Source organism: Nesoenas mayeri (assembly GCF_963082525.1).
Source record: "Nesoenas mayeri genome assembly, chromosome: 8".
NCBI classification, from domain to species: Eukaryota; Metazoa; Chordata; class Aves; order Columbiformes; family Columbidae; genus Nesoenas; species Nesoenas mayeri.
This window is the reverse complement of record NC_137554.1, coordinates 5,834,690-5,939,728: the sequence shown is the minus strand read 5'-3', so window position 1 is coordinate 5,939,728 and position 105,039 is coordinate 5,834,690. Positions and strand designations below refer to the sequence as shown.

At 43.2% G+C, this 105,039-nt stretch overlaps 3 protein-coding genes across 19 annotated transcripts; 1 reads left to right on the top strand and 2 right to left on the bottom strand.

Annotated features, from left to right (window-relative positions):
• Positions 1-11,242: 11,242 nt before the first annotated feature.
• SERPINC1 (serpin family C member 1) lies at positions 11,243-15,047 on the bottom strand (the record flags this gene model as incomplete). The annotated part of the gene is made up of 6 exons (XM_080349244.1): positions 14,661-15,047; positions 13,142-13,357; positions 12,680-12,817; positions 12,201-12,594; positions 11,808-11,872; positions 11,243-11,416 (listed from the first exon to the last, which is right to left on the bottom strand). Exons 1-6 carry the CDS (start codon positions 15,033-15,035, stop codon positions 11,243-11,245), a joined length of 1,362 nt encoding a protein of 453 aa, XP_080205370.1. The 5' UTR covers positions 15,036-15,047.
• Positions 15,048-22,750: 7,703 nt separating this feature from the next.
• Positions 22,751-85,162, bottom strand: RC3H1 (ring finger and CCCH-type domains 1). 14 transcript variants are annotated; one of them, XM_080348815.1, is made up of 20 exons: positions 85,002-85,162; positions 62,204-62,577; positions 55,956-56,076; positions 54,761-55,000; positions 53,491-53,666; positions 52,466-52,666; positions 51,644-51,776; positions 50,009-50,127; positions 47,969-48,081; positions 44,079-44,360; positions 43,543-43,760; positions 41,736-42,112; positions 40,477-40,608; positions 39,735-39,905; positions 36,735-36,945; positions 35,573-35,663; positions 35,311-35,446; positions 33,136-33,306; positions 32,451-32,566; positions 22,751-31,263 (listed from the first exon to the last, which is right to left on the bottom strand). In XM_080348815.1, exons 2-20 carry the CDS (start codon positions 62,432-62,434, stop codon positions 31,110-31,112), a joined length of 3,393 nt encoding a protein of 1,130 aa, XP_080204941.1. In that variant the 5' UTR covers positions 62,435-62,577; positions 85,002-85,162; the 3' UTR covers positions 22,751-31,109. The 14 variants fall into 14 exon arrangements, with proteins under 14 accessions (XP_080204941.1, XP_080204944.1, XP_080204942.1 ...); XM_080348818.1 differs by having other exon boundaries at positions 62,204-62,495; XM_080348816.1 differs by lacking the exon at positions 85,002-85,162 and adding an exon at positions 84,364-84,430.
• A 149-nt stretch (positions 85,163-85,311) lies between these two features.
• On the top strand, positions 85,312-104,708 carry LOC308042922 (ral guanine nucleotide dissociation stimulator-like 1). Of its 4 annotated transcripts, none has more exons than XM_080348691.1 (19): positions 85,312-85,419; positions 85,755-85,889; positions 87,617-87,720; positions 88,578-88,762; positions 90,880-91,071; positions 92,216-92,393; positions 97,054-97,572; positions 98,204-98,314; positions 99,217-99,425; positions 100,012-100,089; positions 100,533-100,717; positions 101,002-101,126; positions 101,781-101,996; positions 102,224-102,327; positions 102,478-102,562; positions 102,952-103,038; positions 103,338-103,370; positions 104,200-104,289; positions 104,571-104,708. In XM_080348691.1, the coding sequence occupies exons 7-18, from the start codon at positions 97,384-97,386 to the stop codon at positions 104,215-104,217; spliced, it is 1,440 nt and encodes a 479-aa protein (XP_080204817.1). In that variant the 5' UTR covers positions 85,312-85,419; positions 85,755-85,889; positions 87,617-87,720; positions 88,578-88,762; positions 90,880-91,071; positions 92,216-92,393; positions 97,054-97,383; the 3' UTR covers positions 104,218-104,289; positions 104,571-104,708. The 4 variants fall into 4 exon arrangements, with proteins under 4 accessions (XP_080204817.1, XP_080204819.1, XP_080204818.1 ...); XM_080348693.1 differs by lacking the exon at positions 87,617-87,720 and adding an exon at positions 86,311-86,514; XM_080348692.1 differs by lacking the exon at positions 87,617-87,720.
• The last annotated feature ends 331 nt before the right edge of the window (positions 104,709-105,039 follow it).

Below are 105,039 nucleotides of genomic sequence, written 5' to 3'. Positions count from 1 at the left end.
AACCCAATGTATAAATCGAAAGACAGCTGGGAAGGTGGAGTTTGGGTGGATGGGAGTTTGTGAAGTAGACCGAGTCATGCACCTTTAAAACCCACAAAAACTACCACCCCTTAAACTTAGTGTTTAAACTTTATAACAATTTCCTCTCCATGACGTGCCTGCCAATTTAGCCGTACCAGCATCCGCCTATTTCTGCAGATTAGCGACACCAGATACCGTTGTTGCTCTACTGGAAATATTTTGGGGATGGGAGAAGTCAAGGAGCTGTAATTCAGGAGACTTCTAATTTTTGCCAAGGTTTGGGCTCTCGATTTCCCCCGGGACCACAGGCAGCAAGTCTGGGCTCTATCGCATTGCTCCTGTCCCGAGGGGAGATCCATCCTCAGAGCTTTGACGCCTTCAGTGGAAGGTCCTAAAGAAGAGCTCAGTTTTAATCATTGTCATTCAAAGGATATTTTAATATCAAATACATACATATATATGTATGTACATTTATAGATATAGATATATATTTGTAACCAAATAAGAGCTAGAACTATGCAAACGCTACTGGCTGTTGCTTGAAACTAATGTCTACCAGAACACTTTGGAATAGGGTAGATTTGTTCAGGTTTATTTTCTTTTTAAATAAAACGCAGCAGGCCAAAGTTTTGCTGTGGTTAGTCTTACTAGAAACTTAGGTTATTCCTAATCTGGAACCTGCTCAAGTGGGTTTTAAAATGATCTGAAGAATCCTGCCATCTCTAAAATATTTCCACCTGCTTTGGTATTATTGCTATCAGGCTTTATTTTGTGAAACATAGGAAAACGCAAAGGCTGGGGTGAGGAGAGATGGAATGTGATGTTTGGGGCGATAGTTTGAAGAGAAGTAGAATCAAGGAGGAACTGGGAGCATTTTGGTTTGGACGTAGGGTTGATTTGGCTTTGAGGAATCTTCCTACTTGTGCAAACGTTGAGGTGGAGGCGGCGATTGGAGCGTCACCGGGTTGGATTCTGGTGTTGGGAATCTGCCCGCGGAATCCGGTGGTACCGGAGTTTAGTCTGCTGGGAGAAGTTTCTTGTGGTTTCTACCATTTCTTTGTGTCAGAGCCGATCTTTGCTTTTCGGATTAACTGTAACCTTTGGTGACTTTTGACTTTTTATTCCTGAGGACTGTAGAAAATTCAGGTTTCCGATAACATTATCCTCATCCCAACTGTGAACAAGTTACTACTGCTTCTTATAATTTATTTTCTATTCCTGAACGTCTGTGTGATCCAGCTGTTCACCAGCGCCACTTTCCAGCACTTCATTAGCTTTTATGCACAGGGAATTGTTGCAATGGATACGTTGACCACGCTAGTTGGAACAGTAGAAGCCTTTGGAGAATGACTTTTACTTCCTCTAGCTGTCATTAGGGAGTGCACACACACATACCTGTATATACATATATATGTAGACATATATAAAGTGTTTCGATATAAACTCATTTAGCATTATTCTTACTTAATTTATATTTTAATCCAGTTGTAAACCAAAGTATTACTGCTTGTCAAATGATGCGTCTCGGAAATAGGAGGAACCTTCTCAGATGGGAGCCCTGAGAGATCTTTGCTGGCAAAAATGTGGATACGAATAAGACTTAGGAACATGTGCTGATGGATCCTAGAGATTTGCAACCTTGGGAGGATTTCAGACTGACTTGCTGGGTAAAGTTTGATGCTGGCGAGGTCAGTGTGAGTTATCATTTAAAAGCGTGGCTTGGCGACCTCTCTGCAGCTGGACTTTTGCATCAGAATCACTTTGGAGTCTCTGCTGCCCTCCTGGTTACAAAACCTGGGGCTTCTGCCCTGCCTCTTGCATTGGGGTGCTGTAAGGAGGCTCAAGGACTTGCCTATAGAATGCCTTAAAGAAATCCCCTGCAAGGGAAATCGAGGCAGGAATTTAGGTGCGGGTTTGCTGTAGAAGCTGTGAGATGGATCTAAAGTGATTCTGCGCGGTCCTGTGCCCGACCCTTGCCTTGTACATGCAGGGTCTGGGTGCATTCGTGTGAAAACACGTATAAAAGAGGGGACAGGCTGTCTCGGCGCTGGTTCTGCCCCCATTCCCTTTGATTTGCTGTTCCGTGCTGCGGTATCTGATAAGGGTCGGAGCCGAAGGTGTTGGTGGAGCTGAAGGCTTGGGAGTTGCAAGGTTTTTCACAATACTTAATGTTTTTGTAGGAAAACAAGTATGTTCTGGCAAGCCTAGAGATGGAGAAGACAGCAGATCAGACTGCAGCCTGGCACAACTGGGAGCTAGAGAGAACAGGCCACAGAAACAAACACAACGTATTTAGTGTCTAATTTACAGTTTTAGAAAATAGGTTTTTGCTACTTACTGATGTCTAGAGGTGCTTTTTTTCTCAGTAACCTCCGTGGAGGTGCCTGCTCTGCTGTCACCAATGGAAATAAATAGGTTCAACGATAAAATCTTCCTGATTCTTTTGTGCTGGGCAGTAACTGCCTTTCCAAGGAATTAGCAAACGCTGTGAACAAATTCACCTCTAACAATGTCCCGCAGGAGAAGCTGCGCTTCCTCCTGCTCTTCTGCCCAGCCTGCAGGGTCTCTTTTTAGAGGAGACTTCCCTGCATCCTTTATTTTGAACAAGGTGACGGTCCATCTACCTTTGTCGATCAAGTAGGTTCATGTAACGCTCCCCAGCAGGATCTGTGCGTAGTTGCAGCTCATGGTACATCAAAGCAGCTACGTGCAGTACAATTTTTAGCATGTAGATCTGGTAAATATAAAAAGACTGCAAGCTAATCTAGTTCTAATTGTAGTCACCAGGTACCACGGGTTCAATATAAGACCTTTTCTGCACCATGTACCGTACCAGTGCGTAGCAACATCATCTGTCACATCAAATTCCCTTTACCTGGGGCATCGTGTAAGCAACCCCAGTGCATATACATATATATCGTTTTTCTTTTAACAAGGAGGTAGCCCTTTCCACTTAAAATTTCTCAAGTTGATTATAAAGTAGCACTGGTGTCAGTACACAGAATCCTGTGTTCCCTTGGTGTTCAGTGGAACGTAAGGCTTTGGGTGACTGGGTTGTAAATGCGTGCTGCTGGCTGGCCCCATCATCATTCTGATGGCTTTGGACATGGACCAAAAACTACTATTTATTTTAAAGCTTTAATTCTTTTCATGGAAACGTTGAAAAGTCTTAGCTCCCTCCCTCATGATTTTTATGTTCTGTTAAATTCTCATCTAGCATCAGTTTGTGATCTATGACCAATTTCTATAATACCCACCAGAAGGACTTTGTAGGACTTTGGAGAAGGTTTAAAACCTGTGTCTGTAGGAGGTAATGGTTGTAAGGTGGTTTTTCTGCTGCCATAGAGGCTGGAGGCACGAAGAAGGGTGTTTGTGGAGAGCCGGTCCCTGTCGCGGTGTGGATTGAGTTGCTGGTGGGATTTTCTTGGGATATTTTCCTTGTGGTTTCCCATTGCGTGAGCGCTTCAGCTCCCCAAGTTGGTAACAAACACCAGACTTCACTGCTTTCGGCATCAGGAACACAGTCAGCACTGACGCACGGCACAGGGAGCCCGCCAGGGGAATCTTAGGAAGGGAATCGTGAACCAAAAAGTTGGGTTTGTCAAAGGCTTTTGCAGATGCGGAGTTCAACCTGCTTTTGGCAGGGCGGTGGAGTAGGTCTGGGGGTTTGGGCTGTTAACTTCTATTCAGATCCTTGTTTTTGCAGGGTGAGATGGGCCGTTTCAGAAATTTGGGCAAGGAAAAATGGTAGCGTTTGAACACTGTGTTTCCACTAAGACCCACAGCAGGTATGTCAATGCATGGATGGCGTGGATGGGGAGCCGGGGGGTGCTGGGTGCCCAGGCTAGAGGTGCCCCACGTAAATGGGCACCTTTGAAAACCAAAAGGATGGTGAACTATTGCCAAAGTGGTCTGAGCTGTGCCCGTTGAGCTTGCCGGGCAGGTGGCTGAGAGAACTGTTCAGCCCGGAGAAATGGCAGCTTAAGGGAGAGCTCAGCACCACATGCCCATATTTTAACAGGTGGCTGCAAAGCAGATGGAGACCCCTTGTTACAAGAGGGCCCATGGAAAATATGAGGAGTGATGGGTACAAGTTACTCCCGGGGAGATTCCGATTGGGCACAAGTGGGGAGTTTTTTCCCCTATGAGAACAATCAGCCATTGGAATCATGTCCCACAAGAGTGGTGCATTCCCCAACACTGGACACTTACAATTCAGTTGGATAGGGTGCTGAGCCAGCTTGTCTACACTACACTTTTGCCAAGAAAGGTTGGACCAGATGATCCTTGTGGTCCCTTCCAACCTGGGCTTAGTGTTGGGAGAGAAATGGGCTTGGAGGGAAGGAGAAGAACACTGTTAATCCGAACCTGGTGATGGGGACCTGCTTACATCACGGAGAGCGTGATTCACATCACACCTCTGACAAAGCCGGTTTTATTGTATTTCCTTAGAAGTTTTTAGGAGTGGTGGCAAATCTCCCTCCAGCCACAGACGTGTTGCCCTTTCCTTGTGCGCTGATGAGCGCCGCAAAGGCTTCACAAAACGCAAAGGCCCACAAAACGACAGACAGCAGCACTTCCACCGCGCAGATGTTTGCCTGTGTTAGCTGGAGTGTCTTCAGATAGCCAGGGACACGCCGGCTGAGTCGTTCTCACGGGGAGATCTGCAAAGTGCAAACAGAAATAGCAAGGAAAGGAGGCTGGCTTAGCAGGGAGGAGGGAGACACCCAAAATAAGTAGGGGGCTCATCTGTTTTCAGCACTGGCTGGGGCTGTTGGCAGTGAAAACCAAGAGGAGGCGTTGGGCAGAATGGAAAAGCTGTCCTACGGCGTTAGAGCGTCACCCGCGTTCTCTGGCCTGGAGCCACGAGTGGGGGCGAAGGGAAACCAGTGAGTCGCTGGCAGAGGCAGGTTTGCTCTGAAGGCTGGAAATGGGGAGCACCAGACAGATTTCGAAGTGCCGTTTGCTGGATGTTACATTTTCTAGCGTGCGTTCAAGCTGTTGTAAACCGAGGTTTGCTTCCATTTCAGCGCTCTCTGCTTTTACCCGTGTCATTTCTTCTGTTGAAACTCAGCAGCCAAGGGGGCACTGCAGAGAAGACGGAGCCCAACTCTTCTCAGAGGCAGGCGGTGGAAGGAGCAGCAGCGGTAGGCAGGAGGTTATACCAGCGACATTCAGGTTAGGTATTACATTTTTTCACTGTGAGCACAGCCAAACAGTGTTGGAACGGGTTGTCCAGAGAGGCTGGGAAGTCTCCATCCTGGGAGATGCCCCAGATGTGACCAGGCAAGAGTTCGTCTTGCTTTGGGGGGGAGGCAGGGCTGGGGCCACAGGGTCCCCCTCCCACCCTCCCTTTTTCTGGGCTCTTCCATCACTCCCCTGGAGTATAAAATATCAACCCACTGCCTGCTGCAAAACGCAAGACAAAGGATAGTGGTTTATCCTACCAGTGTATTCCAGTTACAATTTTCTTCGTTTGTTAATGATTAATCCGTGAAATAGCATCTTGGGTGCCACAGTCTGTGGAATCCAGCAGCTCCCTATGCGTGACTGCAGCCTCCGGGTTCCTGTTTCCATCGGACTACGCCAAGCTGTATTGTTGTTAATTTTTTTAGTGTTATAACGTAAAAATGGGCAGCTTTAATGGGCTTCCTAGTTCGTATCAGTTAAGCTTTTGAAACGTATTCAGGTATCTTTTAAATACTGCTGTGTAAGTTACTTGTTTAATCTGACATATTCTATTATTTTACTGCAGTTATCTAAGGCAGTACTTTAAAACAAAGAGAATCAGTGCATTAATTATTTGCAGACTGTCAGCAATGTTAAGCCTCCACCTTTACTTAGTTTTTGTCAATGTAGTTAACCCCCCTTCCTCCTCAGATCTATGGTTACGTGTCTTCGTTATTTTTATATTGTAGTGAAGCTTATTTATTTAAACCTTCTGGTTACCTTTGCAGTCAGACCCAGTACCATTGGCTATGAAACTGTGAAACTAATTAGAAACAACAAATGAAGCTAGATTGGTTAGTTTTACTACTGGTTGTAAACTAGCAGCATAAAACAAGAAAAATACGATTGAAATTGCTCAGCCTGGGGCAGGGGGAGGAATCGCAACACTACAGCTGAGAAGCTTCTTGGAAATGAGTTTTAACCTGATGCTGTTAGTTCCCTGGTCAAGTTTAAAGAGTTGTGTTTAGCCTGAGGGCTGTGCTGGGGTCCATTCATTCACCCACGTGCCTGGGGCATTGGTTTGAGATGGGAGTTTGTGCTCCCGTTGTGCTGTTTTCTTAGCGCTTACACATCTAAGGAAACTCTGTGGATTACTGTGAAGCTTTTACTTAATACTTTATTGCGCGTCAGAAGGTTTTGAGAGCTGGAGCTGTGCTGTTCGGGAAGCAGTTTTCTGGATTGCAGGTGAATTTGGGATGGGGAGCAGAATTTTGTCATAGCTTTTGCTTAAGACTAATTCCTTTTGGCTCCCCTGGAGTTCTTGCCTGGACAGAAAGCTGATGGGCAACAGCTTCCAGAGTGATGCTGTCACAGGCAAGCACCTCCAAGAAATCATCTGAAGCAAAAGGGGAGTGTTGTCACGCAAATAAGGCACGTTTCTTTTGTGTTGATGTACGTAAAATCGCTGACAGGTAGGACAGGCCGAGGGGTGCGAGAGTAATCCCGCTTGGCGGCAAAACAGGGACTTTGCTGAGTTAGGAGAAGAATAATACGCAGCTGTATGTTTTGTGGGAACGTATTCCTCACCTTGTGCCCCACGCTCACAGGGAGGGTCAGCAAAGAACAGGAGGAGACCGTATCAGAGGTTAGTTTGCAGGAATGAAAGCAAGTTATTCAAAGTACTGCCTTTGCCTAAAAAGGGATGCGGTTTTCCCCTGAGCTTCTGGTGTCTCCAACAGGAGCTGAAGCTCCCAGTTGTCTGCAGAGCCGCCCTCTGCCCCCCCTTTCCCCCGTGTCACCCCATTTCCCTGTACAACACTGTGAACGTGACACTGGGAGCTCTTTGTGACGTTTCCACTCAAACTGCCCAGAGCATGAAATGCTGTCCCACGCGGTCACACCACGATGCCGTAGCGGATGAGCTGTGACAATAACCCCCAAAGAGGGGCCCTGGCGATCAAGCGCTTCCTCGCCGAGCAGGGAAGAGCAGAGTATCAGAACAGGAGTTAACAATATAAGCGGCTTCCTATAGCAATTTACTAATCAGATTTCATTTCGTAATGAACTAAACTGACAATCAATTCCTAAATAATATAGAAGCCTCTTAGAGGGAATAGTCAAGTATGTCTTCAACAGAAAGATTTAACTGGGATAACTTTTAATAAGGAGCACAGGATTTATTTTCCTTTCCTTTTTGTTTTTTGAGCAATCGCTCTAGAAATTACGTTGCGTTAAGCAGCAGAAGATTCACAGGACAGTAACTACCTCTCTCTCTTGGAGTGCTGAGGTTACCACGCTACACACTCTATCAGCAAAGCTTTCACTTAAATAAAGCAAAATAGGTTTGTTTTTCCTTACCTCTGTGTTTCAGAAATGCAGGTCTGCTCTGTAAAGTGACTCTATGAAAATGGCATCTGGCAGGAGCAGGGGGGGACCTTTCGTGGTCCTTCGTCCCCTGTTTCTCGCTGTGACCCTCCCAGGTTCGCTCCGGGGCTGCGGCAGCTCGTGGCGGCTTTGTTTGCGTTATTCCACGTATTTCTGTGTTATAACAAAGTGTCCTGCGGGCCAAAGGCTGCTGCGAGCTCAGCGTCCTGCACTGCGAAATTAATGAATGGTGTGGAAGGTAAGAGGAGAATCCATCTCCCGGAGCAGGCAGCAAGGAAACAAAAGCAATAAAATAAGCAAAACACTTTTATATGTTGGTCATTAATCAGCAGATCTAACTCTGCGAATTTATATAGCTATATATACGTAAGAATACATACAAGAGAGCAGATCTCTTGTGTGAAAAGGTGCCATTTTTTTCCTAAACAAGAGTCCCTTTCCAAACTAGAACAGCACTTTAAATAGGTTCCTCTTAGAAAAATAAAAAAGAAGAAAAAAATAAGAAAAAAAATAAGAAAAAAAATCCTTTACTGAAGAAATGCACTTTAAACTGTAGGACGAGCGCGGCTGTCGCTGGAGGGGGCGGCGTGTCCGGCGCGGGGCTGCGGCTGCACAGCCCGGCAGCTCCGCGGCAGCTCTACCTCCGCTCCCGCCGCCCCGCTGCAGCACCAACGGGCCCGGCGCTCGCCGGCCTGCCCCAGCGCTTCATAATCGGTCACAAAATCACCCCACCCTTGCCTCTAAAGAACATTTAAATCCCGTTTATTCCAGGTCAGAATTTACACCCAGTGACATGGCAGCAGACGGCCCGTCCACAGGCACAGGGCTGAGCTGAGCAAGCAGAGCCACCACCAAGTTGTTACTGGGATTATTGTGTTGGTTTGGTTTCTTTTTCCCATAATGTGGATATGGAACCCTAGTCAGTTCAGTATTTTTTATTTGCAATCCAAGTTTGTGTGTCCCACATTGATTCTGCTCTGAGCTGGTTTGCAGAGTAACCATTCGTAAGAAAAATTGTGCTGTCGCCTTCAACTGTTCATCTATAAATCAGGCTTTTTAGGACAGGTGTCCTAACACTCAAGACTTCCTTTCACAGTTAAGAAGTTTCCTGCTGTACTAATTATCCTCCTTTTGTTTTTTAATTAATGGTTTTTTTTGGTTGCAATCCTTTTTTTTCAAAGAGAAGTAAAAAGTCAGTGTTCACACTAGTGTGCAGTAGGTTGAACCGTGAGCCTGCTGCGTGTATCTTGTGGCGATCAGACTGTTCTGAAGTGATGGTACAAGCTGTTCCCAAGCTGGTCCTTCACCATCACCTTCCTCTTCCTCCTCCAGCGCCGCTGGAGGGGGTGGGCAAGGGTCGGGGAGAACCAGAGCTGGGGAAGGGGGAAAGAACACAATGGTAGAGGGGACTGTACAATTGCAATGAAAGCAGTTTAGCAAAACAACGTTTTTTAAAAAAAAGCTCTTGTTGGACAGCTTTAAGAACAATGTGAATGAAAACTTAGCAACTTGGGTAGGAATCTTGGAAAATTCTATAAATGTATACTTGAAATTCTGTTTGTATTAAAAAGAAAACAAATTGAATTTTCTTCTTTCTTTTAACACTGTGTAAAAGAACATTATGCATGTGAGTGGTTTGAGAATTAAATGGTTTAATACTCAGGTTGTCGTCTGTGTTTTGTACCTGATGGAGCCGGTCTGACACTGATGTTTGCTGCCACTTCAAAGGGTGGTGTTACACCGCTCTGAGCTCAGCAATGCAGAGCAGCTGGGCTGGGCCAGGCTGCTTGTCCTGCTGTCTTAGGTGATTTCTGTCCTTTTTCTTTTAATGAGCTTTGTGTCATCAATTCCAAGAGCTCAGCCCTTTTCGGTCTCACCGTGTGGAGAAAGCGCTGTGCTCTCACTGCCAGCCGAGTGCCCGCTTCCTCTCGCAGCAAGATGACATCCTGGGTTTGGTTTCATAGCAGGGACACCTCCAGCCCTCCTCTTCCACCAGCCTTCACAGCCCCAAGCACAACCAGAAACGTAGAGGTTACAGGAGGAGGTTGTACGTTTCTGGAGCTGCACCAGGAGGTAAGGAAGCAGAAGATGGGATCCAGCAAGAACAGACACAGCGGTGCCTGCCAGAGTAGGATGCGGGAGGGGAGGAATTTCTGAATTTGGTTGATCTGTCAGCTCCGTGACAGAGGAGGTGACTCTACGTGTCCCAACCACTTGCAACACAAACACAGATGCTCAAACCTTCCTACTGGATCACAGGGGAAAGAGGGCAACAAAGCCTTCCAAACCTAAAGAGATGTTCCCAGACGTGACCAAACACCTTTCCACACCAGTTCTTCCCCAGACTGGCACATCTAACTTAGCTCCCTCATTGCTTGGGAATTGCTGCCAAGAGGACACCTTGATCAAGGCAGATGTTTGATCCTACAAAATCCAGAGTAAATGGCACACTAGGGAGCATCATGGACTGGTGTTTGAGCAGCTGTCTGCACACAACACTTCTGCAACATGTACTGATAACAGAACTGTGCTTCACTGCCCTTCTTGTTGGAAAAAGCTGCTGTCAATGTAGAAGATCTTAGAGGAAAGCTCACCACATGCTCTTCTGCACCTTGAAAACAACCCTGTCCAAGGTCCCACAGCAGCATGGACCAGAGATGGGATCAGACAGGTGGCATGGCAGCAGGCCATGACACCTCAGCTCTAGGAGTAAACTCACAGGTGAAATATCAGGCTTTTAACAGACTTATGGATGTTGTTTACCTTACCCAGGCACTGGTTCATAGACACCTCTGCTTTTCACTTTTAGCATGGGCCTCATTTAAAGCTTACTGCTCAGAGAGACACACTCAAAGCCTCAGCTGCGTGAAGCTTTAACTAGTGATTGCTCAGCACTTGGACACGCCAGAGCTGTTGGCAAGTAGGGTGCTGGTGTTGGGCAGCGCTTCTACCTACCAACTGTTCCGTGCAGGGCTGTGTAAAGATCACAGAACAGTTTGGGTTGGAGGGGCCTTCCCAGCTCCCCCAGTGCCCCCTGCCATGAGCAGGGACATCTTCACCAGCTCAGGTTGCTCAGAGCCCCGTCCAGCCTGGCCTGGGATGTCTCCAGGGATGGTTCATCCACCACCTCTCTGGCCAACCCGGGCCAGGGTTTCCAGCCCAGCCAGCACATGCCCTTGGGCTGCGGTTGTTCCATGGACCTCTCCAGCGTGGGGTTGTTCTGCTGGGACTTTGCAAAAGGAAAGTTTAAATAAGTCTAGGAAGTGACTTAGTGAAAACTGTCCATTCAGAGATCAGTTTGTTACATACATATCTGTGGGTTTTTAATGTACCAGGGTATCAGAGTTACAGATTGAGGCCTTAAAGGGAGGAGGGCTGGATATAAGAATGACAGCAATGCTGCACTTGGGTTTAAGTGCCACTAAAACACTGATGCCGGAAAAAATTGAGCTTCCCTTTGCAAGAAGGATGGAGGAGGTGAGGTGCCCTCTGCCCAGCCTGACACAGCGAGGAGGAGAGGTAACAGCCCGGCTGGACACAGTCCCTCCCTGCAGCACGCACCAAACAGTAAAACCAGCCACCCCAGGAGCAGCCTGGGCTTTGTGGCAATACCCACCGCCCCTTGGCCAGGGGCAGAGAAGGGAGAAGCGAGGGCCCGACAGCCGCTTTAGGAGCAAGGATCAGCTATTCTGCCCATGAAGATGATGGTGTTGAGGGAGGCTTCCCGGATGAAAAGCAGGAAGGGCCTGTTGGCATTGAAGATTATTCTGTTCATGGGGAAGGAACGGCCCGAGACGGTGACAGCTGTAGCAGCTGATGCCTCGCTGCCTTCTTCATTCACCTACCAACCAAAAGAGAAGACGGGATTAAAAGATGGGCATTAGGCAGTAAGGAGAGTGCTCTTCTTCCTCCCCTTCCTCCTCAAAACCCCAAACTGCTGAGGAACTGAACAGCATAGGGTCAGAGCTATTTTTTCTTTGAATCATAGAATCATTTTGGTTGAAACAGACCCTTCAAGATCATCAAGTCCAACCATTAACCTAACTCTGGCACTAACCCACGTCCCTAAAAACCTCATCTAAATGCCTTTTAAACACCTCCAGGATGGTGCCTCCACTACTGCCCTGGGCAGCCTGTTCCGATGCCCAACAACCCTTTCTGGGAAGAAATTTAATGGTTCATATTTTTAAAAACAAAGAGGAAGACACTTCCTGGGGCAAAACAAGGCTTACCTCGAGGAAGGCTTTGTGGAAAGCCTCAGATACGTACAAGTCTGTACGGCCCTCTGCAATGATACCTGCAATACAAAATGGAGAAAGTTAAAACCACGTGTTATAGACAGCAGCTCAAGAAGAGCCCCTTCAAGGCCTGTGTTCAAGCAGAAGACACATCTGTACTAAGGCAAGAATGTCCTCCACCAACTGCAGCTGCCTAACTCTCACACCCTGACGGCAGAGCAGGGCTGCACGTCCACGATGGGACTGACCACAGAGTCTGTCACTGACTGCAGTGACACGTAAATGCTTCTGTGTTCTTGTTCCTCACGTGCTGCTGCGCCTACTGTGCCTGTGGAGGAACGGCTTCCTCCCACCTCCACCCCGCACCACCCCGTCTCTGCATCGGACCTGGGAGTCTGGCATTTTCCGGACTGAAGAGATCTTCCAGCCCCATTTTTCTCAGCTTCTCTTTGACGCTGAAGCTGTCCTCAACGCGGAAGCGAGGGAGGTAGACAAAGAGAGACATCTCTCTCATGGAGTCTATCCAGCCCTGCAGCTTCTCCGATGTCAGGTCTCGCTCCACCTCCACCAGCGTCGTCCCAGCCTGGGGCAGGACCAGCACCATCGTGATATCGTCCCCTCTGTAAGGCAGCTCCAGCACCTGGACTTTGTCCTGGGGAATGGACACGTGGTGGAATTTGGACTCTTGGTACATAATTGGGACTTTGCAGGTTTCACCGTTGGCTTTATGAAATAAATCCAGTTTTGTGTTTGGAGCTGGGAACTGCGATTTCCAGTGCCCCTAAGAGGGAGATGGAGAGGACAAACATGAGCATCGTGTTTTCCCCCGGGGAAATGGTCTGCTCCCCCCGTTTTCTTCACCATACCTTAAAATAAATGGTGTTGACCAGTACCAAGACAGTGAGGTCATCAATACCTCTTTCTGGGATCACTTCTGTAATGCGTCTCTCGGTCTTATTAGCCACCCACTCATTAATGATGTTCCTGGAAAGTTCTGGCTTCTCCTGATGGAAGAGACCCCCAAAAAAACAAAAGTTAAGTCAAGGCTTTTAAATATTTCTTTGTATCCCTTCTGCAGGAGCGCAGAGCGTGTGTCCGCTCGCAGAGGACGCTGCCCCAGCAGTGGTTAGAAGTGAGAAGCTGGGATGTGACTGTGGTTAAGGTGAGCTGAGACAGCAGCTGCTGCGTCCCATACACCCTCCTGCCTCCACCCATGTGCCATGCACCCGCAACAAGGCGCTCCCCGTGGGCAAAAGGGAGGGACACAGCAAAAGCAGGACAGACGGACAAAAACGAAAAAGAAAAGCCCCCAAGTAGTTCAAACTCACTTTGAAGTTCAAGGGCCAGAGTTTCGCTCCATAAACTATTTCACTAATGTTCTGGTAAGTCTCATTAAAGACCAAGGATTTCTCCCCAAAGAGGCGGTTGGCTGATACCAGCTCTGAGGATTTGTTGGCTTTCTTGTAAAGCCGGCAGTTCAGCTTGGCAAAGAAGAAGTGGATCTGATCGGATGTTTTCTCTGAAATGGTGTCGAAGTGAAAGACCTGGAGGAGATAAACAGTGAGAAGGAATCCATGAGCAGGCTCTCGTGCTCCCATAGCCAGTGATGATCCTGCCTCTACCTGCTGCTCAACAGCCGCAAATGTGGGGCCAAGAAATTCGCAGCCCCTTACAGCTTCACCCTCCGCGTTTAATTTGGAACCCAAATCTACATAAAAGCAACACATCACTAGCCTGAGACCTTGGAGTCCAAACCAGAGGATTTAAACACCACCCAGCTAGAAGCAGGTCTGGGGTCAGTGCCGGTCACAGGAGGACTCGCAAGGTTGGTGCTAAACCTTCTTATGATGAAGCCTAAGGCTGCTCCTTCCCAGGAGCAATCCTCCTGGCCTGTTGAGTAATTCTGGTACACGTTCTCTATTTCTGCAGGGAATGGAACTACGTAGCAAGCATTGTGAGGCTACATTTCTGCAGCACAATGAATTCTTTTCTTATCTATTCCAGCTGAAATGACATTTATGATTTGTCTACCACTATCCAAGCTCAGGGCTTTAAGGCACAGAAAATCCCATAGCACGTTGCTCCACACAAACATCCAGAAGCTCTGGCGGAGTTTTGTATGAGGCAAAGGTGGTTTTAGTGGCCCTTTTGTAGGGAAAAGGGGGAGATACGGAGAGCAGCTCTGCATCCTGGGTGGCTTAGGGACAGAAGGGTCCTCTTCCAGCAGGGAGGGCTGCCCAGAAGGGAAGGCACAAGGGAAGGTTTTGGGAGATGTGGTTCACTGCTCTCCTCTACCCTGGACTGTGTGGATGACAGCAAGTGATCCCAACATCACTTACTCCAGAAGTAACTGAGATCTGGAAGCCAGGTGGGATGCAGGGTGTCCCACATGTCTTATTTTTGTCCCAAGAGAGAGGGAGGGAGTGTGAAAAAGAGCTTCTCTCAGTGGGACTCAATACCATGGCTTTTCCTGCTTTTTGCATGAGAAAAGGCTAAGCTGTCTGCTCAGCTATGTGCTTGCCCAATCTACAAGAAACAAACTATTCCCGTTCCCTTCCCTCACCCCTCAACTGGGCTTCCTTTCCTCCAGATGAAAACTAACCTCTCAAACCCAGGAAATCCACCCTGAATGCTGGATCCGAATACGGAATCAGAGGAAAGAGCTGGGATCTAAACAAATCCAGAGAGAAACAGCCTGTGTATGTCCTTTCCAGGGGCTTGTTTAAATAAACGTCTCCCATCCCAAGCCAGGGAGCCATCCTGACCCAGAGAGCCCTTTAGCACCCTGGCCACTGTAGCCTTTGTGGCCTTTCAGACCCCAGAAAAGGCTGAGGGAGCACCACTGACCTCCATGAGCTGCTGGAGGGTGCTACCACAAGCTCCGAGCTTGGTCATGGCGAAGGCCGTAGAAATACTGAGGGGAGACATAAAGATGTTTTCCCCGTTGTCCTTGGAGTCAGCCAGGTACTTGTAGAAGACAACGGCAAAGCGGGAGTTGGCCTTCGACAGCTCCCAGACCCGGGGGTTAGTACCCTCTGGGAGCTTGTCCTTCCCTGTGTCTTGCCCCTCGGCCTCCTGCGGCTTCTTCTCGGGGTTGCGATAGATGCAGATGGGATTCACCGGGATGTCGCGCGGCTTCGCGGTGCAGATGTCTTCCACGACGTAGTGCTCAGGGGCAGCCAGACCCCAGATGCTGAAGAGACACACCAGAAAGAGACGCATCGTCCTGGAACCAGAGAGAGAGGTTATACACGTTTGTCTGCCCAGAAAACCCACGCTGCCAGTGCGGCCCGCGGGCCTCTTTTCAGCCAACATCAGAGTGACAGGAGCCCCACGGTCCTCTCCAATCATCCTTGTGTCCTGTAGCTGCAGTATAAGGCGGGAGGGCAGACACCACCAGCAGGACAGGCATGCCTCTGAGAACACACTGCTTTTCCAAACAATCCGCTGAAAACAGTGCTTTCCTAGAGCCCTGGCTGCCTTCTTTTTTTAAGACGACCTGCACTCCGGGTGAATTTATGCTTCTGCACAGATCCCACACATGTTCCTCGTGGGGAGAACACCCACATACACCCCATAGACCAGTTGGCCGTAGACAAAAGTGGTTTTTTATAGTTTCCTTCCCCTTTTCCTTGGGGGAATCTCCTAGTTTCCTGGTCTCTTTTCTCTCTTTACCTGAGCTCCTCTGTCCCCTTCAATTACTGTCTGTGCTTCATGCTATTTAAATTATTGGTGCAGGAATTGCTATAGCAGAGAAGGGATAAGGAAGAGGTCCCCAGGGGAGTTGGTCCCTCCATGCATTGAGCATCTTTAATCCCTAAAATGTGTATTTTATAAGCATGTATGGTGTAGCTGGTGCATCACGGCTAGTCCTATCTGAAGTCCCCAACAACTCAATGCAAACTGATTGTACCTGGTACCTGGGGAGGGCAGGCTCACGTGAATAATCATGTTCTAGCAAAAGCAAGTCTTTGAAAATCTCCCAGCAAGGCAGAGATAATTTATCTTTCCCACCTTTGCTAAAGCAGGGGATCTGCACATCCCGTCAGCTCCGGCAGCAAGGCCTCAGCAGCTATCCCAGGGCACATGAGATTTCCTGCATGCTGCGGTTTTGAGGTGCCCTTTACATGACTCCGCGTTGGGTTTGTTCACACACCCATGGGAGGAAGCTCACGGACCGCAGCCGCAACAGCTCGGGAAACAACCGCTGCGAGGGGCTGGCAGCCCGCCCGGGTCTTGCTGGCCCTGGAAGAGCTTTTCAGAGACACGACTAACTCGGGTAGGTCCCTGCCTGTGCCATGTACTCACTGCTGTGGCCACCAAGCATTGCCACTCAAGGGACTAAATTAAATATCAGCTGCATTTAGCGCTGGCAACCTCTGTGGTCTGGTGGGCCAGCACCTCGAGGAGGAAAACAGGAGCGGCTCAAGAACTGATCTGGGATGCAGGAAACCTCTGGGTTCTTTCGCAACCCCCTCCCCAGGCTCTTGGGCAATGACTTCATCTCAGCTCCAGTTCCTCAGCAAAAGCAGAAATTACCTCATTTGGCACAATGACCATATTGAGCCCTGAGGGCCCCTCTTGAGCTAACAGCATAGCAACAAGTACTGCAAAAAAACATGCAAAACAAGACACACTTGGAATCATAGAATCATTGGAAGAGACCCTCAGGATCATCAAGTCCAACCATAACCAAACTCCAGCACTAAACCATGTCCCTAAGAACCTCATCTAAATGCCTTTTAAACCCCTCCAGGAATGGTGACTCCACCACTGCCCTGGGCAGCCTGGTCCAATGCCTGACAACCCTTTCTGGGAAAAAAATTTTCCTAATATCCAATCTAAACCTCCTCGGCACAACTTGAGGCCATTTCCTCTCATCCTGTCACTTACCACTTGGGAGAAGAGACCAACTCCCTCCATGCTTCAACCTCCTTTCAGGTAGTTGTAGACAGTGATAATGTCTCACCTCAGCCTCCTGTTTCTTAATGGAAAATGCAGCTGCAGACTGACTTGGGGTATCACAGTATCACAGTATGTTTGGGATTGGAAGGGACCTCAAAAGATCATCCAGTGCAATCCCCCCATGGAGCAGGAACGCCCAGGTGAGGTCGCACAGGAACATGTCCAGGCAGGTTTGAATGTCTCCAGGGAAGGAGACTCCACAACCCCCCTGGGCAGCCTGGGCCAGGCTCTGCCACCCTCACCTCGAACAAGTTTCTTCTCAAATTTAAGTGGAACCTCTTGTGTTCCAGCTCGATCCCATTACCCCTTGTCCTATCATTGTTTGCCACCAAGAAGAGCCTGGCTCCATCCTCATTGCACTCACCCTTTACATATCTGTAAACATTAATAAGGCCCCCCCGTAGTTTCCTCTTGTCCAAGCTAAAGAGCCCCAGCTCCCTCAGCCTTTCCTCATATGGGAGATGCTCCACTCCCTTCAGCATCTTTGTTGCCCTGCGCTGGACTCTCTGCAGCAGTTCCCTGTCCTGCTGGAACTGAGGGGCCACAACTGGACACAAGATTCCAGGTGTGGTCTCCCCAGGGCAGAGCAGAGGGGCAGGAGAACCTCTCTGACCTAACTAACCCACCCCAGGTACCATTGGCTTCCTGGCCACAAGGGCCCAGTGCTGGCTCATGGTCACCCTGCTGTCCCCAGGACTCCCAGGTCCCTTTCCCCTACTCTGCTCTCTAATAGGTCATTCCCCAGCCTATACTGGAACCTGGGGTTGTTCCTGCCCAGATGCAGGACTCTACACTTTCCCTTGTTAAATTTCATCAGGTTATTCCCCGCCCAACTCTCCAGCCTGTCCAGGTCTCTGGATGACACCACAGCCACAGTGGCGTGTCAGCCACTCCTCCCAGCTTAGTAAAAGCACTTACTATACCTGTGAAGGCTAGAATAAAAATGGGAGATTGTGGAAATAAATGCACACGAAAGCAAGGATGACATGCTCTGGACCAAACTTCGCTTCCGTGAGTTTCCCTCCATAGCCTGGAGCCACAAGTGCTGCTCAAAAATTGTCCCTCACCAGCTTTGTCACCCTCTTCTTCACTCTCTCTAGTACCTCAGGCCACAGGCACCGCTCTTGCTGGTAACAACAAACAGATTATCTTTCAAAAGTTTCAGGACAGATGCAACACCACAAAGGGGAAAAAAATTCTAAAAGGGGAAGGAAGTCAACCAAATAAAGGAACAGAAACCACCACTCAGGGCAAGAAGGCAAGAAAAAGGAAAAATATTCAGACAATTGAAAGTACTCCAGGAAGCACAGCTCTTCCGAACCTTCCTGTAGGAGTGAAATAAAATCAGCCAGCAACGAGGCAGGGACACTTCTGTGTCTTGGTCCCACCGCAGAGGGGACAACCTCACCGCAGTCCCTGCCCAGTCACTCCGCTCACTTCTGGGAAAGACACGTCCCCAAGCGCGTGGTGACCTGGCTGCACAAGCACAGCTGCCTGCTCCTGTCGAGATAGAGGCAGATGGTGGCGTCTGCTGGCGTAAAGTGCTGCTGATCTCACATTTAAAACCCAAAACACAAGAGCAGGGAGAGCACCTCATCTTCACCCTGTCCTGATTCAATGGGAAACGCTCCTTGTTTCTACCTCACAGTAAAGTCCTGACTCTGTCAGCTTAGAGGAGACACAGGACTTCATACTAATGCCTTAAATCAAATTTATTAGCCGCTAAGCCTGACTCGGCCCCTCATGTGCCCAACCTGCATATACAGCATTTCCTGCAAGAGAGGAGATGTGAGACTCAGGGTGAACCACCACCCTGAGAGGCAACGGCTGCCCTTTAGAGCAAAAGATCTTTGCTATTTCTCCGGCCAGCTCTTTGCGGTAGCACTTGGCCAAAAACACCCTCCTCCTCACCTCTTTGACTTCCTTTCCCCCTGCAGTGCTGCCACACTCTTGGCATGTCAGCTGCTTTCATCCTGGAAGGATCCTAAAAGTATTACCGCAACATCACTGCCTGAAAGGGGCCGCTGGCAAGGAAGCTGTAAAAATTAAGAAGGGCTCTTTTCCTCTGCTTCACCCCTTAGGAAGTGTAGAAAGCCAAGAAACAAGCTGCTGATTCAGCTCAAAATGAGAAGGCTCCGGACAAGCCTACAGAAAGTCCCTCCATCTGGTGCCTGCTGTGCAACATGGCCGGGCTCCAGCCAGCTCTTCCTTCATCCCACTCCTCCTCACTGCTGCACGAAAGGACAGCTAACTGGGCTTGGCCTCCAGCAACCACCCTACTAAACCTACCGGTGCCACCCGTGGCGGCATGAACACCCCACAGCACCCACGCAGTGTGCTAAAGAGCCCAGCAAATGTTAAGCAGCTCAAAACATTTTGAGATTGACTTACGCTCTTGAGGATAAAAGCCTTCCCCATCCCCCCATGCCCCAAAAATGGAGTGCAAAGCAAATCAGGAGTGCTCTTTTACAGCCGGGCAAGAAATCAGTGATCACTCAGGACAACCTGACCTTACGAATTGCTCTCCACACCACAAAGGATTGCTACAGGTCAGGGATAAAACTCAAGCACAACCCATTAGCGAGCGGTACAGCTGCAAGGGGAGGACCCTCTTGAAGCAGCTCACATCCAGAGAGAAAAACACTCTGGCAGCAGCTAAAATTAATTGGCTCCTATAAAGTGAAATGATCTGTGATGAGGATTTAATTAACAACAAAAGATGAGTGCAATCTGTTTCTCTTACCTTCCCCTGTACCTCCAGCCTTCTGCTTTTAGGATGTAAAGGCAAATTGTTAAGAGGACAGGCAGTCTTGCTTGAACCCAAGCCAGTCCAAAGAAGATTCCCCACTGGATTTCTGTGCTCAAGCAGAGCTGAGACGAAAGCAGGGGATGGTGGGAAGGGAGGAGGATGCTGAGGCCAAAGGCTGATGACCGGCTGCAGAAGGTTAAGCAAAGAGCAGAAAAAAAAAGAGCAATGTTTAGTTTAGAAGAGGTTTTAAAGTTCAATCTGACAAGGGAAAGTTCGACCACCTACCCCATGGAAGTACCAGATGCCTTCAGCTCTTGCCACTAGAAAATTCACCGCTCCAACCATGGGAAAAAAAACTCCAAATTTTCAAGAGTTCCAATATAATTGTGCCACTCTAAGGTATTTGTAAATCTCACTTTGGTACCTTGTAGCTCAGCAAAATGTTTCTCTCTGCCCCCAGGCCTGCCACCTCCGATTTCCCAAACAGGCACAAGTTTCTCTCAACTGCCCCACTTCACACTCCGCAGTTTCAAATACGATCCCCCCGTAGCTCCACACGCCTTTCCACTGGCACAACTGGGAAGCTGAGGATTAACAGCATCTCCCCCCACCTGCAGCCCACACTTGGGAGCAGGGCCAAGCAACACAGTTTCTGCTCTGGGATGCAGTTGCTCTACGAATTCAACAGCATTGCCTCCTGAACATCAAAACCCAGGAGCTGGCGGGCTCAGCGGGTGCTAAAGCTGCGCTGTCACTGGCCTCTAGTAACAGCCCAGGTCTTCATGGAAAATGCAGCTACAGACTGGTTTAGGGGAAATTAAAATAGAATAAAGAATAAAGATGGGAAACAGATTGTGGAAATAAATGCACATGAAAGAAATGATGACATGCTCTGGACCAAACTTCGTTTCTGTGGGTTTCCCTCTGTAGCCCGGGGCCACAAGTGCCACTCAAAAATTGCCTCTACCCAACGTATCATTCTTGCTCTCTCATCAGTTCCACAATCAGGGATATCTTCATCAAATTTTCCACAGTAACTCACACGCTTGCAGGTCCCAGGGTCTTTTGGGGGGAATTAGGGATCCTCCACACCCTGCAGTTTCCACTCACCTCATGCTCAGACGTAGTTTAATGCAATAAAACCAAGAGCAAACACCTACTGTATATTGCACATCCCACACAGCTCAAGCTAACGTGAAAGAACTCAAAGCACACGGGCACTGCAACTGCGTGCTTGCTTCACTGTAAAAAGAGAGGCCAACCACCTAAAACTGAGCACGGAAATGCTTTCTTTAATGGCGGTGGCCCTATTAACAGTGAGGTTAAATTCCAGAATTGGCGCTGGAGGGCTGAAGGGATAAGGAAGTTGCCCAAGCCACACCCTTTAGGGTGGCAAATACATGTTGTTGTTGTAATTTAGCGCAGTATTTAACCGGTAATTTATTGCTGGTCCAGCTCAAAGCAACAACCCAGCACTCCTGCCTGGGCAGTTATACCTCAGCGAGCACCCCAAATGCCAAGTGTGATAATACAAACCATTATCTGCCTCGTTTGCTCTAGCAGAGGGACATTTTTCCTCCCGAAGATGCTGTTCACAGACCCAAAGCAGGAACCGAATGCTTAAAACCATCAAGCACCAAAGCTCTCAGCCAGGTGGCCTCGGTTTTAGTCTCTTCCCAAACTCACAGTCCAGAAGACACGGAGTTGGAGTTCACCACGGCACGGAAGGAGGTTCCAGAAACAGCTCCAGAGGTCCCAGCTGGGCCAGGGGACCCTGTTGCTGCAGGGTGCTGCTGCCTTTTGCCCACGCATGGGAATGGTGCAGCCCGGTACGGCGCTGTGCTGTGGGAGGTCGCAGGGTCTGCTCTCTGCTCCCCAAAGGAAAGGGCCCAGAGCAGTTCACAGCAGCAGGGAGACAGTGGGTTTTGCCACCATACACACACTGTCCTCTCAATTGCACCATTTTTGGAGATGCTGGAAACAGCCCTTAAACATACCCAGGTGCTGAGCAGGAACACAAACCTGCTGAGATTTGGGGTTGTCCTTTGGGCGCTCAGTGTTGAGTTTCACAGCAACGCAAAAGGAGGAAGACTCACGCACCCATAGAGCGAGATTGGATCAAGAAATTCTGTGTTCTGGTCTAGGCTTCAGCTCCTTTCTATCCCCGTATCCATACCCAAAGGGACAACAAAAAATGCCATCCGCTTGAGCCCAGCCTCTCCTCTTTTCCTGATACAAACCCCTTCAAGTTTCCCCAAAGCTGATGCAGAGCAGCCACCGCTCCCTTCTGAAGGATCTGATTCTCCACAGCACTTCACATCTTTAAAAGCCAAACACTGCAGCACTACTATTTAAAAAAAAATTCTTAAGAGAGTACCTGAGCATCCTGGACCCACAGACTAGTGGGAAAAATGGAAAGGAAACCATCATCAACTGAAACACCCAGTTTTCTGCTAGATTGCCCAATAAATATAATTCCCTTTTGGGAATTCATCATCCAGCAAGAAAATACAGTTGTGTGGAAGTGCGAGGGGGCCGAACAGTGAGCAGTGATGGGCGAAGCACACACCTCAGCCTGGATCCACTGCGCCTGGGCTCAAAAGTCAAGATACAAGCAGCAAACCTGCATGACCAACCAGGGCAGAAGGCTGTGCTTTCAGTAGGAAAGGGAATTGTTTTTCAGCAAAGTAGCAGCTTCTTCTGTAACGGACTATGTTCAGTCAGCCTCAGATTTATAGCCAGCTACTGACTTGCTAAAGCCCACAAAAAGGAGTAGATTAAAAATCACAAACCAGACCAGGCATCAAACCTTGTTCTCACTTTAAGGCAGGTTCCAAACCAGGCTCAACGTTAAGAGGGACACCGCTTGCTCCTTGCTCTGAAGTGCTTGTTTTATTCTAGGGTTTTTCTGTTTTCTTGGGTTTTATTTTTAATATGTAGACTCTCTTCGAGAAAAAATAATCCATTTTTCCTTTTTGTTCACCTCTTTTGAACACACGAAGCAGCCACTTCACTTACAGGTAGAGTCAGAGAGGAAGGGGCCAGACCCCCAAACAGAGGCACGGGGCTTCTCTGCTGTTTGGTGCCTCTTATGCTCCAGCCTGGCAGAGAACAAAAACATCCTTGATCTGAAGAAAGTCTTGTATCTCATCCAAAATACACAAGAATGCACATTCATCCCAGATAGAAAAATGAGAGATATTTCAGTGTGTTCTCCATTAATTTATCATTTAATATAAATGCTGACAGAAAAGCAGGTTAAGACCTTGTAGACACTTCAATCTATTTACAAACCAAATATTGAATCACCACCGTTCCACTCATTATTTTTTTTGTTGAATCTGCAACTCAGAGGACCCTCAGACACTATGTGGAAGCAAGGTGAGGCTGAGTCAGCTTTAAAAGGGAGAAAAGCAAGGTGAAGGGGGAAGAAGATATAGCATTTCAATATATGGCTTTTTCTATATAACCACCATGCACCAGGTCTCCATTTCCTTGAGAAATAAAGGAGACAAATATTGACTTCCAGATCTCTTGCCCTTTGCCTCCTTCAATCCATTCCGTTCCAGTTCAGCGCATCTAGGCCTGCCTTTCAAGTTTAAAAGGTATATTGTGGGAGTAAAGACACAAGGAGTTGGACATAGGGAAATGTGTCTTCTACCCCTTCTGTCACATCGGAGTTTTTCCAAAAGGTAGTAAAGCATCTAACCTTCCCAGGAAAGGCACCTCAGTGCCTTTTGTGCCTCTGAACGTCTCCCCCATGACCAGACCTGTATGTACAAGACTTCAAAATTGCCCTGAACTTGCCAAGAATTCAGTTTATGGAATTCTTATAATGCATTCTACTTAATCTCTATTCCTATTAAAAATGTTTTCATAGTTACAAACAATAAATATTCACAATACCAACCCAGAGTCAGCCATTCTCATAAAGGTTCAAGAAATTTGGGGTTTGTTTTAGACAGGGAAGAGAAGCAGGAAAGGAAGAAAACAGCAGAATGAGAAGAAAAGCAAGAAAAACACTAGCTCAACAAGGAGAATCCATGACATTTTGTTCAGCATTGACTTATGAGAGCAGTAGACAGGGTATTTCATTTAGCCAGGATCCTAAATAAAGTCAAGAAGTAGTTGATAACCTGACTCAACAAATCTCATGGTCTCCTTTATTGCCTAGACTATCCTTTTTATTTTATTTTTTGTTACATATACCTCTGCAGGGCACAATCACATACAATCAATACGATTGGAAAATTACATGGCTCTATCCCAAGCATATATGCACCAATGTTAAAAAGTTATTTAAAAAAACCAAACAAACCAAAAAAAATAAAATAAACTCCACCCAAAAAGGTGATAATGACTGCAGAATGTCTCGGGGAGACTTATATGGAACTACCAAGATCAAAGAAAACTAGGCTTACAAAAAAGAGGAAAAAAAGGTCATCTATAGAGAAATCCCACAACTGGAAGTTGATGGTTTTAAAGAAGGGGTGGGAGCTGTCATCTAGAAGCTTCCACAACTCTTTCTCCCTCCTCCCACATGTGCCTTGCCTCACCTCTTCCTCCCCATCGCAACAAATACAATGGGGAAAGAGCTCGACACGATGCTACCAGTCATAGAAAACAGGGAAAAAATGATCAAGCTACAGCACAGTCGTTAAGCTGGCTTCAAGAAAAGCTTCTCTTGGCATAGAGGCTGCTCACACGGCAAGCAGAGGCCAAAGGAGTAATGGGAAGTCCTTAAAATTAGGAAAAAATGGAAGTCATTTGATGTGTTCAATTTGCCCATGTTACGGCAGCTTCACTTCGGAGAGGCTGCGGATTAAAGGTACCAATTGTAAACTGTGCGGCAGCGGTGACAGGAACAGGGTTTCCTCTCTTCTGTCTCAGGTTGCTTTATACATTTAGAAAATGCTGCTACCGAGTTGGGTTTTTTTTAATCCAGAAATAAAGAGGTCAGTGCACACATCCAGTTGTGGGATCCATCCAATATACAATCTGGTTTGGATGCCAAAGACTTGCGAGTACTGTCTGCCACAGAATTATTAATAAAAATCCTTTTAACATTACAAAGAAGCAAATAATTTCTTAAACATCAAACACTCCATAAGATTTTTTTCTTACAGATATATTTTCCCATATACTTTTCAAATATAATTCCATCATCTCTAATGCTTTTTATTTAAAGAGACACTGCACCCCCTGTTGCTACCATTTTTCCCAAGACTGTATTTTTAAAACTGAAGTTGATAGTTGGTTTCCCTAAAAATTCTAGATCTAAGAATCAGTTGTCCAAAGACACCCAACTTGCTGGATGCAGCCAGACACCTCAACTTTTCCAAATGCTGAATACCTGGTGATTTGCACTAAAACCATACACAAACTCACTGAAATTGCAAATATTGCCTGGGAAAGATGAGCTAATTATTTAGGTTATTAAGCTATAGGCATCCAGTTTTGATTATTATAGTAATATATTTTAATCTTAAAATGACTAGGATGCTCCTGATGCAGACAAACCCACATTCCCACGTGCTCTTTTTGTTGGGAAGTTTCAGAAAAAGCTGCACTCTTCGCTTACCATAGTGTTCAAAGAGTTTCCACAGCACGATATTACACTTGCCATTGGGAAATAAAATTATAAAGAAAACCAATATTAAATTTGTTCTGGTTTTCCTACTAATCAAGGCTCTACCTGCATCACAAGAAGCGTCTTGAAGACTGCGATAACACTAAGCTGTTACATTCTTCTTCCTACACAAGAATAAAGACCACACGTTAACTGTATAAGGACACTGCTGGGATAACATTCCCCAAAATCGCTTACTAATATTGTGAAACTTGAACTAACTTACTCTAGCCTTTCATCCCCCTGACATTTCAACAGAAGATAATGCAGTTGCTAACAGCTGCGTGTGGGAAAGAGACTCCCCAATGAAGTTTTTGACACTTGGGACTATATGTGATCTGAGGACAGCTCCATTTGCTCTACATAATCCATAGGCTTGTATACTGCAAGTAACTGTTAGCAGCAAGGCTATACCTTACAGGTGGCTCAGAAGAGCAGCTTCACTTGCCTCAGAAATTCAGAGTTTACATCTGCTCAAGCAAGGCAAATGTTTCCTCCAGTTTGTGTCTAAATCGCCATTTAGACAACTCAAGAACTTTCGCTTCCTTTTTGAATCCAGGGGAACTGATTTATTGTGATACAAGAAATTAAGCTGCTGCCACACTGACTTTTTTTTGGTTGTTTTTAAATTGGTGCTACCAACATTAGGAGACGGGAATAGGAAGGGTGTGTTTTGGAGAGTGAACGATGACAAAATATGAATATGAAGGTAACATTGTGCCCCAGCCTTGCTCTGTGCTCCATCTATTCTAGGCCTACAAAATCTTATTCAAACACACACAGACAAGCACAAAACTTGCACCCTGTTTATATGTTTGTTTTTCGGTTTTCTCCCCAGTTTAGAACAGAGAAGATGAGTTAGCACTCCTGCTGCTGAGCCTCCTGATTATTAGCACTGCATTTCTTGGACCATGAAACTGGCTCTGAAATAGCTAGTCAACCAAAGATACTTTATATTGGGCTTCTTCAGATAACTATTGTGTAAGTCTGCTTCATTATAGTCCAGATTTATAAATGGAAATGAGGGTTTACGCTACTCTGCCTTACAGACTTCTCTCTGCAAGTGAAAACTTCCAAGAGGTTCAAAGTTAGATCAAGGATGGAAAATGCAAGCGGCTTTCTTGTATTAGCAATGAAAAGCCTCACTCCCAGCCCTTTCTAGTACAGGATTTGCCCCACCTTACTCAGTCCGTGCTGTCAAGAGACAACATCATCATACGAGTTTGCTTCTTCCACATCTAATTTAATGTAATGCTCCAGTTTGACAAGTCTTTTCAGTTCCAATGGGCTTAAAAGTCAGTCACATTTGCAACACAGATTCATCTTTCACTGTAACTGAAGAAATTGTAAATGGGTATTCATTTTAAACACTTAAAGACAAGGCTTCTTTGATTATATAAAATTTCTACATTCCTTCTCCCTTTCTCAATGAGCCATTCCGGCAGCTGAGAGAATGCATGAGAGACTGAAAACATGTTTGAATACTCCAGATACATTGCAAATTGTACAACTAAATGGAATGATTTTCCACAATTCAATGCACGGATAAGGCTTGACAATCATTAGCTTTTGCAAATTGTTATTAGGATAATACAGTCAACTCACAAAATCCTACAAAGATCTGACAATTGAAACGGCTACACCAGGAAAAAAAAGTGTAAAGCACAAGTCTTTGGCTCTCCTCTAAAGAAAAACAGCAGTTTACCATGTTTATACAGATCCCCCGTTTGCCTACCAGTAGGGGCAATATCACATTTGTGCATCACTGAGTAATAACACCATTAGAAAAGGCAACTTCACAGAAGTTATTGGCTAAGCGAATTCATTTGAATGCTCTGTTTTGAGGCAGCAAGCTGTCACTGTTACACAATCAGGGAGGGTGAAGGGGCAAACCACAGAAGGAAAGGAAGGAAGGGATGGACAGAAGGGAGAGAATACAGCTCGGAAGAAACTACACAGAGAATTTAAGAAAGGGGATAACAGTGCTGCGAGTCTGAAAAGTGCTCTGATCTAAATTCTAAAAAGTATACTCTAAAATGGGACAGGATACAATAGAATACACGAGGGGCAAAAGAAAAGGTTAAGTTTCTCCTATTAAGAGAACTAGGTCACAGGAAAGGAAGAAGAGATGTTGACAGAAGGAGAAGGAAAATACTCCAGAATAAACAAACATCATTTCTACACTGACTGAATGACATCCTACAGCTTAACCTAACACTTGAAGCTTCCTATTCTGGAGGGTCTGTCTGTGCTGGGGCTGAAACCCAGGTATCAATAAGGGTTCAAAGTTGTTTACTGCAGTAGAAAATGGAACCTACCTACCAAATGATGTAGTAGTGCCCTAACACCATTGTAATACTGTGTTCTTCTTGCCCAAGCAGAAGAAACCACTTGCTAGCGTACACTGGTTTCACGGAGGTGGACAGCATTCCTGTACAAGTGGGATAAAGATGGACTACAAAAATGAATGTAGTAGGATAGAGAATTACTCCATTAATTTTCATTCCCTGGTTATTTGCTGTAACCATTAATGGTTCTTTTATATGTAGAACTATCTGTCCTCGCAGTTCTACTAGGATGCTTTTCCACAAAGAGGGAAAATTTTAGGTGCAGCTTCCAAAAAGACTTAAAAGCATGCAGTAAATTTTGCTGTTTGACTTGTTTCATCAACTAAAAAACAGAAAAAGGACAAGAAGAGGAGGGGGAAAAAGAAAAAAAAAAAAATCAATATTGTTGGTGGATATTAAACAAACTATTTGAGAAGCCAAACTATAATACTGGGCAAACAGGGCATTCACCTGGCGGCAACGATCACAACAAGGACACTATGCACAAAGTACAGCATGGAGAGCTGGATAATGGAGAAAAAAAACCCCAACAGTACGGTCTCCCTTCTAATCCACAGGTTTTGGAAGAATTCACCATACGTAGGCCAGCAACCTGAAAAGTTCTTACTGCAGAATTCCTTCCAGGAGCAAAAGTGGAGGAAAAACTAATCCTTAACCTGGCAAGGAAATTAGCTGGCACAAGTAATAAAAGGTAACAAGTTGTTTTCCCCCCCTCCAGATTTTCTTCCTAGTGTTGAAAACAAATCTGTAGGTTCAAAACAGATCATAACCGTCTTCCAAAAATTTTACATCAAGAATTACTGCAGTCAAAAAAAAGGTACATTCTGGGCTTGTCCTCCTAAATTAGAATATTGCACTAATTATCTCAACTAAAATGAGCTCCCTGTGTTAATAATGACACAGCAGGAAGAAGTAAAACTAATTAAAAGCAAGGAGAAGGTTGACCTGACAGTGGTGCTCTGCACTAAAGGATGGGAGAACAGGGCACAGTGCCCGTGTTGGTTGACTTGTGAGCAGGTTCATCATCATTTCCAGAGCAGAGAAGGGAGGAACAGACCTGACAGGCTCAAAACCCAGCCTAGTTGTGCTTGGCTCAACGGGGAGCGGCTGTAATGCGAGGCCTCGAGTAGGAGATATGGATGGATGGGGACAAGGTGTAGATGAAGCTGTTCTACTGCAAAGATGATTCTTTGCCAAAAGTTAAGAAGGGTTAAAAAAAGAGAGCAAGCTTCAAAACTACTTTAGGCAATTAAGAGGCCAAAGTTTAACTAAGAGCAAAATAAACCCCTGTGAAGACATATGGAAAGTATGGGCGTGTGTGCTGAAAAATGCCTTTATTTTTGTTCAGTGCTTCTACCTCCCAGACATTTGATCACAACAGCTGCGCTCATGCGAAAAAATTCTTAAAACATACCCAATATATATACAGATATAACTATGTATATATGTATATATATATTTATATATAAATTTTTATTTAAATAAAAAAGAAAGCTCGAATCCCAAGCCAATATGTGTATCAAATCCTTGACCAGCCAGGTCTGTAGGGCATAATCAAATTCAATGTGAAATAGTATATAAACGCGGTGCCTTGACTGGGCAAATTAAATAATTGCTACTCAAAAGAGTCTTCTGTTTGGACTCTCCTACTGGTAGGCAATAGTGGGACTGTATCCCCTCCCACCCCCCATTTTGTTTTATTTAACAGTATGATGAATGCAAAGCTTAGCCCAAGGTTGCTATGACCTCAGCAGGAGTTAAGGTTAAGGAAAAAACTAAAAACCAAGAAAATTTATTAACTCTTGCTTTACCCAACCAAAGCAATGCAGTAATTTATTACATAACCAGTGCTTTCCGATTTAGTAGTCGAACTCAGAAAGGAAAAACAAGTGAGAACAGGTCAAGAAGGAGCGAGCAGCACTTGAAAAATCATTCTCCACAGAGTTCTTTGTGTACAGGGTCTCACCCCAGTGTGTGTCAAAATAGCCAAAAAATGTGCAGCAAGAATTAAACCTCTTTCATTTCTTTAGCTTTGAAAGAAAACATGTAGAAAGGCTTAGAGCTTCCCCCAACTGATGCTTACAAAGCATCTTCTTGGAGAAGTAGCACATTAGCTCTTTATCAAGCACGATTTGTTTTTCTGACAGGATCCTTGCTGTACCCAAAGTGATCCTTTTGATGCAACTTTTCCCCAATACAAGGGGAATCTAGGAAGGAAGGCAGACAAGCTGCAGATTGATTCTCAGGTGTCAAATTCTAATACAGACCTTAAACAATGCCAACTTTAAATTGACATCACTGATGCACAAGAGTCAAAGATTCTTGTGTTGGTCTCCTTCAGTGAAAGGTCCTCACCACATCATTACAATTAAACAACATGTATCACCGAACAAAACAAAGTGAAGCAAAAAAAATCAAGTTATAGAGGAAGTTACTCTGTTTTTAATAATAAAATAGCAAGGAAGAAAAAGGCAATAGTTGCTGAGAAGGAGGCCTCCATGAAAGACCTGTTTCAAAAGGCAAGTCCCTCTGCATCAAGGTACTTGTGTGGAGTCTGGGTAAGCGTGTTTTAAAGGCAAAGTGAGAAGGGGAAAGAAACCCCAGCAAATGCAAGATAAATTAACATGGTCTGCCAGCTCACCAGCAGTTAACATCCTTTCGGCAACTGCATAGAAATAGGAAGCAGAGGGAACATAAGGTTAGAGATTCTGCCTCAGTCAGGGCTGCACAACCTTCAGTGGTTCGTTAAGCTTCTCTAGCACAATCCCCAGCTAACGAGCTTCAGAAATACCTGTGCTGTAGCAGATGGGTCTGCATTCTGCTCACCTCTCCAGTGCCAACAGCAAATAAAAGGCCAGCAACCTTAAAATAATGTATGTTGGACGCTTAATTTCTTATGCTCTTTAATTACATATGCTGTGCTGGGACATATACAAAGGACTGCACCTGTTGCATCGCAAAGATTCTGTCACTTGTAGTTTAAACTTAAATAATTTAAGCAAACAGTCTCACACAAGATAGGGTTCAGTTCCTAGCTATGATGGGAAAAATTGTTTTAAGAATGAAGTTTGCTGCACATCTTTTGACACCGTAATTCACAGCTACTCTCCAACCCCCGTTCCTTGTTTACCTTTAAACCATTTAAGGAAGTGACCACATTGTTTTAGTCATTGAAAAATTAAGATGATAGGGAACTATGCACTGGGTATGTAATAATACCAAAATAAAAGAAAAAACCTACTTCATTAAGATCATACAATTAATCAAACAGAGTATATATATAATATCTTTTTTTTTTTAAGCCCTGGGATCCAAGGCGTCCAAAGTTATTAAAATAAAGTTCATTCACAGAACAAAAACAAATTTAATTTGAATCGCTTGCAGATACTGCTAATTTTCATATTTTTTTTTAATTAAAAAATGCGTTAATGTGAACTATGTGCAGGATTTGTTTCTAGTAGTTGTGTTTGTGCACATTGCCTCTGGACCTGCTGCTCTGCTACTGCTGTTGCTCCTGGGTTTCTCCGATCGCCCTTGGAAAAAAAAACGTGACGGAAGCTACCGAGACCCCAGCAAAAGGAACTCTGGGGTACGTTGGCCTCACTTCATGGAGCAGACGTGGGCGAAACTCCCGCTGTCTGGGAGTCCTGGTTGTCTCCTCCTCCCTCCGGGTCCTCCGACAGGCTGAGAGATGCTGTCTTGTTGGACAGGAGGCCAATGTTCTCTTGTGTCAAGGGTGATCCGTTCGGAACGTCGCTGCTGAAAGGGAGCGGTGAGAAGAAGGTGGGAGGGGGTGAAGAGAAGTAATTATTGAGATTTCTCATTGAAGTAAAAAGGACTTTCATATTTGTTGCTGCAGCATCTCAAGGAACAGTTGTGAAAATATGCAAAGACTTGTCTTGTATAATAAATAGGTTGCCAGGTACACTGGAAGTACTTACCAGACAAAGAACTGATACAAGGCTCATGGAAAAAAAGACTACATATTTTTATGGTTCTAGATTAGTTGTATTTTGCAAACTATTTCAGTATGTGCCAGAAGATGTACCGTATATATCTATACAATGCAGCCATTCCAGAACATTTAACTTATCTGGAGCATCTTAATTTTTCTGTTTTTAAAAAAGAACTAGTAGTTTCAATTTCATTACTTCCAGAATTTCTGCTCTGAAGGCCTCAATCTAATGCTGCAGCACCGAACTCAAGGATCAATTATAAGAAATACAGACTTCAGCAAGAGTTGAGAGGTTTGCATTTTCTGAACACACTTTCTGAATAAATATCCAGATTCCAAACTGCTCACATAGAGTTATGCAAACTTAATGAAACATCTGAGCTTCTTCTGTTCAAAGTAGTAGTCTGAGTACTCACAGATGTTTGCAGCCACTTGCTATGTAGATTTCCAGCATTCCCAGACAACAACTTATTTCAATTGACTATCAAATGTGAGTTTAAATCAATCCCAACATCTACACAAATAAAAACTGCTGCCTACAAATAAAAGTGAACTTAGTTTCATAGTTCCATACCTTCCTAGATAACATCCACATCATAAAACTTAGCAGAATGGAATAACTTTCCTCTCACATTTGGAACATTTATTTCCTTTGAAACTAAAGCAGTAGATAAAAGTTGTCTTTTATGGTTGGTTGTTTCCGGCTCCTTCTTACTAAGCATCCAATATTAACCAGATGGAATTCTGGTCTCAGAAAGATTGTAATACTTTTGTTGTGTTAATTGATATAGAGTCCCATTCCACTCACCAACTAATCAGCTGAAATGGCCCTTAATTCATGCTTGCACTACAAAAACTTGATTTATGTAATATTTTCATAGCAGATGCTGCGGTATCAATGTGAGGCAAGTGGTATTACCTGTATACCAGAGAGTGACCCTGCTTAAGTCATTCTCCTGTGACACAAAGACAGATTGAAAATCCCTGTTACCTGAATGTCAGTGCGAGGTCCTCAGCTGGAGCCTTGCTTTGCGGCTCTAATTGTCCATTTTCTGTCTGTTTAGTGGTGCCCAGTTTGTTTTTTATATCCAGTGAAGACTGACTCTCCTTTAAAAACAGGACAGAAGAAACATTCTTTAACATTGTGTTAGAAGAATTTGAGGCTTCATCCTTTTGGACCGATGATGAAGGCCTGTAAACTGGAGTCACACAGTGTAACCCACAAAAGCCATAAGACAAGAAAACAGACTCTAAGATACGCTCCTCCTCTCAGGACACAAGATTTCCCGAAAGGAAGGGATGATTCTTGTAACAACAAGCAAAGACCATAGACTGTAACAGCACACAGACTTCTGAACGCTAGCCTGTACCTGCAGACAAAGTTTTCTGTGTTAAAGCAGTTTATACAACTCATGGCACAGTGACCTTGGAGACGATTCAGTTTTCACCAAATTCAGCACCACATTTATTTCCAAGTGGCAACAAAATAACAGCAGAATATTTTAAAGTGGCCAGACTTCAAATTCAAGTAATTCTCAGAAGGTTTTGAAGAGTAAAGAGGTGAAGAGGGAGGCGGATGAGTCCAGCTGTGGTCATCCAGAGAGCCTCTTTGGCAGGGTAAGAGGGCTGCACCACGGCTCTCCCTGTCTCTGCCTTCCCACCCCCACAGCACTCACCATGCTCAGCTCCCGGGTTCTCTTCCCAATTTCCCTTTCCACCTGGTGTAGCTCCAAGCTCAGCTGCTCACTTGAGATCATCCCAGGCCACTTGGGAGGTGGGGCTGGGGGCTGTGGTTGGCCTGCCAGGGTAGTCGCCTCCCTCTGCAACAGCAGCCTGTTACTAACAGCCTAAATGCATAAAGCCAAGCACATACACAACTGAGCACACAACAACCAAGCACAGAAAGAGCTCTATGCCATCATCGAGAGCATTGCTGCTTTGCAAAACTAAGGCCTTCTCTCTCCATGTTTAACAAGGTCTCAATCAAAACCACTTTCAATGCAAGTTTTAACGTTTTTTAAATGCAAGTTTAAACATTTTTTACATGTAGATAAGTCTTTCACTTTTAAACAAGCAGTGTTAAATACCTTTTACTGTAATGAATTTGCATGGGTTTTCCCCATATACCTTTCCCTTCTCAAAACTAAGATTAAGCACATGAACAAACCCACTATATTTTCTTTAACAAATAGATCACAAAAGAGTAAAAGCATATCTTCTGTTTTATTTTACAGTAGTAGAATTTATCAAATTCTACAGCAGAGCCAGTATTATTGCAAAACCATATAAAATATCTCCATGGACATGAATGTCAGTATGTAGCTCCCTGCTGGCCCAGATCAGAAAGCACAATAACAGCGAGGGGCAAGTGACCACAGTGATTCCCAAACTGCAAGTTCCTAGCAGCCAACTAAAAGCAGGAACCACATCAGTCACTCCAAAAATTTGCTAGTATTTGGGAATTGGTTCCATAAGTGTGTGCTCTGCATTGAAGCTACTACTCCACACAACAGAATGTCTGGTTGGCCTACAAGCAGAAATGCTCATTTGAGAAGAAAACCGAACAATCTAGTTCTTCACGCTCAGGCTGAATGAATCAAGAACTTGCTACAACCTTGCAGCAGGTAAATCAAGTCTCTTGAATTTCAAATATCTACTTGCAGCTTTGAACAACAGAGAGAAATTGAAAGCTGTTATTGCTCAAAATAACCAATGAGTTCTCAGAAATTCACATTATGGTAATATCAAGGCTCAAAACTCAGCTACGCAGGATTTAACAACTGCCAAAATCACAATAATAATGAGCAGGAGAGGCAGACCACTTATGGGTTTTGCAACTTTTCAATACTCTTTGATTATGGCAAAGGCAGACATGCAAGATTTAAAACATTTTCTCCTCGTTCCCAAACAAGAGCAGCACAAGAACACAAGTTATGTTTCGAGTAACTAAAAAATGCATACTGCTTGTAACTGGTGCTGTGACCTACAAATTGTCAGCTCTTACAATGAATCTGCAATAACCCTCCTCTGTAACACGTGTTCTTCAGTAACCATCGTTTCAGCAGAAGCTGTTGCCTAATACCTACAGCAATTTCTTCTGGGAAAACATTAATATGAGTAGTTACTGAGGTACAAAGAATAGTTTTCTAGTAAATGTTGACTGATTATTTTCCTAGGAGAAAAAAACAACACCTAAAGCTTTTCTAAGACAATTGTTTCATTATGCTTTGACATGCCTCCTTCTGTGACTAATAAAATACAAAGATTCCAGCTCATTAATTCTTTTACAAATGGAGACTCCCATCTTTCCTCATGTCACAACTACACTTTTTTCTAGGCAAGGAGACAAAATATTAAAGTTAAGTTTTTTAAGCTAAATATCTTAAGCTTTTATTTTCTTGCATCTTGTGGCTTACACTATTTAAACAGGTACAACACAAAGCCAAACATGAAACAGATAAAGATCTCAGCTTCCTGTACGTAAAATCAGACAGTTTTCAATGGCAGCAAAGCCAAGAGGAACAGGTGCCTACATCACAAGTTTGTCTCTGAGTTAAGGGAAGAACAGAGAGGGGGAGTAAGTGAGAGAGAGAATAAAAGCAAAGAGCAACGTGCACAGAGCACAGATTCAAGTATGGTGTTGATCTGCACGTGAAGCGCAGGGAAGTTTCTGGTGCTATGCAGAGGTTTACACTTGCACCATAGCCCTGATGCCCAGCATCACAGAATTAAGTATTGTTATTGGTTATCCTTACAGTCTGAGAAAGATCATCAACACATGAAAAGCAGCTTTCCTGACTTCATCTCTCTCCATACCACCCCTCACTGCTCTTCCAGATGTCGGTACCAACCTCTAGTCCTCGCATTTGTGTCTGCTGGCTAATCTGATGGTCTACTTGCTGCAGCTCCATGCGCAGCTGCTGCTCTCGTTCAGCTGAGGGCAACTGTTTCCCATGACCAGCCACATCTGACATGGACAGTCTCTCCCTTTGGGATCAGAAAAGCAAAAAACAATTAGACTAAAACCAAAACAAAAACAACTTGGCTCAGTTTGCACAGAAAGAAAGAACGAAAGTTTAGAAAAAAAGCAAAGGAAAAATAAAACAATTCTACCTGTCATTGAAACGTCCCTGAGAAGGTATATTTTGATGAGGAGAATACGGAGAGCCTCCCCAGCCACTGTGAGTTCCGTAAGGATTGTAGTCTGCCAGTGAACAGAAAGAAAACCATGTCACATTACTACAAAACTATCCTTTAAGTAGGTCAACCAACACACAGTGCTGGGCAGAAATTAAAGAATAACCAGAAACATCATCCCCCTAAGAGAAAGGATGTCTAGCATTTCTTCTGCTGCAACAAACGCAAAAACACTATGTGTAACCAGTCTGACATGCACAATGCACGACTCTTCCTACACATCCAACAAGATCTGCTACAGCCTTCCAGAGTCCAGATTGGGAAGGAGTTCAGGCACTCAGAGAGACAGGGACTAAAAACAAGCTTACAGCTGCCATGAGAGCAATTACTCAAGTTGCTAAAAGACTCAAGAGTTGATTAATAATTGTGAGACATCTAGTCAACACCAGTTCAAAGATTAAGCTATCAGGAAAGCGAGAAAGCCTAGAAAGTTACTGTTTGAATTAAGCAAATGAGTTTTTGTTTTGTTTCCAGCAGTCAACTGCTGAAAAAAAATCTAGAAGGAAGTTTGGGGTAATAAAATGAAGTATTTTCTTAAGATTATTCAGTGCACCTCAAGAAAGAGATTACCTTTTGGAGTAAGACATACAGCCACACTATATGTGTGATTAGAAAACAGATGTGTAGAGAACAAACCACTGCTATTCTGCTTGCTTTGCCATAAAACAATGGCCACACTAAGCTCGCAGCAGCAACTACCCATCAAGTAGGAGTGAAGTGCAGTACTTTGTTATGATGGTTTTGCGTTATATATATTTGAGAAAGCGGTAAGTTTCTGCATTCTACTACAACAGATTTAAAAGAAGCCTCATCTCAGAGGGACCAGCAGAACAAAATAACTTTTTCTAAACAGCAACAAACAACACTACATGTGCAAAACCTGTCCTTGGAGCAGGAAGCAGTGGCAGCCTTTTTCTTCAGGTTTCTCAGGGTAGCCCTACCTGGAGTTATTTTTAGGGGCATAACATACATTTTTAGATTTCTGAAACAAGAATTAAGTTTACAAGGGTTGTCTTCAACTTGTGCTACACTGTATAGCACTAAAGAAAATCGCAAAATCCAAGAGCACACACCGTACCTGAAATGATTGATTTGGTGGTAGCTCCCTGAACCGCCATGGCCGGCATGGGACCCGAATTCTGGTACATCGCTTTGGAAGTACGAGAGATGGCCCCAAATCTCGACACAGTTGGCCGGTCTCCAAACGGAATGAGGTCATCGTCACCAGTCTCTGCCGCTCTCCTCTGCATGTCTAATCGCTGGTCACGCATGGCTTTACTCTCCACGTTCTAGACAAGATGCAGAAGAGGCAGTCAAAAAACTTACTCAGAAACAAAGCCAAAAACCCACATTCCTTTTACAACAAGCTGGTACCAGTACAGTAAATCTCTCTTGTATTCTCTATTCCCTTCATTCTTCAACTAGTCTTCCTATTTTTCAGTTTGTAACTCCACTGTTAGAGTTGATGTCTCTTTAATGGTGTAACTTCAGATGATCATTACTACCACCACTGTGAAACACTTGCATAATTGTGAACAAGTCTAAGAGAAGGGAGCAACAGCAAAAGGAAATTAAGACAGAAAATCTAATGGGACAGAAGGGGAAAAAAACTCTGCAGAATAAAGTCAAAGAAGAGATCAGCAGGCATCTCTGAGGAACACATACTCCTTTCAAAGTCCAAAAGAAATTTATCTGAAGGCCAGTGTTAAGAGCTATAACACCTACCAGCCTAGAGATGACTCGAAATGGGAATTATTCAGTCCAGCGCTTGCTCGGACATGCCTAGTACATCTTTTCAGGCACATTGTTCATTAAGCAGTACAACTGCTTGTAACATCCTGGTTTCTAACTCAGCTTCAGAGTGGGTTAGCAAATGAACAGATGAAATATTTTCTCTCTACTTAAAGAAGTTTGCCAAGCCATCACAAGGGAAGAGATGTGCACATAAACCAAGCTGGATTTAGCATGATAAGTCAATTTGACTTAAATTACTTAAAAGAAGAAACAACAGGTTATCATAAAGATTTCTAACAAAACTTTTCCTGAGTTGAAGTTAGGCCAGTTATGGGAGAAGTCACCTGGAGTAAGTTAAACAAGTCAGCGTGTTGTTACCAAGAATAAAAATGTATTTAAAAAAAGCTTCCTCAACACAAAAGAAACACACAAAAAATACACTCCCCTCAAATAATCACCACATCCAGATAAACACAAAACATTAGCAGAAATAAACAGACTCACGAAGAAAAAGTGCTTAGTTAAATGGGAAAGTTATCTGCTGGCTGCCAGAAAACGCTAACACAGTAAGAATTGCCAAAAATCAAGTTAAGACTTCGCTAAAGGAATAAAACTGTAGCACAGTGCTATGTACAGCACAAAGAACACGGTAAGTGGGGCTACAACACAAAGAGGACTGGCTGAAAGCCAAACACTTCAGTACGGTCCAAAATTAAAACTCCGTAAGCTTTCAGTGAGAATAAAGGATTGCTAGAAACAGACAAAATAACAGAGCTAGGGCAGGAATAAAGGGGTGAAATGGCTCACAACTGAGGTGGAAGTTAAGAAATGCAACATATTGAAACTGGAAAAGGCATTAGACAGCATCTACGTCAGAATTCTGAAACAAAATGATATTTTGATCTCAAGTCTCTAGGATGCTAGTAGTAATTGTAATTTATTTCTGTTTACTAAGTGGGGGAGGAAGAATGTAGTGAAGTTGCAATGTCATCTGCATAAAATCCAGCATTATGCACTCTCAGATGATACTATTTTTATGCTTGAAAAAAGGAATATCTTACAAACAACGAAAAAAGGAAGAATTAGTTCACTTGCCATCTGCAGTGAAGGTCTCCTGAGAATTTTTTCCTGTGAGGAAAGAAAAACTGAAGAGCAGCAGAGATCCTATTCGCTTATCCAAAAACTAGCTCTGGGGCAGAACAACGCTTAGTTTAGCAATGAAAAGGGAGGCTGCTTCTCCAGAACCCTATTACCTCTCTTAATTGAGTTCCAGTTTGTTTGCACTGTTTTCTAGCAGCAGGGATGAAAGATGAGAGCTGTTTGCTGGTTCCTGAACGCTGCCACTTGGACAGCAATAAGCTGATTCTGAATAATCTCAGTACTTCCCCAGGTCAAATGTGACAGTGTTGTGACTCAGAGCAAACACACTGTGTATGACAGAGAGCAAAAGGAGATGTAACAACCTAAGGATGAAGATAAGATGCCTTTTCTTGCTCTGCTTTTTCTGGGAGAAAGCATCCTTTTTGCTCCCATTTAACACAGTGCCATCAAGGTCTTACAGAAAAACAATTCAGTGGATGGAAAACAGATGCATTTAATTCCAAAGATGCAGAGGGGAAGCAGAGAAGCCTGCCTGTGGGTTTACGGAAGCTGAACAGAAAAATCCTGTGATTTAGTTCAGGGGTTGCAACAGGTGAGCACCTGTCCACAGAAGAATAAATTCTAGACAGAAATTCCTTACTCCCCTCCTTATTGGCCAAAGGTCACCATGACAGTGACAATATATGAACAAAAGATGCTAAAACACTTCTGCAGACGGGAGGTGAAGGAGAAAAACAGGTGCATCTTTGTAAAACAGTCCCTCAGACTAAGAAGTCCTTTCTCTTTAAGACTTCAATGTCTTCCTACTTGATGTGCTACCAGCATACTTCTTGCTGTCAAGTGATGCTTGAATGTTCGGAAGAAACAGAATAGTGGTGCTATTTCAGAATTCTGTTTTTTGGTTTTTTTTCTTACATTCATGACGGCCAATGATGACACCCTTCCTTTTGCAGCACTTACCGAGCAAAAATGCAGCAGCAAAAAATAAGACCACAGCCATGGCTTCAGAAAAGGGCAGCACAGAGTTAGATGCAAGTTTGGGGTATTCTTGCAGTCACAAATCACAGAGACTCCTTCAAGTAAAAACTAGTAAAGTACTCTGCATGCTTGCAAATGCATTCTTTGACTGTAACACACTTTTCAGCATAAATAGAAGTATTGCCATCATCCTGGAAAACAAAGAGTCCCTCCCAAGCCAGAGAAGTACCAGCTTTTCTGCTGAGCTCCCCTCATCGCTACATACCGCCATCTCCACACTCCTTGCTGCCACGACATCTTTGGGTTTTGCATCTTTGGTTCCAATATAGGAGCCGATGGTGTCACAGGACCAGGGAGAGTACTGGCTATAGTCGTTTCCTTTGTATTTCCCAGCTACCTTCAGGTCTTCATCCAAGTACTGTACAAAAACAAAAATCTGGTTCTGTAAGTGAAAGGAAGAAGCAGCTTCACAGCCACCACTACTTAGCTCAACAACTTAAAGAAAAACACCACCAGGATTATTTTTTTATCGGATACATCACCATTTGGAATTGGGCCACAGCAAGCATGAAGTGTGTCAAATTCTGATCACCTGGCTACGCTCCCAGTGCTGACTGTTCACTTGGCCAGTATGAAAGTGATATTTTGACCTTGGTTAAAAAAATAAAGGTCTATCATGCTGTTACTTAACTCTAAACATGTCAGGAACAAATGAAGCAAAGTCCACTACACATGAAGACTGACTACAATTAATAATGGCTCCAAACTAATTCTCTTGGTTGCACCAAGAGCAGATAGCTTAGGATCAGCGGTAGATCAGAGAACCAACAGCCAGTCAAGAGACTGGAGACTGCACTATAAGGACTTCCCAAAGTCCTACCCCTCCACCATGTGCCAACACTGTACTGTTCTAATTTCCGTGTTGTCTTCACCTATCATGAAAACACTAACTCTAAAGTATTTTCTCAACATGCTAGGAAGTCACATTTTTGTCAAAATATGCTTACCTCCTCTGAATGAAAGGGGTGAGGCAAAGTTGGTGACGGTGCAAAAGGAGGTGGAGAAATCACCTTCCTCTCTTCTAGCTGGGCCATGATCTCTTTCCTTCGTCGGTGAAGTTCATCTAGGCTGGGATGAGGCTGAAACAAAGACATACCTTAAAAAATATGGCAACCATATACTGCAATAAAAGGAAAAACAATGAATAGACAGTATCAGTACAATAACAACTAATCACTTTGTTGAGATCTACGTGTTAACTTTCATGTTTAACATAGGACATGCACATTCCTACACCGGCCAGTGTTAAAGACAACCCAAGGGCAGGGAACGTTAATTCCCTAAAATTGATTAGATCCTCAACTAACCCAGTGTTTCTAGCTTTAATACTACTTATCTTTTAACTCACAGGTAGCTCAACATGACCCTGCGTTCCAGCTTGGCAAAGTTTCCACTGGAATGTGTTCCAGCACGGCAAGTCCCCATTTTAGTCATATGGGGAAAAGTGTTACAACTCTACAAATCATAACCTAGTACCAGTTAGTTTGCATTTATTATTCATTTCGCAATAGAATTAAATATCCCACAAATATGTTAAACTCAAAATCAATACATCTGTAAGCTACATGAAAAACGCTTCCTGGACTCAGTAATACAATTCATCTGAATGACAGCTACTTAACTCAAACTACTCTACAAGACTCAATTCCAGCTGGTGATTGACCCAAACCGGCTTGTACACTTCTACTAGGAACACCCTCCAGTTGGCAAGTCTTAAAAGGAGAGAAAATTTGGAAGAGTAGAAATTTTATCTCCTTTATCAAGGGATGTATGTTCGCATATTTGTTTATTTAGGCACAGGGATGGTCAGTCACAGATGGGCAGCACATGAACGCACATGTGATCATATGCCCACACTGTAAATAAGAGAGTGGTCCTCTCCAGAATTATCTTTGTTGGAGAAGTCAGGGCCATATGCAACTTCTAAAATTAATTAAAATGCTTTTGTACTCTGAGCACTAAGTAGCAGCCCACTTTTTTACATTTTAACTTCATTATAATTGCAGAGTTGACCAGTAACTAAGCTGCCTTCCTGTTTTTTATTAGCTTCAAATGCACCCTTCCTAAAAAGTTCAAACTCCTATTTCCTCACAAAAAATATCCCCTTACTGCAATGAAAAAAAATATATGATCAGTAGTTTATATAATCAAGTAGTTTATACTTCCTCTCTCAAACAACTACAAAAACACAGTATAAAAGCCATACCCTGTGGCATGAAGGTCTGATCTGACCAAGATGTGGCGCCACGGGGCAATACCCCTCTGTTTGCTGGTATCTGTCTCTGGATTCAGGTACGTAGGGAGGTACGGCCACTGGCGGTATCTCAATGGGCACTGGGCTTCCTCGCACCATCTCCTCTCGCTGATACGGCTGGACCGGGGGATACACGCGACGGCTGTCGTAGTGCGGTGGATATATGGGCTGCCCCATAGGAGGGTACTGCTGCGGCTGTGTGTACTGGGGGCTCACCACGCGATCCTGAAGGTAGGGCGGGTAATGGTCTAAATAAGGTGGCCCAGGTTCAGGAGCTGATGGAGGAGGTCGGACAAAGCGAGACATGGACTGAGTGGGATAGTAAACTCCTGAAATGAAGCAAGAGGGTAAAAACATATTTAAAGTGATTATCACAGCTCACACAACACACTCATTTCAAACATTCTATTCTACAAGTATCATGAAAGAATGATAGAAATTAATTCACATTTATTGTTTGCCCCCACTGTCTAACCTGTATTTCTACACAAAAATTAACCACAAAAAGGCAAAAGTTGATCCAAAGCTCAAGTGGCACAGCTTAATTATCTAAATAAGATATCAGTAAGATGTAAAGCTCACAGGTGCTGGAGAAGAGGTGGTGAGACTGAGCCTATCACTGGTGCCACAAAAACAGAAATAATTCACTAGAATGTCTCTGCAGATTGATAGTAATGCTTTTAGCTAGACAAGACCTAAAAAGCAAACTGAAGGTGAGCCTGTACATCTTTATCCATGCAACCAAAAATTCAATTTGTCTCAACATATCAGAGCCACTGCCTGTGTAAAAAAACTTGGTTTAATTAGAATTTAAAATTGTCTAAAGGTTTGTTCTACCTCTTGAAGAACAGAAGGAAATTTCAGTACCGCAAATCACCAAACACTAAGATCGCACCTCCTAGTTACCTGAAGATTTTAGTAATATATCTGGGATCTCTGGATAACTTAAAATTATGCATTAATATGTGCTCATGGTTAATAATGTGTGCATCAAATTTTGTGGACAACTCGAATCTTCATTTGCACACAATAATCAAATGTAAGCTTTTTTTGCCTCAAAACACTCTGCAACTTTCTCAAAAATGGTGGGTATACGTGTCCTTCCTTTCCAGGGCTTTTTCTTCTTTCCACTTCTTTCAGACTTCCATTCCTTATTTTTCTTTACTTCGCTTTGTCATTTCTCTCTCCAACCTTATGTTGCAAAAGAATCATTCTCTGTCCTTATGTATAACCATACCTTTTTGTTTTAATCTCCTTCAATATTATCTTTCTCCTCTTCATCTCTTTAATATTTAGAACTTTTGATCTCATTTCCTTTCTTATGATGTTTTTTTTTTGTGCCCAGCCCTTCTTTTAAACGCACTTGTCTCTACCACCATGTGCATGCGCAGACATTTCTGGTACACTCATATGCTTTTCATTGAGGGTGTAAGTATTTTCACCCTTCACACATAAACTCCTCTGCTTGTTAAGCCTTATTTCCATTTTCCCCAAGTCAAATTGAATTAAGGTTTACCATATTAGATCCCTGATCTAGCCCAGTTGGGAAGAACTGAAGAACAAAGGATTTGCTACACTGGATGGATATAAACCTGTTTTCACTTGCATTAGAGTCCTCAGTCAAGACATAAAAAGCCTACCATTTCCATTTTATTAAGCCAGCACCACATTAGTGACTATAGTCCACATGACATGCGAGAAAACTCCAACTTTAAATGGGTACAAAGATGAAAGATAGAGAGTTTGGTCTCAAACTTACCTTGTTGGTAGGGCGCTGGCTCAAATGGTGGGGCAGCTCCTCTAGGATCTTGATAAAACATATCTGCTTGTGGAGTGTTATACAGCTGAGACCCTCGGGGTACCATGTGCAGCTGCTTGGCGACAGACACTGAAGGCAGATCTGCTGGGGCCCGAGTGGGCACAGGATGAGGGTTGACCGGTAAGGCAGAAATAGAGCCCTTGGGGACAGATTCCACCCTAAAAAGCAGAGAGATGGTACCTCTCGTTAAGGTCTGATATAGCACGCTGTACTTTAAAAACACTGTTCTTCATCTATATTCCAACTTCTGAATGCTTACATCACCTTCTCCAATTAAAATACAAGCAAACTAGGGAAGTAAAGCAGTTTAAAGTTTTAGCTTTAGTTTTCTACTCTCCTCTTTAATCACTTGGAAAAAACAACACAACCAAAAAAAATGCTCTTGTTCTATTTCTTTTCTAGCAAATGGGCTTACTATGTTTCTACTGCATATTTACACACATGACACTTTGAACAAGATGTAGGAAGACTCGTACAAGTCAGGGGGGGATCCAGGGGCACTGCTACTCAGATGGTCCATCTTCCCCGGCTTCAGAGCTGTTTCATAACTGGAGTCAGTCCCTCGAGAAATAAGTTGCGTCACCGTGCTGCCTGTTGACACAATTCCATTTGGCAGAGCAGGAGTTTTCCTACTGGGCAAGTCCACTCCCCCTTCCTCCGAGAGGATAGCTCCTGAAGGCAGGCCCACCTCGTTCAGCTGGCCCAGGGATGCGCTCAGGGGTCTTCTGGGAACCAGACGCTTGTTCATTTTACGGAATCTTCAGAAAAAGAAACCACACATCAAAAAATGAAACAAACAAAAAAACCCACACCGAACAGGAGTTGCATTTTTAATATTATTTTCAAGTTCAAGTTTCCTAAGGACTTGTGAGAAATTTATTGTGAATATCTGTTAGACTACAACTTCACTGCTATTTGAACTGTTAAAAGGGGTTTCGAGCAGAAGAACAAGGATGGATTTTTAATGACAAGTACACCGAGAATTCACAGCTAAACTTCACACAGTGACTTTAACATCTTATTTCCTGTACACAGATACATTTCAACTGTACAGAAGGAAACCAAAATAAAACATCACAAAATCTACCCGTAGTATCAGAAGCTTCAGAATAAGAATCACAGCCTATTCAAGTCTTTTTATGCAGAGAAGAAATGAACAGCAGAAAATTTAAGTGACAAAAGATGAACAGATTCCCTTTTGCACCATTTGTCCAACAATAAGCCAAGTCAAGCCTTTATTGCCACGTCATATCTTTTAAAGCACGGTTTGTTAGGATTTGTTATTATACCAATAGGCGACTTACAGCATTTGCATTGTTTAATAAATTATGTGATTGCAGAGATAAAAACTCTTAACAAACTAATTCCAAAAAAACTAACTGCTTCTGGTAAGTCTGAACAAACATGAGCCTTTTAACTAATGTTCCACAGAAGTCAGCAGACTGACGGTACTGGAGCAACAAAGAGCAAATTCCAGAGTTGAAGGTCCTCCCCTGAACATCCTGCCATTAGCTGAGACACCAGAACGCAAGTGGGAGGGAATATTTGCAGGTCTGAGTGTTCCCACTGTTTAATATTGCAGAAGAGGCCACTTCCTATGCAAGAAGGTTTCAACAGGGTTGAAGCCAACATTTTTGTATCATATCTAACAAGCAAAGTGAGATGGTAACACAGAGTAGGAAGGTAAACACATTATTGTAGAAGATTAAAAAAGGGGGTAGTTACACTCTATTACTGAATCTTCTTTACGTTCGCCCACATGCACAGTGTCAAAAGCAACACAGAGGCAAAAAGTTTTCTTTGTCATTGTGGTTTTTTTGTTGTTGTTTTGTTTTTTAGATGTGACTGAGTATAGAGTAATCTTTACAAGCATCTCACTCAATACCCAAAGCAGTTTCTCCCTGCAAAGCAGCAGGAGGTTGGGAAACCACTGCCAATTATTTCTGGACACCCACCTCCCACCAGGGGTCTAAAAGCACAGTGTCCGATGGCTCCCGACTCCCCCAACATTTGTGCACAATTTGCAAGATGAGGAGGACAGGTCATCCCTGCTTGTTCATCTGGAACGTAACAGCACACTCAGGAGAGATGAGTGCACATGTATTGACATTCATTCAATCAAAGGTGACAGGAAGAGTTTAAGTAGCACCCTCCGTAATAAAATAGTTAGAATAAAAGTTGCATAGTGATGCCCTCCGGATTTTTCAAGACAATTTTAGGAATCTTTGTTGCAGTCTCCACATGTGCAGGACATAAAAATAATGTAAAAATTTTAGTACTTGTTTACGCACACTACGTCTTTGTCTCTTGCCAAGAGGGGAATCAGCTGCTGTTTAAGCAAGTCTGGACTATAATTTGTTACCTAGGGCATTACCACACACTTCCCTGTAACCTTTCGGCAAACTTAAAAGCTCTATATAGAGATAGAGGAACTACATAGCAACTGCAATGCATATTATTCATACTGAACATTTTTAAAAGGGGAACACTAATGCAGTATCTACTCGAATTAAGCAAAGCTGAAAGGTACAAGGAAGAACTGGAACCCAAAGTGCGCCAACCACCTACAGAAACCGCTGCAACCTTCACCCTAAAACAACATGAGTACTAAGGTACAGAGAATCACAGAGCTTTAGGGATTGGAAGGGACCTCGAAAGATCATCTAGTCCCATCCCCTTGCCGGAGGTTACACAGGAAGGTGTCCAGGCAGCTTTTGAATGTCTCCAGAGAAGGAGACTCCACAACCCCCCTGGGCAGCCTGGGCCAGGCTCTGCCACCCTCACCAGGAACAAGTTTCTTCTCAAATTTAAGTGGAACCTCTTGTGTTCCAGTTTGTACCCATTACCCCTTGTCCTATCATTGGTTGTCACAGAGCAGAGCCTGGCTCCCTCCTCCTGACACTCCCCCTTTCCATATTGATGCCCATGAATGAGTCCCCCCTCAGTGTCCTCTTGTCCAGCTCCAGAGCCCCAGCTCCCTCAGCCTTTCCTCACACGGGAGATGCTCCACTCCCTTCAGCATCTTCGTTGCCCTGCGCTGGACTCTCTGCAGCAGTTCCCTGTCCTGCTGGAACTGAGGGGCCACAACTGGACACAACATTTCAGATGTGGTCTCACCAGGGCAGAGTAACCTCTCTGGACCTACTAACCACCCCCCTTCTAATACACCCCAGGATGCCACTGGTCTTCTTGGCCACAAGCCAGTCTGGATAAAACTGGCCTCCTCCACCTGCTGTGCTGACAAACAACCCTTCTTGATAGGTACAACTAGTTCAGGGGCACTGATACTGACCCACCATCCTTGTTAACCATCCAAACCAGTGCTACCCATCTCTATTTTCTTAACACTACAACAAAAGGAAAAACCCCAACTATCAATGTCCTATTTTCTGTCCATTTGAATAACTGCCTTTGTCATCCTAACACCACGTGCTCCATTCTTTTTTTCTTCTTGCTTTGTCTATGCACTGCACATTGGCTACACAGCCCATAAACTGACAAATTAATGCTTCAAGATTTCAGTTATTAAGGAAAAAAGACAAGGCTGCATACCACTTCCAAATCTTTGAAGTTTTCTTCCAATTTAAAAAAGTGCCTTTTCTTTGACAGACATGAATTACTTTAGCCCAAGAAAAAAGGACCAAGTTATATATACCGTTTAAAATACATTGTATTTAACTCTTAAATGATCCACTTTACTTAAAAAAAAAATATATATATATATGTATTAAAACAAACTTCAGAACAGCAGCAGCTTGCTATAGGATAACTATGTGTCCCCTCTAAATCTGTGATGTATGTAACTTATTTACTGCAGACTTCATAAGACCACCACTTTAACTCTTCCAAAATAGCTTTAACCACTCTGAGGTTATCGAATGGGTGATCATTCAAAAAGTTTCAAAGAACGAGCATTGCAGAAAGAAAACTTGCGATGCTGGTTTTTAGCTCTCTGGATAGCCCTCACAGCACAGAACAAGAGAACCCCTACAGCTGGAAAACTGCCAGCAACCTACTTCTCATACCTGAATATAAATGCAAGATAAGAAACATATACAAATAAACGACCAAATGGATGCAAACAAGCATGTTTAGTCACACTTAAAAAACAAGGAAAACAACCCACTGCCAAAATCTCAACACTTGTATAAACAAACTTTCAGAGCTGCGTTACTGCTGAATACAGTAAAATATACTATATTTAAGAACTGACTCAAGAGATGACTGCTACCAAGTTTTTCACATTATTTCTTGCTAACGTAACAGATAAGTTACGTCTCCTCCCGCCATTCCCAGGTATGATAAATGACTCGCATGGAGAAGAGGAAACAAAGACCAGACTTTCCACCATAAGAGATACACCTACTTTTCCAGCTCCTCCTGTGAATGTGCGAAGGTGCAGCTGGCGCCTCGGGGGCATCCTCCTCGTTGTTTCATGTCTCGGCACATGTATGTCTTGTACTTGCTGTGCTGAGGAGGCTGAGAAGTTAGAGAAACCAGGTGAGATACCTGAATGCAAGTGCACTTAACCAGGAGCTGAACCTAGCCTGATATTGAGAATTCCTTCAATTTAAACATTTCAGAAGTACCTTATGTGAAATAAAGGACTGGAGAAGTATTGGTGTTTGGTTCTTGAACAGAACTAATATATTCAAGAGTAGACATACTGACAACTATCACCATCACTTTTTAACACATTTTTACTCAAATTCCTTACTGGAGCTTGACTGGAACACAGCTGTGTGTTTCAGGCAACAGTTAAGTGCACAGAACTGATACAGGCTGAAAAAAATCACCATGCTTAATAAGAAACCACCAAATATTCATCAAGCTTTGCAATAGATTGAAAATAAATACAATTTAGTCAGTTACTTTTCCTTTGCCTTCTATTAGCTCAAAATGGCACGAGTATCCCTTTGATCTCTACAAGAACTACATTTCATCAAGTTCCATTTTACCCCGCTTTGGACTAAAAATCTCTTTAACTATCTATATTTCCATCAATAGCTGAGGATGCAATCTTACTCCTACACAGATCAGCAGGGTATGGGTAGCCTTCTGTATTTTTCTTTAAGTTTCCCAAGAAACAATGACTTACTGCGATCGTGCTGCCTGCGTGTACTCCCATTTGCCAGTCTCTCTAAATAAATTCTGACAGAAGGCCAGAGGTGGGCCCAAAGACATTCAAGTTCCTATACTTTTTAATGACAGAATTAAATCAGAGATTATACCCTATCAAAGCTCCCACTGAGGGAAATGTCTGTGAAAGTAAACTCTTGCCTTTTGAGAAACTTAGCCAAAAGATGTGAAACTGTAAGAAGCCATCCACAAAATGATTTTTTTAAAATATTTACTATAGTGAAAAGAGGCTTTTGGCAGGGTGTACATATGCTCCACAGCCCTCTGCTGGCCTCTGCCGCCAGGCAGCAAAGCTCTGCCCAATTCTCACATGTCCCCTCTCCCACTTGGGTGACTTTGGGTTCCCTTCCAAGCAGCACAATGTGTACCAGGTCTGGGCCACGGTCACCAGAACAAAAACCCTCAGTGTTTTTCCCATTTGTGTATTTCTGCTGCTTTTCCTTTTGCTGGTAACAGAGCTCATTATGAATCCCAGTGAACGCAGAAATAATTCACGCTGATTTTACACCTCCCCTTTTTTTTTGGTCAGAGAGGACCTTTCTACTAGTTCTGCCTCCTAAACCAGCTCTCCAAGAGGACGAGTGCCAAAGCAAGGGAGGGAGTGGGAATGTGTGACAGGCAGCTCTGTCTTTCAGCAGCAGTTCACATTTATATCAACTTGGCTACGTAACAAAATGAGATCAAAGGAACATGTGATAACTATGAGATAAGTGTGTATATATATATATATGCATATATATACACACACACACACTTGGCAACATCATCTAATTTCTGAAACAAAAAAAACTTGTTTCAGGAACTTGGATTGCACCTCAATATTAAGCCTTCACAAGTTCAAAACTTCACAGCACAGGTCTACAGAAAAAATTCATTAACACAGAGCCATCTGACTGAAATGTCACATTAAAAGAGGCCCAAGAAAATTTCCCATACATGTCAGTTCTAGGCACCTCAGCTTCTCTTCCCCACTCTCATCAGGAGGGTTAGTTATTCATTTCCCTACATTTGCAGCTGGATCAGTCTGTTTTCTTTTCATTTTAGTGAGCTGTACAAATTAATGGAACAGGTATTGGAGGTGGCCTTGTCGGTTTGGGGTTTTTTCCTTTCGTGTTTGTTTCATTTTGATAAATACAACACAGCAGTCATTTTTAACTCAGATCTTTGTCAAACCAAATCTCTCCATACAACATCAGTAAACCTCTACTCTTGGATACAGCCAATACAATTTTAGGGGTAAGCACTTGCTAAATGATTTAGCTTTTACCTGTTGCTGATCTGTTCCTTTCTTGCTGTGATTCTGGATATAATCGACTAAGCCATGAACCACAGTCCTCACAGCAACTAGTCCATTTTCCAGTTGTTCCCATGTTGGAGGTGGGGCATCTATTGTATGGACAGCAAACAGAATATAAAAAGTCAGAAGGATTCTCCGAAATCAGGCACAAAGAAACCACCAGTATCACAAAACTTCGCTTGACAACCAAAAAGATTTTATCATATCTATGTGTCATTAGATAAAAAGCAGTCAGCACCTTAATTCAGGGATATGTACCACTTAAAGAATAAAGCTATAGGCTCAAAACTGAACCAAACAAGGAATCAAAAGAGCCAGCAAGACTATGTCAAATTATCTCCTTCTACCACAACTATCATAGCCTACAAGAACTCCTGAGTAAATGCACTGCACAAACTCTGCACGTAACGAGAAGAACTGTGCTGAAAATCCCTCTTTGCACTCAAGACTTCCGTAGGTAAAATGATTCTGTACAAATACCATCATCACTGGCCTAGATCACACAGGCACAGCCACTCAACAGCAACAAAAATTGATGCCTCTCAGAAAAACGTCACAAGACAAATCTACGCATCAGACCACAGCAGTGTGAATAAATTGTACAGCCTTAATTCTATAGCGGCACTTGTTCTTTCTAGCCAATTTACTTCTCTAATCATTTAATCTGTTCCAGCAGATGACACTCTCACCACATGCCTACACACTCTGCTGCAAAACACAGGACCTCAAGTGCTTCAGTAAGCGCCTCTCAAGGTCTTTTGCACAGTTACATTCTATTCCACTCACAAGGACTGCTTTCTTCCAGAGGCTTTCAACTTTTCCATTATTAGTAACTTCCCCTTCCCACACTGTCGTTCACACCCTTGCAGAATTACGTATCAACAAGAAAAATACTCAGTTCCCTGGGATAGCAAACCTTTCTTGTCTAAACTGATTTTTGCCCTGCTTCTGTCTGTTCAATTTATCAAAATTCTACTTCGGAATCTGAAATTGTTTACACAGAATATGCCTTATGATTTTAAGCTGCTTTTAAAAGTCTTCTGAGCCCAATATCTGCAGGCTAGAGACTTCAGATGAAAAAATTAATACATGGTACTTCTAGAACAAAGAAAGACATACAATTTTTAGGTAAGTTAACAGAAGTCCTTCATCTGCTAAGTGTTTTCTTGAAGATCTCCCCCAGCTTCTAAACAAATAGCAGTAGGTGTATTAAAAAAGGGAAAAGGAAGAAGCTAAGAGTGCTGCCGCTCCCCCTGTTAGCATTGCCCAAAATCAGGTACACATCATGTAAGCTCACAGGACTGTATGTATTCAGCATCCTCACCCATGCTCACCCAGTACTATCAAACAATGATGTTCTCTCTTCCGAGAAGTGGGGATATTATTCCTGCCACATTTTTGAATCTATTTTAGCTTCAGAATCGTTCAGTTCCTCACCCAGATTACTGCTGTTCCCAGGCTGGTTACAAATAACACTCAAGAATCTTAAGTCTGAGTTCAAGGATGTTTCCTTCCACTTCATGAACAGCTTTCAACCCTTCAATAGTGTTAAGTTCCTCTTGCTAAACTGTAAGTTAAAGGTTTTTATAGAACATCCATATTTACCTGGACTGGGATCAATATTTGCCAGGAGCTCTAGGTGTGGTCGAAGACGATTCAGGTTAGCTGGATCTCCAGTCCTCTGAAGAGCAATAGTTAATTCCTGAACACTCTGTGCAAACGAGGCTGGGGTCTGCAACTTAAAAAAATTATAATAGTTAACTTTCTACAGGCAAAGTAATCCTTATGGTTTCTGAAGGCTGTCCCACGAGCTCACAAGAGCTGTCTTCCAAAACTGGACTGAAATGTTTTTTCACACAAGCCCCTTTCAGCACCTTCTTTAAAATTCCTTCTCCAGTACTAAAGGATACACAACTCTTTAACATAGCAAGTAAAAATACAGCTCTAAATAGACACAACACCTAATGCAGGCACTTACCTGTGAGTCCCTAATTTAAAAGCCCATTTATCTTAAGTTCCCTCTAAATGAAAAGAGACCTGGGCATTTCCAGAGGTCAAGTCATTTTAAGAAATACTTACTTCAGGTATAGACTAAGGGACTGATTTAACTTATGCACCAGGCTCCAGCCTGAGGACATGAAGCACTAACCTCTGGTCACCACCCTGGCAGTTACCAGCTGTGGAGCTAACCATTTGTTGCTTCCCATTTGCAGCAAGATGTCAAGTAGAAAGAGGTGGAAGGATGGCAGAGGGAACAGTAGATTACAAATGTATATTCTAATTATTTAGGCCAGAACAGGTTTTGAAATAACAATGCAAATAATGGGTGAGTACACAGGGGTATAATTTGTAAATTCACTCTACAAGCATTTAAATCTACTACAGTTGCAAACAGACTAAGACTAGGCTGATTTTAGGTGGCTTTACCTTGTCAATGATAGACTGCATGTGGGATTTGTGAGACTGGTCTCCATATAACAGTGAGGACCACTGATCTGGTGCAATGCGTAGACCTGCTTCCATAGCAATTTGAACTATCTGGGAATCATGTTCCCTTCTCAGAGCTTCGTAAGTGCGAAATTCCTCCTTCAGTTGCATTAGGGAGGAATCCTCATCTCGCTTTGTCACCTAGTAAGAGAAAACAGCCAAATACAATTTAGCAGGATAAGCCAAAGATTAGGTAAAGTCCAAGGCAAGTGAAATCTTCAGTCAGCAATTAAGTTCTTCCTCCCAAACTAAACTGAACTATGATACCATGCAGTGAACTACTAGAATAACACACCGTGCATAAACTGGAACCACTATGAAATGGATACCAAGCATAATTTACTCAGACTCTGTTCCAGATCCTGGTGGAAGTGTCACACTCCCTAAATGACTTTATAGCATCCACACCCTACTTTTCTAATCAAAGTATTTTGTTTGTATTGCATAATTTTGTTTGAGGATACAAGTAGCAGCAACAAAGCATTTTTCTCCTTATTTGGCAAAAATCAATGAAATCCAAGTTGAGCACCTAGGAATGGACCATTAAATACTGTAAAGTGCAATAAGCAGCTTAAGTTCTCTCTATAAAACTCTGATATCCAAGAGGCTTATATTTCTCTGTTCCTAACCACACCACCACTCAATTAACAGAATTGGGGATTTTTCAGCTTTAAGTCTTTTGTAAGGAAAGAAGTTATGCTGGCTTACAGGTTTTGTTACTGTGCAATTATTAAACCTGGACAGAGTAAAAACCTAGCTTTACAGCTTATAGCTGCCATTTCGGCCTACATCGCCATCACAGACGTACAATAAAAAACTCTCCAAGCACATGTGGGACTTGATGGTTAATTCTATAACTACAGATCTTTTGGGCGCGTGTAATGCTACAGGATAACGAAAATGGAAAATGAAAACCAATATTTTTCATAGTGTTATGAAATCTCCAAGTGGGATCTTTGTCATACCTTGAAGCATGAGGCTCTGTAAAGAAGCTGCACAACGTGCCCAATGCTTGTCTTAGAAGCCTGAGGAAATCGCGGCTCCAGCCTCTGAACCACAAAGAGAACCAAGACCTTCCGTGATAAAGCAGATCCATCTTCCAGAGCCAGCAGAACAAGCTTTAAAGCCTCCTCTTGCATTGCTGGTGGGGGGAAATATGAAGAGATGCAGTATGAGAGAAGACCAAGAAAGATTTTTGCACAGTTTGCTTCCCTACAAGTGGGAGACCAGCTACAACCCCCGATACCCCATAACACACACAAACACACAGACAGGAAAGGGAGCTGAGCAAGAAAGGACAGAAAAGGAAGGATGGAAACTTTCAGGTTCCCAGACTGTGACTGGGGTGATAGAATTTTTAACTTTTTCTAATTATTATTTGTTCTATATTGGGTATCAGATGATAGGAGGACTTCTTCATTCCTGTCTTTATTACTGACAGAAGAGTTTTCCAAGTGTATTATCTAAGTCCCGCATCTACCCCAGCAGAAGCAGCTGATAGGCTGAGGAAGGGCCAGGTTGGTTCCCATGCCTGTAAAAGAGCAACTAGTGCCCACAGAAATAAATGAGGTGCTGTAGCACTACATATTTGGCTAGGTAATAAGCCTCTCTCTTCCCCGTAGTGGTACAAAAGTTAGCACCCCAAAGTTAATCTTCATTTATTTCACTGAGGAAAAGCTTAAGAAATTGGCTTCATATTTCAAGGCATTATTTTCATTGGTCCTCAACCAAGTCTACACTTCCAGTAATGAGACTTCATTTTTTTCAAAGCAACATTGTTTTACTATTCTATGAAAAGGAATTTTTAAGCATATATCTTTTTAAAAATGCATACACACATGCTCCAAACGTAACAAATGTCTCCTCACAGCTGTTTTGTATGTTTATTACCCTAGAGAAGTAACAGAAGCCATGTTCAGTTACTTCTATTAACCATATGTTTTTCTAGAAGGGTCATCTTCAAATAATAGCGAGTGAGAAACTACTTCCCATTTTATCACAAGAACAAAAGGACATGCATTATCCTGAATTTTACAGAAGACTTTGCAAGTCTTTTGCAAAGCAAGAAGTTCATGGCAGCAGCCAAATAGATAAATCATTAATTCTGAAGACCTACTATTAAGAAATTAAGCCACTGCCTAATAAAAATCACTTAGTCACTTTGACACCTGTTTATCGATCCTCCTTCATTCTGGATCATTCCTAGTACAGAAGCAGTGCTGTGATGTGATGTACCTGGTCCGAGGAACTGGCATCCTCTGGCTCTCACTGCAGCCCAGAGGTTGGAGGAGAGCTGCTGAGGATTTTGATGCTGAAGGATGAGCTCTGTGACTGTTCTTTCACCGAGTGACCGCGCTGCACGCATGGCTCTGATCCGTCCTTCTTCCTCCACTAGCTGGCAATGAACTAATGTCACAAGTTTCCTTTGCATAGGACGACTTAGCACGCTCTGAGTAGTACTGTTAAGACCCACACCTTCAAAACAAAATGAAGGAGAAAAACAAATATATAAACAAATGTATAAACAATTTCATATGTCCTCTTCTTATGCCAGCCTTCAACCTGCTGCAGAAGTACAAACGCAGTTCTCCTGATGTCCACTTTATTAAACAGAACACCAGAGAAAGCATATCAGAAGTTTGGTTTTGTCAGTTTTACTCAGCACTAAAAGCAAACAGTTCCTACTGGTCAGCTTTGGTACAGTTTTAAGTCTTGTGATTGACTGATTTGGCTCTCTAAGATGGAAGCTCTAATAAATTCTCTCCCCATACTGGAAGTCACTCCTGCCTCTTCCCATACAGATTCCCAGGGGACTCCTCAAGAGTAGGATCTTCCCCCATTTATGGGCTTCAGCGATCACTGCCACCTTTGATCATTTGTCTGTTTTCACAAAACATTGAGGTTTTTATCTATATCTAATATCTCCAGTTCTTTGGCCTGGACAAACCAAACTCACCAAGTGAAAAACTGCTTGGGTAATGTTTAATTATGTGCAAAAGTTGATTCACAAATGTGCTGGGAGCCACAATAACCAGGTTAAAGGAATGAGTGACTTACTTGACGTACAGCTCCCACACAGAGTTTGTTCTACAGCACAGAGCCTGTTCGTTGGGACACTGCTACTCAGGGCAATACTGCTGTCACACTGTATTAGTTGGAAAAGCTTGACACGGATTGTTATAAAAATTCATTTTGGAAAACTTGATGTCCACCTCTACTAATTGAGTTGACAGATTTCTCAAGTCCACCATATGTAATATGATAGAATTCCCCCTGCCCACCCCCATGAAGTAATAACCTTACTGCTTAGGAAAGTTGTTTTATTTCTAAACAAGGTCTATATCCATTTTTCAATAGCCATCTGCATAGTTTGTTTTGCATCTTATCTGTTTTCAGCTTTCATTTTCAAAGGAAACAATGCAGGAGCTACCTCTTGCGCTGCTCAGTGGTTTGAGGTACAATGCTAATTCTTCCACACATTTCTTGCCCTCCTCATAATGCTTGGTGTCTTCAGCTCCACTACATAAAGTAATTGGCTGCTGCTCAGGAACCTGAAAAGAGATGACAGTCCACAATGAATGTGCATAAATAAGTGGCAGTCATGCTTACCACACCAAATCAAGCTTGTTAATATCAAGCATTTCCTGTTTTCATCCTCTTCTGTGCTTTTTCTATATTAGTAAGCATTTTTTCAGCTTGCTTAATGAACAAATAGCATTCTTTAAAAAAAAAGCAAAAAAGTAAGACCAAAAAATGAAGAGAATTCGTAGTTAGCAGATTTATCTAGTGACTGGCAGGAACTAGGAGCAGAAGGCTTATTCCAGGACAAAAAAAGTATTACATGAGAAACATGGCATTTCTTATAACTGTTATAACTATTCTTATAACTATAAAACTTTGGCAGAAATAACAAACATATTGAGACACTCTCAAAGCTGACTGGTCAAAAAACAAAAACAACAACCCAGAACAAATCAGACAAATCCTGGTTTGTAGGTAAGTACAGATTCATACCTCGGGTCTCACAGCTCTGAAGTCATCTGGGGATAACCGATCAGAGCTACTGGGATTAGTGGGAGAAAGACTTATCAGCAAATTGACTAAGACACCCTCGGAACACATTCTGACTAGACCCAATTATCAAGCAGCAAGACCAAGTTATCCTACATTGTGAATACAAACACCCTGCAAGTATTAATCTGACTGCATTGTTTTCTTTTTAGGGGTGCAGCATAGCCCTGTAGTGCTGTTTCTCAGCATCACTATTCAGCAATATCAATATAAGATAGCATAGAGAACTGGAATTTCTCAGAAGACTAAACATGAGCACTTTCTGCATATGCTGTTGAAGTGCAAAACTTCTGTCTTTAAGTCGATCACTACCCCACTGGCAATAACAAGAAGCTAATCCCACCACAGCTGCTAACAAGGACTAACCAAGGTGTTCCATCTCCAAGCACAAGCCTTTAATGCTTCAGTTAAAGAAGCTACAAACCCACTAACCTTCACCTGCAACCAAGCCACGCATGGCAGCAGCAAATAAAGGTAGTGATAACTAAAATATATACACACACATATATACATAGGATTGCCACCACCACTATGGACAGGAGCTTTCCTATCCATGTTAATAGAAAGCAAGCTGTTTCAATCATACAATCACACTGCTACAGGCTTAGACAACTGTGTGTGCTGAGTTGCTCATTTGACACACCTTGCAAAATAAAGTTACCAGCTGCATAGCTCTTGGCTTTACAGTAGGTGGCAAAAATGTCTCCCAGTGTAACCTATCAGCTGCAATTAAGACAGTTGATACTAACCCAAAACTAACATAATCAAGACAGTCTGGATCAGACACCTCCCTTTTTACTCCTATTCAACGGCAAAACAAAACCAAGTTCAATCACACCAAGGCAGCAAGGCCAGCCTGGATGCTTTCACAGACTGCAGTCAACTCCTGAAGTTTTGGGGGTGTTTTAGTTTCAGGGACAGAGTGGCATTTGTTTAGTTGTTTGTTTGTTTGTTTTCAGCAAAAGGAGATTTTGCAACTGTATTTACAGTGATCAGCCATAACTGTTGCAACAGCCTCAGCTGGACTGGTTTCTTGGGATTTGGGAAACAAATACAAGCACCTTCAATATTTGCTTTCATGTTAACAGAATACTCCACCTCCTTTTCAAAGCCACTGCCATTTTAGCAGCCTGCTTCTGTCTGGGTAGCAATACGAGCACAACTGGCTTATTGATAAAACAACACACATCTCATGCATTTGTGCCGAGACAGACTGCACAGTCTCCGCCGTATTTACTGCTGTAATACAGTCTGTGCAAATTCCTATCTGCTCCTGCAAGCATTCAGTCTGCCATCAGTGACCATCTGAAACGCGACCATAGTGTCACACCAGCCAGCAGACAAAGAGGGCTCGGGGCAGCCGTGGGACGGGAAGCCGTGTCCAGCCCTGGATTGCGATCTGGAATTAAGGCAGGTTTAGCACACATTCATAGCAGCGCTTTGGAATGCCATACACAGCACAACTCCACCAGAGAGACACAGGGACTGTCTCGGCAACTATCAGAAAGCTTCCCCCAGGAAAAAGCTGGCACAGAAAAACTCGCAAGAGTTAATCAAGCTATTCAACGCTGCGTATCTGCATATCATTCCCATTTCTTCTCTTTACAAGGGAAGCTTCAGTGTAAAAATCTAAAAGCCATGCACAACTGTACTTTTTGCAAAATGAGCCCACAAGAGATTAAACTTTCATCTTAAGCTGGAGCAAGTGTAGTATTGAACAATAAAATAAGATGCTTATTTGGTAGTTGGCAGGAGACAAGAACATATTTCTCCCCACACACAACTCATCTTCACTCATGTGATGCATCTCACGGTAAAATTTAAAAATAATTTGCCCTTTTGCTGATTCTATCATATGCACTTCTGAGACTTTTTGAAATATTTTAGGGTTAGAATAATTTTAAGAAGAGCATCTACCAAGAGAGAAATAAAAACATGATCCAGAGAAGTCACAGGAGATCCGAATTTTAATTTTGATTCTGTCATGTAATTGCTGAGGGAAAACTGAGAAATAATTTGACTCCAAAACATTTTCAGTTCCCCTTGACAAAATAACCTCTCAATAGCACACAAGACCTTATGGTCACTTCTCTTTTCACCTCTTGAGAGCCTCCAAACAAGACGCCTTTCAGAGCAAATTCATTCTTTTCATGCTCATTCAATATTCCATTCCCTCAGACACCACACCCGTATCACAGTTTTCAATGCAAATGTCTTTACATAATATAATAATCAACACTTCCCCAGGGGAACAAGAACAAGACAGGAAGAATAATCTCAGATGTTTAATCACTTTAAATTTGTGCTCATTTTGTGTGCATCTGCCTCAGCAATGACTGCATCCCGACAGTGGAATGTCACCCATCAGCATGGCTGCCTGTGGCTGTGGGAAGAGGCCGGTTATGATGGCATGAGGAAGAGAACCGGAAAAGAACACTAAACCAGCATCTCTAACCAGGCAGTGACGCCAAATTGGGGATTTCAGTGTAACTCGATGAAGGATGTCAGCTTGAGTCGTCACTAATTACCATTAGACATCTAATTGCACAGAATGAGAACATGTTAAACAGACCAAACCTCTTTTTGTGTGGACTGAAATCTGTTTCTTCCAATATTTCCACCCCCTCGCACACTCTGCAAACAGATTATTTGCTTCCTGCCAAAAAACCTCAAAACCAAACACAACCCAAAGTCTACTGTCTTCAGTTCCTCAAGAGCTTGCACTAAAAACAACTTCACAGAAATTCCTCTTTTGTGGCTCTGTACAGTAGGGGAACAGCATTTGAGTATCTGCAACAGTTAATTTTCACATCAAGGGTGGCTATAACCTGGGCAAAAAGTTTCATTTTGTGGAAGAGGTAAGGAGAGGGAAAACTGAGAAATAGCCTCTAATTCAAGTAAGAAAACAACTCTTTTCACCATTAAAGCGATGAAACCTACATAGAGAGAGAATGCTATCATCAGAGAAAGAGGTTACTGCTTTCTTGGGTGGCTGTGTGACAAACTTAGCACATTTTCCCCAGAAATACCATCCTGCTTATTTCACCCCTTGTGTCTGTGCAAAAGCCAACCAACATGACTTGCCCTGGAATCCTATCATTGCTGCCAGTCACAGCAGAATAGATTTGCTTCTTCAAACCGCCTGGTTTCCTCCTCTGCCTCCAGCAAAGATGCACTTAACACTTAGAAATGTGTGAACTTCTCAGAAGCCACCCCACAGGGAAGAGAACAAACTGTTCTCTCCCCCCAGATAAAAGTTTTGTGTTGTATTGGATTTCCTTCTAAAATAAAACCTGGTTTTTGGAATAATTCAAAAATTAAACTAACGCGCATCTCCCCATGGACTCAGGTTAAGGTGTGCGGGCATTTGTTGGAGATTAGAGGATGTTAATGACACATATACTCTCCTGAAACTAAACCATGCGGAGCAAGAAAATTAGATCTGTTGAAATTAGCTACTCTTGCTCTGTAAGCTGGCTTGCTGCTCGCAGATCATTTTTGTGGCTATGTAACAAAGAGAGCCCACCTTCTTAACAGGGTGGAGTTCAAAATTAGTCATTTCTCCCAAGTACCTTTTTTTATTTCCTTTTTTCCTTAACAAAGCCTTTTTCTGTAAAAACAGGAAAAAAATGGCAACAGAGAAAAACTGGTTCCCTGTCCTTGAGTGCACAGTGTACTTACTTTCTAGTACTCCACAGTCTGGTAAACACTACAACAGGTGCCAGGAATGGAAAACGAAAGAAAAGAAAGGAGGGAGAGTTATAGTGAACCTTGATTTCATTCATGTGCTCACTGGAATTAGGAACTGGGAGGGAGATGGTACAAATGAGGGGGGAGAGAACAATGTATTTTCTGGGTGGCATTTGCAGCTTTCAGGTCACCAAGAAACAAGGTCTTATAAATGCTGATCACGTAAATACAAAAAGTAGCACAAAAATGTCATTAGTTCAAAGTTGCAACCGAGAATTCAGTTCACTCTCAAGACAAATCCAATACTATCATGAAGCCACTCTTCCTTCTTCATACTTCATACACGTACAGATGAGGACACCCTGGTTGGATGACTAACAAAAACAGAATAGAGTTCTAAATTACCTGTAACAGGGGCAGAGAGTTTTACTCATTGTAGAGGGTCTTGTTTTTATGGAAATTTTAATTCAGGTAAAGATCAAGTTAAAGCTATTACATAGCTTCTCACAAAGCTTAACAAATGCATACAAAACAACCCCAAAAATGCAAGAGGAAAAAGACATTTATGATAAAGGTGGATATTTGGCTGCAGTTGGAACTATTCTAGAAACTCAGAGGAAGGAAGAAGGGAGAAAGAGAATGACAATATTTATTTATGGCATCACCCACAGATTCCACAGTGCTTTGAAGCTCTTCAAGGATGGCAGCAGAGTTATCACAGAAATGGAGGCACACAATCTCACCGCCCTCTCCTGCAGAGCAGCATGAGTCACTCAGCACCGCCAGGAACACAACCTAATTTCTAAGCTTCTGAAACAACTCCTATGCCATACACCACAAAAGAACAAGCTAGCCATATTACTCGATATATCAAACAAAAAAAGAAGTGGCAAAACACCATCTGAATCTCTCCAGGTCACAGTGCCTAATGAAAAGCATCATACAAACATCTTTCTTTCCTCCACAGCTTTTGAAGTTCCTGCACAGAGCTCTTTTCTTTTCCCTGAGCTGTGGATCTCATGGAATTTTCTGCTACCTCTGAGACTCAGCTCAGCCCAGACACAGAAGCAGAACAAAACAAAAACCCCAGCCTGTCTACATTTTTATTCCTCACCCATTATAAGTTAGACATGATTGTCCCTCCTTTCCCCAAGCTCACAATTCTGTCCAGCCTTCGGTATGGCACAGGTCACAGGAAATTACCAGCAATCTAACTGTGATAAGCTGATGCCAATTTAAGTCTGTGCTGCAACTGAACAGGGCGATCCTGCTTTCTACACATCCCAGTGCTGCCAGAGCGCTCTCATCCCCATCAGATCACTGGTTCAGCTCACCTCACAGGTACCTGTTTGAGTCTCGGGCAGACTCCCCTCATTCACCTATATGGATTTAGATTAACATGTCAGCTCAGGAAACTATATTCCCAGAGCACCGTTTCAAACTAAACATAAGGCAGTACTAAGGCTGCTACCAGAAGGGTCTGTCCCACTTCCCTTACTCTCTCCTCCTGCTTTGGGACAACCGATCACAAGTCCATAGCATGAATATGGTAAAGGAAGTAACACAGAAGAAGAATGGCTTCCCACGAGATAAGCTCCTGGATCCAGTTCAGCTTTTCGGGAGAGCATGACTAGATAGAAGTTAGGGAAGAAGGAAAGGAACAGCCCACAGTTACACTAATTTAGATGTAACAAAGTTTTACAGCAACCAGTGTAAGCGAGATCTGAACTGCTGTTCCAGCCACTTCTACTACAGCACATCGAAGGTCTAAAACCTGCATTTGTCAAAGTCAGTCTACAAAAAGGTGTCTACTCTACACACAATTAATGCAGAATTACATTCTTTATTCATTAATTACCCATCTAAAAGAAGGAAAACAACGCAGACACAGAATTAAAATTAAAAAAGCACCAATACCTGAGCACCCACTAGTTGCAGCAAGGCTGAGTTCACAGGCAGGAGGTCAATGTCTGTGTTGATAGTGGTCTGGTCAAAGGGACATGCCTTACGGTGGAGCTTGTTGAGGCACATCTTGCAGACAGTATGTCCGCACCCCAAGCTGATGGGCTTCCGAATCGTTTCGTCGAAAGTCTGTGTGCAAATCGGGCAGGAGAGAAAATCCGTCCATTGTGGAGCTTGTACAGGCATTGCTTCAGGAGTAAATTGACAAGACAAAAATCTAAAGCGCAGATTCCACTGGAATCAAAATCTTTGAAAAAAAAAAAAAAGTCTGTTTGCTTTTAAATATCTTCTGTAAGTACAGACAGTCAGCACATAGTGTGAGACATAACCTAAAAGAAAACAGAAACAGAAAGTGAGCATTCTCTACTGGAACTGGCATATGAAATCTTTTGTGCTAGGTAAATACCACTTGCAGAGGTATGGCTGAACTAGGAGTGCAGTTCTGACACTAAAGAGAAGACTGAGTCATGACTTGCTTTAATTCCAGCTAATCTCTGGCACTGGGAAAAAAAAAACCCAAACTTAAAACACCACTTAAAGCTGTTTCTGCCTGTATGCAGCTTAAAAGAAACAAACAAACCAACCCAAACAACCAAAAAAACAATACAGTTATCTATCTCACTGAAGTTAGAGACTAATTAGCTTTTTGGTTTTATGTTCACTTTTTTCTTTACAAATGAGCTAATTAACATCAACCACATTTGGATAAAGAATGATGATTTTGAAGTGCTGTTGTGCTTATGCCACTATTTTTTTTTTTAACCATATTAAAGTTTTAATTAATTCTGCTTAGACAAAGCTTCACCCAAAACGTTTATGACAAGTAAGGTTTCCTCCAAGTTCAGTGGGCTCTGGCATGGCGCACAGTGATGCTGTGGGGACATATGAGCTGCCATAATCTCAAGAAGCAGCGGATGAAGAGCTCAGGGTATAGTCAGACACTGTATTACTGCAATACTACATACTGCTACTACTGGACGTGCAGACAAGCTGATCTGTGCAGAGCTCCACGGTACCACGTGGGCTTATCCAGCCACCTCCCAGTTATCCTGGAAATCTCCCTGCACTGCTGGGTATAATTCAGCATTCAGAACTTGCCCCCAGGGCTCTCTACCAAACTGCTCCATCCCTCTAAAGCAGGAGGAAAATATCTAGAAGTCACTTTGGACTGGAAGAATGACAACTGTTTCTCAAGGAACCCCCAAACTCATGTCTGACTTACCTTCTATCACCAGTGAAACTAGCAAGAAAACAGTGCAGCTCACACAGTTTTACTACCAAACAGATTTTTCTAAATGAAGAAGCAAAACAACAAGAAAAAAAACGCACCCCAAGAACCCAAATATATTAGCTTCACTTTCCCACAGACCACTGGCTTAGGTTTTACACTGAGGAGTCTGTACCTGCTTCCTAATACCCGTTCAGATAGAAAGTTCTTGTATAAGAACCAGCAACCTGTTATAAAATCTTAGCTTTAAAAACAACCTCAAAATTAAAATCTCAATTCTAAGAAAAGACAGAGAGAGAAACTTCAAGTTAGGACTTGTGCAATTCAGAAGCAAAACATTTTAAAACAGCAACAAAAGTTTAATGCTAAATAAAACACAGACTCTGAAAAGCCTCAGGCTTTCGTTATGGAATTTAGTGCAATGTTATTCACAGCTAACATCATTTTGTCAAAGCAAACAATGAAGAGTTACTAGTATAAGCTTTTAGCCATGTTTCATCAATGAAATATTAAAGCATAGTTCTAAAACTAATGATAAAAATGACTTCTGTCTGCAAAAGACAAGGTACAAATGTCACACAGCCACTGTCTGCCAGCCAACGAGGAATCAATAAGAAATCAATAGCAAGAGACACTGTCTAAAACATCCAGGACATTTATTTCCAAGCCCTCTTTTTATATATTTTTAGGTAAACCCTGTTATAAGTATTCCAGCTAGAAACATTCTTTGTAAACCAAATCTGTAATAGAAATTACTTTGAAACTCCACAAAAATCCTTCTGCCAATAAGAATACACAGCTTGATAAATCTAGTGTATGTATTGCTGTGCTACGAAATACCATTTGAGGTTCGAAGTTTAAGAGCTGAATCATATTGCTTCCTTTCCACCATACTGGAATTAAAATATCTAGCAACAATCTCCCAGACTCATCTGCAATTCAGAAACAATTTGAACAGTCTATGTGAAACACAGATTATTAAGCAAGCATTAAGGAAAAGAGTGATTTCTTACTGAGGAAATCTAAAGCTAGAAGCTGACATGAAGGTATATCATGAGCACTAGAAAGTAAATGTGGATGTGGAGGCTCCAACATCCCAGGCTCTGAACTGAAAAAACAGTTAAACAAAACTTTAACATGAGTTAACAACTTAATAATAAACAGAGACATGTTGTTCCTACTTACACCTCTGGCCACTCCAGACAACTGGCATAATGAAATAGGTCATATTTATCTGGCATAATGAAATAGGTCACATTTATTTACAATCTTGACAGTTGACAGAGAAGTTTGAGGAGTCTGAGGAGGGAGAGGGTAATTAGTAGCATCCTGATCTCTTACCAAGGCAGGCTTCAAAAGTCTGGAGAACAAAGAGGCAAAGCTTACGCACAGGTACAGCTCTCCAAAGGGTCCAACAAGTCCAAGTCTGACACCAAACTGACAGAATAGATGGGCACACCACACCTGAATGGAAATCCCACAGCCCTGACTGTGGAATTGCACTAAACAGAGGCACATTTCATCAGTGGGTGACAGTTCCCCGTTTCCTTCTCTCTTCCTCTCTATTTCACCAGACTCTGCAGTGCCTGTGCACATATACTGGTGTTTAAACACCAGAAGAAAGCCACAGATAGCACTGACAATAGAAAACACGGCTGTGAGAAATTGCAGGAAATCATTTATTTCAGCACGGTCTAACTGCTGGAACAGATGGCTAACTAGCTTGATCCGGCCAACCTTTTCCCCAGGGAAGAATAGAATAGCTGTCTGAGCAACAACCTCTGTTCTGCTAATAAATCTCTCCAGAGATCAGCACAGAACTGTGGAATTCTTCTGGTCTCATGTAAGACAGAGATGGCATCGCAGGGACGGAGGGTTCAGGAGCTGCACGCACACAGGCTGGCACCAAATCAAGTATTGCTGCTGTGTATTGTGCTATGTGGAAAGCCACAGCTTTCCACATAGATGGTCCAGTTTTCCTGCTGGATCTTTAATCTTCAGACAAGGAGGCAGCATCAAGCTGTGAGATACAACCTAAATCTATTTCAGGCACAAAGCATACAGATTGGGTATACACATCAGAAGTGAATCTGGGAACGATACGCGCCTTTTTACAAGCTTTGTGACTTGCTGTGACCTCGGAAACAACTGGAAGCAAAATATTCTCGAACTTTGAAGAGCTACTTTCAACAGGAGATATTTCAAGCAGCAATAAAATGATGGAAGTGAGACAGTTTCATTATCACAGACAGCTACCGGAACCATCATCACTGTAGAAAGATAATACTTCCTAGTACAGATAATGTAGAAGGAACACATTCACACTTGCATGCTACAACTCTTCTTTTTTTAAATGTTTCTCTCCCAGCATTATGCCGGAGCAAAATACAAATGCAAATATTTATAAGAGGCATACCCATTTAAATAAAATCTCCCTTCCCATAATATTATGACATTTTAAACTCACTCTCTCAATTTGCTAGGCATTTCAAACCGGTTAGCTTCCAACACTTCAAATATATATACAGAAACTTCTTCGTGCATGATTGAGGAAAACATATTCCACAACCCAAGAAACCAAAAACTAAAAAGACACATCCACAGCACATAAATTGGAGGACTAGAAGCTGTAATTAAGAACGAACATGCCCCAAGACATAGACCTTGGATACTACAGCAGGACCAGAGACAGTTTTATTTCCTTACTTCTGCGTCTGAACACATGAAATACCTGTAAGCAAGCCTCCTCCTCCTGCGTAGTGATACATAAGCTGCTCTTATCCACAGCTAGAAGAACCTGAAAACATTTTCCCCTCTCTTCTGGGCCCTCCCTCAACTCCCAAAAAATCCTTGAAATTCCATCCTTCAGCTTAGACTGGAAATGTCACACTGTAATATCAGATCAGTCACCCGTCTACTCTGGGACCCTGGCTAGTACTTCAGAGGAAGACAGGATCATTCTTCAGAGAAAGACAGGATGGTTCTGTAAGCCACTGGGACAACTACTCAACATTTCATCGCATTCCTTACTCGGCTGGACTACAACGCAGAGGGTAACGCAGGCTCCTGTCCAAGCTGTGTTGTGTCCGCAATGACCAGTGCCTTCCACGCGAAGCGAGAAAGCTTTGCAGATTCAACCCTCAGGAATGAGATGTTTTTAAAATGCAGAACACTTTGTACCAATACCCACTGGCATCAAGTTTCATGCATGATGACACACAGGAAAACTCTCTTCTGCTTTCAGCTAAAGCTCAACTCCCTTTAAATTAACTGCACCCTCCAGTCCTTTAGTACAGGTACCACATATATACTGACTCCTCTCACAAACATGTTATTTGGACCTAATGTGTACTAGCACAGCCTTATCATGTGCCGCTTCGTCATGCCGAAGCTGACAGGGATCTTTCCCAGCAGCAGTCCCCGGTAAGTCACGTTACAGCTTACGGCAGATGACTCAGCACACGTACGGGGCACCCTCTGCTCCGCTTCTGCCCTCCCAGTACATATAGCTCTTCAGAGCCTTACCGGCTCCCCTGTTTTTACACATCTCCAGCATTTCGCTAAGCTCTTCTTACTCAAGCAGTCTCATCATCTTGACATTCTGAGTAAGTAATTTTTATGGTCTGCTTTTGTTTTAGTCCTGAAGCTGTTTCATTTTTGCCGAGTCTTACTTAGAAGTGAAACAAGTAGAACTTCCTGTAGCAGTTAAAAGTAAAGATGTAAGTACATCTATTGAGTGCAAAGCTTAACATTAAGGAGCTTCTCGCTGCCAAAACAAACTCAGGCTTGCCTACCGACCTGCTTACACAAACGCAGCTTGTGGCTAATCTGTATTTTCATCTAATAAAGAAAAACATTTTATTAATTATTTTAAAGACTCTTACTCATTAGTAGTACCAGTACCATGCACATTCCTGAGAAAAAGTAACCTAGCCAAAGATGCAGTTCTCTCTTCTGTGAGACTGGTTCTGTGATACATTAACTACTACAAAACTTTGCTGACACTCAAGATTAAAAATAAATCAACCACCTAAATGAAATTAACAGAACAGTGAAACAATTCCTAACTAATCAGGATTATCAGATGCCCACAGTGCAATCCTACCCAAACAACCTGATCCTTTCATACCTGCCTAGTGCCAAAAAGACATCACCAATTTTCACCAGTGCTTCACAGGACCTATTTAGGTAGATAAGTTTTCCACTCCAGTGTGATCTAGATAATAAATAGCATTTCTGAGAACACTGAAGTATCATTGCTCTCTTGTCTGAGAAGAAGCACAGGACCTAATATTTTTTAAAGTCCTGAATTTCATTGTAGCAAAAAAATCAACATGACAACCCCTGGGAAACCCTGACCAGCCAAAAGTAATAGGGCATTTACAGAGACCCAACACTTTGGTCTCAGAAGGCACACTGAAGCCACACACAAACACCCCATATGCCAAATTCATGCTTCACAGAAAAGCATAAGCCACGCTAGCTGTGTTTTTAATATCAAAACCACTGAAAAGAAAAAAAAGAGAAGACAAAGCCTGTGTTTGATCAGAGAAGAACAGGTAGAAGAAAAAGCTTCTTACCTCCACCCAGGGAGCTCCATGAACAACACTAGTATGATAAGCCCCGAATAGTATTTCTGCTAGATTGAGATTCTTCCTCTCCTCCTGTTTGCTGGCCGAAACTTGGCTGTACCCTGTCAACTGACGGCAAGCGCTCCGCTTCCTCATTCCTTCCCCGCGCCGCCGCACGCCTGCTCGCAACACACGGCTCTGCAGCAACAGACTTTTCCACCCAACAGCAAATCCTGAAAGCCTGTGTGTAACACACATTCCCACCCTTCTTTTAAAGCTACATAAACACCAATAGGCTGCAGTGACTGTATAATATTTTCAGAATGTATACAAAAGCCTATATTGCAGGAAGTTTTGTTTGTTTGACTTACAAACCAACCAACCAAATGCCACAACTTCCAGATGTACTAGTGCTTGCCGTAAGATCACCCACTTAAGAAGCCACAGTAAAGAGAAACAGGACAAGCTTGTAGAAATCTTCACATTCCAGGATACAGACACACATTGCTCTCAGCTGGAGAAGTCACTCAAAAAAACACAAACACAACAAGGAGAGAAAAATCAGGAACATCATAAAAATTCTGCTCCAAACTCACTGAAGCTCAGTTAAATCACTTTCAAGATTTGCTTTCTTTTATCCACAGTAGTTTTGGACTGCGAAAACAAAGGAAGAAGTTTATCTACTTTCATGCAAAAGTCTCTAATTTGGTAGCCTGTAAATTACCTTAGGAATATGGGGCCAATTAAGGACAAGATGTTATCTCTCATTTGAAACTTCCTGGCTTGTAACACCACAAGGGAAACAAACAAACAAACAAAAAAACCCCAAACACACCTACATCACAACTCCACCACACTACCTCCCAACAGAGGATCCAGCAGCAATTTACAATGATTTAAGCTTCACAACATCCTGTGAGTGAGAGCTAATGTCTTACTACAGAACGGAAAAGTGTTGAATAAAGTTATATTTATCTAGCGTTTCACAGGAAAAAAAAAACAAAACATGGTATGAAATCTATTATATAATTTTCTTGACCTTTTATTCTCACTCGACATTCAATCACTAATCATACACCATTAGAGTAATGAAAAGACACTATGTATGTAAAGGAAGCTCAAACGTCCCTGCTCATACCACCCAAAACATACAACCTGCACATGGCTCAAACAGTAAATTTTTGGGGAAGATATACATAACTAACTTTGTAATTTCTGGTTGATACTATACATCCATTACAGCTTATTTAGAAGAAAGGGGAAGTGTTCAACTCTTAATAGTAAGTGGTTTCGTGATCTATTACCTAGGAAATTTTTTCTACCAATCATAAGGACTCCCAAGCCCATCGATGATTAAGACTAGGGAGTTAACAGCAGACACGCATGTCTAGAACATGCTCCTTTCCTTTCAAAGAGTTGTTGCATTTGTCAATGCAAATGACTATTACAGTAACACAATGATTAAACCAGGATTAAAAAAATCAAGGAAGAACTAAACAGATTAACAAAAGAAAGGCAGAAGGCACTTAGAAGAGCCACAATAGTTTTCAGCTCTTGGTTCAACTGGTCAAATTTCAGTCAGTCCTGTTCTCAGGGAGGCAAGAAAAGCTATTCCCAGAAGCACATACATGTTGCTTTCTGAACACCCAAACAACCACAAGAATTGCAGCAACATCGAGTCTGAGGCCTTTTCCAAGTAATTGGGGAAGTTGGAGAGGACAATTCCTTTTGCATATCAGAGGATCAGAAAAAACAGGTTAAAGTTTGTGTAACAAGTCTCCTCTAGACAGCTTTTCAGAGTATATACAATACTATATTGCAGGAATTTTTGTTTGTTTGGCTTAAAAACCAACCACCACAACTTCCAGATGTAGTAGTGCTTGCCGTAAGATCAACCATTTAAGAAGCCACAGTAAAGAGAAACAGGACAAGCTTGTAGAAATCTTCAGATTCAAGGATAAAGACACACATTCCCTCTTGGTGTCAGCTAGAGAAGTCACTATTCTTCCTTATTCATTCCTTTCTAAAATACTCCAGATTAACTGGGGAAGAACTATGCAAACAGTTAAAGCTAGCAGTTTTAAACATAGGTCTTCAATAAACACAGGTAAGCAGAAATGTGGGTGGACAACAATTACACAAGAACCTCGTTTTAACTGAAACACAGCAACACAACCAGCCCACCTAAAATAAAAACATAAGTAGTAATCTTCAAGAAGGGAAAGCAATGGGAAGTGGGTAGCGTTCTGAAGACTGCAAACACTTCAGCTGCACAGGCAGAGATGAAAGAACAAAGCAACACTTTTTACATTTTAGTGATCTGAAGTATCGAAAGTATCACAGCACCAGTTAGGATTGGTATCTCCTAATGAGAAACCATATGAAAAATCAAAATCACTAAAGGCCAGTATCATTCTTTTTCATGGAAGAATAATCTACAGTTACCTGACTACTACTATAGGTATTTGGTAGATGAGAAGTAAATTCAGGAAAGAAGGGGAGATCATCTTGTTGCCACTGCAATACGTTTATAATTTCTTCAACTGAGAGAAGTATACATGAATCATTCAGTTAAGACCCATCCCAACTCAATGAAAGAGAAAGCATTAAAAACTCCGACTTAACAAAAAATGAGAAACTGTTGCTTGCCACCCACTATCCAGTAAGAGCTTCTCTCCCAGCTTGATTCAGCAGCTGTAATTTTTCTTTTACGTCAATGACACACACTACAGCTACAAAAACATTATCATTGCAATGTGAAACAATGAAACAGCAGAGGGGAGAATTAAAGTCCTGCTGGATACACGGGTCCAAAGTTGTCCAAAACCACCCCTCAGCCTCCAACCTGCAATACAACCTTTAAGAATTCACCTCACCCCAGCAAACTTCCATAAAAAACACTCCCACTGAATAACAAACAAAAAACCAAACAAAAATTGCAGAAGTTGCATCTTTCTAGCTGCTTTGTGTGTGCACACATGCATATTTTTGTGGTGTACTGTGACAGTATTACTGGAAATACGTTTGATGGACTTACAGGACTAGAATGGAGTAACAGTCTGAAGTTCCTCCCACCTCCATTCTTTTATGTTCAACAGTTAGCATTACACTATTCACCCTCCCCAAAATTTTTGTTTTCAAACAAAAGAAGACAAAATAACCTGCAAACCTCATATATTCAAAATTCCAGGTGCAATAGTAAGGACACGCTGAAATATACAGTAAGAGCAGTATTAAGTGAATATCTGCAGCTGCCAAGTGTAGGAAAGAAGAGCCTTCTATTTCAATGAGTCTTCGAAAGTCAAATCAAAATGTAAAATTCCATTTTACACAGAAGTTCCCAGGTATTCAGAAATCAAACATTTTAAGTGTCTGCTTCCGCACCTCCTCTTTAGTGGGTCTCTCTCTTTTAATTTCTTTGATTTGAAGGTGTTTTTTCTCAACACTTCATAGATGCTGCCCCCATTGTAAAAATAGATGTCAAACAGCTTCATGCTAACAATTGTTTACATAACAGGAGTCTCTAATAAAGCTTCAGTTATTCTATTTACTTTCAAAGCAATTGATTTTGGAAGACTGCACTTAAACGACAAAAAGATCTTTTAATAAAAGCAAAGTCATCCAAGAGCAGTGAAAACAGCTAATTATTTTTTTAAACAAAACTACCAATGTAGTTTCTTGTCTGCCTGTTTTTTAATCATTAATTCATTTTAAACATATTATTATCACAAGAAAGGTTGTTATATGTTGTATACAAAACAATCTCGAGACTACTGTGATGTTATTTCAAGAGGTAATGGAGCACCCACTTTGCTGGCACATTCATTTCATCACAGCAGGAGTTCACAATGACATTTTTCCACCTCCTGAGCCTTATTATGTTCTATACACTGTTGCATCCTCCTCTCAAAGAATTATTAAACTATATCAGCTTCAAGAATTCAGCTCCTTGACTTCAGGCACCTGTTCAGTCAACCACACAATATCATTTCTACATTAGTAAGAAACCATAAGGTACCATCAACTTCAGAGAAAAGATGCCCATTTGAACACAGTTGTCAGAACACTGCTCTGTTACCACAATGCTGCAGACTTAACAACCCCTTCCAAAGCGTGGAAGTAAGCAGACCTAGGGGTTGCTAACAGCAGATAATCCAGGTTTTCCCCATTTCTCTTCCAGATCACAGCTTAAGTCTACCTGCACTAGTCCTGTCTATAACTAAAAAGAGAATTGTCAAAAGATGAGTGAAAACACACAAATTGTAACTGAAGAACAAATGACAGCCACTACCTACAAGCAGGATACTACAGACAAGATTTAACACTGCAGCAGCAAATAATAACCTGCATTGCATCCCACAAGCTAATATGGGTTAAGCACCTTATCCTTGTGAGGACTAAAACATCCAGATTTATGTTTTAATTCTACCTCTAATGAAGACAGATAACAAAATATCACCTATTTGGTATTTTCAGCGCAGTTTCATGCACGGCTCCACGAGGCAGCACTACCTTCTCCCCAGCGCTCTCCTGCCAGCTCTAAATCCAACACATCTCGTCTCCACTAGGAGACCACATTAGCTTCTAACAGGCTCCAAAAGCTGCTCCAGACCTGTTAAATGGTCAAGCAGTACTGGAAACATAAAGGAAAAAGGGAAGAACAGAATATGAAAGCTTCAAGACAGTTTCTTTTAGCATCACAGGTTTATCAAGTTTTTAGGAGTAATTTCATGAGCAGCTTATTTTAGCACAGATTTTTAGCTGTCTTCGTTAATTGAAGCCATCTCTAAAGCACTGGCTAAGTTTTAACGACACATTTAAATACTATAAAGCAACCCTAACAATGAGGCATAATGAGAATAGGTGAAATGGAATATGGAACTCAAGTGATAACCCGTGGAATTGTTCCTTTATACTAAATCCACCTAAAAATTTTCTGTTTCAAAAAGAATGCTTCACAGCTAGATTCAACCATCCTTTATTTACCATGCAAGTCACACAAATACAGTCAAAACCCTCCTTTCAGCTCATCCTGGTTACAGTACTGAGCAAAGTGCTATCTAAAGTAGATGAAAGAATCCTGTAGCAGTCCAGAAATTCAAGTTTTGTTACTGCTCCTAGAACCAGAGTTGCAAACCTAGAAGCAAACATGTAAATGCTACAACAGCTGATAACAAAAATAGCTTACAGTTACCAAACTAAGCCAGATAACCTCCTTTGGCTAGCCCTGCAGTAGCTTCACTGGTAATAATAGTAGGAATAGTAAGATAAAGAACTTAAGTTTCAAAGGTGACTATTCTGCTTGTTTCCATGACAGAGGCTGCAATTGTATTTTAATAATGTAACCTAGTCTGCACTAAAGCTCTGGAGTCACCCAAGGTTAAGAGGCAGCTTATTGCAGAAATGGCACAGAGCCTGGACAGTTTCAGCTCTGACGTAACAGTTGCATTTAAAAATAATAAAAATTAGCTACTCAACATACTATTCAGCATTTTCTCCACACCTGAGTATAGTTTCCTTGTAAAAATCCAAACGCTTTTTGTCAAGGACAAACCTACTCATCACTCATCGCTTTTAAGTAGTGTTAAATTACCATTCGCACAGGGCTTAAAGTCTTTAAATATCAGTAGGAGAGATCACCCAACTGTTGCTGAAAAGCAGGTTAATTCAGGTGCTTCTGACTCAGAATGTAATTGAGCCTCATTTGCTTTAAATGCTACTGGCACCCGGTGATTCAATTTGTAGCACTGCTAAAAAGAGCAGTTCCAGTGGCCAGAAATAGCCTGGGGCAAGGTACTCCTTTTGAATGAGACTTTTCATGTAACCTTCAATTATAACCAAAAAAACCCACCCCAAAACATAAAACCCACACACCTTAAATATTTTGCTGCATTGGTATTAGTCTCACCTTCCAGATTTATAAAAATAGCATCTCTTCTTTACAGCTTTACAGGATCATTAAAAACAGTACTCGTGGTTTTAGTGAGTGGAAACAAAAGGCTCAAGTCTCAGGGTTTCCATTGAACACCTACTCTTAACCAATAACAAACACTGCAGAGCTTAACCACAAAAATGAAAGCTACGTGGTTTTTTTTAATATAGAAAACAATGTGAGACAGTTGTATATTAGAGAAAAAATCCAAACCTCCAACATCCCACTGACCCTCTGATCAGTAATTAGCAAAAGTTATCGTTACTTTTGGCAAGAGCTTGAATTCAAATAGAAAAAAGATGTATCTTGCTGCCTCTTAATACGTTTTGGAATTATAATCCTAGTTATAAAAAGTTTAAAGTTACAAAACTTGAAAATCATCCAAGCAAGAGGGCAAAATATTATAATCCTGGGAAGTTATCTATCAAAAATCCACTGTCAACTTGACAAATTTTGCTGCTCTGGCCTTGTAAACACAGTTCTACTCCAGACGTGTAATTTTGTCTTTTCAAAGCAAGTCCTCTTATTTACCGCTGTGGAGCAGACCACAAAGAACAATTCTCTCGTTCTCAGTTTACAATGCTAAGTTTTAAAAGATGTGTTCATCTCTGGAAACACATTACAACTATAATATAGCAGTATCAACATCCAGAATGACATGAAATAAAAGATAAGACTCCATCTCCCAGACTCGACTGCCAGAGTTCTATTAGTAGAAAGTATACAGTTCTCCACAGTGCCCTGAACTCATGTACCTTTGAAAAAGCAAAGAGCTAACTTCTGTTGGTGAACCTTATTCACAGAAGATTAGACCTCACTCATGGAAGACTAAGGTCTGGAAGATACTCAAAGAAAACAACGGCAGCTGTGCAGTCAAGCATCTTTGTACTTCAGTTGGGTGGTTTAATTTCCATTAATATCTCCTTCTTGAAATGGTCACAGCCCACCAACCACTTTTAACGGGCAAACCATCGCAGACTGGGGTGAGTACAAGTATCTGAGCCTTCACACATCCTGACGGCAATATTACCTGTTCCAGTACATTGAGAGTAAATCTGATCACCTTTGACAATTAACACACGCCTGGACTACACTGAAATCTACCTGTCTCCATCTTAAAAATTTCTTTCTATTAGAGTATTAAAATGGAACAGATGCACTTAGCTGCCAACCACACCTCTATTGCTGCAGACCGAGCCAGGGTGACAAGCAAGCCTTATACAGGCAATATTTGCATGACTTGATCATTTACATTTTCTGTCTTGCATTGTCTAAGGCCCTGATTAAACAGCAGCTACCTAAATATATGAGAAGGCATAGGAAGGGAAAACCAGGCACTGAAACAGTCAGTCCTACCACTCATGCAGTTAACATCCCTTTACATACTCCTGTGTTTACCCACTCGCTGTTTTGGGAATAAAAGCAATGACAGTAAGCTAAAACTGCATGACAAACAATTCAGAAAAAGAAAATTCTCAAAATCCGTAAGCCAAAGCCACCTGTAATAGCATGACTGAAGCCTTCATAATTGCACTGGAAATTATTTTCTTTAACATACAAAACCTAACAGGAACAAAGTATTTATATTTTTAGCATAGCACAGTCACTGGATTTTCAGGGGCTTACTGTCAATTTTGATTTTGTAATGACAGCTCACATACCAGTCTGTCAAATCAACATGACTGATTCTATTCCCACTTCTCAAAAGCCACAGTAATTCATCAAGGTGATTTCAGAACTCATCAAATGTGCTTGAAGGAAAGGCTTGCCGTCACTCACATCCTCATTCTGAAGGCTCCCAATTACTGTCACACTAACTGGCAAATAAGCTGGTCTAAGCCTTTCTTTTTCCCCTATCCTGGGGAAGGGGTAGGGAGGAGGACAACTGACATTTTTATCTCTCAGGTGACTTTATATATTACTCACAGGAAGACACAGTGGAATGTGGGGTTTTTTTCCCCTGCAGAGTTTACATAAAAGAAAAATGTCTGTGATCGTTTTAATACCTGGTGAGTAATCTGACACCACACCCAAGCTCATTGTGCAGTGCCTAATGCGATAGCCACACCATTACATCCTCAAATACTGGTGGATAATTTACCTTACTGATACCAAGCACTTCTGTGGCCACCTTTCTTCCTGGTCTATCCTGAAATCATCTCCGTCATACTCAAGCCTCAGCTTGACAGAGCTCAAGTTGTTCTATTCTAAAAAAATCCACATAAAAATGGCTGTGATCACATAATTCCTCCTCAGAAACACACCCAGAGACATCCCCGCCCAGTCCTTGTGTGCTATTTTGTTAGAAACATTTTTCCACTGAGAAAGGAGTGACCAGAAAAGCCACCTACAGATCTGGACTTGCTGAAGCCACGTAAATCCTCAGATTTAGAAAACCAGGGGGCAAACATTCAGTTTCGATGAACTACAGTGCAGAGACTTTGATGCTTAGTATAGAATAACCCAACTGATTTATTTCTGATATATCTCATACAGGAATAAAGCTAAAAAAAAACCCAAAAACCAAACAGCTTGCCAATTTTTATGTCATCTTATTAGTCTTATTTTTATTCCTTTCTCTTCATAAATGCTACAGAAATTAGACAGAATATAACACATCAAGGAGAGATGAAAACTTGGCCAATATTTCTCTCCTCCCTGCCACCACAGAACATATTCTGCAAAAATGACAGTGCTTGGTGAGAAGACAAAATTGTCTTAACTCTGGAAAAAACAGTAATAGCTACTACTAGTATAAACTATGTAATTTATTTTGCTTTGCAGCCACAAAGATCCCTCTTGCCCTTCTCTACCAGCAGCCCTCAAAACAGGAGGCTGGAACAGAAATGCTTTTCTCAAACTCCAAGCAGGCCATCAAAAATGACTTGTTCTAATCCAGAGCCTTAGCCTGGAAAGCACCAACTGGGTGTGCCTTTTCGCTTTCTGGTGAAGAGTTTAGAAGTATTCTGCGCTCTGATAGATCTTTTATTTCTGTGTCCAGAGTCACCAGTAAAATAAGCAGCAGGGAAAACTGAAAAGCTACGTTTTCCGATGCATTCTGACGAGTCAGAACAAGTTTATTTCCAATACTTCCGATTGCCTAATATTGTCAATAGGCATCCTCCCACTTCTACAAAAAAGCAGAGAGATAGATGATTTAAAGGGTTTCCAAACACAGTCTCAACCCCTATTTTGAGCACCTTCTTGTGCACTAACTCACAACTATCAATGCAAAACAACTTGTTTGTCTCCCTGAAGATCCTTCAAATAAATACATCCTTAAACTTGACAAATGGGATAATTCAGAAAGAAAAACAAAGAATAATGAAGTAAGCCATCTTCAAGCCATAAAAAGCTCTGTAGGAAGTACAACACAGTAGATAAATAGCATAAAAAAAGGTAAACCAGAAAGAATATCCCCAGGTAGCAGTCACAACACAATTTAATATAGAACATAAATACAAGAGACTAACACCACATACAAGCATTAGCAAATTCAGAAGGCAACCCTGATTCCTCAGACCTTCTCTATAGAATCCAACAGCAGCTAGCAACAAAGCAGTCACATTTAAAATAGACTCACTTTTCTGAATAAATTTTCTTTCCACTTGTTGTATGAATCACCTACAAAAAAGTTATAGCGTCCAAGCTTCCATCCTTAAAGCCTGGTTAAACAAGACTAAAATCAAAATCCACCATTTTAACTGAAGTTTTTTGCAGCACTACTAAGACTTCTCTTTTAATTAAGTCTACAGGAGGCCTTTTCACGCAATTAAACAGAGAATGACTCATAAACAGGAAGGACAGCCTGAGTTGCAGCCTCTGGTTTAACTTAGGCTAAAATGGCTTGATGGAGTGGACTGGCTAACTTATTTTTATCTTTCTCCTTTCAAATTTTACAGCGACAGCCAAAGTAGTCACGAGGGAGTGCGCCATGAACAATGCTCCCTAACTTCTCACCAGTTCCAGAGGAAGCAGGGATATTTTGATAGTCCCCAGTAAAGTCCAAGAACAGAGAGTCCCACGGTTGCTCCATTAACCAAGCAGCCAATCCTGGAAGTCCGAATTGTCAAAACAAAGAAATTAATAGGCAATATGCCATCTCTGTTACCTGCATTAGCTAGCTGAATTGAATACTGACTCATATCAGAAGTTAAACTTAAAAAAGAAGTAGCTAATAGCAGAGAACTAAAGATCATTAAATAGAAGAGAGGTGACGAAACCCATGGATCCAGGAAAAATATCCTACAAGAAAACTGCATTTTAGCAAGCAAAGAAATAAAGACTTTTTACAGAAAAGTCACTTCAAGACTGGAAAGATGCATGGTACAGTGACATTTTCTTTGTAATTGCTTTAGTAATTTCTGATCTATTTTTGAAACAAAATCCATATTCTCCTTACCAAGCAAGTAAAACTAAGAATTACTGTCCTTCTGGAGCTACTAAATTAAGAGCTAGTCATTTTTCAGCTTCCAACAATTTTTCAATTTTAATGTCTACCCACACAATTAGTAACAATGCAGGTGACCAATAACAATCTCAGTACTATAATAAACAACTATTTATCAAGATCTTTTCAATCTGATTCATTGGTTCTGTTGTGTACAACAGGATACTCTGCCAATTTGGCATCTTACACATAAACACCTGAGCTCCTCAGACATGTCTAAAAAAATTGCCCAAATGCCATGTAAACCAGACTCGTTAATTGCTTTGGAAGAGCTCAAGAAATATCTGTCTATGGTGTAAGAGAATACACCATACACTACCAGGAAAAGTTTTCATTGATAGAAGGGAGAGGCTGAGGTTTGCTTCACAGTTCACATACACTCCTACTCTTTCTCCTCCTACCTGAGGAAGGATAACATTTTGCAGTTCTGTGTCTCCTCAAACCACTTGAAGCACTTCACTGTGGCACAAAAACCAGGCTTGATTTTTGTAAAATGAACAGCAATAGGAATTTCAAATTGTGAAACAACACGGACAGAAATGATTGCTTCACAGGACTCATAAGCATGAGTAGATTTGTCAAGATTTCATTAGCACAATGTTCACTTGTAAAGGCAGTGGAAAACTTTCTACCGAGCTTCCCAGAGAATACCTTACACTCAGAAACATAATATTCAACTATCATTAGGCCGGCATAGCTGCCAGAATTATTAATGGTCATAAAATAATGTTGATGCATTATGCCACAATTTCAAAATGTCACTTAAGCTAATCAAAGTCACCTTCTACTATTTCTTTCAAATTCAGTTGACATTACTTTCAAGGTCTCTCCTTTCGTTCTTCCATCTTGGTACACAATTAAAAATAAAGGGCACAAACCACTGTGGTCTTGCTGTTCTCCAAGTACCAGATTCATCAGACACAAACACTGGATAAGGAAGTCTTAACACTTTCATTTGTTTGTACAGCTCCAAACATCAAATAGTACCTGAAGGACTTCCATTCCAAACTGATAACAAAAAGGGGCGGAGGGAGAACAAGCTGAAAGAATGTGACAAGAAAAATAAGTTAATAGTGAGAGTTTTATTTCACTTCTGAAGGGTATTTATATTATACAGTCACTGTAGTAAAACATGGAAGAGTTACCCATTCAACTACTACAAAAAGAGTGCTAAATCAGTATGAATATTGTTTACTCTAAAAATCAAAGCACAGAGAAAGTTAAAGGCTACCGAACACTGGGAGTGTTTCACAGAAACCGGTTTATTAATACATAGGTAATTAAAACCACCCCCCTCAGCATGGATTTCAATTAATTCACTTTGTAATACCTTCACTGAACTTCACTTTTCTTGCCCAAAAGTTTGAGTTGGAGACCAACACTGCCTGGCACAGTTTATCGAAAAAAATGAGCTGCAGGCCCCTGAAGACCTCCAATGCGTCATAACAGGACAAGATTCCTGCTACTCTAGTAGAACTCTCCTTTCCAAACAGTAGGGAAGTTCAAAGTTGCAACTGAAAAACCTTCCAAGTTGCTCACCATTTGAACTGAAGTAACTGCAAGAAACTATTTCAGGTGGAAGTTCCATGAAGATCTTTAGAACCAGGCTACAAGCACTGCTGCTCCATCAGCTGACCCACCAGAATTTGATCATGAACGGATTTAAAAACAACCATACCTGAATCTTCAAAGCTTCTCCTAACAGGGTCTGATAAACACGGAAGCATCCTGAAAAATAACTTCTGGAATGCCCAGATTCCATGTTAACAGCCTGCTTTGAAACAGGAGCTAATGACATAATTTAAAAAACACCTATTCAACTGGCATAGTAGAGGGAGGAGACAGACCAGGCTTTCCTTGTTAAAACAAAAAAACACACAAACCAAAAGAAGTCAGGAGCCACCTGCAAGATCCAGATTCTCACAGACCAGCACATTTCAGGTACTTCAGCGACTCCATACACCTTGTTTCTTCAGCTGTCTTGTAGCTGAAAGGCAGTCCTATTACAGTAGTCTCAGATTTACTCCAAATGTTTGTACAATTGAGAAATAATGCTTTATGTGAAGGATTAAAAAAAGTGGGTTTGCAAGACTTTTTGCAATAAATCAGTAGGGAGAGCAATGTATACAGCAAGAACAACGTCACTTATGGCTACTTTAGTGACTTCGAGGTTGGAATGAATAACTGCCAATAGACACTCCAGCTTTTGTAACACTGAACTCAAGACTCCCCTTAACCACAGTATTACCAGACTAACACAAATACTCTTTTTTGTGTTCTTTGTCTCAAATTACACAGCAACCTCTGCCACAATCTATATGAAACACATGAACAATCTGTTCCTTTCTTCAGCCACACTTGCGCTATTTTTCAGTTTAACTGCATATCCTCTATTTCTTGTGTTGCAAAACAGGAAAATTTGAATTACTTTCTGTCAAAATCCTCTGCCTTGCCTCCTCTCTCTTCCTCCCAATCATCTCTCATACAAAGATTTTCTTCTCCATGTTCCTAATAACTCCTCTTTTTTAAATGTGGCTAACATTGTACTAGGTAAAGGCACACAATGAAATGATAAAGAGATTTTCTGTATTATTCCACATATGACCCTTACATTTCCTGATTTTATTATATTTTTTAAAATGCATGCTGAGGAGAAGCTCTTACGTGGAAGTCTGCAAAGGCTGTCCAGGTCCTTTTTCCTCTGTGAATTAACATTAAAAATCTTCTGGTTTTCCAAATGTCAATGGCTGGTGCTCAGGAGATGCTGCTAATTAGACAACATCCCATTTTTCATCTGCACAATGCAACAGTGTCTCCCCCACACCAAGTTCAAGCTTAAGCCAGAGCCAAGAGCTGCCTTGTCAAAGGTAACAGTAATAGTTGTGGTTATTCTGCCAGTCTTACTGCAACTATAAAAAGTCTGTCTATGTGAGAGTTCTGCAATATGTTGCTGATATAAATAATAAGCCACCTCTACCTGCCAAAAGATGCTCTATACCACAGGTGCCTTCCTTCTCACTGTGATAGAAAGAAATCTCAAAAGGCGGTCAGGGGGACACCTATCACATTCCCATGAAACACACTCTACAAATTCCAACATAGAACAGTGTACAATTGGTACTCCTGCCGAGAATAAATTTGCAATAAATTATTTCAAAATCTGGATATTTCTACCACAAAAGCCCCGTCCTCCTAGTAGCACACAACAAGTTGCTACCATGCAGTAACAGGAAAGCTATTTCCCCTAGCACTCTAACCAGAAAGTCTTTTTACATCAGGGGGAAAAAAAAAAAGAATTACAATAAACTGACAGGATTTTGACACTTTCTTGCCCATTACGCATTTCCACAAATAAAAAAAAAACCTCATTAGACATCAGCTAGCCCTTTGAAATTTAATACCATTTCAACTTTTACTGTACTGGTAACCAAGAAAACGAAACCGATGCAAAAGATAACCATCAAAAGAGACACTTCTTGAGAAAAACAAGCGGTCAAACTAAGTGATGGGAACTGCACCTAATTCAGTACGCACTGTGGAATATCTGCACAGAAAGGAAAGAAACACAACATAAGTAAATATTTGTGGCTTTCTTTCTCAGTTATCACAAGTCCACAGACTGCATTACTGTAATAAAACCTACACAGAATCTTGAAGGTCACACTGAAACTTCAGCTGGTGCAGGATGTTTATAGAATGATCTTTCACAACAGAAGCACATTTCATCTTTATTCCTGTACAATAACGGTTTCATATTCATTACCAAGTACAGTCCAAGGCAATAACTTCAAAGTACGATTTTCTCTATGCCTTATCTCTCACGTACTCTGAGTTAGAATTTTTTTTGGCTTAACAGCCAATATTATTTGGGATGCTCCAGCAAACAACCAGCTGATTTACTGGGCGCAGGAAAAAGAACCATAAAACCACACAGAGTTTCATCTGCAAAATCATTCAGTGAGTTCACTGGAGAAAATAATTTTAAACAAGCAGCAGGCTTTGCAAAAAATTAAAAAGCTTTCTAAAGGGTCATCTGCCTAAAAGGTACCTTACACTCACTGCTTCATAGCTATTTTCAGAGCCTCAATATGTTTGGGAACCTAAATGCAGGTGAGTTCTTTCCTTCTAGTTCAGCTTTACAATTAATACTGTTTGAAAGCTACAATTCCACAAGTTCTCAAGTGGATGAAACATTTCTTCCAAGTATCCAGCATGTAAACCATATGATTTCTTGGGTGGAATTAAAAAAGTAATTATCCTTCAAATTAATACATATTAATTCATATTACACAATGGGAAAGGTCAGTTCCCCAAGTACCATGAAACATCATTTTACAACACTGGTTAGTTACGAGATATAGACCCTAATTAAAAAGAGATGTCAGTCTTTGCCATCATCATCAGAGGCAACTGCCATCAGCATCACCCAAGATCTCTGAACCACATATAAAGCAATTAAGTCAATATTTTCATATATACACTCACAGAATCTCAGCTTCCGCAATGCTTAATTCAACAAAATTGATGGTGGTTTCTGCCCAGATTGCTGGTCAATCGCTGGCAACAGAGCAGAAAGCAATCCTATTAACTGCTGTTCATGTGCTTTAGCATGACCACCTTTATATAATAATATACATGTCCTAAGATACAAGTTAAACTCTGACATATTAACATATGCAATTTCTGGATTTACACCTTCATTTGTTCAGTGAACCATTGGTTTTTAAAACCATTACCAGCATGCAATAGTCTCATTGCAAGATTCAGAAATATTTTGCTTTAAATTTAACTACTTTGGATACAAAGTTGACAAAAACATAAAGCGAACCCAAAACAAACAAACAAACCCCAACAACACTCACCACACCAGAAAACATACAAGTAACTTCTCCCCATTAAGGTCAGTGCTGCTCAGAAGTGATTGACAAGCTCAACACTCAACCATTTGGTTGTCAAAAACAGACCGCACTGATGGCACCAACACTTCTAAATCTCCCTCAGAACAGCCTGTCAAGCTGTCTGCTTTGACAGAACCTTTTTGTAGGACAGGAAGGTAAAGAAATGAGCTATTGCGGGGAAAATACAAGGTGCCTAATTGATAACGTCTGCTTCTATTTATGTCAATGGCAACCGTCATTTCATATCAACACCGTGTATTAATGGACTGAAGAAAGCCATAGTGCTAGTGGTAAAGCTCAGAAACCATCCATCGGGCACACACTCCTCCTAGGAACATTGGGTTATTTATACAACTATTAAGTCTCTTTTTAGCTTCATTGACTTCAAACACAGAAATACAGACATTTACAGTTGATTAAAAAACCAACACCCTTCACATCCTTCTAAGCCTGAAGGAGGCAAAAAAGGTAAGTTTAGGAACATACTAATTTCTGCTTCATAGTATTTCTGTGTTATCTAACAACTCTATTCCTCCAAGATGCAAACAGTGCAAAAAGTGCATTTCTTTGCAAGCAGAGCCATTAGAGGATAACATTGGTGCACCAGTTACAATGATTAAAGAAGCTCTGCAATAGTCCAGGTTACCTTGGACCTTTTAATCGTTTTTGCCTGCGTTTCTTTGTTTTTTTTTTTTTTGTTTTGTTTTGTTTTTACTTCAGAGATTTTCAATATAGTAAAAACACACGGAAAACATCTACCACTGGATAAATTCAAGATTTTTCATTTGTACTTGAATGAAATTAAAACAATAAGAGAGCTACTCTGAGGAAAAAAAACATATACACGCGTAGAAAATTAAAAACCCGCAGTTCCCAGGGAAAGAAAAACAAACCAAAACAAAACAGCATCAGTTCCCCGTTTTTAAACGGCGCAGGCCTCACAACGGCTTTTGAGGACAAAAACTGACACCAGGACGTTCCCAACCACATTAACACGCAGCCAGACCAACACTGCACTCCCGGCAAGATACCTCACCTATCCAACAGATAAAAACACCACCAGGGCCAAAAGCGAGTGAAAGGAAGCGGCGTCGCTGTTTTGTTTGATCGCGGTTTCTCCCGGGGGGCACCTCACTCTCCCCTCAGGCGCAACGAGACAAAAGAGCGACAACCCAGAGGTGTCCCCCACAGCGACCGCGGGAAATAATCACATTGCCCCCCGCGTTGCTGGTTGAATTGTGCCGAGTGCGACACAAGGATGAGTTTTCTCTTCTTTCCAAGCACGCAGAGCCCCTGGAAAAGCACCAGCAGGCGCAGGCCGCACACAAAAGCCGCCTGTCCCCGCTCCGCCGAGGCCGCCGCTCGCCACCCGCCCAGGCCGGACCCACCCGCCGGGCCCTGCCCGCCCCCTCCGCCTCTCCTGCACCGGGCGCGGGGCCTCCGCAGCTCCCTCCCTCCCTCCGGGGAGCTCGGAAATCGAGCCCCGGCAGCAGCCTGAGGCCTAGCGAGGCCGGCAGCGGCACAGGCCTCACCGGCGACAGCAGCGCCCGCCCCCCCCCGCTCACCATCCCCGGGAAGGGCAGCGGAGCGCTCCTGCCAGCGCCCCCGAGCCCGGCGCCATTGTTCCCCACAGCCCGGCCGGGCAGCGGGAGGCAGAGCAGACAGCGCACTCACCACACGGGCCGGGCTCCCCGCAGCGGCCACTGGCCCCCTCAGCTGCGACACACGGGGGCGGCCACAGCGCCCTGCTCCTCCAGCACCCGCGGGCCCCGGGGCTCCCCCACCGCCGCCTGCCGCCCCTCGGCCGCCGCGGCTGCAGCAGCGGCCATCTTGTGCGCCGGCTGCCTCTCCTCTCCCCTCCTCCCCGCGCCGCCTACCTCCTGCACCGCTGCCGCCCGCCCCTTCCTGCGCCCGCCCTCCCGAGCAGGTGGGGCGGGACCGCCAGAAACAGCCGAGTCACGGTCGGCAGCGCCGGGCGGGTTGGGTGGGAGGTGGCGCTGCCGGTTGTGGTGTCGCCACCCGCCGTGGCGAGCGTGTTGCGAGTTCACGTGAGGGACCGAGCGTGTTCCCTCCATCCTCCCTCGCCTTTTGGGTGTGTTTTGTTTTCCTTTCACCTCCTTTTCTCGTCACCAGTGGTCACGGCGGGCGCAGCGAGGCCGTGGGGTGCAGGTGGAGGCTCTTCACACGCCCGGTGCAGCCTGAGGAGCGACCTGTGCCGGGAGCCCCCAGCGCCCCGCCCGCCATGTTCTGTCCCTCAGCGCCCGCCGCGGGCGGGGCGGCCCCTGCTCGGGGTTCGCTGCGGTTCCCGCTGCGGTTCCCGCCCCGTGCCCGCCGTGCTGCCTCCCGCCAGAGAACCGCAGAGCTCTGGCGTGAGTTATTTCCTTGCTTAGAGGAACAAAACCACACGTAAATGCTGTTCTCACATAGGTGGCTGTGCAAGGCGAAGACCCCGTTGCTTTGCGCCCAGAGCCAGAAGTGGCGCCGCTGCTGGAGAAGTTTGCCCGTAGGTTTCTTTGCTGCAGGACAAATTTAATTCATCTTCGCCCTCAAACAGCAGCCCAGGTAAGATGTTGGGGCACCACCAAGCCCCCCTGTTTCACACAGTGTCTGAACTGCACTTGGGCTACTGAAAACAGTTCTGAAATGTCTTACAAGCGTTCCTGAAGACTTGCTGCGTGTAGTTAGCACGTACTGACAGTTTTAAAGTGCTTTGAGACTAATTATTTAACATCAGGATATTTCAAGGTAGCGCTGAACTGGTTCCTGCTTTATGGAAACATGAACTGTGGTGTAAAATGCTAAGGGATTTATCCAAATCTGTTTCCTAGTTTGCCAACAAGAAAGGAGTTTGGTGTTCCCATCCCATTCCCCACAGGTTTTATCTGTATGTGCCCCGCTGCAGGCTCAGTGGGGTCAGTGCTGGCGGGAGGTCACTGTGCGGGATGCTGCACATGGAATCACCGCAATTCCAAACCCTTTATAGCCTGTGAGGAGCACACCCTGTGCTGTCAGTTCAGCACCTGAGCTGCAGGGGACTGCACAACATGAAGGCGCCATTGAAACAGCGCAATGTGGGGTCTGGAGTCACCAGAGACAGAAGCTTGAGAGCAACCTGCAAGAAGGAAACTGGGCTGTGACATGGAAACGTATAACAGAGCTCCTAGATAGAAGGGAAAAACTACACTGGGTGAGGTTAATCTTCAGCTCCTATTTTGGATTCTTTTATTGATTGCACACAGATGTTCATGTTAACTTTACAAAAAATCACAGAATGTTAGAGATTGGAAGGGACCTCGAAAGATCATCCAGTCCCATCCCCCTGCTGGAGCAGGAACACCCAGATGAGGTTACACAGGAAGGTGTCCAGGCAGGTCTTGAATGCCTCCAGAGTAGGAGACTCCACAACCTCCCTGGGCAGCCTGGGCCAGTGTTTTGTTACCCTCACTGAGAAGAAGTTTCTTCTCAAATTTAAGTGGAACCTCCTCTTCTATTCCAGTTTGAACTCATTGCCCCTTGTCCTACCATTGGTTGTCACTGAGAAGAGCCTGGCTCCATCCTCCTGACACTCACACTTTATATATTTGTAAACCATAATAAGGTCACCCCTCAGTCTCCTCTTCTCCAAGCTAAAGAGCCCCAGCTCCCTCAGCCTTTCCTCACACGGGAGATGCTCCACTCCCTTCAGCATCTTTGTTGCCCTGCGCTGGACTCTCTGCAGCAGTTCCCTGTCCTGCTGGAACTGAGGGGCCAGAGCTGGACACAATATTCCAGGTGTGGTCTCCCCAGGGCAGAGCAGAGGGGCAGGAGAACCTCTCTCAACCTACTGACCACCCCCTTCTAACCCACCCCAGGTACCATTGGCCTTGCTGGCCACAAGGGCCCAGCGCTGGCTCATGGTCACCCTGCTGTCCACCAGGACCCCCAGGTCCCTTTCCCCTACACTGCTCTCTAATACGTCATTCCTCAACTTATACTGGAACCTGGGGTTGTTCCTACCCAGATTCAAGACTCTACACTTGCCCTTGTTATATTGCATTAAATTTTTCCCCGCTCAACTCTTCATCCTGTCCAGGTCTCTGATGGCAGCACAGCTTCCAGTGTCAGCCACTCCTCCCAGCTTGGTGTCACCAGCAAACTTGCTGACAGTCACTCTATTCCCTCGTCCAAGTCATTGATGAATATATTGAATAACACCAGCCCCAGCACTGCCCCCTGAGGCACTGCACTGGACACAGGCCTCAACTGGACTCTGCCCCATTGACCACGACTCTCTGGCTTCTTCCCTTCAGCCAGTTCACAGTCACCTCACTACCCGATCGTCCAGACCGCACTGCCTCAGTTCAGCTGTGAGGATGCTGTGGGAGACTGTGTCAAATGCCTCACTCAAGTCAAGGTAGACCACGTGAGAATAGTGAAATGTGTTGTTTGTCTCAGTTTTACCAAATAAATAGTCTCTATTATTTAGTCTTTTCCACCAAAACAATTTAACATAATGCTTATCAAGGATTAATGCTTGAATAAAATAATATTCAGAACGGCTGTTAAATTAATTTCTCAAAACAGGGGTTTTATGCCATATTCGCAGGTATTTGAGATGTTACGAACACAGAAGGCTCCAATCTTTACAAAAAACACATTTAACTTACTATGAGTTACGTGAGGGCTGTAAATTGGGAAGTTTAGTTAAGCACAAATCTTAAGCGTTATGGCTGGTTTACTGTTCTTTCAATAAGATTATTGGGAATGATTTAGAAGTCTACAAACAGAAATCTAAACCAAGCAATATTTGTAAGCATCAGAATCTTTAGTACCATCATTATGTAATAAAATATCTGGATCAATGATTTAATCAAGAACATCATAGTTAGCCAGATTCGGAAATCAAGGTTCATCATAGATTAGTACATTATTATATTTTTACCATTCTGTTGGCATTGTAATCTTTCCTACAATGCCCCAATGAAACATGAATACCACTTGTTCTTAATGACTGTATAAATTATGTAAGAGTCTTTGTCCTGCAGCACAATCTTTCATGTAACCATTTGGCAAATTGCACCATACTTTGTTAACAACAAAATCTGAATTGTGATAGTCCTGTGTAATTAGTCTTCCCTCTTGGAGATGAAGTAAGTAGTAGCTCTGCACATTGTTCCCGATGAATTTAATTATCATCTTTATCCTATTTTTCTAATTTAAAACTGTACATAACACATAAAATTTTCAATCGGCAATCACCATCTTTTGCAGACTCTTCTCTGAAGTGTTATGCTAGAAACATGAACCTCGCTGGAGTTCTGAGTATCCTGTTCAGACACAGGAGCCGGCACTGGGAGCTGAAATGGAAGGTGTGCTCTGCAACCTTGGTCTAAAGCCACAGAACCTAGAACTGGCCCAGGCCTCAGCACATCCTCTTATGTCCTGGTTTAAAGCAGGTGATTGTACAGGGCGCATCATTCGGGTGTTTTGTTCAGTCTGGGTTTTAATACTCCAGTCTGGAGACTTCTACCACGTGGCTCCTGTACACGGTTCCTATATTGCTGAAAGGTTTTCATTTTCAGGTAGCTTAATTTTTCCCTGAGCATTTAATTCTGTTCCTACTTAGTGAATTCTGTTACTAGTATTTACTTGCTACCAACAACTACAACGTAGTTTACCACGGTACTGCATTGTTTCAATTTAAAGAAGTGGGATCTGAAATGACTTGTGGTTCTTGTTAAGTAGCATTGCAAGGGTGAGTGCTTTAAATCTCAACCCCCATTTTAGGCCTCCATCACAGTAACGCTTTCTAATGATTATTTTTGTTCTGGGTTCTACAATAAGTTCAGAAATTTGTAGATGAGCTTGTTCTCTCTTGGGAACTTATCCCACAAGATGCCTAGATTATTTTTAATGTCTGCTTTCCCCAGTTATGCAGCATTTCTTCTTGCATGACATATTGCTTTAGCATATGAAACACAAAACAGTATTTGCTTTTAGGATCACTGTATTTGTACCTCGTTTCAGCGTCTCAATTTTCCATTGCTTCTTTTTCTTTTTGTTTTCTCCTTCCAAAAGGGAATACTGTGTGGGCATGGTTCTAGGCTTTTACATTTGTGGCCACCCTAGTAATTTTCTTCAGATTATACATTAGAAATGAATCCACATGTTAGCCTGTATGACTGAGAGAAATAGGTAAAATACCAGTGTAACTGTCAAATTGTATCATCTTATGGTTCAATTTGTATATTATTCTTTCCATTTAAAACTGTGGAAACAGAATAGCTGTCTTCATAAAAAGAAAGGGGTTTTTTATGTGTTGGCAATGTTTCAGTTTGCTATTTTAGTTAGCTATATGACCTGCAAAGCTGATAAAAATGGAAAATTGCTCATTTTGAAACCTGTGATATCAGAATGAAAGGCAAGAATTAAATACTTTTCCAACTTGCTGCAAACATTTAAGAAAATGTCCTTATTACTTCACACAGCCAAGATTCTTGTGTATATCATATAACCCAAAAGATAACAAAAAAGAAAATCTTTAGCACTTTAGTGTGCTTGATCATGATGTTAACAAAACCTAAAATTCCTGCACTTTTGTAAAATTACATTGACAAAAGTATCTCAACCATAACATGTGAGATTTAGGTTTCCTTTAGACAACAGAAGCTTGAGTGATAAAAAATAATGTGATGGGCACAAGTGTGAAATTAGTATTCTTCCATGGATGCTTCACTATTAACCACTTGGTTCACTCAAGCAAATAGTACTATATAACCACCAAACATTATCAGATGTGTTTAAAAATTTGTAAAACTTTTTGCTGTTCTTTGGTGCTATACTGTGAGGATACGAGAGGTTTAATGTTCAGTGTGCAGAGCAAGTCAGAGTCATTACCACATACTTGTTGTTCTGGTGCCCTCTGCTGCAATAACCATCCTTTTGGGTTCTGAATCCACCTCGGAGAGGGCCAAGAGCCTCTGCCAAGTGCCATTTGCTGCCACCTTTTTATCTTGCACTTTAGCTCCTTCATTTATTTCCTTTTCTTCTCTGTCTCAACAAAAAGCAGAAGCATGGCCCTTTATTACCTTTCCTTCCTCCAGCAGTACTTATGTTGAAATGTGTTCTTTTCCTTCATAACATTGTCCCATCACATTTTCCTACAGCAGCCTTTCATTGAGCTTAGGAAAGTAACATGTGAGCTGAGATGATAAAGAATTAAGAACATTATTTTTGCTTTGAAGTGGAGTGGTTAATTTTAACTCTGCAGGTTGATTCAGAAAAATGTGCTAAGGAGTATGTGATTGTGATTTACTATCACCTTTGACTTCATCACCTATAGATCTAAAGGGTACTAAAAACAATGCTGTCATAATCAATTGCTAAATATGTTTTCATGTGGAGAGCATACACTTTGATATGCAGTTTTTGAAAAATTATTCTTCAGAATGTAGTATAATACATTCATATAACTTAAAGTGTTACAGTATTCCACAGTAGCTTCATGTTGCCCTATTAACATAATGTTTACAGCTTAAAAACTAATTATTTAATATTTTTCCTTCTTTGTTAGGTTCTTGTCATAGGAGGAGAATACTGACCTGACATGGAAGTCAAAACATCATTTAGTAAAGCCAGTAGGATTCCTGAAACTCTATCCAGATTAATCAATGAAGAATTTGTCCTGGTTTATCAGCAGTTGGAGGATGCTTCTGGAAAATATGAAGAACTTCAGCTAAAAGTTCATGATTATTTTAAATGTGTGGTAAGATTTGTATTGATCAAAAGATTGCAACTTCTTTGGAATATTTAGTTAAAGATACATGTGTGTGCTTGAGGAGACAATTTTTGTACTTGCTTTTTATCAGTGAAATTAACATCTCGGATTAAGCAAACCTGTCCAAAACTGGCAGTTCAGTTTTTCTTTTAATAACTTATTTGGGCATCAGCTTTGTTAGTATTCTGTGGCTTTATACATTAGTAAAGGACTACAAAGCTATTTTCAAAGGCTGAGCTTCAGATTAAAGCTTGGGAAGTATTCTTTATGTAGCGACTAGAGACTCTGAATGTTGTTATCTTAAAAGCATGTAATTAGACTGCATAGGAATAGGCCACAGAGGGTCTTGATTTTGAGTTTTTAATTTAGGTTTCCTGTTTAGTGCTACTCTAGGCATGACTAAGACCATTTCTAAAAGCTTTCTACCTCTAAACAGCAGAACATTTTAGCATTTTGGTGGCAGTTGATTGGTTAATTACAAATTTGCCCACTTGAGTTGCAGTAGCTGATTTACTGGTTTGGGCCCACTTGGAACAATAGGAATTTGTTCCCCTTGAAATGACAGTAAGTACTTAGTCTGTCTTTGCAAAACCGTTTGGCAGTTATTTACAACCAATGATTTCCGTCTGTGTTAAACACTAGTTATGTTTGGAAAGAGGCAAGAGACCTGGAGGTAGAATCCACGGTGCAACTTTATTATGGGCCATGGCTTTTGTTTGATCTGCAAATGGGTCTCACCATGTTCTTGCCACTTCCTTAGACTTGCACCCCTCCTATGTGTGGGACAATTGGATTGGATATGACTAAAAAAGGAAAATTTTCTTTAAGACTAATCTATAGAAAGTATGTTGGTGTTTGTTCTGAATGGAGAATCTAAACACACAAACCTGTTTTTTTAAGAGAGGTCTACAGTTTTTAGGTGGGTGGTTGTTGGATTAGCAGTGAGAATATGTACATTATTTGTAATGGGATGGGACAATGGATTATGTTTGATTTTATTTTGTTGATCCTTGATGTGCTGTCTTGTTCAGTAAAGTTTCTTTTGCATCAAGTAAGACTATATGTTTGGAAAATAATAGTGAAAGTGAAACTACGAGTACCTTTAAAAAATGTCATCTCCTCCTGCTTACAGGTATTTTCAAATGGAGATATCAGCTGGAGAAGGCAATGGAAGAGATACTGAGGGATTCGGAAAAAGACCAGAACAATTTCCCTGCTCTCCGAGGAGGTTACAGCGAGGCAGGAGATGGGGTCAGCAGGTCAAACAAATCAGCCATCTCTGCACCTCCTTTTAGACCCTTCTACTACAGGTATTGCTGAAGTGCTTCCCCCTGGAATTCCCTGGGTCCTCCTCTCCTTTCTTGATTAGTTGAGGATTATAGACTGGAATGAATTCTCACCAGATTGATACCCTGTGCTGCTCCATTTATATTCAGATAATTTTCATCTTGTCTCCAGCCCTAGATGAGTTAGGACTCTGTATCGTGTAACTTGCTGAGTGGACTGGAGTTGAGGTGGAGAATCAGCTGATGGTGTATGAGAAGTTTCAGGGCAGTTTCACTGTGCTACCTGCAAATGAAATAGACCCTGAGCAAACTGAGAGACTTTTCGGCTTTGGTTCTATCACCAGGTGTCAGTAAGGACAGCTTTACATTTGATATTTGGTAGGAGTGGTTATGGTACTTTTCTGGTATTTGAAGTTGTGGTAAAAAAGGGAGGACTGAAAGCTTTTTATTTAATTAATATAATATAATATAATATAATATAATATAATATAATATAATATAATATAATATAATATAATATAATATAACTTATGCGTGTCCAGTTCAGTTTCAAATTTCTTTTGAAATATTTGTTTGATTTTTACATGAAAAGAAGAAACGGACCTTGTAATACTCAAACATTCTTGGGTTTTTGCTTTTAATTGCCTTTCTGAATGTGGTGTTAGGATACTCATGACATTCAAATGCTTTGGATTTTGCTTTCTGTTGTTTTGAAGCAGTCCAAAACCATGCATTTATTGCAGTCCTGCGTTACCAGCATCTCACTGTTTAGTAGAAGTAATGAGGTGAGCATGTCTGAGCTGTGTTACACCTTGGAGCATATGAATCTGTCAGATAATTGTGCTAGAACAAGTTGGGACTCAACCTGCTGGTGAGAAGCAGCGATCTGCTGGTGGAGGCTTCGAGACAAGTGAGATTCCTTTGTAGCTGTGCAGTGAGAGGATTCAAACGTTCATCTCTGAGTGACGGTGAAGAGCTCAGGAATGGCTGGTGACTCCTGTTGTATTTCCTGGCAATTAGATGAGGGGCGATCCCTTCTGGACAGTATAACCTGACCTTTTGTGCAAAGTATTTGCACAAGAAGTGGACCATGCGTGTGAAGACTATCAGTTAATGTAATTAGGAGTAGACTCTTGTTACTACAGTAGTAGTAGGTATTGTATTAATTTTATTTAGGAAATTACTTCTCAATTGCTCAATTTTTAAAAACAGCAAGTGCCACCAGATGGCAGTCTTATCAAAAGAATAACAGTAGTATAATTCCATTTTAGTGAAAAGGGAATTCGAGATAGCAGGAGAATCAAGGGAAAGATCCACAGCCCCCCGCGCCCAAACCTACGATTGATCTTTTGAACTTGCTTTGAAGCTCTTATTACAAAAGTGAAGCTAAAGTCTTACAGAAGGAACATACAGCACAATTTTTTCGCATCGTTCTTTTGTGTTGTAAAATGTAAAACTTCCCACCTCCTGGTGTTCAGATGGGCCCATGGCTGGGCGGGGGGGATGGAACAGGTTCCTCTTTGTTGAGTTACTTAGGCCCTTCCTGCCTTTGTGGCCTGTTTGACCTGAGTTTTGCCTGTTTTAATCTAGGCCTAAGCCAGTACAGAAATGATGTTTGTTCCTGTCTCCCAAGTTTGAGTCTTGTGTGGCGCTACCCAGGTTCTGCTATTAAATCACGGTTGTTTGCAGTATTCAAGAAGAAAATTCTGTTTAATGATCGGGGGCTTTAAGAAAGTTGTTCTGAAGAGTGAAATAACCTTTCATTCTGAGGAATGGGAGGATTGACGCAGTTCTCAGTACAGTGGTGTTTAAATGTAGTGTGCTGCCAGTCATACGGAAGAGTTAATACCGAGTTACATAGGGGTAGCTTAAGCTGATGACTAGACTGGAGTCCTTAGAACTGCTGTACAGAATATTTGTTGGTTGCTCGGTAGCACTGGAAACTTAAAGATCACGTTCTCATGTTCACTTAAAACCATCAGCCTTATCTGTGGGTAGCATTCCTAAGAGGAGACATTAAATATACCATGATGTGAGTCTGTTCTCATGGAAGCTGTATTTAGAATTATCTGCCTAGAAGCTATCTATCCTAGTGGATCTGCAGGTTAAATGAGTCATCTGCAGTTGCTCTAAATAAATCTCTTCATTCTTTGTCTTTCTTTTCAGGGTGCTAATTATGATGATGGGGGAAAAAAAAAAGCCCTGAGTTTAGAACATCTTGTCTTAGCCTTGGAAGAAGGCTTTTTCTTTTCTTTTATAGTAAGGGTGGCAGCTACCTGGCCATTTACATTTTCTTTTTCTTCCCTGTGCAACCCAACTGGGGCAGATGGGCATTATAAGGACTTTACTGTTTCATAGGCCAGAGACTCGTGTTCCCATTGCAGATATTTGGGATTATTATCTGTTCTCTTTATTTCTTTTCCCACATCCTCATCCACATCCTACATGCCCACAGAATGTCAGTCAATGTCCCTCCGGAGCGCTGGGTCTTGCAGCTCATGTGTCTGAGCGCACCAGCCTCGTGTTCCCCTGACCTGGCTGCGGCGTGTCTGTGTGTGCGCGGCTCAGTGCCATCTCTGGTGTCATGACTGTGTAATAAAGACATTCACAAGCAGGCATGTTTTTCCATATTCCTGTTCTTTCTGTTTTGATGAAAGGCCAAACATGATTTCCTCCCACCAATAATGATTTAAAGTACCTACTATATTAGTGTTATGCATAATCAGTTTCAAAATGCAGCAACCACATATAGAAAATTGACATCATACATTCCCTAAAAACCATCCCTAGCTTTTAGTATTATTTTTTCATTTTAGCTTTTTCATCTGAGCAGATATACTAAATATATATATATATTTGCAAAGGTTGTGCAATATCAACCTCACTTCATTCTTAATTATTAATATTGTAATAGATATTTCTGGTAACCCGGTCATCTAAGGTCCCTTCTTTGGGGGTAACAATTTTTAAAAATATCACTGTTTACGTGTGTCTGGGGAACCTGCTCGAGGGCAACAAAGCAATGAACTGCGGGGGTGCTGGTCAGACTGTGCGGGTCTGGGTTGCGTTTGCAAGGGCCGGCAGTAAAATGGCAGCGTGTGGTGCGTGTGCGTGAAGCAGCCCCGGGAGCGCTCGCCCCTCGCTCTGCCGCAGCACGAGCTGTGTCCCAGTGTTCCGGTTCGATCCCCCGCTCCCAGCTCGGTCCGTCTGTCCCGGTGCCGGCGCTTTGTCCGGCTGAGCGAGGGCGCGGGCTGAGGGCGGGGCAAGGGGGCGCGCGCGGGAGCGGCGGTGAGCCGCGATTGGCCGGCTGCGGGCGGCACGTGCTGCCGCGAGGCCGCGTCCGGTGGCCGCGGTGCCGCCGGAGCCGTTGCCGCCGTTGGCGTCGGGGCGAGCGGTCGGTGCGAGAGACAGAGAGACAGACAGACAGACAGAGAGACAGAGAGCGGGAGCGCGGGGCTGGCGGGGCCGGCAGCAGCGCCGCCTGCGGACACGGCGCCATGTGCGGGATCAGCTGCGGGCCCTGCTGCGGACGGGTAGGAGCGAGCCGGGCCCGCCGCCCGCCCTGCCCCGGGGCTGCGGGGGACACGGGGCCGGCAGCTCCGAGTGCCCAGAGAAGGGCGTTGGTGACGCTGCGAGTGACGAGTGACGGGGCGGGGTCAACGGCACCAGCTGTGCCGGGGGAGGCTCAGGTTGCTGTTGGGAACAATTCCTACCAGAAATGGGAGGGACATGATCGGGGAGTGAGGTGACTGTGAACTGGCTGAAGGGAAGAAGCCAGAGAGTCGTGGTCAATGGGCAGAGTCCAGTTGAGGCCTGTATCCAGTGCAGTGCCTCAGGGGCAGTGCTGGGGCCTATATTATTCAGTATATTCATCAATGATTTGGATGAGGGAATAGAGTGACTGTCCACAAGTTTGCTGGTGACCCCAAGCTGGGAGGAGTGGTGACACTGGAAGCTGTGCTGCCATCAGAGACCTGGGCAGGATGGAGAGCTGGGCAGGGAAAATGGGTATTAAACATTGGAGCAGCTGCCCAGGGCAGCGGTGGAGTCACCGTCCCTGGAGGGGTTTGAAAGGCACACAGATGAGGTTCTGAGGGACACGGGGCAGTGCCAGGGGTGGGTTAACGGTTGCACTCCATGATCTCTTCCAACCACATTGATTCTATGATTGTCACAGGGGCACCCTGAGGGTAGATTAAGGGACAACAGGTTCCAAAACAACTTTTATTAAACCGCTGGGAAACGGGGTTTTAGCACTCCAAAAGTGACTTAAATAAATGCACCCGCGAGTATGTGAGGAGTAACTTCACACTGTGGGTGCCCCTGAAGCCTCCAAACATCCCCCACACTGGCTGCGGGTGCCCAGCGGCTCCTGGCGCCTCGGCGCTCCCTTCTGCTGACGGCCCTGGCCAGGGGCTCTGGGGCCAAACAAAAGCAGCTGTTGGCCTCAAACAGCAGAGAGAGAGGGAGATGTGCCTGCTCCTTCCATACTGAAGGAGATGGGGGAGAGAGGGGGGTTTACATCCTGCCACATTGAACCTATCATACAGTCTATATTTTGCATTGTAATAGTGCCTAAAGTTCAGGGTTCATGTGATCTTGTCCTGTAACTTCTGCAAGGACATTAAAAGTAAACGTGTTGCTATCTGCAATTCAAAACTGCCTTTCTGTTGTTTTCTAACAGGCTCGGAACTTCCCCCTTCGGAACCTGTGTGTTTGGAGATGTTGGAGGAGACCAAGGAGGAGGACACCCAGGAGGAAGAGCCATGAGGAAGATGTGGAGTCTCTGCACAGCCTGGAGGAGACTGTGCCCAAGCCAACCCAGGAAGATGTGGAGACTCCAGAGCGCGTTGACGAGACTCCAGAGCACGTTGAGGAGACTGTACGCAAGACAAGAGAGGAAGATGTGGAGGCTCCAGAGCGCATTGATGAGCCCACAAGCGAGATAAGAGAGGAAGACACAGAGACTCCTGAGCATGATGAGAACACTCTAAGCAAGACAACAGAGGAAGAGATGGAGACTCCAGAGGGCATTGAGAACAGCCTAAGCAAGGCAACAGAGGAAGACACCGAGACTGCAGAGTGCGTAGAGGAGACTCCAAGCAAGCCAGCTGAAGAAGACATGGAGACTCCACAGAGCCTGGAAGACAATGTGAGGAACCAGCCTGGGGAAGATGTGCAGGCTCCACAGAGCGTTCAAGAGGCAAGTCACTGCTGTACAGACAGTTGTATCTGACTAGGGGATATTTTAGACATAAAGGAGGTAAAAACAAACAGAAAAGCAACCCCCAAAAAACCCCAAATCCTGGTTTCCCCAAACTGGGATTTGGTTGAACTGCACTCAAATCCTTTCTAATTGAGTTGTTGCTGTGCTTAAGGCTGTGGTAGTTAGTAAAGCCCTGAAACTTTAATTATTCAAGTGGTATGTATGATGAAATAACATTATGTGGTTGCAGGGGGACCAGTATATGTATTTCTAAAGTTAATTGATACGTGTATTTTCAATTCTCTAGTGCTTTGCTCCTCAACATGTATCACCTTGTTAATACAGCGGCTGTTAGTGCTGGGGTTCAGGAGATCTGGACTCTCTGGTTTAATTCTTACCTCTTTCATTGGCTTGTGCAGTAATTTGTGCACTCAGCTCCTCTCTGCTTTCAGTTAAAAGTCCAAAAATCCCCAGGTAACTAAAGGCAGCGAAAACGTGGCATCTTAAGTGAGCGTTGTTGAGGTGTTGTGAGATCCCGGTGTTGGCATGCTGGTGTCTGCAGCCTGCGCTTGTGCGGGGACCATGTTCCTTTCTCTCTGACTTGTTTCTCTTGGCCCTTTCCTGGCAGAGCACAACTGAGGATGGAGCTGAAGACGCACAAGAAGGAGCTGTTGACTGCGACCCCCTGAGAAGAGCGCAGGTCCAGCAGACTGAGGGTGAAGGAGCAAGATGGCTCGGGGTAAGTGAAGCTGGCGTGGTGGCCAAGTCCCCAGCTGATTCAAGTGTCCTCACTTCATTGCAATCAGTGCAGCTGTGGCAGTTTGAGCCAGAGGGTCAGGAGGTGGGTAGAACTTTGATGTTATGTTGTGATGTTTCTACATTTTCCTCAGGATCAAAGGCAATAATATAAGAACTTGCTTTGGTGTAGTGTCCAGGTTGGTAGTATAAAGACTTTGAGCGGCAGATTTCTCACCTCTGCCCCCTGTTTTTACCAGGAGATATATCAGAAAGTACTTTTGACCTCTGGTACATTTCCCAGCTGATGGTTTTGTGCAAGAAGTGGGGAGCATTTTGAGCATGTCTGTGTCCCACAAAGATACTTCAGAAAGAAATGCCGCTCTAACTGAAAATTTCACAGAACCCTTGTTAAAAGGAATACAACAGTAATTGTTCGTGTTGAGTGTGTTGGGCTTTATTACCAATTCCTTTACCTACTGAGAAGCTTGAAATCTTGCTTAGTAACTCCTTGTTGAGGTACCAGTAAGTGAAGGTACTGAGATCTTTCATGCAGCAAGAAGTCTAATAAACCTTTCTTAAACTTCTTGATGCTAAGAAAGCATCCGGGGTTTTTGAATGGTTGGCCCTATTAGGAGGGAATTGTCAGTTTAAAAGCCAACCATGAGATTACAGCTTAAGCACTGGAAACACTTGCCTGTTTAAATAAGAAATGTCTTTATTGTCCTCCAGTATTTGCTACAGAATTTGGTGGTTGGAGAGCCAAAACTGACAAAATTGTTTAGTAAGTAGAGATGGACTATTCCTGTGAAAAGGTGGAATGGAATCTGTGTTTCATTGTGCAAGCTGTGTCGGGGCTCTGGCTTCTGTCTGATTATGTGCTTTGTCTTTGTTTGCACTTTGTAGGCTGAAGGAGACCAGTTACCTGCAGAACACACTGTCAGCCCGGACGAGACGTGCAAAAGCAGGGCCCTGAAAGCTGGAACTTTGGAAAAGCTGGTGGAGATGCTTCCGATGGCATTTGCAGATAACGATTTTACATACATCAACACCTTCCTCTCCACATACAGGGCCTTTGCTTCCACCAGCACAGTCCTGGAGCTGCTCCTGGACAGGTGAGAGCCGGGACAGAACGGAAACTGAGCCATCATTTATTGTACACGACAGGGGGATGTTGACAGGAATTTCTTCCCCTACTTTTAGTGGACATGCAGTTAATAACCTGATGGACAGAGGTCAAGAATCCTGCCAAATTCAGGGTTTCAGCATAAACACACCATGTGTAAATGCACGCTGCCCACACCCCAGCTCTCATTAAAGCTTAAGCGCCAGGTGGGGAAAGTGTGCGTGGTCTGAGCACTAAGGAACCAAACTGGGACCGACACAAGACAATCAATACAGCTTTTCCCTTAAAAAAAGACCAGAATATGTGTGGGCCGTAAAGTCACACCTAGAATAGATTCCTACTTGTTCCGTCTTGCAGTCAGTTCTGGGTTTGATGGGTTTGTGGTGTTTTCTGAGCAGCCGTTAAAATGTTCACACTCAGATGTCCCATGAACTTCTCGTCACCCGTCTTCATGCCAACTGGATATGAATATGCCAATGTGTATATGTTTATGCCAGTTGTATATGGATTTTGCTATTTGGGATTTTGCTTTTGCTCAGTAGCGGTTCCTCTAAAGAGCCATCTCATTTTTCCAGATACGGAAACCTGGAGATCTCGGGCTCTGAAGAGCGTGGAAACCAGAATTGCCCCGGATCCAGCACAGTGCTCAGGACGTAAGTTTGGGTTTGCAGCGCCCAGCGAGCCCCAGTCAGGGTTCAGTGCTGGAGCGGGACGTGGGCAGCAGAGCTGTTGTTTCCTTTGACAATTCACAGCCTGTTTGCTTCAAGGAGCTTGTGTACAGGCCGAGTATCAGGTGTCTCATAACACATCCAGTAATACAACGCAGAGAAAATCTTTAAATATTTTGAATGACTGTGCTGGTTTCTCAAGGTGTAATTGAAGAAGCGGCCATTAGTTTCCTATGAAGTATTGTCTTAATAATATTTCTTGCATGAAAAGAACAAATTAAATTCTCTGCTCACAGAAGTGTCCATAGTGCCTTCACACGGGGGATGAATGTCTCAGTGTTCCCGTTGTTACATTAGGTACAGATCCATGTGATTGCATCAGTACCTGCTGCATACAACCCATGTGCTCTCTCTGAATTTGCTCACAGTGCGATCGCGTCGATTTTACAAGCTTGGCTCGACCAAAGTGCCGACGATTTCCAAGAGCCGCCCGACTACGTGTGTCTGCTGAAGGTGCTGAGTTATCTGAAGAAGAACGTGCCCGGCTCTGACCCGGAGAAGAGGGCAGAGAACCTCCTGGAGCAGTTCCAGAAAGAACAACTGGAGAAGGATGGTAAAGTACCTTTCTGTGCTGTCTGGGTGTTCTCCCAGCGTCAAGCCTGCCACGTCCCCTGATCCAGGGCACAAAGCTTCCTGTGCCGTGAGCCAAAAAGTCTCTTTGCCAATTTAGTCTTCCGGTCCTTCTCTTTCTCACTAAAATATGCAGCACAGTGAGGCCGTTACACCAGGCAGGTCCCTTTGCATGTTCTGCTATTGTATGTAGTGATTTTTCAAATATCTGCTTTGGTTAATTGTTTTCTGTCTAAATTCACTGACTCGTGTTTCCACGCTGGCCAGACGCGTTCCACAGTCTTTCTCCCTGCGACCTGGATGAGAAAGAGGAACTGGAGATCAGCGGGGCAGCAGAATTCTCGTTGTTCCAAGAAGAGCTGGTGGCAGAACAGCTGACGTACATGGACGCGGTGTGTCGATCATACGTATTACCTGAAATGCTCGGGGAAATAGTTCTGGGCTTCTCATTGTTTGTTTGTCTGTTTGTTTTTTAACTTAAATCAATGTCAGTCTGGCGTTCCAGAACCGCTCTGTTGCTGGGACACAGAGCACAGCTCTGCTTGGTTATCCAAACTCGCTTCTCTCATTGGGCTTTTCCTTCAGTTCTCCTGAAGGTGTTTGTCTTTTATTTACAGTGTGAATGTAGACTGTGTAGCCTCTTTTGCAAAAAGTTTAATATTTGACCCCTCAGAAATAGCGTATTTTGACTGTATTTTAGGCTACCTCACCTGAAGATGCATAAGTACTTTTAACTGTAGTGCTCCAATTCGGTTTATTTGTATCAATCTCTTTCAAAATTATCATTATATATGGAAGTTTATCCCCTAGATAATGTAAGTGATAGAAAAGTGTCTCTTCTTTTGCCAGGACTGTTTAGCTGACAGTTCTTTTAGGGCATCAGGCCTAAAGAGTTATAGCCAAGTGTATATTTTAAACTAAGAGAAAACCAATATTTCCCCTTTAATACCATATTAGCTTCAGATGCAGTTTGTACTGTAAACACACGTTTCTTCGTGTGGGCAATAGCGATCCAGGCTGACTTGGACACCTCTGGTTCCCTGCAGACACTCTTCAAGAACGTTGTGCCCCACCACTGCCTGGGCTGCATCTGGTCCCGCAGGGACAAGCAAGAGAACAAACAGCTGGCACAGAGCGTCAGAGCCACCATCTCGCAGTTCAACGCCGTCACCAACTGCGTGGTCAGCACCGTCCTGGACAGCAAAGGATTAAAGACCCGGCAACGAGCGAAGATCTTGGAGAAGTGGATCCGTATCGCACGTGTAAAGCGTTTATTCACCACTGTTTAACGTTCCTTGTGCGGGTGCCGCGGAGCTGGGAGGGGACAGGGGGGTTATGGGGAGTGATATTTTTGATGCTCAGTCTTTGTAGAGCTGCCCGCTTAGCAGGGAGAATGTGCAGCAAGCAGGACACGGGCAGACAGAAGAGCACTGACTGTTGGTGGTGCTGACGTTTAATGCTCCTGTGTTTCTAACCGCTCCTTTCACAGCAATGTAGGATCCTGAACAGCTTTTCCTCTTTGAAGGCCATTGTTTCTGCCTTGCAGTCCACCTCCGTTTATCGCCTGAAGAAGACCTGGGCCTGCGTTCCAAAGTAAGGCTGTGCAGTGTGTCTCTGGATGTGTTTTGGTGCTTTTATCTTTTATGTGCCCAACCGTTAACAATTCAGGAGAAAAAAATAGTACCCTGATCTGATTCAGAGTGCTTACAAACAACTTAAATGGTTTAATCCTTTCCTGTACAGGGACATAATGCTGATGTTTGAAGAGCTTTCCGAAATCTTCTCCGAATCTGACAACTTTGCGGCGAGCAGGGAGCTGCTGATGAAGGTGGGAATGAGCTTGAGTTGCCAGGCTGGTGATCTCACCCAAAGCCGAGCTCAGCCCTGTTCCTACCCAATGAACTCCCGTATGCGGTGCTGTGGGAAGACGGGTCTGTAAATCCCGGGCTTTTCTGCTAGGGCGAGAGGTGCCGCACAGCGAGATTTGACGCAGATGAGTTACGAATGGGCACTTTGGCTTTATGCCGCTCTGGACAGACATGAACCGCTGGCTGGGATCCTAAGGATGGTGTCATGAAAGCATCATTTACCAGAGCACTGTTTGGTGAAGCAGACGAGTTGTATTTTGTTTGCTTACACAGGAGTATTCTGGCATTCTAATTAGTATTATTATTATTTCTCAGTCAATTAATCCCCCATTGCTCTGACCATTTGCAGGGAGTCACCCAAGGCACGGTACCTTACCTGGGTACCTTCCTGACAGACCTCGTCATGCTGGACACAGCCCTTCAGGACTATCTCGAGGTAATTTGGGGCAATTTTTGGCATCCTACATATCCTCCCTCCCTTCCAGACACTGTGTCTGGTCCTGTGTCTTCCCCCGGGTTCTAATGCAGTTCTTAAAAATAGAGGAATCTATTTAAGAAATAGACTCAGGTACACGAGTGCTGTGGTTTGTCCTAGAGCTGGAAACAGGTCTTTGCAGAAGCCTTTGCTCAGGGCAGCTCTGGCCTTTCCCTTGGTGTCGCTACTTCATCCTGTTTGTGGTTGACTCCAGCCAGCCCGTGCTCTTCTCCTCTGATCCCTTCTCTGTCCTCCAACAGGGCGGCCTGATCAACTTTGAGAAGCGGCGAAGGGTGAGTGGCCGGTGACTGTTCTGTGATGGTCAGTTGCTGACGCTCTCTGCTGGAGCGTTCTCTTGGTGAGGTCTGTTGTCCTTGCTCGGGCGTATCCAACAGCCGCTCACGTTACTGCAGATGGTGAGTGCGAGTGTGAGCGCACGCCGTGCAGAGCCGGTGAGGATCAGGCTCTGCTGTCATCACAGGCACCTCTAGTTATTTCCCTTGCTTGGTGCCTGAGAACCAGCTCCGTGCAGAGCGGGATTCCTCTCTGGGCGCCGCTCTGGCCACGCAGGGCTGAGCGGGAAGGGTGAGCTGCAGAGCTGCATTGTTTGAAACAGCGGTTCTTGAAAGAGTCACTTCTGCAACTGAAACCGCCCTGCGGGTCAAACTCAGTTTGTCCTGGATCTGTTGCTGTGTGTGGGTAGGATATTAACGAGACTGGCTTTATTTTTCTAATTGGAATTCCTATTTTATTATTTGTTTTCTTAGGAGTTTGAAGTAATCGCACAAATTAAACTCTTGCAGTCTTCATGTAACAGCTATTGCATGTCAGCTGATCAGAAATTCGTGCAGTGGTTTAGGAGGCAGCGGCATTTAAGTGATGAGGAGAGGTAGAGTCTCAGCCCGGCTGGCGAAGCAGCTTTTCTGCCCCGCACGCAGGTTCAGGTTCTCTCAGCCTTGAGCTGTGCGCTGCCGGGAGCTGCTCCCGGAGAGTGGAAACACACACGCACAGAGCTGCCTCCTCCTTGTGGGGATGCAGCCCTCTGGGACGTGGGCATGACCCAGGGCTGCTCAAATATGGCCACTCTGAGATATTTAACTCATGCTGTTGCCTGTTCTGCAGTTTCCGGCTTTCACGTGAAATTGAAGGAGCTGCTGACAAGAGTGTCGCATCGGCCAAAGCTCAGAGGAGCGTGGTAAAGAGATTCAGCCTGTGAGTATAACGGTTTGGTGCCTGAATATGAACTGGAATAAATCAAACACCAGCTGACAAACCTGGCTGGGGATCCAGAACAATGGATTTTAGTGCTGGATTATAAATCCAATTCAAATTTGCAGCAGCAAAACAGAGTGAACAAGGATAGAGTCTAATTTGCAATACACACACAAAGAATAGGCCACTCGAGACAGGAAAGCACAAGAGCAGGTCAAGTTGTTGAAGCAAGTGGCAGCTTTGCTCAGCCCAGCTCTGCTGTGCTTTCTTTTCTCCCCTAGGCCGTTCCTGGGCTTGGGGGTGAGCGCCCACAGCGCACCCGTCAACGCGCAGCCCAAACCTGCTCCAGGTGGGAGCTCTGGGGACAGCACGGTCACCATCGTCCCTCCCAGCGCCACTGCCGAGGAGCCTCAGCACAAGGTAGGGCCTGGGCCCTGTGTTCAGCACAAACAGCCTGTGCGAGGCTGCTGACGCTGCCGGCGGCCCCAGGCGCTTGCCCAAGCCTGTGGGTCTTGACTAGAGCGTTGCGTGCAGTGGAATGGAGGGCCCTGAGCTCTGGGAAAGGCAGTTTTGGGGGGAAAGCTCATCTGCATCAGCCCAGCCTAATTGTGGGGCAGGCGGAGCAGCTGAGCAAGGGAGAAGCAGGTGAGGCCAGAGCTCGCCAGCCCTGGGGTTTGAGCTGCCAGGAACTGCCCAGACCAAGCCTTGTCTGGGCTGGGTTGTGTTCCCAGGGAGCTTTGTCCTACAGAC

What these genes read in the sequence shown, in the direction of transcription:
- RC3H1 (XM_080348815.1), bottom strand. Translation starts at nt 62,434, where the DNA reads ATGCCTGTACAAGCTCCACAATGGACGGATTTTCTCTCCTGCCCGATT. An exon ending in ACCACTGAGCAGCGCAAGAG is followed by an intron (nt 55,001 to 55,955) that starts GTAGCTCCTGCA and finishes TTTGTTTTGAAG; the next exon opens with GTGTGGGTCTTAACAGTACT. An exon ending in AAATATTGATCCCAGTCCAG is followed by an intron (nt 50,128 to 51,643) that starts GTAAATATGGAT and finishes TCCATACAATAG; the next exon opens with ATGCCCCACCTCCAACATGG.
- LOC308042922 (XM_080348692.1), top strand. Translation starts at nt 97,384, where the DNA reads ATGGAGACTCCAGAGGGCATTGAGAACAGCCTAAGCAAGGCAACAGAG. An exon ending in TCCAGCACAGTGCTCAGGAC is followed by an intron (nt 100,090 to 100,532) that starts GTAAGTTTGGGT and finishes ATTTGCTCACAG; the next exon opens with TGCGATCGCGTCGATTTTAC. An exon ending in CCCTTCAGGACTATCTCGAG is followed by an intron (nt 103,039 to 103,337) that starts GTAATTTGGGGC and finishes GTCCTCCAACAG; the next exon opens with GGCGGCCTGATCAACTTTGA.